Here is a 144,179-nt window from a genome sequence, read left to right as displayed (position 1 = left end):
AAGGCATACAGTACTCAGTGTTAACTAACTTGTGACTAAGTAGGTAAAAACTTGGTATGAAACATGCATAATTATAAAGTAAATATAAAACATGCACAATTATGAAAAAAAAACAAGCAAGTGTTACATCAAACAATGCATAAAGACAATACATAATTTGAGGTTAGATCTTCTGGTTCAGTCTTCATCAGCAACAGGACCAAATCGGTGATCAGCCTGGTACAAGAGTCTTTGAGTCACGACCTGACTCACGTGGCTTCACGATCTGGACCTCAGCTGGGCAAACTAGTTCATCAAGCAGGTGGACCCGGTGCGTAAGTCCCATGGGCCAATAGTTCTGGTATGCGTTCCTGTCTCCCAGTGAGACAAGGTATTCTTCCTGTAAAGGAAACTGGAACCAAATCTGGAACTGGAAAACTGGAACCCAAAATTTCTCAGGAACAAAGGGAACTGGATTCACAGGATACTCAGGAACGGAAGAACCTGGAAACACAGGAACAGCTGGGGCTGAAGAATCAGGATCAGGAACATCTGGAAACTCAGGAACAGCTGGAGTGGGAAACTCAGGAACAGCTGGAAGTGAAGAAACAGGAACAACAGCTGGAACCGAAGAATCAGGAAAAACAGCTGCTGCAGAAGACTCAGGATACTTAAGAACTGAAGGGTCTGGAACCACCAATGGAGTATTGAAGATGGCTGCTACTGTTGTCATCAGCTTAGTGAGGACTTCATGTGTGGGTGTGGGTGTCTTTGACAACATAGAGTCCATGATTTCATGGGGTGCACCAATCATGTGCTCCCACGCTTCGTCTATGCACACTTCACCCCTGTGAGATGCATGGGGAAGGCAATTTTTGGCCTTCAGACATTTGTCAATCATCGGATCATGACAAATATCTTCAATAGTCAGTAAGTCCTTGCAGGCTCCCACAAGACTAATTCTTGGGGTGCTGAGACAAGTGATCAAGACAATCAAAACTATGCCTAATTTCAGGTGTCTCCACTTAGACAGGGTTTTGAAGCGGATTGGTTGACGTTTACTGGGTGTCTGAGGTTGAAGGTTGGCACTTTGATCTGAAGCTAGAAGTGCATAACGTTTTGGTCTCTGTGGCATCTGTCTGTTTGGACAGGCCAAGAACTCAAGACTTTCTAGCCAGATCAATTCTGTTAACTGTGTGGCAAGATTGGGCCACTTCACTTGGTTAACAAAGTTCTTATTTGTTGGCACATGTTGCCATTGTTCAAGGCTTAAAGATGTTTCAATCCTTTTCACTCTGTTGCTTACATAGATGTAGAAATGCTGCTTTGTTTGCAGATGTAGCTTGACATCATCTTGCTGTCTGCATAGAAGGTGGTAGACTGTAGTTCAAGGCACAACGTCTTCGCTGTCGAGTTGGTGAATTTTACAGCCAAAGTGGTACCACATAGCTCTAACCTTGGTACGGTGTGGCCTTCTTGCATTGTTAGTCTCGCTTTTCCAAAGAAGACACTGAGATTGCAGCACTCCCTGTTGTAGACTCTGATGTATCTTATGGTTGCAAATAAGACGACGTTAGTGTGGCTCTCCCCGCTGTGGACTGTGATGCATCTTAAGGCTGCATTTACCTTTATAGATACATCTAAGGAAGCGTACAATTCTTTCTTCTGCACTGTGGTGGGTGAGCTGGAGACATACGTGCACTGCACTTGCATGCTTTGGAGACATCTTGGGAGTACGCTCCATGACTCCCAGTCTTGGAGACATTGTTTGTCTTGTTTGTCCTCTATGGACAAAGCTAAGTTGTTGTAATTCTTGCTTATCTGGAACACTGCTGCTTCCAAAACAGGTTTGGTTGTCACAAGCGTGCAGTGTTCTAGGTGTGGCTGGAACACTGTTGCTTCCAAAACAGGTTTGGTTGTCACAAGCATGCAGTGTTCTAGGTGTGGTTTTAGGTGAGGTGCTGTTCCATTACTGGGAATGGAGATTTTTGAGATGCTCACCTGGGTTGGGGTTTGCAATTGATCAACACAAACCATCCCTCCTATGGCCCATCCGAGTTCCGTCTTAATGGCTACTGGGGTTCCTAGTAGACCTTTGATTCTTTCATCAGAGCCAATGGATTCTGGGGCATCTCTTCCCACCATGAGTAGGATTTCAGCTTCAGGATCTAGAGGAGGGATTAAATCGCCTATGTGTGCTAAGTGAGGTATTCTTCTTGCTGCCTCTGGTTGGCGCAGCACAGACTCTAGTGTGGCTCGAGCTCTTTCAATCTCTTCCCCGAGCGACGGCTGGTTCTGCTGCAGAGCCGTTGGCGCTGCAGGTGGATCCATCCGATTGTCATCAGTGGTATGGTTCGGCGGGTTCCGTGGGGCAATAACAGTGGAAAGATCTTGCGGCACTGCCCGCCGTGTAGCCATTGCCGTTGCTGGTGGACCCCTCCGGTTGCCATCAAGGGTGTGGTTCAGTGGGTTCAATGGGGCAGCAACGGTGGGAAGATCTCGTGACCTAGGTGTCGTGACATCAACTCTCTAGCTGACCGGCGCATCTGGTCATTGAGATTCTTCTGTTCACCTACTCGTTCTTGGGGGACTTGTGGCTGGCTGTGGTGCTCTCACCTGCCCACGCTGAAACACGCTTTGGTTGTCCACGTAGGCTTGTATGCGCCTATGCCGCTCTTCATTTTCCAGTTGTTACCTATTGGGCAGGAGGTGCAGGGGAAATGTTTTAGCTGTTTCAGAAGAAAGAACTGTATAAAAATGCTGAGGAACCAAGTGGGTCAGAAAAAAATGAAACCAAAAGAAAGATTGTTGCTTATATCTTACATACAATATTTATATGTAAATAAGTCCTGAATAAATATGATTTCCCATGGGAGAATAAATTACATACTGGCATATTAGTAGTTTCAAGCCCTTTGGAGCAGTGGGACCATCTGGACTGTTGAGAACATGTCAAAGGTGCTTGTTAGATGAAGATTAGTAATGCTTGCTCACACACGACTGCCCTGATTGATGTAAAATCCAGCTCATAAATGTATAAAAGAGGAAACCAGTTAGTGTAGCGGTTAAAGCACCAGACTAGAAACCAGGAGATGGTGAATTCCAGTTCCATCTTAGGCACCAGGCCAGCTAGGTGATATTGGGCTAGTTCCTGTTTCTCAGTCGTAGGAGGCAATGCCAAACCACTTGCCATAATCTTGCCATAAAAACTGAAGGACAAATCCAGACACTTGCCAGGAATCAACACTGATTTGAAGGAGAGTGTTATGTCCTGGGCTGGCAGGCACAGGCTGCAGCGATTGGCCTGGGCAGCTCATGTGGATTCCCCGGAACAAGAAAGGCTGCTTCCAGCCTTTGCAATGATTGGTCAGCAAGGTATTGTGCAAGGGGGCTATAAAAGGGGGCCACACCATTTTAAAACCTGTTCTGTTGTTGTTGCAATAAAGGAGACTGTTGGAACTCGTTGCTTCGTCTCAATGCCTCTTTTCCTGAAACAGAACAGAGAGAGAGAAAGAGAGGGAGGGAGGGAGGGAGAGAGAGAGAGAGAGAGAGAAAGAGAGAGACTATGAATTGAGTTACACAGCCTCTCCATGAATTTGTTGATCTTCACACCATTCTCAGAAAAAGAAATCTTCATTCTTTTTCTAGGCTGATGGATCATTTTACATCTTTCTGCTGCAGCTCCTTAATCATTTTGGTTACTACGGTATATTCTTCCCCTTTTCCAGTATTTGAGATACCATGACCAGACCTACCTGCTGAATTCAAAGCATGGTTACAACATTTTATTAGATAAGGACATTGTGATTCATCTAATGCCAATGGGAAAATGTCATATATGTTATGAATAAATTAATCAATGAGAAGAGAATGTGCTTTGCTTCCTGCCCAATTAAAGATAAGCATAAGATTCACATTACAGAGATCAAAGTATAATTTTCGTTAACTCTAGCAATCAATCAGAATTGCATATGCTAGCAATTATCATTATTAACAAAAATATGAACTGCCCAGATTCAGATTGAGGAAAAGGGAGTTGCCAGAAGGGAGAAAGAGAGAGAGAAAGAGAGAGAATATTAAATTTTAACCATTCTTTCAATATAGACTTTAGAAAATCAACAAAGTCACCAACCTTTACTATTTCTCTTGGTTTCATTGCAAATGGCTGCTCTAAAGTTTTTCTTTTTATGTTTGGTATCAATCTTCAATCAACAGACCTCTGTTTCTGCTTCCCAGAGGTATGTATTTATCTTTTAGTGAAAAAGATAGGAAATATTTCCAGAAAATAAGGACATATGCCCAAATGGATGTAGAGATCAGAACTTTATTGTATATTGCCAAATTATTGTGAGGAGAAGAGTCATAATGAGAAGCTTGTAGCATAGACAAATTATATATCAATTTAATGCCAATATATGCCACAGTGAGACTAAACTCAAGACAGAGCACAACTGTCTATTAACAAGTCAGTTTAGAATGTTTTTAAAAATTGCCAACTAAAATGAAGAAACGACTCTCTTCTTTCTGATTGAAACAGAATATATTTTTGATAAAAACAATACTATATCCTGTCCCAAAAGTGCTTTTTCAAGAGGCAACTGAACTTTCTTGTTTTTCTTTGAAGACATTTTGCTTCTCATCCAAGAAGCTTCTTCAGTTCTGACTAGATGGTGGATAATGGAAGGAAAGGTCTTCAAAGAAAAACAAGAAAGTCCAGTTGCCTCTTGAAAAAGCATCTTTGAGACAACCATGACCTGGATGACTGAGAATCTCCATAGACAATACTATATCCTCTTGTTTTTCTTCTCTTGAGCAATTAGGTTTCTGCTAATTTTGTATGACATAATTATGTGAGGGTAGTAATCCAAGTCTTCAATGATTTCTAACATTCAGGTCCCACATCTTTGATAAATCATTGTATGAGACTTTCCAAAAGAAAACAAAATTTAATAAGTTAATAATAAACTTTATATCACAGTAGGGTATATTCTCTTCAATAGATAAAAAATAAACTTAGCCATCAAAACTGAAATCCTCAAACTCATTTTATATGTGGATTAAGGAGTTATTACATGCACAATTTTTCCTTGGATGTTAAATCTTGTTTTTGCTCAAAACCATTGCTAATGGGTTTTGCATGAGTGAATGCATTTACTCTCTCTAATCCCTGCATTTTGTATGTTTATTCAGTGATGCAGCCTTAATCTTATCACTTACGTGCTCTTCCTGCCCAAATTTGGCTGATCCAGAAATTTCCCAAGAACAGACTGCATGACTGTTTTCTGAAAGATCATGTGAATCATATAATAGTGAGAATGAGATATCAACAGTTTTAGAATCAGCTCATTGTTTTGAAACCAGGATAATCAATTCATCAGTGCAGTCTCCAGTTTCTCCAGAAGTCTTCAGTTCCTTTTTTCTGATGAATCTATACCGAGAAATACACCAAATGATTCCTCAAAGTTGGAATATGATCAGGAAGAGATATTACTCAGCTCTGAGGTTCAGTGGCAAAATTTGTTCCATCAGCAGAACAATTTCAGTTATAGAAGTTTCCATTATTTTTACAAAGTTATCCAACAGCCTCAAATGAAATTCAAGCCAAATATCTCGCCAACCTGGTACCATATTGAGGACTTAGATTTTGAGTCCACATACATTAGGATAATAAAAGCAATAAAAATATTTCAAAATTAAATTTAACATAACATACTGAATCTCAACATTTTTGTAGATGTTAAATTGACTATATAGATGTTATAGGTTTGGGCAGTGCTTTTTTTCTAAAAAAAAAAAAAAAAAAAAAGGGGTGCCGGAACTCACACACGTCATACAACCCGCCTTGCCTACCTTACAAGGTACCATCCCAAAAAAGTGCCGGAACTCCGTTCTGGGCGTTCTATGAGAGAAAAAAGCCCTGGGTTTGGGGATGCATGTCATCTCAATTCCAAGTAATCTGGGATGCAACTTATTAAATATCTTTCAATCTATTTATGACCAAGCAGTTTGTCCAATTTTGGGATGAAAACAGTCTTGACCACCCTAGTGATGATATAAGTGAGGGCATGGAAAAGGCGGGTTTCCATTTGATTCTTCTGACCTTGGTGGCCTTCAGTACTTCCAACCATAATCAGAAGAAATAGTTCTCATTCTCTTCCTTCTCATTGGAAGAACCAGATGTCCCCAAGAGTTCCCATGAACTTGGAGCAAAAGAGGAGAGGTCATGAACCACAGTTCACGCCAAATTCTGCTTTATACTTCAGCTGAAGCCTAAAAGGACTTGCCAGACAGCCTAATTTTTCACTAGTCAAAACCTTGTCCCAGATTAACTCGTTTCACCACCCACCCTACTTCTGTTGGGCAGAAAATGGTCTTCAGATGGCAAGCAGAGATTTGTTATAACAAGCACAAAGCTAAAGCAACACCCAGCATTTTAGTTTCTTGACTTGAAACTTCAAGCCTATTAGCTAGTTATTAAACAAGCTGATTTCCTTGGCAAGTTATCTTACAAATAAAAATTAAAATGAAAAACAGAAGTGTTCATAGCTACGTGGTTCCAGGCAGCAGAGTTGGGGATTAGGTGCTTTCAGGAAAAGATGCCAGTGGCCACTCCTTTAACAAACAAGAGTTTCAGTAATGGAGTTTCATATGGTTTCTGATTTCATACGAATCATGGTTTTTAGCTAGTACTGACTCTTGATTTCACAACAAAGTAATTTATAAGTGGTAGAGATTTTTCATTTCAAATGAAAATGGCCATAGGAAATAAAACAGATCTAATGACCTATTTGCAGTTTCACAGTGATGGGAAAACGAAAGCAAATGTGCACTTCCCTCACTCAAGTGTCCTCTTTTGCCAAAGCTGACATATGGTAATATGGTATTAGCTGGGCTTTTGGCATATATGTAATCATAACTCTCTTCAAGATTACACTTGGATAAGCCAATATGGATTTATCTGGCTTGCAGGGCGGTATATTTAGCGGTATCCTCAAAATTATGTGGTTCCTTCAGACATTTCATTTGACTGTAGTGAGTTTCCAGTTTGGTAGGCTTCTATATCTATGTAGGGTCGCTGACATTAAGGACCCTTGAAAAAGGCATGCAGAGGCTTAAATCATTGCATGCAACCATACCGTGAGAAATGCGCAATATTTTTCTAGTTTCACACAGACTCCATTCCAGCTGATCAGTAGGACTGTCCCAATCAACATGGGCTATTCCAACACCTATTACTGTGTTTTCCCGAAAGTAAGACCTACCCCGAAAATAAGCCTTAGCTTGATTTTGGGGGTGGGCCTAATATAAGCCCTACCCCAAAATTAAGCCCTAGTTTTGGGGTGAGGCACACACCTAAAAATCAAGCTAGAGCGGGGGTGGGCAGGTGGAACTTCCCCATGCACTCTGCACCCACTTACCTTGCAGCTAGGCCTCTCCTCGCTGACCCACTTCTTCTGTGGCATCCCAGGCCTGCATTTTGCAGTCAGGCCTTTCCGGAAGGCCTCTGCAACTGAAAACCGAGCTATGGATTGAATCTGTTGCTCAGTTCTCAGCTGCAGAGGCCTTCTGGAAAGGCCTGACTGACTGCAAAGGCAGGCCTGAGCTCAATTTTGAGCTGCAGAATGAAGCTGCTCCTTTAGCCGCTGAAGAAGTGGGCTGGCTGGGCGGGGCTGTCGGTGCCAGAGGTGAGTGGAAAAATAAGACCTGGTGCCTCTTTTGGAAGTTAAAAAAGAAAAAAACTCAGTCTCATTTTTGGAGAAACATGGTAGATGGGCCAAAGCTCCTGGAATGGCTCCTTGCAACATTATTGGGAGTCTATGTACATTCATGGCTGCTCAGTCATTCAGAGTGGGGAAACTCATAGTTTCTGTTCATGGTTTCTGCAGCTCAGATCTTTGCACTCTCATTCCTTCTTTTTCAGTGATCAGGTTTTGTGGGCTTTTCCAAAATCTGACAAAGAAGCAGACATTCTACGGAATCTGACCACTGCTTTTGAGGTAATAGCTTTTTGGCAAGCCATGAATATAGTGCAGAAATGCTGGGTTCTCACATTGCATTGAACTAATGGGGTGAATTTGCTTTTGGCTTAGTGTGATGTGAAATGAACCATGTAGGTTAATAAACAATTTAGCACAAACCCAGTCAGTTGTGGTTGATTAATAATCAACAGCTTAGGTTGATAGATAAACTTAGTCTGAGTACAGAATTCACTTAGGACCATTTAAAGTAATACAGGTAGTCCTCGACTTACAACAGTTCATTTAGTGACTGTTCAAACTTACAAAGAGACTGAAAAAAATGACTTATGACCATTTTATACACTTTTGACCGTTGCAGCATTCATATGGTCACATGGTCAAAAATTCAGACGCTTGGCAACTGACTTATATTTATGACAGTTGCAGTGTCCCAGGGTCATGTTGTCATCTTTTGTGGCCTTCTGACAAGAAAATTGTGGTTGTAAGTAGAGGACTATCTGTATTTAGAATGGAGCTTAAGAAAAAAAATGGACAAGAAGGAAAGGAAAAAAGATGAAACGTAGGAGTGAAAGTAGAAAAACTGAAGAAAAGAAAGTTTATATAGGTTCCCTATAAATATATTGGGGGATAAATTAATCTCTCAATAAAATGCATAGTAAGTAGACTTAAAGAAGATGTAGAAATTACTTGGAACAAAACAAAGAGTTATACTGTACATCCACTGGAATAGGCAGCTACTGTATATTAAATCTAAATCATCATCACATGGAAATATGTGGAGTTACATTAATGGCCTATATGAGAAAATATGTTTGAGAAAATTGATATAAAAGAGGATGAAGAAGAGCATATAGAAAAGAAATTCCTGCAAAAAAGATTAAAAGATACATACGATGTGTACTGAGAAAAGAAGAATATCCTGATGGATCACAAGAAACAGACATTTTGTTTTGGAAATGGCCAAATAAGGCAAAAATAAGGAGCCTGTGGCAGAATGAATGAAATTAAAAATAATATTAAAAAATGGGATGAAACTCAAACAGGGAATGCCAGAAAGAGTATTTTAGAGCTTTCTAAGGGAATGATTGAGATATATTGAAGAGTGGAATTGAAATGAATGCTACAATTGTTAGTGTCCAAGAAAATATTACTACTAAAATAATCTGTGAGAAAGTTAAAAAGCAAGAAGGCTATAGATATAGAGAGAGAAGCTGGAGGAATATTAGAATAGAAGAGAATAGGATAGGATAGGATAGGAGAGAAAAGAAAAAAGAAAAGAAAAGAAAAGAAGAGAAAAGAAAAGAAAAGAATAGGGAGTTGGTTTGCTTATGGTTAAAAGGTGAAAACTGGCTGTGCAACCTGGTTTACCTGCATCAGATTTTCTCTACCGATCACAGCAGTGAGTAGCCTCCTTTCTTCAGTAAGTTGACACTTGCAGACACTTGTTGACACTTAAATAGCTTTCTGGAAGCTATTTGCCTTTTGAAAAGTCCAGTTGCCTCGTGAAAAAAAGCATCTTTGGGATAGCTTTATGGAAGGTACCACCAAGTCATACATGCTCAGAAGATAGAAGGGCACAGGAATGAAACCCTGTATGTATGTACCTCAGCCCTAGGAGTGAATCCTTTTTTCCCCTCCAGTTGTTTTGAACCAATGAATGCTAAGCCATTTGTTTCCCAGCCTCTAAGACTGGCATCTCTTCCATCTTAACACAAGGGTTTTGCCTATCCTTATTTGTCACATTGCCATCTTCGGCCCTTACCAAAAGTATATGTGAAGATTGCATCTCTGTCTGGCAACTGGAAGAATGCTGTTATTGTTCCCCTGCACAAAGCTTAAGGTAGCAAGACTATATGCAAAAACTGGGGGGAGGGGGTGTGTGAGAGTGGGAATTAATGAGCTAGGTGTGCCCAAGAAGCTCTTTTGCAGAAGTTTGGTTGACAGATGGTAAGAGATGACAGCAAAATTCAGGAAGAGCCTTGCAGTTTTATGCCAGTGAGTCACTGAAAAGTGTTTGTGTTGGAATATTCATGAGCAGGAAGAGTCATGTGGTAACTCAGTCAGCCAATGGGAAGAAAGTGCTACTGAGTCTGTGCAAAAAGGTATTAAGCTAGGAGCTGGATTCTTCCAGTCTCAGGTCTGTCTCTGTATCTCTCTGTAAGAAGTCTTCATTGAGCTATGTTGCTGTAAAGAAGAATGTATGGTATTGTAAATACTTTGATATAAATATAAAGAAGTTATTTTGAATCAGCTAAATGCAGTCAACTGTGAGAGCTTCTGATTTATTTTTTCACCAATAGAGAAATTAAAATTCTCTAACAGGTTATGGGCCCAGAGCTTACTAAGGACTGCATTGTAATTTAAAGCTGGAAGAAATTGCCTGTGTTTAGAAAGTATAAGAACAAGGCAGAATAAGCAGAATGGCTGCAATGGAATTTAAGGAAAGCTCTGTGCCTCGTTTAGGCCAGAAGAATTACATTATATGGGCTCCAAAAATGGAATGTTTGCTCAAAGCAAAAGAGCTGTGGTATATCGTAGAAAATCCACCACAAGTGTTTGCAGCTGCTGATCAGAAAAGTCATGATCAAGCAATGGCTTATCTCATATTGAATGTAGATGATGAACAATTTCTAAATGTTGCAAATTTAAAGACTGCAAAGGAGATTTGGTTGAAGTTGAGAGCTGTGCACGTGAATGTTTCTGCATGCAATATAGTGCAATTGTCAAGAAAACTTTACAGGGCCTGTTTGCAACCAGGTGAATCTGTGGAACAGCATTTAAATAAAATGCAAAGTTTATTTTTGGGCTTAGAACAATGTGGGATTAAATTCCCTGAGTCCCAGAAGGTTTTATTGGTGTTGAACAGTTTAGATAAAACCTGGGACACAGTTTCTGCGATATTTGAGTGTAAAGAAGAGCAAGACTTAAATTTTGAGGCTTTAAAGACATGTTTGCTTAATGAAGAAGAAAAGCAACATTTTAGGAACAGCCATGAGGAGGTGAAATTCCTGAGGAGGGGGTCCAGACTGCAAGTCTCTGGAGAAGAAACAAGCAGATGGGACCAAGTTGCATCAAAAGAGAGATTTTGCAAGCAGAGAGCTCAGCAAGAAAAGAATTGCTACATTTGTGGAGCAAACACACATCTGAAAAGGAACTTTTTGCAGAGGAACAATTTACAGCGAAGGACATTTGTGCAAGCAAAAAAGACTGATTTGCAAAAGGAACATTTTGGTATTGCAAAAGTTTGTTATAGCAACAACAGAGACAAGTGGCTAATAGATAGTGGGGCAAGTCAAACAATTGTTAATGACTCTGAATTATTTTGCAGGTTTGTTCCAGTAGCACAAGAAGCTTTGGCAAATGGCCAGAAAGCAAAAGTCATCGGAAGAGGCGATGTAAAAATTCCATATTTGGAATTAAAGTTTATCAATGTGCTTTGTGTACCTGAGATGGAACATAATTTGTTAAGTGTGTCTAATTTAGACAAACAAGGTTTTGAGATCATTTTTGTAAATGGGAAGTGTCTCATCAAGAGGAATGGGAATATTTGTGCAGAAGGCATAAAGGAAGATAATCTATATGTATTGCAGGGACAAAAGGTTCAATGTTCCCATATATTTAAGAATGTTGCAGAGCATGATTCATGTATTCATCTTCTACATAGAAGACTTGGCCATGCAAGCTTTAAAGTTTTGCAGCAAATGCAAGAGTTTGCAGAAGGGCTAAATTTGAAGGGATGCAAAACATATTTGGACTGTGCAGTATGCAAAGCATCAAAGTCAAAGGTATTCCCAGTTAGTAAACATAGCACAAGACAAACAAAAAGAGCTCTAGAGCTGGTCCATGCAGATCTGGTGGGACCTATGCAAGCCAGTTTGGGAGGAGCAAAATATGCACTGGTAATTGTTGATGATTATAGCAGGTATAGTTTTTGCTACTTGCTTAGAGCAAAGACAGAGGTGCTACAACAATTCAAACAGTGGGTAAGTTTTGTAGAGAGAAGGTACAGACAACAAGTGTGTCAGTTGCAAACTGACAGAGGTACTGAATTTATGTCAACTAAATTCCAACAATGGTTGGGGCAGTTGGGGATAAGACACAGACGTACAAATCCTTACACAGCAGCAGAGAACGGTGTAGCTGAAAGAAGGAATGGTGTTTTGCAAACAATGAAAGATTCATTATTAGAGGATTCTGGTATGAGCAGGTCATATTGGGGAGAAGCCTATTGACTGCCAATTATATAGTTAACAGGCTGTGGAGTTCCTCCATTAATAATACTCCATATGCCATTCTATATGGGAGAAAGCCATCACTGGCACATTTGAGAATTTTTGGAAGTGCTGCATGGGTACATATACCAAAAGCAATCAGAAGAAAGGGACAGCAAAAGGCAAGAAAGCTCAGGTTTGTGGGCTATGAGCCAGGGTCAAAAGGATATCGCTTTAGCAATGGAAGTAAAAGAATTGTAATTTCAAGGTCTGCTAATTTTGCAGAACAAAATTGGGACAGAATTAATGCAAATTCTGGGTATGTCTCACTTAATGACAGTGATCTATTTAATGACAATAACTCATCTAATGATGGAAAAATGATTATTGAAGATGTCAATGTTCAGAGAGGAGAGGCTGAACAAGACATGAAACCAGAAAGACTTGAGACACAGGAGCAGTTAATACCATGTAGGTCAGAGCGATGCAACAAAGGAATTCTGCCTGACAGGTATTCTGCCACTAACGTAAAGGTTTGCAATGTGTGGTATGAGCCAAGAAGTTATAAAGAAGTGTTGGCATTACCAAAAGCTGAACAAGAAAGATGGAAGGAGGCCATGGATAAAGATATGAAATCCATGGGAGACCATGAAGTATTTAAATCAGTGACTTTGCCACAGGGAACTAAAGCTGTGGGTTGTAAGTGGGTATATAAGAAAAAGGTATTGCCAAATAATAATGTACAGTATAAGGCCAGGTTAATGGCACAAGGTTTTTCACAATTAAAGAATTTGGGAGAAATAAAAAATTATCTCGGTGTAGAGATACAGAAAAATGAAAAAGGTGGTTAGGTGGTCAGTCAAAGGAGAAAAATTGAGCAGTTATTGGAGAAATATAATATGAAAGATTGCAATACTGCTCCCGCACCCATGAGTACAGATTTTTATAATAGTTTAAGTGCGGACAAAGGTGAAACCTGTGATCAAGAGATATATCACTCAGCAATAGGGAGTTTGTTATATCTATCACAGTGGTCCAGACCAGACATAGCTTGCGCAATAAGCATTTTGAGTTGTTTTACTGCTGCACCTACAAAGTTACATTGGATGGGTGTAAAAAGGGTTCTCAGATATTTAAAGGGAACTATAAATTTGGGTCTTCAAATATAGATTACTGAGGAATTGAAATTAAAGTGTTATGTCGATAGTGACTATGCAAATGACATAAACACAAGGAAATCAAATTCTGGGATTATAATATTGTTTGGAGGGACTCTGATTGGATGGAAGTCCAGAAAACAAACAACTGTTGCTATTTCAACAGCGGAAGCAGAGTTTATTGCTTTATCTGAATTGTGTTCTGAAGTAACATGGTATGTACAATTGTTGCAAGATTTAAATATTAATGTAAAAGAATCTGTAAAGGTATTTGAAGACAATGCTGCCTGTATAAAAATGGTAACTGGTGACAGGGTGAAGAACAGAAGTAAACATGTAGACATTAAGTATTGTAATGTCAGGGAAGCTGTAAAAGGAAAATTGATTAGTTTACATCATTGTTCTTCTGAGGATAATTTGGCAGATATGATGACTAAACCATTGGGTGGTGTTCATTATGGAGATTGTATTAAGTCAATAGGTTTGATGTCTCTTCCTGTCATGAAGGGAGGAGTGTTGGAATATTTATGAGCAGGAAGAGTCATGTAGTAACTCAGTCAGCCAATGTGAAGAAAGTGCTACTGAGTCTGTGCAAAAAGGTATTGAGTTAGGAGCCGGATTTCCAGTCTCAGGTTTGTCTCTGTATCGCTCTGTAAGAAGTCTTCATTAAGCCATGTTGCTGTAAAGAAGAAGGTATGTATTGTAAATATTTTGATATAAATATAAAGAAGTTATTTTGAATCAGCTAAATGCAGTCAACTGTGAGAGCTTCTGATTTATTTTTTCACCAACAGAGAAATTAAAATTCTCTAACAGTTTGAATGTGAGAAAGATAGAATACATTTATTGATAGAAAAAAGTGTGTAATAAAATGAATAAGCGAGAATTGTGGAAGATTTTGCATAAGTGTGGAGCTGAAAGCTATTCCTAGACTGAGGTAGAATTGAAGCAAAAACATATATTAGGATTAGCAATTTTGAGCAGGGACTAAGATAAAGGTGTGTGATGTCCCTTTAGTTAATGTATTTATAGGGATAGGCATATGCGGAATACTTATGATGATGGCAAGGGGGAAATCATTATTGCTTCATCCAATTTATATTAACTAGCTGGTATCACGCAATGAGAATTAATATGTAAATTGAAGTAGCAAGACCAAGGTAGATATGACAGAAAATTACCAGTTTTCTGCCATACTAGTTTTATGTTTAGTTCCAGAAACAGTAGAAAGGAAGCCCCCAACTGCGTCTCTCAAAATATTTTGCATGAAAAGAGCATAACATAAAGGCTGCAAGATGAAACAGATTGCCATGAGAAAGTGTAACAAGTAATTACCCCCATTCTACATGTCATTCTCTTTCTTTTCAAAATAGATTGTGCTTTGGCAACCCGTTTCCCCAGAGAACATTGTAAAGAATAAAGAGGTACATTTTTACGTCAATGTTTCCGATGTAGATGACGTGAAAGCAGAGCTTAACCGATCTGCCATTTTATTCAGGTATGAGACTTTCGGTCCTGCATGCCTGCGAGTAGGATACTATCAAGCCATTTTTTTGGTTGGTTTGTTTCATCAAAGCTAAGGAAGCTTTCTTGCTCTTTCTTTTCAGAATTGCTCTGGAAGATGTTCAGAAAATTATTGACCTACAAACTGTCAATGACACTGTTACACCCCGCAGTTCTATTTCATTTTATGAACAATATCATTCTCTGAAAGTGGTAAGACTTGATGTATTTCGTTCCTTTATTCCCAAAACTGTGGTGGATTCTCAAGGAGTTTTGAACCAAGGATTTCATAGTGAAATAGTCATAAGGTCATTTAGGTCAACCAACCAACATCTTCACTGGATGCCGTGAGCGAATAATTGCTCCATGCAATTGACTCAACTGAATTGAAAGAAGACAGATTTGCTATTTCTCAAGAAGCTGTCTGGCTGGCTGCAACTTAGATCTGCAACTTGGGAGTTCTCCTGGATTCATGGAGGGAGACTAAGACTAGGGGGACCTTTGGCCGCATTTGGCTGGTTTACCAGTTGGGGTCCTACTGGAGTGGGAAATCCTGGCCATACAACTCTCATACCTTCATTACCGCTACGCTAGTCTACTTTTTCAAGAGATTTAGTTTCAGACTAAAATGCAGCTAAGAGGAAACTCTGACCCCCACCACCCAGCCTAAAATTATAATGGCATCTTCCTTGGAGGTTTTTGGGAAGACTGTTAAGGTTGAGTTTTTGTTTTTATTCATAAGGCCTTTAAGGTAAATACATGGTGGTTTGCTAGAGAAAGATCCTATTATTGTCATTCTGTTCTTTATTTTTTTTATGCCAGATAGGCAAGTCAAAAGTTATGCTTATGTTCATACACTAAGGATATAATTTAAAAGCTAAGACCTAACATATGTAGCAATCTTATGCGTGTGCCTTCAGAGTTTAGTCAGACAGTGTGAAATTTGCTTCTTGATAAATGTACATAAGCTTATAGTCTGAAAAACAAATACAAATGCACCAAGCATTACTGAAACATAAACATGATTTCCATTACGAGGTATAATATTTGGATTAGTTATTTCCATTTTCATTAGAATTTACTTAAGGAAAAAAAAAATCCCTAGGTGCTGCCATCATTTTGTGACTATCCTGAGTTTTAGAAACCATATCTTGTACCACTAATGTCATGCTTTTAATCATCTCAAGAACCTTTTAACAACAATAAAAAGTGGAGTTTAAAATATGCAACAATATATCCATGTTTTATCTTCTTCAAATCATTACATTAAGCCTATAAAGTAAGCTAACTAGGTATTGTTGTAACTATATTGCAGGAACAGAGTTGGGTCACACCAATTGCTTTTTCCTACCTCTACCATTATTGTTTTCTTTTAATTGTTGGAACACAAATTGCCTAAATGGCTGTTCTGACCTTCAGAAATATTTGTTGTATCCCAGCTTCATGGAACCCTGGTATGGTCTGTGCTCTATGTACAATCACCCTGATTGTATATAGAAAAATTAGGAAGGACATGAAAAATAGTTGGGATCCTATCTATGTCATCTGGAATTAACTGGTGGAATAATGGTCGGAAGTTGTTGCTTCAGAATTTAAAATGCCTTGTCTCTGTTGAAAGACCCATTTTGTCTTTTAGATATATACATGGATGGATGAAATAGCTGCAAGATATCCTGCTATCATCCAAAAGATACATATTGGACATTCGTTTGATAAACGTCCGCTTTATGTTTTGAAGGTATGCTTGGCCAAACTTCAAAATTCCTTCAGAAAGTGAAACAGGGAATTAGGTAGAGATGGAATCAAGGCAATTTGAGAACCCCTCTGGAGATGTCATACCCTCTGGGTATGCCCAATCGCAACTGAAATGACTTGATTCATTGAGAAAATGGACTCAAGACTCCCCTACTCTTTTCTTTCACTGGATTTTGATTTTATTTTCAGGAGAGAGACCATTTTAATTTTTTGCCGGTTGCATTGATATCAAAACTGGAAAGTAACATGTTATTTTGGAAACCATTTTACAAGTAATGTTGATTTAGGATCATAAGTATAATCAAGTAGCCATGTATGCTCTTGGGAACCTATGCCATTAAATTCTCTTTTTATTAGCTTTCGGGTAGAAGCAGAACTCCCAAAAACGCCATTTGGATTGATTGTGGTATCCATGCAAGGGAATGGGTTTCACCAGCTTGTTGTCTCTGGTTTATAGGACACGTAAGTTGACGTTGTTGTTTTTTAAGCATCTACTTAGTTGCATATACATATCCACCAAGGATACAAAAGAAAAAGGGTGATACTTTTCAGAATTCGATAAATAAACATGGGTTCTGGCTTCCAAGGAATGTGGGAGTCTTTTATTTATTTTATTTTATTTATTTATTTTAAAGAGAAGGGAGAAGGTTGAGACAGAAATAAAGGGAGATTTTGTAAATGAATTTAAACTTACAATAAAATAGAATTAATTCAACTGGCTGTGCTTCTTATTTGGACGTGCTACCATATTTGAAAGTACATTTTTCCCCTGTCGCCTTACAACCCAAGAACCTAGGGTCTCTTCTGAGATGGTTGACATGTTCCCATTCCCTGTGGTGGGCAAAGTTGCCTCTTATCTGACCATACCTCTGGCTTCAGGTCTTCCCCATCTTCAGAGGTCATTCCCACATACCATTACAGAAAACAAAAAAGTCAGTAGGACAACAACGATGGTGTTCATGTGACACCTTGATCCATAAACTAGCCAACCATTTAAGCCTAGTGTGTGACAAGACATCAGGTCATGCAGTTTATCTGTGCATATTCAGATAATGGGTTAATTCCAGGCATTATGCTTTTGAATAAATCGGTTTAAAAGGATAAAGTAGGGAACAGATTAAAAGTATACAAAACCAGTTCAGTGTCTATATTCCCTGGTAGAATTCCTCATTCTTCTTGGGATCCTACAGGATATGTAAGGTAAACCATTAATGCAAGAAGTGAGAAGCAATGGCAATAACTAGTAAGCAACTAGATCTCCTCATCTTTAAACTTTGCCCTTGGAGTGTGACTCTGAGGCACAGTGGGAAATTTTTATGGCAATTAAATAATTCAGAGCCTTATAAAAGGCCTTTTTAAAAGGCAAGCTTTCTCCTTCTTCAGCGGGGGGTGTGTGTGTGTGGTGGCTCAGTGGTTGAGATGCTGGGCTTGTTGGCCAGAAAGCTGGCAGCCCAACCACATGACAGGAGGAGCCCCTATCCTGCCAACCCTCGCAGTTCGAAAGCATGCAGCTGAAAGTAGAAAACTAGCTACCACTTCGGTGGGAAGGTTAACAGCGCTCCATGACATCATGCTGGCCACCTGACCGTGAAAATGTCTTCAGACAACGCTGGCTCAATGGCCTTGAAATACAGATGAACACACTGCCTCCTACAGCTGACAACTAGCGGAGTAAAATCCGCAGAGACTCCTCCTTCTTCAGTTTGTTGCACTCCCCTTCTGTTAAATCGTCTCCCTTATCATCCATTGACTTAGTATGGTGGGAGTTGTAATTCAACATATCTGACTTAGCACTATGTCGAGAAGAAGTCTGTCCTCAGTTCTGAAAACAGGACAAAAAGTGATAGGATAAAGTTACCCTTTCTTCTCACTTATCAATGCTTTCCAGTCCTAGTTATGCTATGTAGGAGCTCTTTGAGGAAAAAGGAGAAGAGAATTCCAACAAGTGCAGGAGAAATCTCTCCATAATTATTTAATAATGGGATCAGACACATGCTGTTGGTGAAACGCAATTGTTTACCAGAGGTAGCAAAAGACAACCTAAAAATGAGTGTGTTATGGTTCCGGCTAATGAAACACTTCAAAGAACTTCCAGGCATTGATTTTCCTAAAAGTCATTTATTGTTACAAAATGTCGGCACAGGCATAACGGAGGCTTTATGCTAAGATCTAAGTTCTCTTCCTCTGAGCAGTTAAATTATCAGCATGTTCCCTCCCTAAATTAGCTGTCATATATCACATTATCCAATTAGTGTGAAGGTCAAAGGTTTCTTTCCTCTTTCTCTCCCAGGCTTTATCCCCACCCCCCTTCTGCTCTGTATTAACCCCCAAAATATCAGACAATTCTGCATATTGTCAAAGCAAGAATATACAATATTTGCAGCATTGACAGAGTGGGTTGCAACCCCTTTACATAGAATTATGCAAATTAGAATGTAGCTATGCTCAAATATAGCAATGCCTTAATAATTGATTGGACATAGCAATCTATCCAGCAGTTTCCATTAAACCTTATTTTTGCATCCACTTCTAGGTTACACAATTTCTAAACAGGGATGTAACAATGGCAGGTCTCCTACAGAACCTTGATTTCTATGTCATGCCAATAATGAATGTGGATGGTTATGAGTATACATGGACTACTGTAAGTATAAAACTTTTCTAGATATATTATGAAATTTGATCCAAATAATCTACACTGAGATGATTTTTTACAATGTTGCATTATGTTATGCATCATAGCACAGTATTCAAATCAATAAGGTTTGTGCTGCAGGATTGCCTCTTTTCTTTTAAATGTTGCTAGATGAGGGAATGCAAATTTCCTGCTAAATTGCACACAAAAAAAACCATTACCTTCTAATTTCAATTTTTACAGAATGATTCATTCTTTGACCTTATTTTCCGGGAATTAGATGCTGGTTCTAAAAAATAAGTATGCTCACTATATTTATTTATTAAATGTATTTTTATAAGTATACTTACAAAAAAGAATACTTTTATAAATGTATTCCTTATCTAAATTTGTGCTTGATGTTGGAACAATTTATTTCCAAATTTGGTGCAAGTTTCAAACTTAGCAATGAGCTTCACATTTGGCTTTCTTTCACTGGGGCTCATCTCAACAAAATTCTGCACCTTGTGAAAGCAGAGGAAATCTAGGAATTCATCTTGGCTCACAGATGAATGACAGGAACCTTGCCTGATAGTGTACTGTACATCCATAGAGAAAGATAAGGCAAGATAATTCTACTTTCCAATAGGTTGCTGATACTCACTTGGATCTGCAAGATGGGCTTAACAATAGCTGAGTGTTTACTTTAAGCAACCTTGATTTATATCTTCACTTCACATTAGATGAACTTGATAACCTATACATTCTGGTTTGGTTCAGAAATCGGGTAAACTCTAATGCGGCTAGTTCTTAGCTCAGCCCATGGTGAACCTTACCATGGTGGTTGTACACATGGTTACAGTTTTCTCTAACTCTAAACCAGTGGTTCTCAACCTGTGGGTCGGGACCCCATTTGGGGTCGAACAACCATTTCACGAGGGTCGCCAAACAATGCAGTCCGCCATTTCCCCCCCCCCATTTATTTATTTATTTATGAGACTTATATACCGCTTTAAGTGCAAGCACTCTCTAAGCGGTGTACATCAGTAAGCAATGTGTATATATATATATATATATATATATATATATTATATATATATATATTTACATTGCCCCCAACAATCTGGGTCCTCATTTTACCTACCTCGGAAGGATGGAAGGCTGAGTCAACCTTGAGCCGGTGAGATTTGAACCGCTGACCTGCTGAACACAGTCAGCTAAAGTGGCCTGCACTACTGCACTCTAATTGCTACGCCACCTTGGCTCTTTTCCTTAGCTGTGCTACTCCCTTTTATTCTATTGGCTTTTGAAAGCCAATAGAATAGACTCTCTTGAATAGAGTCTAATTCTATTGGCTTTCAAAAGCCAATAGGAATTGTCCAGGCTGTCTCTGCCCTGCTGAGCCCGCCAAAAGTCCCATTCTGCAAACGGTGCTGCACCAGTTTAGTCCTCGACTCACAACCGGTTGAGTAATCCTCGACTTACGACCGGTTGGGGGTCGCGGCATTAAAAAGATTGAGAACCACTGCTCTAAACCCTTGTATCGATGTTTAACATGATGTGTGAATCTAGAACCTCAGTCCCATCTCACTCAGATTGTTGCAGGGAAGAAAAAGGTGAAAAGCAACTCTCCTGAACACATTAGGAAAATAGATGGGGTAGATGGACAGAGAAAGGTATGTTGGTCCCAAGTTCTCCTTGGCCTAATTACTGTAAAGTGAAACAGAGATGTTCACCATTTTAACTTTAACCAGAAAGATGCTTCTGCTGGTTAACAAGCATGGATTTCTTACTACAGTCATCTATTTTCCAAGCTTGGGACTGCCAACAGCACTTGGAGCATTAACGGCCTTAGTACTAGATTCCAGATTTCATGCTCTTACATGCGCTTCCCCTTTTTGTCTGCAGTATGTATTACTTTGGCTACGGTGCCCACAATCAAAACAAATACTGTAGCGGTTTTGACTCATTGACGCACACATTTACTTGCTTCCACGGATCAACCTTAGAATTTGCAATAGTGCACTTTGCCAGCTCAGAAAACACTGCAATATCAACAGGTGGTTCTTTTGGAAGTCTTGTTTCCAAGGTGCAGTTAGTTCTGTGCTATGAGATTTGTTTTAGGTTACAAATTATGTATTGGTGAGCTTAACATTAAAATATTTACATACTTGGGGACTGGTGTGTATATGTGTGTGTGTTATCTACAGAATCGAATGTGGAGAAAAAGCCGCTCCCAGCATGGCTACAACAAGTGCACTGGGACAGATATGAATCGCAATTTTGATGCAGGCTGGTGTGGTAAGATGATGTTTGTATGTACATACACACAGGCACTATGCAGTATGAAATATTTATTGCAGTAGTAAAAGTATAAACTGATCTACATATATTTGGGGAAAACAAGTTTCATACTCCACTTGATAATATAAAATGCTCTCCAAGCCTATCCTATGTTAAACACCACTGAATTCAATTTTATTTTCCTATACATAGGCATAGAATTACTCATAACATTCCACAAGATTGTTGGACTACACATACAATCATCAGTCTATATGGTCAGGGTTAGGGGTATCATCACAATAGTTCTGGTGTACATTTGACTGGGGAAGGCTGAACTAGATCTTAATAGCTTGGGAAAATGTACAAGAATAAAAAAAAATGTGGGTCCATATATTACATCAGAAAAGCTTATAGGTTCACCCAGTGATGAAGGTTTTCCAGTAGCTTCAGTTAGTTGCAAGATGGAGGAGGCAGATGGTACCCTGTTTTCATCCTCAAGTGAAACTGTCCTTTTTCTTAAGTGAAGCTCAGGAGAAAAATGTCACATACAAAACAGCCACAGTATACCAAGAGAGACCAACTACTTCCCTGCACCTTTATTTTTCTGAAAATAAGCTGCAGAGGCCAGGACCCATTCATGTGCTTTCACATTTGTCTTCAACTTGTAATTTTTAAGGAGTCAGGAAGGAAATTGCTTAAATACGCAGGGAAACTTTTTTTTTAAAAAAAAAAAAATATGGCTCCAATTAGTTTTACACATTTTGGCAGTGAATACGAGACACGTAAATTGAAAGCCCAAAAGTGCCTCGACCTGAAAATGGGTGAACGCTCTGATAATATAGGATTAGCAGTAGCAGATTTGAGACTTGAGGACCCCTTTGCACCAACAACCTATAAGGACTTCATTCGGATTCAAGCTCTGGTATAAATAAAAAAAATGTTTTTCATTTATTGCCCCTGGATCCCATAAATTTAAGCTAATTAAAGCTTTTATTATTATTTTTTCTTAAATAAAGGAAAAGGTGGATCCAGAGATGACTGCCAAGAGACTTACTGTGGACCTTACCCAGAATCTGAGCCAGAAGTAAAAGCCGTGGCCGATTTTCTCAGAAAGCACAAGGATCGTGTTAAAGCGTACCTAACAATGCACTCTTACTCCCAGATGGTTCTGTTTCCATATTCATATACTAAAAATAAATCTAAAGATCATGATGAGCTGGTAAGAACCCGTCTTTTTCAGTCTTGAGTTGAAGAGGGCCTTTGCAATTATTTTTGGACTTGGTTTTTTATTTCCTTAAAGGAAGAATACAAAGGGCACTTCTTCTTTAAAAGAAGTGGCTCACTGCCGAGTCGCTAAATACCTGCCCATAATGTCAACAAAAAGTTGTGGCTGTCCATATTGTTATGTTATAAAAGCAAGTAGAGATGGCACCTTAGCTTGGTTTTCATGCTTCTTCCTCTTCTACATCTTTTATTTGAATGCAGCAAGCCATTGTTTACAAAACAGAATCATAAGGTCTGAAAACACAACATGCTTTCTATAAAATAGTTGGCTACAGTCAGCTGAAATGGAAAATTGCCATAAGCTATAATCAGAGTTTCTAACTTCTTCCCCTGTGTGATCATTCTCATAACACGCAACTATCTATCCCCACATCCTAACTGAATCATAACACAGCTGCCTTATTTTTTTGGCTTTTATGTATTTACCAAGAAAACAGACTTTTGCATCGGTATCCATGCATCTGCTCTATTTATCATTTCAAAGGATGCTTCAAGTTTGAGAGGAATATAGAATATCCAGAACAAGTGTATAAAATACACAGATTCTTGTAAGAGTTCATTCGTAGTGCATTTGCACTTTTCATATCTAAGTACAGGGGGATTACACTGAAGGTTATATAGCACAATAGCAGCTAGGCAACATGACACACGTTTGTATGATGGATGCATGTCAATCAGATCCAAACAAGAACACGTGTGTTGAGTATTTCTCCTAAGACGAATGTTTGTAAGCCACGCTTTATCCAACAACCACGCCAGGGAATCTATCGCACCAGAATGGATCAAGAACTGAAACCATGGTTGTTGCATGTTTGTGACAGATTACAACATATAACAGAAGTAATATATTAAAACAGATAATTATTTTAATACATTATATTAAACTAGTATAATGCAAAAGGAAGCGAGGATGCTGTTTGTCATGAAGTAATACTTTTTAATTACTTCAAATAATGAAAAAAATCAGGAACTAAAATGCCAAAAGCATTAGATTGAATGCCCACATAAACAATTTTGGAGTCAAAGAGAGTAAGTAATTAAGTAAGTAAACAAATCTTTATCTTTTATAAAGAAAACCAAATAATCAAATGGCAAATACATCAGACTTCAGATTGCAATTAATTGCTCTCAGCAATAATAGCATCTTTTAAGGATGCAGAGCTTTTGTTATTGGAGTCTACACCAGTGTTTCTCAACCTTGACCATTTTAAGGCATGTGGACTTCAACTCCCAGAATTCCACAGCCAGCATTTTTCAGAGCTGGACTCATTTGTGAGAGTTGGTCCACACATCTTAAATGTTTGCAAGTTTGAGACCTGGAGTGTCATGTTTTCTCTCCATTGTTGCTGGCATTCAATTAAGATAAAGGGGCTGCTCCACAAGGACAATGCTCTTCTTTTGCTCTCCTCCTCCTGTAATCTCACAATCTGTTGCAGAGGCTCAGCTTTGGGAAACCCAAATGTTTGTCTGTCAACAGAATCTGTTCTACTATCAGACAAATATAACCATATTCAAAATCAAATTTATTTCTACAGTCACATTTTATGCTGGTTTTGATAAATCGAAGTCAACGTTGTCTTGCACATTTTAGATTGCCCCCTTGCCCCCCCCCCAGAAAACAATGTCAGCCATAATACAACAAAGGAGATTTCAGACCACAAACCAAAGCAGACAGACTTAACAAAACTTGTGAAAAGGACACAAAAGCAAAGGGTAACGTTCAAAAGCATGCAACCATTGGAAATAGGGAGATAAATAAAAACCCACGGGCACACAATAGCCTAGTTTTTACATCAAGCCACAGATTGGATTTTAATCTCAAGCATGCTAAGTCTAGGACTGACATATCTTTTCTGCCTACATGCAGCTTTCGCGTTTATGTTTTCTATAAAAATGTACAACTTTTAATTTTGTTGTGAAGAATTCAACATCTCTTCCCATCGTTGGGAACGTAAAAGGCAGCTCACGAACATCCAGAACAAGACAAAGTCTTTTTCGGACGGCTCTCTTTTTTGCAGTCAGACTGAAACATAAGTTCTCAATGATTTAACTGACCAATAAGTTCTCAATGACTTAACTGACCAATTCTCTACTTTTCAGCAACTGGTGGCGAACCAAGTGACTAATGCAATTAGAAATACATACCACAATCGCTACGTGGCAGGCTCCGGTGCGCAAACCATCTGTAAGTAGAAGTAAGAAGATGAACTACCTCTTTTTATCAACAGGCCATTGCTGAGCTTGGGTCACTAATACTTCCGGTTTCCTTCCTAGATTTAGCTCCGGGCGGTTCAGATGACTGGGCTTACGACCATGGCATTAAGTATTCTTTTACTTTTGAGCTTCGGGACAGGGGAAGATATGGATTCCTACTTCCTCAACATCTCATTAAGCCGACCTGCTACGAAGCGATCACCGGAATCAAAATTATAGCTTCACACGTGAATACAAATATGTAAAACGCGTAATTCCATTTTAAGCATTATATAGCGCAGCATTATACACAGACCACCTGGTACATGCTGGTTACTATTTTAATTTCAAATAAAACTTATTTTTCATGTTATTTATGATTAACAGTATGGGTGTTAAGGTGATAACCTGATTGTGAAGAATGGCTTCCCAGCTCCCATGAACATAGCTTATGTTCAACTCTGTTGAAGAAGTTGCAACTCCCCCCCCCCATATAAACCTGAAGAAAGGTGTGACTGCTTTAAAGGGTCAGTTGGGACTTTTAAGATAGCTGCATTGGGGGGGTGGGGAGGGAGGGAATTGCTAAGCTGGAAGCCTAAAATGACTTGTGGCTGCTTTAATGAATAGCAAAGTAGTGCTATCCTTGTGCAAGGTTTAAAACCTTTCTTTTAGATCATTTCTGAAGTATGACAGCGCTATTAGAAATAATTGATTTCCATGTAAGTACATTCAAAGGCAGACGGCCAAATTTTAGGCCTTTTTCTAGAAAGGAAGAACCCAGCCTTCCAGCTTTGTGTTGTTAACAGTGCACTATGTGAAACTGTCACAGAACCTGCAAGCAGAGGATCAAACATGCATGAAAATGAGGCTTGATAGTGGTACTGATCCCCAACTGAGGAGGAATATAAAATATTTTTCCTTCATAATTTGGCAACCGTGTGGTGCTGAGACACTCTTGTCAGTGCTTCAGCCAGCAACAGTAAGCAATTTTAACAAGAGCCAATAAAGTTAAACAGAACCATCTTAACATTTTATAATTATAATGGTCTTAATAGCACAAATAGATCACACCTTCAACTGGATCTTTTGTCCATTATAGACAATGAGAATATTTACATCATCCATCTTCTTTACAATACAAGCCTCCTATGTTCGTTAAAGAACAGCCTAAATTACACCACCTATGAGCAAGAGATAATTATAATCTAACACTGCAGATGGTAGAACAAATCTTAAAGAAAAAGACTCAAGGGGGAAAATATTCCCCAAGTTATCCAACGGCACAGAACACAGATAAACTGAAAGGACCAGTAACGGAGTGGAATATTTAAGAGAAAGAAAACAAAGGAAGAGGCAGAAATAAAACAAGCAAACAGAATCACCTCATTTTCAGAATGGTTCACACTCTGACGTTCTGGTCACAGGCTGAAGACCATCTGTGGATGGTCCTGGGCACGGGTCAGCAACCTGTGACTCCGGAGCCGCATGCAGCTCTTTGAGCCATCTCCTGCGGCTCCGAGCCTCCTCTGCCATTTACAGAGAGACAGACAGGCACTTGTGCTTCCCCTGTCTCTCTCTCTCATGCGGACTTGCCCCCTCGCCGGGCTCCTGATTGGCCCTGCACCCGGGTGCCCCGCCCCCTGGGAGAAGGGTGGCCAGGAAGTCCCTTTCCAGGGCTGGCCCCGTCCAAGGCTCATGTGGCTGGGGAGCCACACGAGGAAGCTCTGGGATCCCCGCTGGGAGTGGCCTGCCAGAGCCTCCGCTGAGTGGGCCAGCCCTCCTGCAAGCCGCAGCCCCAAGGAAGAGCAGCCCCTGCGATGCCCAGCCAGTGCGACCATTGGCCAAGCAGCAGAGCTGGATATGGACAGTCAGTGGCGGGGGGGGGAGGGAGGGAGCTCCGAGTCCACAGAGCGCTGCTGCGAAGCGGCCAAGGGGCAGGTGGTGTACCCCCCCCGGCTTACTTGTACCAGGTGGCAGTCCCGGTGGGGGCATCACTTCCTGGGCCATCCCCGAGCCAGCCATGTATTTCCTGGGCCGGGCGGCAGTGTTGGGGGCTGGCGGGGATATTGCTTCCTGGGCCACCGAGCCAGCCACGTGTTTCCCTGGGCCGGGTGGCAATGTTGGCTGGGGCGGTGGAGGCATCGCTTTGCGGGCTGCCGAGCCGCCCATGTGTTTCCCCGGGCCGGGCAGCACTGTTGGCTGGGGTGGCGGAGGCATCGCTTTGCGGGCCGCCGAGCTGCCCATGTGTTTCCCCGGGCCGGGCGGCAATGTTGGCTGGGGCAGCGGAGGCATCGCTTCACAGGCCGCTGAACCGGCCATGTGTTTCCCCGGGCCAGGCGGCAGTCATCTCTGGGGCAGCAGCCGGCACAGGCATTGCTCCCGGGAAGCTGAGCCAGCTGCATGTCTCCCCAGGCCAGGCCGGGTGGCAGTCATGGCTGGGCCGGCGGCCGCAGCGCTCCCTGGAAAGCCGAGCCGGCCACATATCTCCCCAGGCCAGGCAGGGCGGCAGGTAGGCATGAAGCTTGCCTGGCTGCCGCAGGGCTCTCTACCACCCGGCCCCATTCGTGGTGCCTTCCTCGGCCGCTTTCGGGGAGCCGCCGCCATTGCCGCCCTCGCTGCAGGAGGAGACCTTGGGCTGTGAGGCCAGCGGCAATCGGGACCCCCTTTTGTCCCCGTGGCGGCACTCCCCGTTGCCAGCACGGCCGCCCATGGTGCACCCGCCTTGGCAACCTCCTCTTGCAATGGCGAAGTGGCTGAGGATGCGGTGGGCCGGGGACCGGGCAGGGGGCGGCAGGGACCCCAACCTTGCTGCAGTGGCAGCTGCCGGAACTTCCGCCACCGCCACCAGAGCTGCTGCCTCCCGTCCTCTCCCTCCCCACCCATTCGGCTGTGGACGCGGTGGGGGTGGTGGCTGGGAACCGCTGCCTCCTGTCCTGCTCCCCCTCCCCGTCTGTTCAGCTGAGAATGCGGCGGGGGGGCGGCTGGGAGCTGCTGCTGCCCATCCTGCTCCCCCTCCCCGTCCATTTGACGCCGTCTGCCTTTCGCTCTCTCTCTCTCTCTCTTCATCTGGAGGGAGGGGGAGAGAGAGAGAAAGAGAGAGGAAAGGAAGAGAAGAGAGAGAGGAAAGAGAAGAGAAAGAGGAGACAGAAAGTTAGAGGAAAGAAAGAAGAAAGAGAAAGAGGGGAAAAAGAGAAAGAGAGAAGAGAAAAAGAGAGAGAGAGAGGAAAGAGAGAGGGGGAGAGGAAAGAGAAAAAGAGGAAAGAGGGAGAGAAAGAGGAAGAGGAAAGAGAAAGAAAGGGGGAGAGGAAAGAGAAAAAGAAGAAAGAGAAAAAAGATTGAGAAAGGAGAGAGGAAAGAGAGAGGAAAGAGAAAATTAGAGGAAAGAAAGAAAGAGAAATAAGAGAAAGAGGAAAGAGAAAGAGGACAGAGAAAGAGAAAAAGAGAAGAGAGAGAGGAAAGAGAGAGAGAAAGAGGGAAAGAGAGAAAAAAGAAAGAGAGAAAGGGGGAGAGGAAAGAGAAAAAGAAGAAAGAGAAAAAAGATTGAGAAAGGAGAAAGAGAAGAGAAATAGGAAAGAGGAGAGAAAGAGAGAGAAAGAGGAAAGAGAGACAGAGAAAGAGAGAGAAAGTTAGAGGAAAGAGAGAAAGAGGAAAGAGAAAAGAGAGAGGAAAGTGACAGAGAGAGACCGTTTTCACATCTAAAATGAAGATAACACTACATATATCCTTTTTTACCTTTATTTTATATATACACCCACAAGCACACACACACACACACACACATTAAAGGTAAAAAAAGGATATATGCAGTGTTATCTTCATTTTAGATATCAAAAGGGTTTTGCAGCTCCCAGTGTTTTGTTTTTGGTGGGAAACGTGTCCAAGTGGCTCTTTGAGTGTTTTGGGTTGCCTACCCCTAGTCTTGGGTGAAGCCAAATTGAAATGCACACTGAAGAAACATCTCACCCAAAACTAAACTTGCCAACTGATCTATGTCTTTTGGAACGCAAGTGCCTCTTACTGGCTGATCATAGAAAGCATCCTTGGTTGCAGAGGCGATTGCAGTCAGGTAAAAACAAGCAGCTAAATAACAAAGTCAGCATGCTCAAATAAACAAGAATATATACAACAATATTAGCACCTGCACTTTTAGATTACAAAATGGTACACTTCAAGAACCTTTGGTGAGAATGTCTAGATATATTACCAATGGAATCTTTTTTCAAATAAGCATGTTAACCACAAACTAAACACCGAGGGTCAGTTTCAGATGTAACCCTTCTGGGATCTAATGAAGACCTGACCTGGGAAAAATAATAAGAATTGGGAAAAATAATACTCTTTCCTGTAGCATTTGAGGAATTCCATTGAGCATGCCTCTGGATTTAACTCATCTTTGTAACTAAAAATAATCAACTTTATGTAGATAACATGCATTGCATTTGTCGTGATTCTTTTCGGATGGTAATGATTACCAGCTTACTGATCTTACTGAATAGTAATCTTACAGAGAGAATGTTACGGAAAGGAGAAAAAAGGAATTGGAAAAAAAAATCAGAACTGTTTTCTTTTTAAAAATTTAATAGGTGATAAAACAGATATCCCAAAATGGACATTTTTACATACTTAAACTTTTTTAAATAAAACCCATGGTTAGAACGCAATTTTGTGAAACATGCAGCAAAACCAGATAAAGTGGTCTTTGTTTTTTGTACTAAACACTTTTCCTTGTCGTTCTCAGAATCCACACAAGTACTCTTTTAGAGTATTTTCGTTCTTGTGGCGACATCACACTGAAAGGAAATAAGAATGAAAACATCAATATTATCAAACAGTGAAACAACACAACCATAGGGCCAGGAGACTCTGGCTCAGGACAGACACATTTCTGGAACATATGGTTGTGAAAGTTTAGTGTCCTCTGTTTTATCTGGTCCAGACCCTTGCTGCACAGTCTTGCGTCTAAACAATCGTAGGCTCAGTCGTAGCAACTCATTGTCCACCACTGGAGGATTTGTGTAGGTTTGTTTTATGGTGCCCTGTTGGACAGAATATGACTGTATATTAGCAATCAGCTAATAGGTAATATCATATATTAGCATGATAGGTGTATATGATTACTAACATTCCGGGAGCAGCATATATTATTTCCTGTAAAAATACATTCACCATTCAGATTATTGGAGGCACAGCACCAAAAGTTCTAGATGGAAGATGTCTAAAAGAATCATAAGCTTTCTGCAGACAGTTAAGCCGAAGAAGAAGACAAAGCGGGAAACTCCAAATATTAAGAATCAGGTACCGAGCTTCCGGTGGGAGGCGACGGCGATGGCGGCTAGCTTTTAGCCGTCCAGCTGGGGAAGTGTCAGAGCCGCGGAGCGCAGCGCGCATCAGCTGGCCCGCGGCTCGGAAATCCCTTCCCGGGCAAAGGGAAGGGATAGAGAACGCAAGAGTAGAGGTAGAACCCCTGAACCCCCTCTGGATTTATTTCTAGAGGGGGTGAAAGGAGTGTTCCCTCGGAGCTCTTGCTGATCTCCGCCTCCCAGCTGTTTTTGCTTCCTTGGAAGCAAAAGAAACCGCCGCTTCTATCTCCGTGTTTACAGCATTTTGGTGAGTAATTTTTAAACGGACGGAGCAGTTTAAAGGATTTTTTGTTATATTTTAGGTGTTTATTTTTTTTATCTTTTGATTTTTACTATTTTTCCTCCTTTTCTTTGTTATACTAGTGAAAGGACTTAAGATGGCGTTTTGAAAGTGTCGGAGTTTTTTTTTCCTTTCTCTTTTGTTTTACTTTCCCTTTTTAAGGATTGTTTTTTGCTTTTGCTTTTGCTTTTGGCTTAGAATTTTTTCTTTTGAATTGTTTGCTCTTTTACTACTTATTCTTGGGATTTATTCTGGACTTTTAATGATTATAGTTTGTCTCTTTTTAAAAATTCTTTTTTTCTTTTTTTCCTCCTCCCTTTTTGGCTGGAGGGGAAAGGGAAGTGACAATTGTGCTTTTTAAAATGGCTTCAAAGAGGCAGCAGCCTTCCTCAATACCCAAGGTTATTTCTTCTCCTATAACTTCCACTGCACAGCTACAACAACAATCTAAACATGCACCACCGGCTCAGCCACCACCCTCCCCTCCTCTACCTGGACTTTCAGTGCAAGAGGTTAGAGGCATAATGGGAGAGATTGTAGTTCAAATGAGAGAGGAAATGACTCAATTTGTATCACAGATTAAATCAGAAATTAAATCTGATCTCAAAGAAGAGATAACGGGGATAAAGTCTAAATTGCAAGAAAATAATAATGAATTACGACAAGATATACTGGCAGCTGTTTCAGGTTTGGCTACTGTGGTGGTTAAGCTCGATGCAAGGCTTGAGGAAGTGGAAGACAAAGTTGACTCTTTAGATGACAAAATTCAAGACGTGGAAAGGAAGGTGGACTCCTCACAAGAAGATATTTTGATGTTTCAGTACAGACAGATGGAGTATGCTCTGAGGATTAGAGGCCTCAAGGAAGATATGAATCAAGATTTGATGGAGGTGGTTCTTAGTGATCTGGCGCTGGCTTTGGATATGGATAAAGGAGAATTACAGAGAGAAGTAGAAAAAATTTATAGACTCAACTCCTGGATTGCTAAGCAGAAGAATTTGCCCAGAGATGTGGTGATTTACTTTACAAAGAAGTCCCTGCGGAATGAGATTATACAAGCTTTTTACAACAAAAGATTTCAGATTGCCGCCCAAGATGTCATCATTCTAAAGGAAATCCCATCTAAAATCTTAAGAAATAGGAAAGACTTTGCTTTTTTAACCAATGAGCTTAAAGCTAGATCGATGCCATTCAGATGGGAAATTCCGATGGGTATCGTTTTGAGCCATGCTGGGACACGTTATAGATTGAACACAGTTGACAAAGCTAGAGATTTCTACACTTCGGTCCTGAGTGCAGGCTCAACTTCATCTGGTCGGAAATCTTTGAGTGCTAAGGAACCTGAGCAGCAATCTGAGGCACTAGATTTGGTTTCCGCAGGGATGATAGAAGTGGCAAAGCAACGCCAAACGGAGGCTAAAGAGCAGAGGATGACTCGTGCAGCTTATAAGCGTAAAGAGAAAGAGCAACGTAAAAAAGAGCCCAAAGAGAATTCTCCTGGAAGTGCATCACCGCCGGTGGGAGGAGCAAGACCCAAGAGTTATGCAACACACGCAGCTCTGTCAGAGTTTGATGGTGTCTTCTCCAGGCTGCGTGCCAAGGGAGATGGCAAAGTTTTTGACCTGGAATGTTAATGGATTGAATTCTCCTCAGAAACGGAAAAAAATCTTTTATTATTTGAAGCAACATACCAATGATGTTATTTGTTTACAGGAAACTCATATTCTACTTAAAGATCAGAAATATTTAGTTAATGCTCGTTTGGGATCTCATTTTATATCTCCTGCACCTGGGAAGAAAGGGGGAGTTGTTATATATGTCAAACAAAACCTGCCAGCTTGTCTGGTAGAATCAGATCCCCAGGGGAGATATGTGATGATTGAACTTGGTATTTATGGTAAGAAAGTACTTATAGTTGGACTTTATGCTCCAAATCAACAACAGGAACAATTTTATAAACAGTTACACCAAAAAATAACTTTGCTTGATTATAGATCAGTGGTATTAATGGGTGATTGGAATGGTGTCTTAGACACACAAAGGGATAAGAAAGGTTCCTCTCCTTTTCTTAAACAAGCAAGGCTACCTAAAGCCTTTTTTGATATGAAAGAAGACTGGGAATTAAGGGACTATTGGCGGGAACGTAATCAAGAGGAGAGAGACTTTACTTTTTTTTCTGACAGACACCAATCTTTTTCAAGAATTGACTTTTTCTTGATTACCACGGATTTGTATAATAAAGTAAAGAATGTAAAGATTTTTCCTAGATCACTGACGGATCATAGTCCAGTTTGGATGGAGTTGATTCAAGAGAAAGAGGAAAGAAGATCCTGGAGAGTTAATGAAAATTTGTTTAGACAAGAGAAGAATGTTCAAAAACTAAAGGAGTGTTTAAAGGACTATTTTGCTTTGAATATGTACAAGGGGACTTCAATGTCAATGGTATGGGATGCAGGTAAAGCATTTATGCGCGGTGTTTTGATAAAAATGAATAATTTTTATAAGCGAAATCAGATTCAGAAACGTAGAGAACTTGAAGATGAAATTAAACTAAAAGAAAGGGCTTTGATTTTAAATCCTTCTGATGAAAGTACTAAAGAATCTGTAAAGTTATTAAGGTCACAATTTAATATGTTGATAGCAGATCAAGCTGCAACCAATTTATTATTTATGAAACAAAATACATTTTGTAATGCTAATAAGCCGGGGAGATGGTTGGCTTATCAATTAAGAAAGAAACAGAGACAGAGAATAATAGAGAAAATAAATTATAAGGGTAAACTAGTTTCTCAGAAGGAATTAATTAAAAAATCTTTTTTGGATTATTATCAAAACCTATACAAATCTACTAATGTACAACTGTTAGATATAAATAAATATTTAGCTGAGGCAAGTTTTCCTAAACTGACTGAGGATCAGAAATATGAAATTAATGGTTTAATTACTAAGGAGGAAATTGCCTCAGCAATTCAACAATTGAAATTAGGGAAAGCACCGGGTACGGATGGGTTAACAGCTGTTTATTATAAAGCCTTAATGGAGGAGATGATTCAACCATTAAATGATCTTTTTAATGGTATCTTACAGGGTTTAGAGATTCCTCCTTTATGGCGTAGTGCTTTTATATCATTGATTCCAAAGGAGGATCAAGATCTTACTTTACCAAAAAATTATAGGCCTATATCTCTTTTAAACGTGGATTATAAGATATTTGTAAAAATTTTGGTAAATAGGCTTATGAGGGTGGTGCATCATCTTGTGCATAAAGATCAATCAGGGTTTATAACAGGAAGGTATATGAAAAACAATGTTAGACAAATTATTAATTTATTAGAATACTTAGATAAGAACAACCAAGTTCCTGCAGGGCTCATATTTTTAGATGCTGAAAAAGCATTTGACCAACTGAATTGGCATTTTATGCTAAGAGTAATGGAAGAAATGAATTTTGGTGAAAACATATTACAAGCCCTTAAGGTAATATATCAAAAACAAACAGCACAACTTATTGTTAATGGAGGTTTGTCGGAGGTTTTCACAATAGAGAAAGGTACTAGACAGGGGTGTCCTTTATCGCCATTGTTGTTTGTTTTAACATTGGAAATATTATTGATTAAAATTCGAGAGTCTCAGGAAATTAAAGGAATATATGTTAATAAAAAAGAATATAAGTTGAGAGCTTTTGCGGATGACTTGGTTGTTACTTTGTCGCAACCTGATTATTCTGTAGTAAACTTATTACAGTTGATTCACCATTATGGTTTGGTCTCGGGTTTTAAGATTAATGTAAATAAGACTAAAATTTTACCTAAAAATATGTCGAGTCAGGAGAAGCAGATTTTGGTTAACTCGACGGGTTTTGAGATTGTTAATAAGGTAAAATATTTGGGGGTGATGCTGTCTGTTTCTAATGCAAAATTATTTAAAAATAATTATGAAAGGTTGTGGGTCGGGGTACAGAAAGACTTGAAGAACTGGGAAAAGCTGCAATTATCCCTCATGGGAAGAATTGCAGTGATAAAAATGAATATTCTACCCAAGTTTCTTTTTTTGTTTCAAATGTTACCAATTTTGAAAAATGAGATTAATTTAAATGAGTGGCAGAAGGGTCTCAATAAATTTATTTGGGCAGGGAAAAAACCAAGGGTTAAGTTCAAAATTATGCAAGACTTCCGTGAGAGGGGTGGACTCAAGGTACCAAATTTGAAATTATATTATGATGCGGTGGTTTTAACATTAATTAGTGACTGGGTAAATTTGACAAATTCTGAGATACTTTATCTAGAGGGATGGGATTTACTTTATGGGTGGCATGCCTATTTAATATTTAATAAAAAAATAGATTGGGCTTTTAAATCTCATATTTTAAGAATTTCTTTACTTAGGATTTGGAGAAAATATTATAAAAGTGATTTTAAAGTACCATTATGGGCTATACCTTGGCATGCGATAGAAGGAATAAAAAGAGGGGTTAAAATGGATATGGTGTCTTATAGACAGTTACTTAAATGGGATGGACAAAACTGGCAATTAAAATCACGGGAAGAATTAGCACAAGAAAATTTTACTTATTCTTGGTTCCAATATAGGCAACTACTAGATAGATGGAAGATGGATTGTAAGGTGGGTTTTCTTAGAGAAGATGAAAATCTTATTAAGCAACTGAAGGATCAAAGACAAACCCACATTAAGAGAATTTATGGGGTTTTAGTTGAATTGGACTCAGAAACGGAACTAATTAAAGATTGTATGATTAGATGGGCGCAGAACTTTGGTGAGCCAGTTTCATTGGACACCTGGGAAACTATTTGGGTGAGAAATGTCAAATTTACTCAAGCACAGAATTTAAGGGAGAATTTTTATAAAATGTTTTATAGATGGCACCTTGATCCACAAAAAATGTCTTACATGTACCCTGACGTGCAACCTAAATGCTGGAGATGTGGTTATAAGGAGGCTTCCTATTATCATATTTGGTGGTCATGCAGAGAGATAAAAGCATTTTGGATCAAAATATGGTGGAATATCCAGAGAATTTTTAGAAGGAGGGTAAAATTTACTCCGCAATTATTTTTGTTAGGTATTGTTACAGATTGTGATACAAAGGAGGTTGTATTGATGTTAAACTTGATCACAGCCGCGAGGCTGTTAGTTGGACAATATTGGAAGAAGGAATCTTTGCCTACATTGCAGGAATGGTTTTTTAAAGTAGCTTATCTGGCGGAAATGGCAAAGATTTCGGCTTTCTTAAAGCAACAAACGCAAGAGAAGTTTTTTGCTATCTGGGACAAATGGATAAAATTTATACAATTTAGATTGGGTATACAAAAATATCATATAGCTTTTTCATAAGTTTTATTTTTATATATATTATAGATATCTTTTTTATATATATAAATATAAAGTTTTTAATTTAATTTTTATTTTTTTTTTTATTATTTCTTAAGCCTATATTCTGCTCTGGGAAGCTCAGGGGGGGGGAAGGGAGGGTTTTTGGGAGGGGTGTGGGGTGGGGTTTTTTTTTTTTTATATGTATTGTTTAATTTTTTTTTTCTTTTGTATATGTTGTTTTTTGTTCTGTATTGTTCTTGTTTTTTTTGTAAAATTTATAAAACTTTTAATAAAAAAAAAAAAAAAAAAAGAATCAGGTACCTTTTTCACAAGATTAAATGTAAATCCATTTAAAAAAAAAAAACAACTCCAGAAAAAGCTTCCTAGTAATTTTTTTTTTTACTGAGTACTACTAAACTGGAGATTAAACAGCACATCCTCATTTGACCAATGAAAATGTTGAACAATTTAAAGACAGCTATTTTCTCTCAGTCCAACCTAACTTTTTGGGTCGCTGTTGGGAGAAATAACATTTGGGCTGCGTTCACATATATCACTGAGCTTAATTTTTTTTTTATAGTTGTTGTTGCTGTTATTTAGATTTTTATGCTGTCCATCTCCCCTACAAGGTGATTCTAGGCAGCTTTAACTACACTGGCAGGATTATTATAGTTCAGTATCATGCAGCTAGCAGTCAATATAGCAGAACTGCTAATTTTCACCCAAAAATATGGCAGGGGTTTTTGAGGGCTCCATCATTAGCTTGAGGGGCCACATATTTCCAGTCCTGCTTCACAGTCCTGAGCACCTGGGGATTCTAGGAGAACACAGTCGTGCTTGTGGGAGATGGACAGCCATATACATATGACACATGAAAACAAATAAATAAGTGGATATATAAATACATACATTTTGCAGATTATGCTTGCTAGAGTTTTTTTTTTAAAAAGCATTTCTAAATACCATGGATTTCCCAGAAAGACTCTGTATATTATTTCAGTGGAACAATCCCATTTTTAGGACTTTCATTAATTTCCTGTTGCTTTCACAAAGATGAGGGGGGAAAAGGCTTTAAAAATAAATGAGCAAAATATCTTTGCTGTGTCACTGGATGACTCAAGGGGCTCTGCATCAAGGGGTTAACTAAGGTACTCGCCTTTTCGTTTTTCACCAGCTGCTTGCGGATCGCAGAATCCCTCCTAAAGCAAAGAGCTTTGCAACAAGGGCCCAGGTTGCCCAGCAGTCCAGCTCTCTCTTCTTTCCGCAGCAGAGCAGCCATATTCAGAGCCCCAAAGTCATGTTCAAAAAGGCTCTCGGCATCTACAAAGAGGCAGTGTGACAATGAGAACTAGAGTCTTCTAAAATGTGGGTTCAGATTTCCAGTGTCAGCAAAGACGTCGTCCATCTTTGAGAGCAGTGGTTCTCAACCTGTGGGTCGGGACCTCATTTGGGGGTCAAACGACCATTTCACGGGGGTCGCCAAACAACGCAGTCTGCCATTCCTCCCCCCCCTTTTCCTTAGCTGTGCTACTCCCTTTTATTCTATTGGCTTTTGAAAGCCAATCGAATAGACTCTCTTGAATAGAGTCTAATTCTATTGGCTTTCAAAAGCCAATAGGAATTGTCCAGGCTGTCTCTGCCCTGCTGAGCCTGCCAAAAGTCCCATTCTGCAAACGGTGCTCCACCAGTTGAGTAGTCCTCGACTTATGACCGGTTGAGTAGTCCTCGACTTACGACCAGTTGGGGAGTCGCGGCATTAAAAAGGTTGAGAACCACTGTCTTAGAGAGTAATGTGAAGTCACTGCTTCCTCTCCCAATAGCCAGTTAGTTCCCTGAGTCTGGCCCAGGGGTAGGCAACCTTGGCTCTTTTATGACTCGTGGACTTCAACTCCCAGAATTCCTGAGCCAGCATGGCTCAGCATGGAAACCTCTCCCTTTCTCCTCAGCATGGCTGGCTCAGGAATTCTGGGAACTGAAATCCACAAGTCATAAAAGAGCCAAGGTTGCCTACCCCTGATCTAGCCCAACCTCCACTGCCCTCAAAGCACCTCCCTTCTTTGTGGCCAGGAAGAGGAACAGACTACCCGATTGCCTCTGGAAAAAGGGAGATTTAATACACGCAGAGCAAAAAACTGCTTCAACAGAACAACAACAGAACGACAGTATGCAACATCCCGGTGAACCAAGTTGCTCTGATTTATAAACGGACCTTGCACAATCAGTAGCAGTCTTTTCAGAGTGACGAAGAGGGCTCAAAAACAGAAAAATTAATACAAACTTTCAAGGTTTCTCTAACCTCTCTCCGTGATCTGCTGGGAATAAATTACCTTTAGGTTTCTCCAAAGATCTCTGGCACGTTTCTTTTATCTTTGTGAAGAGCTGGGGGCCAGCCAGCTGCTTGGAAATGCCAACTCTTAACATAACAGCAGCTGGGGTAAATTTTAAAAGAGCAGCTCCCGGTTCTCGGGGCTCTTTTGGTTGCTTTGGCATCAGGCTAGACCAATCTACATCGATGACATCCACCGGATCTGCAAACGCATACAAAAAAATACATAAATAAAATCTGAAGAGATTTTCGTTGATCGTGTCAGTCCTTTTCTAAATAAACGGCCAGAAAACCTGAGCGTACAATAACTAAAGCAAACGAGTAAAAGCTAAGAGGAGGCAGAAACTGTAGAATAAGACAAACGCCAAGGTTTACTCATAAATGACGTATCTTTAAAGATACCAAAGTACCCATTAGGCTGGCACAGAGATTGTTGCAACTGTTTCCTGGCTGCGAGCGGGGAAGATCAGTTGCAAATCTCACTCTTGAGGCAATCGCTATCCTGCTGCTCAAAGAGAAAAACAAAGCGGGATGAGACCCACTTTGAATTGGCTTAGGACACTTGCAGGAAACTTGCTTTTCCCTGTTTAGGGTACGACCATTTTTGTTCTGTTCTTTCACACTTGCTTCCTGGGGTAGATCCAGGAAAGAAAGTAGACGCCGACCTGTTCCCAACCATTGCAGAGGCAAAAGGAAAGCAACCTTATGGAAGAAATGAGAGCTGCTCCTTAGCCCACCAACAGTCAGCCTTCTTCAGTTAAGAAAAGACCCTGTCACTTCTCAAGGAGGATCCCTCCCCCCCCCCAGGGACTGAACCCCTGGGCCAGGCCTGTCTCTGTTTTAAAAATGTTCATCTATCTATTATTATTTCAACTATTGTTAGCTGAATATATGTACCCGGACAATAGTCTGTTTGCTAAATATTGAAAATGTTACTGGGGGATAACCTCAATGTTGATCCCAATCCTGTCCTGATCCTACAATCCTGATCCCAACCCCACCCTAAACCTCAATCCCTATCCCGACCCTATTTTATCCCTAACCCTCTAAAACTCAATAAAACCTTTTTTTAAAAAAAATAAAAAATAAAAATACAAGATGCATGGATTCATGTATCATAGCCTAATCCAAACAAAACTGATCAGAGAATCTGGACAACTGTGCACCACATTTGGCCTGCCTCTTATTTACTTGGCTATGGTACTAATATTACTTAAACCGTGCCATAGTTTTCCATGCCCCTTTTTCTCATAACCGGCTGAACTGGAACAGCATAACTTTATCAAACCAAGGCCATTCGCTTCCTTTTATGCGTTAAGTCGTGCAGGCTTCAGGCTCTTAAGTCAGAAATAGTACTTTTGGAGTAATAATTTGACTTTCTAGTGCCTAGGCCACTGATGTAAACGATTTTGCTGAGCTTACCTGGCATCTTCTCCTCATCTTGCTGATCGTCCCTTTTTTCAGCATCACCTGCCAAAATTTCATCCAATTCATCATCACTGATTGGCTCATATTCTCCAGCACCGGATTCCATTGACTGCATATCATCTATTTTTGTTTCATCATCTCCACCTACAGAAAGAAAGAAATGTTGCAACATGCACTTATTCTGTCAAACTCCACAGATCCAACAGGAATGGCGTGCCGAATTGAGATGATGCAGAAGGCCTAATTAGCTTCGCCTACTCTTCGTGTCTGGAGCCAGATCAGAGAAATTGCACTCCCATGTTTAATCCCTTTTATTCATTTCCTTTCTACGCAGTATATAATCCCATCAAAACTGCAATTATCTGGAGAAGGGTGGATGGGAGGCAGGTATGTGTATGGCCTGATTCTGTCTCTTTTCTTCTTGTCTCTCTTCCACCATCCTCAGAGTTTTCACCAAGAGCAAAAATACAATTCGTATTGGGAAAAGTTGTGAAAGTAAACTACTCTGTACAATCTCCTAAAGAACCTGCTTCGTCTGGAGTCTACCAGTAACTAGGTTGCTCAAAAACTATATGAGGTAACCTGAAATTCACAACATTCAAATGAGAAGATTTATTAAATGAAACTGCTTAGGTTTGTTTAAAAACAGGAAAACTGCCAGCATTGTATTCTCAGAATGACTTACCTTCTGTGGTTTCCACTTTCTCTGCTTCGATTCCATCTTCAAATCCTTGCAAAGAACCTAGGTCTTTATCCTGCCGTTCCTTCTCCTGGGAAGAAGAGTCCAGAGAGATGGCCTCAAAAGCCTGATGATCTTTACTTGGCTTTGTCTCACTGTGCTTGGATATTTCTGCTTGAGCGGCAGCACTGACACCTCTATCTCTTTCCAGATTTTCAGAGAGCGGGCGTTCTTTTTCACGGTCCAGATCTCTTCGTTTTTCTCGTTGTCTGTCTCGTTCCCGAATCCTATCCCGCTCTCTGCTTCTCAGCCAATCAGATTTAGCTGCATCTCGGTCCCACTCTCTCTGCCTCCCGTCCCGCCTCTCTCTTTCCCGTTCACGGTCATGCTCATGTCGGTCTCTGTCTTGCACTCTCTCTCTGCTGTCAAAAGACCCAGATCTGGAATGGCCTTGGCGATCAGATTCAGGAGAACTTCGCCTTGAACTGTGACTCCTTGAATCTTGCCGGTCTAGAATACACAATCCATTCCATCAAAACAGACGATCAGACTTTCGTTTGGAAAAAAATTCAAAGCAAGGTTTAGAAAGACGACAAATCCAGACACTACACCAGATGGCATAACCTTGGATTAATAAACTTGCAAACCTTAAAACAAATGCCTTTGCCTTCTCCTGTTTTCCTTATAACTCCTACCTTGCAGGAAATCTGCCAGGGATGATACTATTGGTAGAAAAAGCTGAAGCCAACAGTATCAATGTCTAGCTCTTCCTGTTTCACCTTCCTCGTGCATCCATTCCACAAATGCTTTCACGTTTCCTCTCTCATCTGAGTCATACTCATCCCCAAACTAAAATTTAGGAAGTCTCAAGTGATCCCAAGTATAGCTTTTTAAGAGCCCAATGACCCTTGCCAAGGAGCCAAGGAACTAAAGCGTATTGGAGAAAATAACTTTTGCTTTCTTTTCCAATTCCCTCACTTAAAATAGACGCATTAGGACTACTAATTAGCTTTGTTTTTTTTTTTTTTGCAAACTGCTACCAGTAGAAAATGAACTTCTAAACAGGCTAACTGTAGGATATGCAGAAAGCAGGCCGAAGGTTGCCAAGCTCTGCTTGAACGACATTATCCCTGAACAAGTTATTACTAAGCCCTTTAAAGCAATTTTATAAGGTTAGCCATTGTACACCGGCAACACAGGCAAATCCCTCCTCACAGTAGCTCCTCGAATCTCTGTCCTACCCCCACCTCAAATTGTGGGCCTCCCAAGGACTGAGTCTCAGAAAAGCCCAGGAGCAAACAAAGCAACACAACTGCAATTACCGGAAGAGGTGCTACGGCTGGCAACCCCTCGCTTCAGCTGATCGATTCTGGACTTCCGCTCTCCGGCGATTTCAAGGCATCTCCTGTCTCTGTCGCTGGAACTGCTGTGCAAGATCTTCTTAACCGCAGCCTGGTCATCTCCGCTGCGATGGGCAGAATCGTTAGAGGGCGATCGGGGTCTACTTGAAGTACGGCTCCTGTTGCTACCCGGGCTGCTGCTACGCTTCTGCTCCGCAGGGCGGAGGTGAGAGGTTTCTTCAACCCCGCGAGAAACCACCTCCATGGTTTCGCCTCGCGTGCGGTGGCTGGTTCTATGGGGCTCCTCAGAAGTCCTTTCTAGAACCGTTTCCCCACGCTCTGGAACGTCTTCGTCTGACCAGTCACTAAACGTCGTGTCCTCCCTCTTGGGAACCACTTCCGCTACTGCGGATTTCTCGGGCGCTGCTTCCACCACTTCTTCTTTCGCGGTTACGGGTGGTGTCCTGGGACCTTTCTTCTTCTTCTGATGGGGGCCACTGTCTTCCTCAGAAGCCTCAGAATCTCCCTTGGATCTCTTGCGCTTCTTTTCACCGTTTTTCTTTTTCTGACCTTTCTTGGGAGAAAACACTTGAGTTTTCTCTGCCGGGGGTTCACTGATATAGCGCTCTAACCCACCGTCGTCCTCTTTCTTCTTCTTTGCTGTTTTTTTCTGTATTTTAGCTTTCTTCTTCTCCTCGTGCAGGCGGTCTACCGCCTCGTGCTCTTCAGAATCCCGTTTACTGACGTTATCTTGGATTCGGCTCCTTGAACTCTCATTTGCCTCTCGCTGCTCTCGCTGTTTGTCCCCAGACGTAACCCGTTCTTTGTATTCGGTTTCTTCATAATGTCTCAAACTTTCCTTTCGCTCTGGCTTTCTGTCACTCTCTTTCCACCGGCTCTGCTTCTCTTCCGAAAGGTGTGAAGGACTAAGTGAGCGTGATTCTTGAGGACGCACAACCTGACTCAATAAACGCCGTTTTTCATCTACAAAAAAGAAAATGCGTCACGGCACACCATTTTGGAACAAAGCCTTATATCTAGGAATATTCTTTAACTTACAGCAAACAAGAAAATATTCCGGCTGAACTTTTTGTTGTGAGAAGAGGACATTATTATGTATGACTGGAGGCTTGACATGAAAGTTAATTGTAGGAAAATCATCAGCACGTATACACATTCTTCTCCTCCTCCTAAAAATACATCCCTCCTCTCCAAAGCCAAATGAATTTTAAAAAATCGGTTCTAAAGTCAGATTGTTAAACACTACTGATTCATAGAATGAACTTTGGCCTTCTTAACAATGGCAATATCAAAAAATTACTCTATTCCACAATGTAATTAAAAGGGACAGACAAACAATAAAGCAAGAGTGACTTGGATTATTATTATTATTACTATTATTATTATTTACATTGGATTTACGAAAGAAATTTGTTAAAGTTTTGAAACTGTTTTGAGAAAAGACAAAGAAGAAATGAAATCAAGTTCTACAACATTATATGAATGAACTAAACATTAAGATTGTGAGAAGTAGAAAGAAGGAGGTAGGCCATAGTTGGAGCCACCACAGCATCCCCACAAACATGTCATTGTAATCTAGGCACTCGGCAAGCAGCTCACAATTAGGATGTGGTCATGTGATCTCCATTTGCAATGTTCATTGCCAACTTTGGAGAAGCAAAGTCAATGGGGAAGCATGCAGGAGACTGAAAATGGTGATCATCTGACTTTGGGATGGTGAACACGTAGAATTCACCTAATAATGGCAATGGCAATTGGGACTGCCTTTGTAAGTCAAAGCAGCCATGTCACATTGTGCCTTGCAACCATGTTGTTTAATGATGGAGTTCATGGTCCCAATTACCATTGGTGAGGACTACTTGTAAATACTTCTATTTATAAAGAGTTCAACTGCTCAGTTTAGCTTAATTTCCTCAGCTGCAGATGGCCACTGGTGTCACATGATGTTCTAGGTACCAAAATAAGGGACCAACAAATTAATAAATAAATGGTGAAAAATCTTGCCAAATCTCAAAAAACTTGTAAATTTGAAAAGGCTGCAGTCTCACAAGTTTTGAAGGTTGGCAGGCACTATCTTAGAACAGAGTGGGTGTTGTGTTCATAGGAACTGTGTGGCTAACTCCTGCTATTAAGTACATGCTTTCACTCACTCTGATCCTCTCCACTATTGTAGGCATCGCTATCAGGTGAATGTTCACGGCGGCGTTTAGGAGATTTCCGAGGGCTGGGGCTACTTTCGTTTCTGTGACGCTTTCTGCGTTAGATAAAAAGGAAACGTAAGTCATTAAACTCCAGGTACTTAAGTTCTAAGGAATATCATCCGTTCTCACCATAAATACAAACAGGACTGTTACACACCAACTTTTAAAATTTAAATTGAATGTCAAAAATCCTCTTTTCAAAAAAAAAAAAAAAAAAAAAACTTTTACAGGAAGACATATGAACTATCAATGTTTGGATAATGTTGTCTACAGCTCATTCATTCCATTTACTGTCTCATGCTGCATAATTATTTTCTTTAAAAAATACTCACTTTGATTTTCTCTCTTCACGACTGTCTCTTGTGAGCCTTTCTTCACGGACATCTTCTCGCTTGTCCCTGCGTTCTTCTCTTCCTCTCTCTTTGTCATCCCACTCTCTCTGTCGTTCCCTTTCTTTATCTCTTTCCCGGCCACGCTCTCTTTCCCTTTCTCGTTCTCTTTCTCTTTCCCGTTCTCTTTCTCGCTCCCTTTCCCGTTCTCGCTCCCGTTCTCTGTCATGGTCTCTATCCCGTTCACGTTCTCTGTCCTTATCTCTTTCTCTCTCACGTTCTCGCTCACGGGCCCGATCACGTTCTGTTTCTCTCTCTCTTTCCCTCTCCCTTTCTCGCTCCCTAGTTCTTTCATCCCTCCTATCTTCATTCCTCTCTACTCTTCGTTCTTCTAATCTTTCATCACGATCAATATCATCATTTCTTCCCTGGTGTCGTATGGGTGAGCTTTGCCTCTGATCTGTAATGATAAACAGGTTTTAATTCCAATTTATAATCATCTAATTCAGTTTCCAATATTTGTGTACATTAATGTTTTGATGTTAAATCAGTGCCACAGTTTCAAAATAATTAATTCTGCAGATGTTATTTAGGCTGGGTGTCCATAACGATAAAAATCTATAGAGATGGAAGGTTGAGGGGGAAATGACAACCCCAGTGTAGAGCAAAAAACACCCTGCATCTGATATTTCTTTAGGAAATTTGCCCAGTAAACGATACTGTGCTAAATGAGCTGGCTAATTAGTAGTGTTTGTAATTAAAGTTCATGAAGTCAGTGTTGTCTCCTGCAACCAAGATCACTGACAGTGAAAGATCATAATTCATGAATAACTGAAACAATTTTAACTTTGTTAATCCGAAGCCTAAATCATGAAATAGTCTGCTATCAAAATACAATGAAAAGATTATTGGTAAAGCTGCCATACCTATTAAATGATGGTTTAATCTTTTTTTTTATCCTTTCCTAAAACATTACGATATTATTCTCTGACAATCTATCTGACGTAATTTTTTAAAATAAATAAATGTAATTAAATACAAATAAATCCTCTCTCACTTTGGGAAATCCCCTTTAAATGTCCTATATTAAAGGTCTCATGGGACAAAATAAAAGATGCACTCAAAGAAATTGTGAGGCATACCTGGTTAGATTACTTTTGTTTTATACAGTTTTAAATTAGTAGCAAACTACTATAAGCTACTTGTGAAGACCAATAAAAAATCAGGATACAACATGGTAAACTTGTAGTCCTCCAGATGCTATTAAATTCAATGCCTAGCATCCCCAATATTAGCCCTACAACATTAACTTATAAGAACTATATTCATCAATAGAAAAGCAGGGACAACCGTATACCTTCTTAGCTAATGACACATGTGCATTTTGGAGAACGAACTTTAGACAACGAAATATTTGAAATGGAACTTCGGTGCCATCCTAATCTGGCACATTAATTGCAATACAGGCAGTCCTCGAGTTATGACCACCATTGAGCCCCAAATTTATGTTGCTAAGTGAAACATCTGTTAAGTGAGTTTGCCCCATTTTACGACTTTTGCCACAATTGTTAAGTGAATCGTTGTACTTGTTAAGTTAGCAACGTGGATCCCCCGTGGACTTTGCTCGTCAGAAGGTCACAAAAGCTGATCATATGACCCCGGGACACGGCAACCGTCGTACGTATGAACCAGTTGCCAAGCATCTGAATTCTGATCATGTGCAACCATGGGGATACTGCAACGGTTGTGTGAGAAATGGTCATAAGTCACTTTTTCCAGTGCTGTTCTAACTCTGAACGGTCACTAAATGAACTGTTTTAAGTCGAGGACTATCTGTATTATTTATCCCACAATAGAGCCTATTACCCATTCTCCTGACAAGAGAAGGACAAAGCTTTGTTGCTTTATCAGACCCAGTCTGCTTCTTTGCTCACGGTTCTACTCTGGGTTTTGCTACCTCGATCCTGCAAAGAGTGGCATGTGTGAGCCCTAAGTTTTCACAGCTACATTCACCTTTAACGCTATTCTACTATTACGTCCTTTTAGAAAGACTCAATAGGTTAATGGTAAAACAGCAACAACAACCCTGAAGAGTACTTGCCTCTTTCTCTATTGTCACGCTTATCCCTTTCTCCATGTCTTCTTTCAAAAGAAGAATCTCTTGCATGTTCACGGCTTTCATAGCGATCCCTTTCAGGGTAATTGCTCCGTGATTCCCAGCTCTCATGGTAGCTAGTGCTAGAATTATGGCTGTCAACTTGAGAGCCTCTTGTTCCTCGACTGCCTGTTGAAAACAGATACAGGAAAACATGGAAGAACCTCTGCGGCCAGAATTAGCTACTACAGATTTATTAAAAGAACTGTTACTTCATAAAAGGATTTGTAAATTTATGTACGAGAACTGCCAGTACACCCTCAGGCAAGTTAAAATGCAATTCCTGATCTAGGATGATAATTTGTGGAATACATTTGCCATAAAAGGCCTAACAATAAGAAAGTTTTGCTTAAAAGCCCCGTCCTTTTCAATTAATATAAATTTCAAACTGCAAAAATCCATATGCAGAAATCTAAGCAACTTAAGAGTTGTGAGCTTGCAACTCCTCAACTGAGCCTAGATCAAACTCTGTGGTGAATTAAAAAGAATTCAGATTCAGAAAACTAATACTGCAGAAAAAAAAAAAAATCACAGGCCGAAACAAAAACCAGTACTATGAAAAGGGAAGCCTTGTTTGACCATAACAGAAAGGTTTAAAATCATCTGTCAAACAATTCTTCCTTAAGCAAAAGCTAATCTTTAATTTTCAACAGTTTTGTTTCAGCAAAGAAGCCTGCACTGACTCAATCTCCTGAATTGCCATTTCAAGAGCCAATTCATTTCATTTCAGTGAATTAAAGAAGATAATCTCCTCAACAGCAGTGTCTGACTAAAGTTAACTAATCTTCCTTTAAAATAAATAGGGCAATTTTCTTTCTTATTAAAAGGCGAAATCCATGTGATAATTACTGCCATCCATTCCACATCATTTAATAAGTTTTAAGAAATACACACAGGATCCAGTTGCATTATGGATAATGGTGACTAAATTTGGTGAAGTCATAAAAAACAATTAGCTGTAGATTAGTTTATTTCTACCCTATTGATTAAACAGATATTTGTGTAAATGAACAGTGTAACACTCCCGATTATTTCATGTATTATATACCCTTGTCTGTTAATTCAGGACCTCTCCCTCTACTTCTTCCAGATGTTCTGGATTCATTTCTCGTTTCACTTCTTGAGTCCGTCCGAGTTTCAGCACGAGAACTGTCTTCTCTGCCGTGGGCTCTTCCATAGCTGCGCGATTCCTCCAAATACTGCTCCTCTTTCTTATGTTCTCGACACTCTCTGTCTCTGTAATCGTGTGAATCGCGTGTAGAACGCAGGTCCCTCTGATCCCGACTTTCTTTATTGTCTCTACTGCAATCCCTCGCGTCCCTCGCGTCCCGGGATTCTCTTGGATCTCTGCGTTCTCTGTTATCTCTGGTTTCCCTCCGATCCCGTCCATCCCGGGATTCTCGATCATCTCTGTGGTCTCTGGAGGTGCTTTGCTCTTGGTCATAGTCACGTTCATCCCTATTGTCTCTTTCTCTTCCCCTTTTTCCTCTCGTTTCTGGAAGTAAAATAAATGCACATGTGGATATATGATCAACTTAACAGTGTTAAAATGCATGAGAAAAACATGAAAAAGAAAAAACATTTCAAGGGATTTTTTTTTGTAGTAGTAGATAACACATCTTTATGTTTCATGCTAATTAAGCCTAATTCTTCTTCTACCGCAGTGGTTCTCAACCTGTGGGTTGGGACCCCATTTGGGGTCGAACGACCATTTCACGGGGGTCGTCAAACAACGCAGTCCGCCATTTTTTCCCCCTTTTCCTTAGCTGTGCTATTCCCTTTTATTCTATTGGCTTTTGAAAGCCAATCGAATAGACTCTCTTGAATAGAGTCTAATTCTATTGGCTTTCAAAAGCCAATAGGAATTGTCCAGGCTGTCTCTGCCCTGCTGAGCCCACCAACAGTCCCATTCTGCAAACGGTGCTGCACCAGTTGAGTAGTCCTCAACTTACGACCGGTTGAGTAGTCCTCGACTTACGACTGGTTGGGGGTCGCGGCATTAAAAAGGTTGAGAACCACTGTTCTACCGGCTGCTGCTCTTAAGACCTTTCTATTCCCTAATCCAAAAAGTTCTAAAAAGTCCTACTTCCCCACTTTAAAAGTCTGCAGAACGTTTTATTTAATGTCCACATTCAGAATAAGGGTAGAAAAATGGTTCTGAAAAACACTTTGGAAAGCAGATGCTCCATGGCTCTAGCAGTGCCTTTTCAAACTAACAAATTTAATTTAAAGGCATAAACCAATGAGGAGAGAGGACCCATTGGAAAAGACCCTGATGTTGGGAAAGACTGAAGGCAAAAGGAGAAGGGGACGGCAGAGGATGAGACGGTTAGAGAGGGTCACTGACGCAGTGGGCATGCCTTTGGGCAGACTCCTGGAGACAGTGGAGGACAGGGGGTCCTGGCGTGCTATGGTCCATGGCAGTGTTTCCCAAACTTGACAATTTTAAGGCATGTGGACTTCAACTCCCAGAATTCCACAGCCAGCATTGCTGGCTGTGGAATTCTGGGAGTTGAAGTCCACATGCCTTAAAATTGTCAAGTTTGGGAAACACTGGTCCATGGGATTGTGAAGAGTTGGACAAGACTTAGTGACTAAACAACAATTAACAATAAACTTTCATAAACCCCAATTCAATTCACCAGATGCATGGAGTAGTTCCACTGATATATGATTCAAACAGGGATGAGGCTGGGGAGAGTAGCTTTTCTGGGGACCCAGAAAATTCTGAAGATCTTGGAAAAGAGGATCTATTTGGAAGGAAAGGAAAGAGTCCATTGCAAATAATACATCTACAAGGGCCCAGAAAGAGCAGCAGTTGGCATTGTGTACATAACTCCTGAGTTTATTCTGAGAGTTTTCCAGATTCTTCACACAATGCAGGTTAAGAATAGTATACCATGTATCCACTGTACGTAAAACTACCAGTATTGTTGAAAGAGCCACGGTTCCTGCTGCTGCCTGTATTTGAGGCCGGGTAATGCTTCTGTGCCCCCCCCCCCCCGCGGCCCGATCCAGGCTTCAGAGGTCTTTTCCAAGCCATTGCCGCCCAGATTTGAGGCCAGGGAATGCTTTGGCAGCCCCCCGTGGTCCGATCGGGCCTAGAAAATGCCTCTGGAGTCCGGATTGGGCCCCAGGGGGGCACAGAAGCACCCCCCAGCCTTCAGATCTGGGCCGCAGCGGCCTGGAAAAGGCCTCTGGAGCCCCGATCCAGCCTCTGGAGGCACATGGAAGCATCCCCCAGCTTTGGTTCAGTTCTCTGTTTCAGAGAACAGAGGCCTAAAGTACCATGAGATCACGCGAGATCAGTAGTGTGAGATCTCGCCCCACTGACCTCGCATCATCTTGTGTTACTTTAGGCCTCCATTCTCTGCGAATGCACTGAAGGCCTGGACCAGCCAAGAAAGCGAAGGATCTCAATCTTTGCAGGGTGAGTATTGAAGGCCTGGTGCCTAGGGAGACCCGGGTTGGGGGTGGGGAGGGACAGAATATCCAGGGTGAATGTTGCTGAGCCACTGCGGTCGCTCGTAAGGGCGAACGACTGCAGTGGTGCTGCAATATTCGTAACTTCGGGACTTGCTTGTAAGGACTAGAGGGCACTTATCACATAACTTTGAATGAGTGTTAAGTGAATGCTCATAACTCAGGGATTACCTGTATTATATACATTTTAATAATGGCTTCCTACAAAAGATGGGACCTCAACATGATGTTTTGCAGACATGCAGGGAAAGTCTGAGTTTGATCAATGTCCATTATTCTCAAAATTTGGTGAAGAAACTGACAACGTGATAGTGGCATTCTGTGTTCCAACTAAATGATGCTGCTTACAATTTTATACCTGCTGATAAAATTTCTAGGAATAGCAGAAACAAACATTTTTTTCATTTTTACAGAAGAAATCAAGCTTTCCAATCCCTGGATTATAAGACTCAATTTAGATAAATTCAAGGTTACAAATATTTAAATCTATGCTACATTTTTAGTCGAGTATATAACATTTATATTACCAGTGTTTTGTTTTGTTTAAAAAAAAATAATTACATTAATTGCACAGGAATCCCTCTTATGCCAAGACTGGTTTATGTGAGGTTATCTAAAACAGAATGGTTCCATTAAATGGGACTGTCTTTATGGTTATTCATACCATCTCTTCTTTCATGGTGACGATCGTGTGATTGTGAAATCCGCTCGTGATCATGCCGGCTTCTCTCTCTAACTGGTGAACGACGCCTGGAAGACGCCTGTTTTTGCTGTGGAGAAGGTGATGCTCGGTGAGGATAAGGAGAGGAAGATCGACCTACAGGTGGGGAAGTTGTTCTTTTATAAGAGGGGGAAGGAGTCCTTTTGTGACGTGGCGACGGGGAACGTCTTTGAATAGAAGAACCCGACTGAGATGAAGAGGAATGATGCCTCGACGACACAGGAGAATGATGCTGCGTCGGTGGTGAAGCAGACCTGCAGACACAAAACTGTATAAACATCTTGGTGCTACCTACATTTTGAGCGCTGTCATGCACACCTTTATAATTATTCCCTGCTAAAATGGCATTCAGATCGGTTCCAAAAGTACTAGCAGACGTTCCATAGCCGAGCCGATTCCTGCCCTGCACGCAATTTTCCTTGCTAGGCATTTGCTTTCATTAATATCTGAACAGTATGTTTGGCTTTGGGTGGTTTAAAAATAAGAAATATTCAAATCATTTTTAAATATCCATATACTGCATACCAAACAACAGACGTTCCCTGGGCAAATTCTGTTAGATTAAAGATCAATTTTCATCTTCTTACCTATAAGCATTTCTCAAAGCTCATGGTTTCACCCTGCATGTAGAACACCCTACATATATATAGCACTACTTCTTCTATGACCAGTACAGGATGATTATTTCTAACTTGCCTCAGGCGGCCATGAAAGGCTTTGCATCCCAACTATGAGAAGAGGCTACCATCCAAAACAGGTGGGGGCATCCCTTACTATGGGGAAATCTGCAAACTTCTCTGCAATAAACACACATATACTCTGTCTCCCACATAATTAGGCTTTAGAATAAAAATTGAGGAAGAATCAGCTTTTAAAAATCTTAGGAGCTGATAAGAGAATGGTTAGCCCTTCTTCCTCAGCACTGATTTCCCTTCAAAAATGTTCTCCCAAAACCAAGGATTTTAAATACTCCCCCCCCACACACACTTATTCTTTATTGGGAGTTGGTGCATGCAGGTGAAGAATATACCCTCCTTGCCCAGCAGTCACTCCCAAATATAAAAACAACCTGTTTCATGTAGCAATAAAACTTCGAAATAGCTGTCAGTGATAACAATACAAGGCCATATTAAAACCTGAAGTGCAGGAAAAAAAAAAAATCAGCCGCTGAAATAAAATGGTTTTTTTTATAAAAAAAAAAGAGGTGGGGGGGGTAGGAAAGTATCGAGTCTCAGAATATCAAACAGGGAAGGGGAAGGTATGAGTACTAGTTTGGGGACTTTAATGAGTTGTGTGTAGGACAGAGGTTACTGGCGCTTGGTATGCTGTGATTAAATTGTGCTGGTTTTCAATCCTTCCTAATGTTCAAAATTTTATGTTTTATTACATAAATATAAAATATGGTTGTTTGTTTTTTTTTACATTTTACATTTCAGGTGTAGAGAGTGAGCAATTACACTACAAAAACAAGCAGACCCTACAACAGTGTTTCTCAACCTTGACAATTTTAAAGCATGTGGACTTCAATTCCCAGAATTCCACAGCCAGCATTGCTGGCTGTGGAATTCTGGGAGTTGAAGTCCACATGCCTTAAAATTGTCAAGGTTGAGAAACACTGCCCTACAACCATATGGGACAAACAGAGAACGAGAGGCAGATTTATCATTGCACAAAGAGAATCAAAGACCTTGGGCTAATCGCTCTCAGCCCAGCCCATCTCACAGGGTTTTTGTTATGAGAAAAACAAGAGGAGAAAGGAATACTATGTAAGCTCGCTGCCTTGAGTTATTTATAACAAGTAATAAAGGTGGGATAAAAATGTAATAAAATTTAGCTTCCAAACTGGAGAAAACTCTCATGAATAAACAAAGTCTAAAACACATGCACATAAAATAACAACACACAAGCACATTTAAAAAAAAAAAAAATCCTACCTGCGGGGGGATGAAAAAGAATGCTTATGGCTGCTGGACTTAGCTGGAGCCCAAGACGTCTGCCTTCTTCTTGTGGCAGGAGAATACTCTCGTGAAGAAGAATTGCTACCAGAATGGTCTTCTGGACTAGGTGAACGTCTCTGTCTGTGGGAACTTTCTGAGGGATCCCTGGGGAATATTCATACAGCCAACATATAGAACATTGTCATTAAAACAACAGCATGGATACTGTATTTATAGCCCTAGGCGGCATGTCTCCACTTAAGGGAGAAACATGCTCCTTCCTAGAAAACATACTATAACTGCCAGTTTGGCGTAACTTCTTCTCCAAAGTATCAGAAGGCGGGACAAGAAATAAAGGGTGGAAGCTTGTTAAAAAGAGATCCAACTTAAGATATTTTTTTCTGATAGTGAAAACAATGAAATCAATAAAATAGCTTGCATCTTGCAGTGGTTGATGCACCATCGCTGGAGGTTTTCAAAAATAGATTGGACAACCATTGGACCAAGATACATGTAAGGTTTCCTGCTTTGAGCAGGGGATTGGATATAGGACCTCTGAGGTCCATTCCAGCCCTATGATTCTACGTTCTATGGTTAAGGTGTGGCCTAGAAACCAGGAGAGGGTAAGTTCCAGCCTCACATTAGTATGAAAACTGCTGGATGAGTCTCAGTCTCTCTCTCTCTCTCTCTCTCTCTCTCTCTCTCTCTCTCTCTCCCCCTCCCTCCCTCCCTCCCTCCCTCCCTCCCTCCCCCTCTCTCTCAACTCAATCCACATTATAGGATTGTTGTTATAGGGAAAATAGGAGGAGGAAGGAATATTGATATGCTTGTTGTATTAAGTTACATATTAATAATAAAGGTGGGATAAAAAAAATCTTTAAAAAATTGTCAGGGATCTAAAGATGGAAGTAACTGATTGCTATCTATTCCCACAAATTAAAAAAAAAAAAAGACAAACCACCAAAGGTTTGGTGCCAGCAAGACATTTGCATGTCAGAAGCCACACTCAACTCTCTTTAAGCGGCATCCATTAGCATCAATACTCCAAGGGGTATTTCCATTGAGGAAGTGATTTCCTTTCCCATTTTCTCACAGACAAAGCCCCTTTGTCTTACATTTGTTTTGGAAAACGGAGGGATTCTTTGAAGAACATTTTGGGAATGCATGAGGAATGACACAGAGACAAAGAGGATCACAAAATTGGGTTGAGCAAGACCATTGCTGCTTGCTGAATATTATGTTTTGCTCTAGCCCAGGAGTAGGCAACCTTGGCTCTTTTATAACTCGTGGACTTCAACTCCCAGAATCCCTGAGCCAGCCATGGTGAGGGGAACAGAGAGGTTTCCAAGCTGAGTCAGGCTGGCTCAGGAATTCTGGGAGTTGAAGTCCATGAGTCATAAAAGAGCCCAGGTTGCCTACCCCTGGGCTAGCCCTTCAGGATTAACCTGAAGATGTCTGAACAAAATGATAATACCAAAAAAATAAAAAAAACCCTGTATTTTACCTTTGCTTCTCTTTTTTTTCTTTATTATGTCTCTCAAAATCACGTCCTCTTTCTTTTATCTCCTTTGGCTTTTCTTCTACCCTCTCTTTAGCTTTATATTTTTCCTTATGTTTTTTCCCTTGGGTAGACTCTTCTTGCACTGGAGGTGGTGGGCTAGGCGTGCGAGGACCTCTCTTTTTATTGTGGCTGTTTTTTGAATTTCTAAAAGCCAATACACAAACCGGCATTTTAAAAAGTTAAATCAGCTTGTATTGTAACAATGCCTGAGTGCCCATGCAGCATTTTCTAACATCTAAAGTACAAAAGTGATCTAAACATTACATTAAAAGTCTGCCTGAGACCTCCCACAGTCATTCAAACGAACAATTGCAGTCCTTGATGGGGTTGCCGCGGATAAATCTTCTGCATGTGCCTCTGCCCAAGAGCTGGTTACATATGCCTACCTGCTACACAAACTTCCATTTGGCAAAACTGTACACATTAAGAGTGAAATCCAATCACTGAGGAGAAAAGAAATTAACTTCCCATTTACATCGCAAAGGTGTTCTTTTTAGGAGGCAACTGGACTTCGTTTTTCTTTGAAGACGCACCACTCAGGTGACCCTGAGGACACAGGTGAACCTCCAAACGGCTTCAGTGACTCTTTAAAAGAAGGCAAATGACCAGCCTGTCTGCAAGGAATATAAATCCTTCCATTCCCCACCATCCAGTCAGAGCTGAAGAAGCTTCTTGGATGAGAAGCGAAACGTCTTCAAAGAAAAACAAGGGAGTCCAGTTGCCTCCTGAAAAAAGCACTTTTGGGACAACCATGACCTGGATGACTGGGAATCTCCATAGGCATTTCCCGTATACATCCTCAGAACTTGCTTCGGAGTATATGCCAAAGCAGATCTGAAGGGAACTGCATTGAGGGAAAAGCAGAGGAGAAACCCTTGTCATGTAAGCCAGAGGTCCCCAACCTTTTGGGCACCAGAGACTGGTTCCCTGGAGAGAGGTTTTTCCAAGGATTGGAGAGTGCATGGTTTTGTCTGCTGCCTGCATCCCACAGGTGGGGCTTTGCTTGTTTGTGCGGCTCGGTTGCTGGCATGCCACGGCCCAATACCGGTCCACGGACTGTGGGTTGGGGACCCCTGATATAAGCGGTCTTCATCTAAAAACAGATCTAAAATCAACACCAGGCATTTACAAGTTTCGTAAACGTCTCCCTCACAAAAATCCTACATCATATAAAACCTTAGCTTGCCAATATCGCTGGTCATCTCCACGTTGGGAATACCCCCCACAGAGCCATAAGACTGCTTGGCAAACAAAAGCACAAACCCACAACAACAACAACAACAATCAGGATAAGAGGTAGCCATTTCATTATAAAATATGCCAATCTACCTACCTCTGTTGCTCCAGGAGTGGGGAAGAGACCGCTGAAACCTTCTTCTCCCTCTTAGTGGCCGTGGAGGAAGATTTAGGGCTTGTCCTTAATTTTGGAGATTTACTTGATTTTCTTGGTGAAGGCGAGGATGATAATTTTGATCTAACCGCCTCAGGAGAAATCTTAAAAGGAAACAAATTAGTATTTTATAAAACCTATAATGATCTTGCCATAGATGAGAACCAGGTATCAGTGAAATTGATCCACAGCACATGCATATGTAGCCTCTAACAACCACTGAAGTACAAAAATTCAGTAAATTTTAAATTCCATTATGTATTTGGCAAGAAAACAAATTGATACAGGCATTCATCAGATATTTTAAAATGTAGTCGATTAAAATATCAATACATGTCCTCAGCTTTTCATTCTGGTAGGAGTCCTGTAACAGTTCAGATGCAGAACTACGGCGAGGGTATGTATATAATAATAATAATATAATAATAATAATAGTAAAGTTGGAAGGGACCTTGGAAGTCATCTAGTCCAACCCACTGCTCAGACAAGAAACCCTATACCATTTCGGACGAATGGCTGTCCAGTCTCTTCTTAAAAACTTCCAGTATTGGAGCATTTATCGCTTCTGGAGGCAGGTTGTTCCACTGATTAATTCTTCTCACTATCAGGAAGTTTCTCCTTAGTTCTAGGTTGCTTCTCTCCTTGATTAGTTTCCACCCGTTGCTTCTTGTCCTGCCTTCAGGTGCTTTGGAGAATAGCTTGACTCCCTCTTCTTTGTGGCAGCCCCTATGCCATATAGATGCTATATGTGTTTATAGCATCTATATGGCATTAACAATCATTTTTTCACACACACACACATGTTTGTATATATATCTGACTAACAGGAAATATTACTCTGAAGGTTTGTTAATTATATTGTTCAATAATGTCCACTCATTTAGTTATTTATGACGATGCAGCGATTCTTTTCAAGATACAAACCTCTTTTTTGATTACTATTTCTTCTCTTCTATCCATGTTTTCTTCTTCAAGCTTCATTAACTCTCTCTGGATCTTCTGGCGCTTCATTTCCAAAGACAATTCATGGTCATAATCATAATTAACATCTCCGTTATCAGAATCTTAAGTTATGAAAAAGAAGGCAGGAAGGGCGAAGGGAACAAAGCCAGTTAGTGAACCCTTTCTTTATACAAATACACTTTAAAAAGTAGCCATAATTCAATATATACTGGCATTATGGTTTCACATGATTCATTTAAGACTAATTCCAATTACGCAGTGAACATGATTTTCGAATGTGATGGCAGTACTGTAAGCAGATTCAAAAGAGAATATTGTGTTTTCTCCATTTAATCCTTGAAACAATCTGTATTCTCATAGTCTAGCCATAAACTGACTTAAATGCAAATCTAAATTTTCTTTCCAAAGGGAAAAGAAATAAAAAATATTTATAACAGGAAGAGAGGAACAGAAACAAGTCCCTTTGCTATTGCTTCTGTACTCCCAAATTGGCTCTTTTAGCCCTAAAGAGGCCATCAGTATATTAATCAGAATCAGTAACCTCTGCAATTAAATCCCTCAGTCTTGTCCTCTTCTTCATACGTGAACATAATCCCCTCCCAGGTCCTCCTTTTGCCCTCTTTTCTGCTGCTTTTGCTTTCCTGAGTTAAGTAGCAACAGCATACAAGAGTTTGCTCTTCTAGAAATTTGCATACTAATGACATCTCAAACAAGACAAGACCAGGAGTGCATCCTAGTGCATCCAAGGGTTTTCATTAAATAATCTATAAATGAATGGTACTACGCAAAGAGGTAATCCTCATTTACCGACCATTTGTTCAGCAATGTTACGATGGTACTGAAAGAATAACTTTATGATCATTTACAATCATCACAACAATCCCTCAGTCAGTATGTGTTATCCTGTGCCTGAACTGCATTCCTCTCCCCCAAACACACACACATTGCAAAGCAGATGGACTGTAGGGAAGAGACTGCAAACAAGCAAACTGTTGGCTCTTCTACACATTGAAAACAATGCAATCATGCCGGCAGTCTAGGACTGAGGCAGTCTGGGACTGGGAGCCGTGGGTGCACTATGCAAACAGTTTGCACTACTCACTTGAAATCTCTTTCTCTCCGATCTCTCTGCTCTGTGGTGTGATGGGGGAGTGATTTCTGTAGGCTACATAAATAGCTTATAATATTATTTTGAAATCCAAAACAGAGCACTTTGTGGGATAAAGAAAAGTAGAGAAATGGGAAAGGAAGAGAATAATCTGTTTGCTCTTCTATGCATCAAAAGCAATGCAATCACACTGGCAACTGGGGATAAGAGCTGTGGACACACAATGTAAGCAGCTTAGAGTATTCTCTTGAACTTTCTTCTCCTCCCATTTCTCCACTCTACAGGGGTAAGGGAGAGATAAGAAAAATCAAAGGATTTCTGTAGGCAATCTATCTTTTGCCTGGCCTTTATACAAGGTCTAGAATGGCAAGTCAAAATACATGTTAATTTGTTTGCAAGGTTTAATGGCATATTCTATTTACCGTCTCTATTTGTTTCCCAGTCAGGATTGTCTTCTTCACTTTCTGGCGTCCTTTCTTTAGTAATTTTAATATCTTCTTTTCCCCTGTGCCTCCCTCTTGTAGACTCTTTCTACAGAAGAAAACATTAAAAGGTTACTTAGCGTTTTTCAAAACAGAACATGAAATCTATTTAAGTTTTATCTGTTGGGGTGTAAGTTCACAGCTGACTTCACAACTCAGTTTCTTAACTTTCAAAAACTGTATGGTGCAATATTAAAATTGATAAAATATTCTGATACATTTAATAAGAAACCTACTCAGAAAAAGAGTATAACTCCAGACCAAAGGCTAAACTGTGGCTTAGAATTCAGAAGATAAGCAGAAGCAAGCCCTTGGCTTTAAAGTCCTTGAATATCAATATGAAATTGAAGGCTAATACTGATTATGCTTTGGACAAAGCTCTTAGCTCATGGATAATTTCAAAAAATGTCCTATACTCAGATGTCCAACTGTTAGTTGCTACTTCATTCCCTTCATGCAAGTTTAAACTCTGGTCATTGCCATTAATCCAAAGACTCTATAATGTGTGAAATAAAAGCTGTAGCAAACAGCATTTAAAAAAGAAATCACAATTTGGAAGCCAGTTTTTAAAAGAGGCTTTAGGATTGTTTCCTAATGATCTGCTCCCATTGCACATTATGGGAAGCAGCAGTTAAGGGAAATACAAGACGACAGCAATGGGGCAACCTAGATATGCAAAGGACTTCTTTATCTCTTAAAATTAGATCCTTCAAAGTAGGGCTGTATTTTACTGAAAGCACACTCTGTTCACAAATCAAAAATTGGAATTATAATTGAATGCTACATTTTGTAACCCATGAATGTCTATAGAATTTAAAATAGAAGTTTAGGAAGGATAAACCAAGTGGGAAAGTATTCAAAACCCAAAAATTCATGGTTGCATGTTTTTTTACACTAATACATTTCTAAAATAATTTTTGTTCTGGCTGATGTCAACTTTTAGTGACCACATGGACAGATTTTTCTCTAAAATGATCAATCCCCAACCTGGTCCTGCAAGTCTTCCAATGATACCCTTTGATTTACAGGCTTCTAACATTGAAATATATAAAATGTGCACAAAATATGCATTTTAAAACAACTACACAATGCCCTTTCCCAATGTTGTTACCTTCTGCTGATGGTTCTAATAAACTTCCCTACATCTCTACAGTTGCATGAAAAAGTAATCCTTGGTCAAATCATATTTTCCACTGAACCTCTAAGCAAAAAGAAGCTAATACCTCTACACAGTAACAAAGTTTAACTTTGTAAACAACATAGTTCAGCAAATCTATATAGAATGCATCTATATATAAAGGAAGTCATTTATAAATTCAACAATTTAAAAAGAGAGTAGGGCAGGCAAAAAGGTTTGGACGCCCTTCCAGTTGATACAGTAATACTTTTTTTAAAAATGTAGTTGTTAGTAAGGCTCCAAAAAGTTAACTGATTCTTTAGACCTACAGTTAGCCAGGTGAACCCACTTCCACAGCTGAATAAATACTGAACCTTCTAGCCTCTCTGATTGTGATTATTCTTCTGTCTATTTTCAACAACTATGGGAACATCTAAGCAGCTGTCTCGAGCATTTGAAAACGAAGACAATTCACTCTTATCAAGTATAGGAAGGCTGTAACCATATCTGGTAAGTTTAACAATGAACAATAGGTTTAAGAAATGGAAATTACTTGAAACTGTTGAGATTATGGCAAGATCTGTAAAAAGATTCTGCTGGAAAAGTGGTCAATTCTTTAAAACAGAACTCACAGATCATTGCTACTGACATGCTGAAAAGCTAAAAACAAAATACTGGAATATTCATCTGCAGGTTTATAGTGCAACACTGTTTATACAATGATGAGCATGAGACAATTATCAGTAAAAAGTACTCTGATCTCACCACAAAAATCATATACTGATGTAAGCCTTGGCAAACCTAAAATGTTTTTGAAATGAAGAGCTTTGGACAGAAAAACTAAACATTTAACTGTTTGCCCACAACTACAAGATATATTTGGAGAAAAAAGACAAAACATTTGAAAAAAAATGAACACTTTCTTAGCTATCATAGCGGTGGCTCTATTATGATTTGAGGTTATACAGGAGCCAGTGCCACAATATATTGTCTACAGAGAAGGAAGAATGGCTTCAGCTTTCTATCAACATAACCTAGAAGCTAATACCTCACTGCTGATGAAGAAACTGAAGCTGAAGATATTTCAGGAAGACAATCAAACATACCTCCCAATCCAACATGGCATACAAGCCACTCAAAGTTGCCCTAATCCACAAGATGGATGGAATGAATGAATGAGTGAGTGAGTGAGTGAGTGAGTGAGTGAGTGAGTGAGTGAGTGAGTGAATGAATACTGCCTTGCTTAGCAATAGAAAATTCTGGTCCCAATTGTGGCCTTAAATTGAGGACTATCTATAAAGCATAAGAGTTCAAAAAGATGATAAATTATAAGAAATCATAATTAAACAAGGAACTTTAGTTAACTTCTTACAATGTGCAGATAATGCTCTCATGGAACACATTACGGCAACTACTATTCTGTTACATCTGGAAGGAATTTAAAAAAATCTTATTATTCAGTTCTAAACAAATTTCCTATTATTCAATCTCTCAATCACTAACACAAGATTAACAAGATACAAAATGTTTAAATTTTCAGTTACTTTGTAAGTAGGGCAGTACAATATGATTACCACTGTTATGTCAGCAATAATCACATTACATTAACAAGTTAAACACGTATTTAAATAATACAAAACAAAGTGTATCTCCTCAAATACAGATTCTTAATGACAATTTCCCCAGCTGAATCAGCTAGTTTTCCTATCCAAAATAACAAGACCTCCACACTTTGATTTAATTTAGAACTTTCTAACAAATAATGCAATCTAACACTGGTGATTATTCCAACTTCCTGCAACAATTTAAAGATCTAAGCTGTTATTTTGTTATTTATTTATTATATTTATATGCTGCCCATCTCTCTGCCACATGACCCTGAAAAAACTACAGAGTCATATATAAGTGTGAAAAACTCAGGCAAAGATACTTCAATTGAGTAAAACATATTTGAAGACTTAGAAATTGAAGTGACCATGAGCATGAACCCAACATGGCCAAATTAAAACTATTCAGTCATTCAATAAATTAGGCATTTACAGTGAGATTCTTCTCTTTGTATAACTCATAGCAATGTTCCCACAAACTCTTCCAGGCAGTCCTCTCTGAACCACCACTTGTTCAGTAACTGTTCAAACTTGAAACAGCACTAAATGAGTGGTACTTACAGGCAGTCCTTGAAGTGCTGACCATCACAGCATCCCCATGGCCACACGATCGCAATCGGAGTGCTCAATGCCTGGCTCACAATTACAACATCACAGCATGGTCACCATTTGCAACCTTCTTTGCTGGCTTCTGACAAGCCGTCATTGGGGAAGACGGCCGTGGGGGGGGGGGGTTTACAAGTGATCACCATGTGATGTTCTTGCTTAATGACTATGGTGATTCGTTTAACATCAATGAGAGGGGTGCTAGAATTGCCATCGTGTTTTACGACATCGTGTTTTATGACATCGTGCTTTATGACTGTGTGGCTCAGTGATGGCAATTCCAGTCCCAATTGCTGTGGTTAATCAAGAACTGCCCGTAAAGAAATCCCTTTCAGTTCCAAAGGAAGGGTGGCAGAGAGTACAGGTAGTCCTCAACATATGACTGTAATAAAGCTTGCCCGGTACATATGCCATATTGGTCATAAAAGGGTCAATCTTATAACTTTTTCTGCAGTGGCTGTTAAGCTATTGCCATAGTCATTAAACAAAATCAATGGCTTGCTATGGATAAAGTTTTGTTAAAAAAAAAAAAAAACCACAAGCAACTAGTCGTTTTCAATAAAATTGTTGTAAAATGTGGTTACTTGACTGCAGGAAGCTGCAAACCCGTCTGGCCAAGTGCCCAAAGTTTGGTCACATGACCACGGAGGGAGCCCGACCATCGTAAGTTTTAATCCAGGTTGTGTGTCCTGTGTTTTGAATTGGTTGTAACGTTGACTGGCCGCTAAGGGAACAGTCGTAAGTTGAGAGCTAATTGTATATGAAGAAAGAGGAGAGAGGCTGGCTTGAAAAATATACATCTAAAGCTTATTTCAGCATCCAGAAATGCAAAAAATAAAATAAAATGATATTACTTAGTTTGGTAATGAAACATCTGCAAGAAAACAACCAAGCTCAGAGAGCACCCAGGACTCTACACTTCCCCAATTTAGCAGCATTTCAGGCACTGAATAGGAAATTCGGGGAGGGGGGGGCTCTCCAATATAACTGTGGTTCACTTATTACATTTAAGTAACAGGTGCTAAAAATCAAACACTGGGTAGGAGCGCATGAAAACCTGACAGCATTCCAAACCAAAGATTGTACATTTGCAAATCCCTGTTTCCTGAGGAAATGCTCTGGATAGGGATGCAGGAACTCTGGGGAATTGGCGAAAATCACACCATCCATTAGATCAGCAGTGATCCTCTTGAGTCCCTCTACAAATCTAAGAAGCTCATCAAGGCACAAACCTGGATCCAACCTATTACGCCCAGTTATATTTTACTGGACATACTTTTCTGTTTCTTACACTACTGTAGTAATCCTGGAGATATATGCATCCTACCCTAACAGGAGAAGGCTGTTCTTCTGTATTATGTTTCTGTGATTCACTTTCAATGTCTTGTCGCTTATTCTTCATTCTTTCCCGAAGGTCCCCTGTAGGCCTTTCTGGTGACCTGTACAATGAAGACAGAAAATACAGCTGCTTCTATAGAATGTATTATTTGAGAAAAATAGTTTAGTTATAGCTTTAGGTTCTGTAGTTCAGTTTCATTTCCCAACCTTTCTATTTCTTGTTTATTTAATACAGTTCCTGTCATGTTAATGCATACAAACCGCAACTAATTTTGCCCAAGGGGGGGGGGAGGGAATTTGTCTGACCATTTTAATAAAGCTAAACTATGATTAACAATGGTAGAGAAAATTCAAAGAGACCGCAAAAATCATCGGGCATATTCTCAAAGACTGTAATTCATTTCCCCAAAGAAAAGGAAAAGTTACACAAATAGACATTTTATTATATCCCACAATTGCTATTTAACCAAATCAGGCAAAAACTGTGAACTGAACAAATATGTAAGTTATTAAACCTTAATGTGAACCCGAATCTCAATCTTTTAAACCTTTTAGTTGAATCGTTTTCATTAATTTTCCAATAAATATTAAAGATTTTCCCTTCTAACCAATGGCCAATACAAAATGCATAAACAAGGGTATTATTAATTGGACCGTGATAGACTTTACTAAGATTTAGAGCTGGAGCTAATCAAAGACTAAACTAACTTAATCAATGGGATTTAAAGTAATCAAACTAATAAAGCCAGTTAATGTCAATCAACTCTCTCCAACAGCATCCAATTCCTGACCAGGCTTCACTTCTTTTTTGGCTATTCTCAAAAATGGTTAAGGGCATAAGAAATATAAATCAATGATTTAAATAAATAAAAAATAATCTGAACAGTTTACATTAATCATTAAAAATAATTTCACATCTTTCTTACGTTGGTATAAATGTCACCAAGGTAGTATGTTTGTTAAATTAAAGTCTATGGAAACAAAACAATCTGGACATTTAAAAATATTAAGCCAGCCTTTAAAATTAATTTAAACGTAATTAAATAAATTTTTCTGCCATCTTTAAAAAAGCTTGGAGAATGAGAACTAATCTTAATTCAGAAGGAGAGTTTCCTGCTGCTGAAAAAGATACATAAAGTCTTCTCATATGATACATAAAGTCTTCTCAAAGTGGGCCTTCTATGTCTGTTAATAAATTTTAACATCTGGATAATGTCAAAATAGGATAGGCTCAAATATTTAAACTGCTTAAAGGTTGAGATTAACTTTCTGAGTTAAGCCCAGAAAAATAATTAGCAATTGGTGCCACATTTTTAAATATTGCAGTGATATGGACACCATTAATGGCAACTAATAAATTACAAAGAATTAGAAAACTACAGTAATCAAAACATGAAATAACAATAACCAAGAGAGGGATAACTATACTGAATGATGAGTACATTCCCATTCATATTAATACTCTGTGCTAAATTCTGATTTATTTAAACATGGTATTAATTTTATTTTAGCCTGATAAAAACGGGTCTGTCTAGTCTGTCAAATCTTGCATCTTAAAAATCTCAGTTTTGAAGTTATAGATGTGAAGAAGCTGACGAGATAGGACTGTTGTAACTCTGTGCTTATGTGGAACTGCCTGGGAGAAGAAAGAACAGCAGTTAGTTAATTCAGCAACAACACAGCAGAGGATGGTGAGAGGCAAAACAAACAGTGGAGTAGTGTTCTTAATGCCACTGTTATATGTCATAGATAGCAAGCATGACACAGATAGCAACTATTACTCTCATTATAGTAACTTTGACAATATATTTGCTCTACCTAAGGCTATCCTTGAAGAATATTCGGAAGCTACAACTGGTACAGAATGCAACGGCACAGACAGTTCTTGAAGCCCCTTGGGTGGTCCATGTGACCTTGCTCCTATATGAGTTACAACAGTTTCAGTTTGCTTCTGGATCCAATTCAAGGTGTTGGTGATCACCTTCAAAGCCCTTTATGGCATAGGTCCAGGGTATCTGGGGAACCGCCTTACTCAGATGGAATCTGTCCTCATTCCAACATGAAGGCCTACTTCAGATTCCATTGGCTAAAGAATTTCAGCTGGCGGGGTCCAAAAGAAGAGCCTTTTCTGCTGGGGCCCCCACCCTCAAGAATATTCTGTTGAAATGAGGTCTGCCCCCACCCTCCTGGCTTCTACAATAGCCTAAAACCTTGGCTCTGTTGCTTGGCCTGGGGACCCAACAAGGGCTGGCTATGTTTGGTGTGGCTGACCAAGCAGAGAAGATCCCCACTGCCAGACCACCCATCATCTTGGTTTTTCAGTTTTTTATTCATTTTTTCTAGTTTTGTTTTTAGTACTTTTCATTACATTGTAAGTCACCCACAATTGCTGTATTGGTTAGATGGGTGGCACAGAAATTTAATAAATAAATATATTCAATCACTGGTTCATATCTAACATTGGTTAGAGGGAATCCTGATCTCATATGACTTCTCCCTAATTTTTGAATTTGCCACATATCAACTTTCTGCACAACAGATTGCCCCATCTGGGAATGCAATGCAATTACAAGAAGATTTAAGGGCTGCCAAAGACTAGGTAAGTTATCTTACTCTTAAGATACTGTCATTCATTTCTAACAATCAAAGGAGCTGCCTTCAATTGCGCACAATACTTTGGTATAAAGAGACAATATGTAAGCTCTCTAAAAAGGTATATACAGTATATCAATTAGAATTAAGGCAAAGATTAGAAACAGGTAGTTTTACAGATTTGTTACTTATTTCAACAAGAATTATTTTTTTCACATATTTGAAATTACAGAATACTGTAAATAATACAGAGAGGTAGTTTTACGTTTAAGTACCTAATGTTTACAAATAATCAGTTTCGTTGAAAAAAACTGGCTTGGGGGATGTCTACAGTAACTAGTCACCTAAATAACCTCGAACAATTGGTATCTTTCTTTTTGTACATTTTTAAATCTGAAGAGGACTGTCAAGTTCAAACCTGAAGGAATACTCAATGTCACCTCATTCTACGCTAACTACTGAAAATTCAGCAGATAACCAGTTTGAAATACATACACAGATATATAGCTATGCAACAAAGACAAACGGATGAAATTTGATCCATATCCCAAAATCACAAAGCATCTGCAACTCGCATGTGTTTTTCCTATAATGCTTGATTAATTGAGCTTAATTCAACTGTAGTAAAAATTAACAATATGGGTGTTTTTCCACAGATGAAAAGAGAATGCAACATACACCGTATCTATTTTTCCTGAAAGCAGATATTGGCAATCTAAAGACTTCAAATGTTGAACAAATAACAGGCCGTCCCTGGGTTAGGAACATCTGCCTTAAGAAAAACCGCCACATACGAGTGGGTTGCCTCTTACGGATAGTGTTCTCCTTCCTTAAGCCAATGAACTACTGAAACCACGCAATGTTTTCAGGAAGCTATGCGCTTTTAATATATAGCCTGTTTTCAGCAGTGCTTGAAAGTATTGCACAACTTCAGAGGTTGATCGGCTTGATGAAGGGGAACACTGTCCACCATTTTTTGTAATAGACCAGTGGTGGCGAACCTATGGCATGGGTGCCAGAGGCGGCACTCAGAGCCCTCTCTGTGGGCACACGTGCCGTTACCCCAGCTTTGCCTCCCTGTGACACCTCTCCAGCAGCCCCCCTGAAGGAGAGTCGCCCCTGAGCGTGGCCCACATGGAGCAGTGCAGCCAAGAACATGGCAGCCACACAGCGTAGACAAGACTCTGCCCTCACACCCCATCGTGCACAGTTGATGCTACGGGGCTCAGGCAGAGGGCATGACCATCGTAGCGCTGTTGGGCCGCCTGGGTGATCTGCGGCAGGCCCTGGAGGTAGTGAGTGGCCCTGCAGGCAGTTGGGGCGGGGGATGGGGGGCAGAGTATCAGTTCCAACTCACATACAACTTTCAAGTTAAAGACAGAGTTAGGAACATAACTTGTGCTTTACCCTAGGACTGCCTATATAGAAATATTCCCAAGGAATCTTCACTCTTATTTATCCCTCAGTGGCACATCCTGGTTTGCTACCATCCTCATTTTGTTCCTGTGTGATATTCAAAATATTTGCTCCTAGTTTTAAAAATGTACTTTTTTCCAACAACAAAAAATATAGTTAGTTTCGGTTGTTTATTGTGAAAAAAATTAACACAAAGGAAGCCAATGTGAAATTTACAAATTCTCCATATTGTTGTAGGAGAGACAGTATCCCTATCTTACTCTTCAAAGAATATCTATTTTACATTATAGGACGAATTATTAGAATAATGCACACTGATTTTTTTGAATATGAAATATAAATGCATATTATTTTGATATTCAGATTTAGTTCAACTTGAAACCCCAAGGTAAGACAAATGTTACACTGGAAGAGGGCAAGTACTTAAATGAAGCAGAAAATCCAAGATGGTTGGAAGTTTAAAAATGGATGTAAATATTCACTATGTCCAGATGTTTAAAGAAGATATAGCTTTAGAAAATTAAATAATGGTGCTATTTAATGCTATTGTTTTAGATAAAGATTCTCTTTATAATTTAAATGATATGAAATTAAAGTACTTAAAAATATTAAAATGGATCCCCATCAATTTGCTAATTTTATCCTCTCAACAGTAAGTTAGTAAGCAATCATCTTATCTGTGGGAAAGAGCTGCTAAAGGAGCAAGTGAGATAATGTTGATAAGGAGTAAAAATAATTGGAAACATTGAAGTAGGAAAACTAGGCTATTCTAAACACAAAACACTTCTCAAAACAGTTGGGACAGGTATTTTAAACTTAAAACATTTCAATTTTTTTGCACACAGCTAGTCAAGATTACTCTCCCATTATCATATTATTTTTCAGAATAATTGTTCCCATGTAATAGTCAGAAGAACACAACAATTTTGGTCAAGCTCATTGGGAAAGGAGGCAGAAAAGGAAAAAAGATAATTTTCCTTTACAGGTTCATTCCACTTTTCACAGCCTATCAAACAGATATATTGGCAGAGTGTACAGAGCACAATCTCTGCCTCTTTGAATGAAAAGAGACCTGCTTTTTACCCCAGCATGGGTAGTGTCTCAGGTCCAGCTTCTCATTCTTCCTACCTGTCCTGTTTTCAAAGGCCTATTTATTCTCAACTGAACTGAGTCTCCATTCCCAACAGGAAGAATATAACAGAAAAACGTTACCTAGAGTTATCCCCACACGCCGGGCCCTCAAACGAGTATATTAAAAAAATAAAAATAAAAGGGAAGTGCATATCCTTAGGAAATTGAGATACAGATGAAAACAAAATGTTAAATATACATTTTTACTTAACAGTTAAGTTAGTTACTTATAGCTTAATGTGGTCCACACATACAAACATGAATCTATAATTACCCAATTATATAATTTCATGGATAATACATGTATTTTATTTTGATACTAAAGAAAAGTTTCTTATTTATTCTATTTATATCTGGTCCAAATGCTATGTGCCCTTGGAATGGTTTATAGACAAACAAAAACAAACTACATGTAAGAGCTGAAACAATAAAAATGCTGTTATAAATATTAAAAAACAGTATTAGTACAAAAATATTAATAAAAATTAAGGGCTGCTAAAAAAGGTCTTAGCCAGGCATTCCTGAATAATTTTCCCATCTGGAGTATTGTCTTATAATAAAATGTATAGATATATAGGTGTATGTATAGTGTTTGTTTCTGCCAGTATATACACACATACATACACTCATGTCTATATAATATATATTAATAATGTAACATTTAATATACATGCTTGTTTAATTAACAGGATTAACGTTTGATTTTCCCAAACATTTTGAAAGGATTTTCTTCTAGATTTTATTAGATTAAAATTCTTATCATCTCTATTAACTTTATGGACAGAAGATAAAATTGGAGTCTCAATAACTGGAGGGCCACAAGATTCCCATCCCTAGTCTACTTTCTACATTTATTTTATATCCATGAATAACAGGGCTATAGAATTTTTCCTGTGCTCCCAATCTATATTGTAAACAAGGGAAAGAAAACAGGACAGAAAACACACTTGGAGGAGGCTAAAGCAATTCACAAGTCCTCCCCGAAACATTTAATGATTATTTAACATTTGATGATTTAATGATTATTTAAAGAGATCAAGAGAGTTACATGCTTGCAGAGAGAGAAAAAAATCAGAAAACCACTGATTTCAAAATCTTGCCTTTCTCCAATCTAGAAAATGTACTTCTTTGTGAAATGCATTAATTGCCATATGGCAAAATTACCATGTGTCCTCAGTGCTTTTTTTTGTAAAAAAAAAAAAAAGTGTCGGAACTCACACATATCATACAACCCGCCTTGCCTACCAAACAAAGTTCCATCCAAAAAAGGTGCCGGAACTCCGTTCTGGGTGTTCTATGACTAAAAAAGCCCTGTGTGTACGCAAAAGAACTGTGATCAAAAGAACTGTGGATATATTATATGGGATTTATTTTAAATCATTTCTTCCTCACAGTATTCAATAATTTCATTTACTGATCTGAACTGCTTTATTTTAAAATCAATTCACCGTGATCAGTCATCAATCTAGGCTTTATAGCACAAATTCCAAAAGTATAACTGAGGATTCATATTTCTACAATATCTATTTAACATATACTATACAATAAGAACAGTGACTAGTACTGAATATTTTTATTAACTATTCCATGAGCAAGTATAAAATCATAACATATTGTGATTATACACAATCATACATAATTATATATTATACATGCTTTCTTTTTGTTGTTGTATTTTTGCACTTTTAAAGAGCACTTTTTATGTGTCTTTTTTCTTTGACAATATATGCATTTTTGACTTTATACTTTTAGTCACTATTTTAAAAAGCAATAAAACAATACATTAAAAATATATATAAAATCAAGCTTGTTTCTTGAATTAAGTGTGCAATCTCAGTGATTTTTCAGAAAGATTGTGCGATAAATTGTGTGCAATTTAGATGACAGATTAATGTCTATTCACCAAGTTTAATGTCACATTCCTGTTATAAACATCTGCTTCCTGTTTTTGCTCCCATCCTGTCCAACACTTATCTGCTGGAGTGCCCTTCCTCTTTTCTTGATCTCCTTCTGAGGTGATTTTGATTTCCCCACCACTGAGGAACTATTCTAATTTAACTAACTAGACCAGGGGTAGGCAACCTTGGCTGTTATGACTTGTGGATTTCAACTCCCAGAATTCCTGAGCCAGCCTTGCTGAGGGGAAAGGGAGAGGTTTCCAAGCTGAGCCATGCTGGCTCAGGAATTCTGGGAGTTAAAGTCCACGAGTCATAAAAGAGCCAAGGTTGCCTACCCCTGGACTAGAGACTTAATTGAAGAGCCTAACTTCAAAAAACAATCTTTACTTGTTCTTTTCTTTTTTAACTCATGTGCTCTTTTTCTTTTGAGGGAAAAGTAGTTATTATCTCAGCGTATATATCCCGTCTTATTGATTTGAAGCCCTACCTCAGCCATCTTACATCTGTGGCATGCAAGGCCTAAATTCTCCTTTAATACGTTTTGCTATTTACCCTGTAGCACCATCATGCTTCTCTGAAACTAAAAAAAGAATCATTGTCACTTTCTCTGCAATAATGATAAACCTTATTGGCTCATTTGACAATGATAATTTGCTATAAATAGTGGTTCCTAATATATTGATAAAATACCCATATAATGATTGTTTGCTGGTTAATACACTTTGTAATCTAAATGAATTTAAAGCATAATTTATAAAACAGAAGTTCACAACTGTAATTCCATGTTCCAATGAAAATCAGAAATAAAATGTTTTAACACTCCACACAATAATTGAAATTCCTTTCCTGTTTTTTTAAATTAAAAATAATTCCTTAAAGAAGCATGAGCCATACCTAGCATTTCTCAGCAAAAATTGGCAGTGCAATCCCACACATTTCAGAAGTAAGCCCCTTGAACGCAATGTAATTTATTGGCAGATAATTGTTTATAGGATTGCAGTCTAGCTCTTTCATAGACTACTTTTCCATACCTCAAAATCTGTTTTCCAATCCCTCTTCCAATGAATAAATTTAGGAAGTGCATGGAAAAGTATAGGAGACAGCAAAAATTAGCTATTGTTCCGTCTCACCCAATGAAAATCTGTTAGTGGAAGGCATTAATTGGATTTCAAGCTGCCTAATGTACATTTTAGCTAAACAAAACACGACCTACTGTGAATACACATAAGACCAAAGCTCTTCGTGGGTTACTAATGAAAATAAACTTCTCATGTATATCATTTTTGTTTTATACTGACAACTAGAAAAATAATTTTGTCATAAAAATGTGAAAGCATAGTTATTTATTGATCACACTGCCAGGTGTAAAATTTTATGAAGAGAGATTGAGACTTTTGGTGTTGCCCTAATCACCTACTAGAGAAAATTTGAGCATAACAGAACTGGAATAATTTAATTTTTACTTCTGATTATCATTGGTAAATTTATTAAAGCAGAAGTTAACTTGTAACACAAACATTTTGATTTTCAGAATCTATACTCAAAAAGTCAGGCCATGTCAATATTTCCAGAATAACAATTTCTTTATAAGCCACATCATTGCACTGTATATCTTTTTTTAAGATGACAAGAGAACAGCTTGAAAAAGCATTTGAATATGAAGCTGAGTTCTTCATTTACCTTCGGTAACTGCTGCTAAAGCCTTTACCTCGTGGTGAAGGGCCATGTATGAATCTACATGTGTTCCCATAGAGGCAGTTGCCAGTCTTCAGCCAGTTACGGCACTGTGTCTAAGAGACAGACATTACTGGGTGAATTTCAAACTAATGTTGGAATACTGCTTCATGAAAAGTCACAGAACACATAATTCCACATATCAACATTCTAACTTAACAATTTAGAGCAAAGTCTGACAGTGCTCATCATCAGATGTTGGATAACAGAAGTCATTTCAAGGTATATTGACATGACTTAAGATCTCTTCTCACCTATAAATAAAATATAAGTTGTTTTATGACCATGAGCAAGACATGCATCACCAAAAATGTGATGCATGCATTCAAATGTTGGAATTTGTCCTGTTTTTTTCCTAACCTCTAGCTAGACAATTCATCCATCCATATGCTTCATTCTGCAGAATATGGGTGGATTTAGACCTACAGAATCAGAGTTGGAAATTGATAATATCCAAATGCAGCATTCTAAGCCAGACTGAATAAATGAAACATGGTGCACTGCATCAAAGAAAGGTATCCTGATGGCTTCAGATATTAAAAGAAACCCATTACATAGAGGCACAACAACAACAACAGAAATAAGCTAACACAGTTACTGCCTCAAGAGGGGAATTTTTTCCCCCAAATCAAATGTTTAGACTATGAACACGAACTTATTAAAACAGGAACAAGTACTAGACAAAGATGTTCCTCCTCATCTCATCCCATTTGAAACAATGCAAGAGTTCATAATATATCAATCTAAGATAAGAAAGCCTTTACAGGTTTATTTCATTCCGATTAAACCAATACGGTGACTTACTCCATTAGAAAAAAGAGAGAGAGAGAAAAGCATCCCCTGCTATAATCTCTGACTTATGAGAGTGTCACATTAAGAGCAAAGAATACTTTTTGACTCACCTCTGCAGAACTTCCAGTACTGGGTCCAAGTCTTTCAAACACACTAGGTCTTCTCGATGTGCTATCAGATATGGTCTTGGTATTTTCCACTGTGACCTTCCTTCTAATTTTTGACATTTTGTACTACTTCAACCAAAAAAAAAAGCAACACTGTAAAATTCTCAAGTTGAACTATGCAAGTGAACTCATAGGAAAAAAAAATTAGTTACGCTATTAATCGTCAGAAATTTTTGTAGAAATTAATCAAGTAGAAAATGCAGAATTTTATTTCAAAAGAATTACTTTAATTTAATTCATTCATTAGTAAACATTCCCGGATGAGGAATCCATCTCAATACCTTCTCTTAGCTACCTTAACCATATCTGGTTATTATTTGAAATAATATATCCACGAGGTCCTAAAAACATATGGGGAAGGGGAGGGTCCTGTAAAAAAAAAATGCTTTATTTGCAGTAGAAAATAGAAGTACTACAACCCCAACCCCCCCCCCCATATCCTTATAAATGGTATACAGCAGTGTTTCCCAAACTTGACAATTTTAAGGCATGTGGACTTCAACTCCCAGAATTCCACAGCCAGCAATGCTGGCTGTGGAATTCTGGGAGTTGAAGTCCTCATGCCTTAAAATTGTCAAGTTTGGGAAACACTGCTATACAGTGTTGGATTGTAATCAATTCAATAGTTACACGACTTGAAGATAGCTCACTTAGGGAAAGGCAGCCCATGCAAACAATCATTTTCTTTCTCCTTTTTCTTCTCTAACTCATTGTACTGTCCCCAAAATTTCTCATGACAGATAATGAGGACAGAACAATATTGGGCACATTGTACAAGATGTGTATATGTAGGGGTGTGAATCTATACATATGTTGTACATAGTATGTTTAGTTGTGCGTCATGTATGTGTTTCACTTTGAGAGCGGGCAACTAAATTTCATTTTTGATCTGTGCTGTTGTGCCCACAGTAAAAAAAATGACAATAAAGGTTATCTTATCTACATGTACGTAGGATGAATAAACTGTTCTAAATCTAGCAAAAAATGAGGAATTTCTCCAAGTTCTCTTGTTTTGAGCAATTCCACCATTACGGAATGTCCTTCACTCTCTGGGTTTTTATAAGAGGCAAAGAAAAGAGGAGGGGGAAGAATGGTGCAAACGGCTTTCCTCTTGAGTAGTCATTATAATCCCATATTCTTTAAAACTTCAATGAATTTTTGAATTATAATATAAATCAACCTCAACTGGAAATCAGAGCTACTATGCTGTTGAAATAAACTAGGAAATTTCTTTAAGTTAAGTTTTAAAGTATGTGATCATTCTAGCAAACATGTTACAGGGTAAATACAAAGAATCACTGCTAAATCTCAGCCCAAAGAATAAATGACAAATCCCGTAAAAAAATATGTTCAGGTATATTCTATAAACACTGTGTGAAAGCTATCTAAAAGCCTAATATGTGCTGAACCATTTTTGTTTTAAGCTCTGTTTTTATTTTATATTATTATTAAAGGTGAGCAGCATTTCTCATTCAAGGAATTACCTTGATCAGTAGCTAAAGTAATGCTCTAATTCTGTTGCCTGCGAAGTGTTGGACTATAAGAACTTTAGCCAAACACGGTACATAGCAATTAGGCATTTTAGGAACTGTTATTCAATATGCCTAAAGGCATGAAAGGGAGAAGCACTGAGCTACAAAATTAAGAGATCTGAAAGATGTCCAAAACTCTAAACTATTTTAAATTGTGATCATATATTAGGTGATAAATATATATCAATATGATAAATCTTCAGAGACAGTTAAAACCTACAATACAATGGAAACTAATTGAATGAGAAAAATACAGATGGTGAGAGTCAGGAAGAGATTAAGGAAGTAAGATAAACATATAGGCAAAAATAGTTGGGTCTGAGAAAGGAAGAGGGAAGTAATAAAATAGATAAATAGTTTTTTTTATAGGAAATGGCTAGCCAGGAAGGTTGAATGGAGAACAGGAAAATAAGCTGAATAAGATAAGAAGAGAGGCACATTGAATAGGAAAGCAGGAAAAGAACTTATTGTTTAAAATGGGGACATAAATATATTGAGTTTAAAATAACCATTAACTGTCTAATTTTTCTTATTCTTATTGTATAAGTGAATATGATTTAGTGTGTTATCAGGAAATGTGTATAGGCGGACGGAAAGAATGTAACCTCATACTACCTCAGCCAATGGGGAAAGAGGAGGGCTGTAGCGGCCGGTGATAGGGATGAATAAAAGAAGGAGATATTTTGGGTTAAAACTTTGGAGAGAATCAAGCTTTGATAGCTTCTCTCCCCGCTTATTGCAATAAATGAAACAAAAGGCCTTCACTGTGTCTTGGCTGGTTATTGGTCAGGCGAGCTTGCCTCTGGTCACGAAGGAAAGTAGCCAGGAGCACATAACATTAGGTAATCCCTAAAATTAACTAGTTTTAAAAAGATATTTAGATTTATCTTGCCTTACTTTGCATATGCTATAATATGATTTGAAAAATCAAATTAGAGAACCTGTACATTTTTGCAAACCATATGCCTCAATTTGAAGGTATTTCTAACCGGCAGAATAAATAAATATACACCAATACACAACTTGAAGGGAAAGAACATTCCATTATCACAATAACCATTTGACTCAATTGCTGTAATATATAATAAATGGAATTAGTACAAAATTTAGTTATAATGTAAACTAGATTTTCTATCTTAAAATGTTGTCGTATTGCAATAAACAGAGATTGAGGCCCAATTCAATACAACACTTTAGAAACAAGTACATTCCTTATTCTATTCTTAAGCCCCTAAAGATTTTTTGGTAAAAAGGGGTACAGCAGGAAAGAGATGACATTATACTACACAGGTTCTCACCATATATAATTTAATTCTATTATTTTCAAGTGTCTTTGTGTAGAGAAGAGGAAAAAATTTGAACTGTGTTTTACTTGGTCACATTTTATATCATGACTGAGGCAAAGGCCCAAATGAATTTGAAAGATTTTAAGAGAGCTTACTTCAAAAGTTATATAACTCACCCACCCTGCCCCCAAGGATTGAACTTATTTTCCAAATAAAAGCAAAATATCCAGCATTCAAGGGGCATATCACACTGGCCATACTCAGATGTTTATCACTCGGCTTATTTATGAGATGTGCAAATTGCATATACCAGTGGTGGCGAACCTATGGCACGGGTGCCAGAGGCGGCACTCAGAGCGCTCTCTGTGGGCACGCGCACCATCGCCCTGGTCCTAGGCCTTCAGCTGGGTTTTATAAAACCTTTTCGCTTTAGGCCTCCGCCGGCATGTACAAAAAAAAAAAAAAAGGTTCAATCAATCAATTTCAACTTCTTGCGGAAAAAAAAAAGATCTTGCAAAGTTGGAATTGATTGATTGAACTTTTTAGTCCCACCCAGTCTGCTGTTACCACCGCAGCCATGCCCACCCAATGGGCCACACCCACCCAGCACCCGATGATGCATAAGTGGATTTTGGGTTGAAGTTTGGGCACTCAGTCTCTAAAAGGTTCGCCATCACTGGCATATACAGTTATTAGTGTAAATATGCATATACAGTTATTAGTGTAAAACAGCGTTTCTCAACGTTTGTGTGACGGCGACCCCCGTCACACGGACGCGGCGCGCATGTGCGGCGGCGCCCCCTAAGGGGGGGAAATGGCGGATCGCGTTGTTTGGCGACCCCCGTAAAATGGTCGTTCGACCCCAAATGGGGTCGCGACCCATAGGTTGAGAACCGCTGGTGTAAAAAGAAGCAGAATGACTATTTAGAAGTTTAAAGCTATCTCACTCAAAGTAATACACATTTTCATAGGTTCATGGAAATTTCATCCCATTGTTTATACTAATTATTACAGGCAGCCCTCAGGTTATGGCCATTCATTCAGTGACCATTTGAAATTATGGTGGCACTGAACAAAAGGATTTATGACAGTCCCTGAAGTTATGGCAGTTGCAGTGGCTACATGATCAAAATCTGGGCACTTGGTAGCCCATTTATGACATCATTTCAACTCCCTTCATCTATGGCCTTTTGGACCCCGCAGTTCATGTTCCCTGCAACCTTAGCTGATCTTTGCAGTCTTCTTGCTCCCGCTGCTGATCAAGCTTGTCTGGCCTGGCAGTTGCTGGCCACATGAGGTTCTCTTCCCGAGGTTGCACACAGTGGTTCCCTAGCAAGGCTTAAGGAAGATGATCTTAAGATGATCAGCAGTTGCCTTGCAAAGGGTCAGGCTGGGCATAACTCATCAGCAACAAGAGCAAGAAGATACTGCATGTCAACTGGAGTGGTGGAAAGCAGGATGGCAGGGGCTTCAGAATGCAGGGGGGCTAGGACAACTGCAGCTGGGACTGGGTTGGGGTGGCTGAAGTTTCCCGGGAAGCTGGGTGCCCTGTTGCTAGGGCTTCCTGGGACAGCTGCAGCATTATGACATACTGTTGGGGCTTTCTAGGACAACTGCAGCTTTGCACTGCATTACTGGGATTTCCTGGTATGGCTGTGGCTTCACACACATCACACTGCTGTGTCAGGCTGGGGCAGCAGTGTGCTGTGGTTCAGGGGCTTCTTGTAGCCCCAGAGCTGCGACACACCAAGAAGCCCCTGAACCGCATCATGACACGCAACATCAGAATAGCATGATCTTGGGGCTGCTTGGCATCCCCCAAGGCAGAATGCAGGGTGGCCAAAAGGACACAGATGGGGAAGGGGACAATTGCTGGGAATTGAAGGGGAGGCAGTCCTTTTTACCTTGGAAGAACTGAGGTATGAGAGTGGGAGGGATCAGGACTGGAAACGTTTGAATTGGGGTGGGTCCTCAGATAATAGCCAGTGGAATTCAAGTAGGAATGTTGGGATTGCTGTCACTGTGTAATATAATCATGTGAAATCATGCTTTACCATCGCATGACTTAGCAATGGAAATTCCACTTCCAATTATCATCGTAACTAGAGAAATTTACATGAGACTCTAGGTCAGGGGTGTCAAACTGCCAGCCCGCAGGCCAGACATGTCATCGGGAAACCGCACCCACCCCATTGCTGGCAATGGCGAAAAAGCTCCGATACGTTGCACGACATCACATGACATCGCGAGTTTGACAAGTCTGCCCTAGGAGTTAAGAATGTAATTTGGAGGTAAACTGAAACATTTATCCTTATTTAACAATCATGTGATTTATTAAGGTGACCAACTTTTTTACAATAAAAGGGAGGACACAAATAAATTGAAGAAAAAAATATCACAAATAAAAGAAACATTTTATTCATTGCAACAATACAGACAACTTGCATGTGCAAAGTTTGCCAGCCGGGTGTTTTGGCGCGCTCAGCAGCAATTCCTAATGGCTTTCAAAAGCCAATAGCGGGAGTAGCACAGCTCATGCAAAAGTTGAAAAAAAAAAAAAAATCAAAAAAAGGTGCCGGAATGCTGTTCTGAGCCTTCTATGAGAAAAAAAAGCCCTGCAGATTAGTCTTCAAATATCGAAAAGGAGGACATGTAGGAGGACACTTTTCAAGGGAAGACAGAACCTACAAAAGGAGGACTATTCTCCCTAAAGGAGGACGGTTGGTCACCTTAGATTTATCAAAGAACTGGTAAGACATTCTTCTCATGAAGTTAAAATATGAACTACTATATTGCTTCCTACTGATCAATGTATGAATGTGCATGATTCAGCAGCATTTCCCTCCAAGGGTTTTGGAGTATAATTTGAATAATTATTTGATTTTCCCATGACGGCAAATGATTGCAGGCAATCATGGGTTCATAGCAAACTGGACAATGGGAAAAGTATTTAAGAGGGAGCAGCACTATTCCTTGACAATTTTTCAAGAAATGTAACAGGATTATCAAACTATTCACATGTTCAAAAATCATTAGCTTATGAATAAAAGAATTGTCCGCAATGACATCAGAGTGACGAATTAATTGGATACTTAATATATGATTATTATATTCAGAAATAATACTGGAACAATAGAAGAGGCAACTAACTTAACATCTTATTTGGATGCTTAAGATGAATTTCAGTAAATAATTTTATCCTTATTTCTTGCTTCCACAATTACTTTCATCTCAATAAGCAAGACTATTCAGACCAATACAAATTTTATCTATGTAAAACACTAAAGCCTGCCTATTAACAGCACTGCAAAATCAGACATTCTCCTTCTCCCTTAAATTCTTAGTGATCTGCTGCATGTCTGCTTTAAATTTAGTAAACAATATTAAACACATATACCAATTTCATGAATTGCATAATAACTAAAAAAGTCTAATAAACTAAATTAATTCCACTGAAATATTTGATTAGGTAAGTATAGTACAAAATAGAACTATCAGTTTTATTTACAACTACCTTTGTAAAAAGTTACCATTTTACAATATACTACGGTAATAATGCTTGCTTCCTTAAGTTTATATTTAAGCAAAAAGCATAGAGATAGCGATACGTATTTGCTAGTCACCCAAAGAAAAATTACACCTTGGCTATCGCACACATATTCTTGCTGTTCAATTTGAGTTAAATTGTTTTCATTTGTCTGAAGGTGTTACTTATGCATCCAACAGGATTATATAATTTACATATTCCTATTATACATTTGCATACCATTTACATAAATCCTGATACATTTTTAAAGATGAGTATTTTTTGTGTAAGAACTAAAGTCTTTTGGACAGCGCAGAGATGGAGAATCAAAAAGCACAATAATATTTGGTCATGTAATTAGTACCTGTCAGGAACATCTTACATCTTAATCCACATATATCTCATATCATGGCCAGTTACAAAGACAGCTGCATGAACCCAAGAGGAAAAAAAATTATATAGCTACCCTAATGAACTCCTGTCAGATACAGCCTACATGCACCCCAAAATACAACGAATTTGGGTCTCTGCACACCCTTAAAAGTCATACAATTTCTCATATACACTCTTGTGCTTTGTTTATCCAGTAGGTGAGTTTTTCTTAGAATCTTTCCAAACACAGCAATTGACTTAACTGTCCTGAGTTACATATGAATAGAAATAGTTCAAATATTTGCCACACTGAGAAATAATTGGTACTATTTCTTGCTTGCTGATATTTTTATTCTGATGATTGAATATATGTAATAAACGTGATCATGGAGAGGATGCAATCATTTTCTTCTACTTAGAAGATCAATTTCATCAAAAACATTGCCTACAAATTTTGAAATTGGAAGAAAAAGATAAAGGCTATTCCTTTAAAAGACAATCTTTTGGGGTTAAACATAAAAAATGTAAAACTATGAGATATAATTTTCCTAATGCATTTTTGGCATCCTTAAAAATAGCCATATAAATTATTCAGGATTTACATCTCCCATTCTACTTTCAAAACACAAATAAAGCTTTGTATTTTTATTTGTAACTAGGATTTACATGATTCAAAAAGCATGCATTTTAAGTTGAGGAGAGTAAGTAAAAATTAACTGCTCCAAATTCAAAAGATAGCAGTTAGCTAAATTTGTACTATCCTGCTTTGTAAGAACAAGTTCATGTGAAACTACATGAATCTAATTATTATTCTAGTTTTGTGTTGGTCCAAAATCAGATTTTATTTCTGTATAAATATTTTACATTGAATAATCTACGCTAATAAAGTAACTGAATTATCTTGATTTAAAAATTGATTGGCTACATATATATTCCTAAATATTTATCTGAAACAGAATTTCCTAACATTTTGGATATCATGTGAATGCAGGTTAACGAACATTCTTTTTAATTAACCATTAAGCCTGATATACTTAACCATTAAGCCTTTATACTATGAATATAACCAAATACATATCAGCATCATTAATTTTTAAGAATTTAGCTATTCATATTTTCTCCACTTTCCAACAACATAATCATTATCACTCCTATACTGTATGCTTGAAACTGAAAACTATAACTGCCTTAAAGGATGCATTTTCATACTACTGACCATAAATTATATTAGTTTTCAAGCATCCTTTTCATGTAGCAAAGAATACTACTAAATACTCTCAACTTGCCTACAATACTATCAAAACGTGAACTATGGTAAATAATTGTATTTCAGGCAGCGTGCTAATTTTATATTTTAGGAATCTTCGGAATTCGTAGAAAGTCTGTTCAAAAATCAGTATTCTTCACCCTCTTATTGAGGAGTTCCGTCTCAGAAGTGACACAGATGCCACAATCCCCATATGTTTCAACAGTTAAACTACATTATCAGATCAAGCTATATATTTAAAGTTAAACTTGACAGTCTGCACTTCATTCATAGCAATGAAGCAGACAGGAACACAGACTAAATGCTTTTCGTTGTAATAGTCTGTAGATAGTGAATTTCTCTTTTAACATGCTTAGACAGATATTCAGTAATAACAACTTTGTTATTATTCCAACCTAAATACTGCAGCAAATAACTGAAACCTGATATTACAAAACACCATTTGTAATAATACAATAACGGTATTATTGTAGTAATTATAATACAAGCCCAAATTACTTTTTTCAAAATAAATCACAACCTTAAAAACAAAAATCAGTAGGCTAAAACATTGTAAGGGAAGTGGCACAAAATAGAGCAAAGTCAGTGGCAAAAACACCCTGGTTAAAAGCACGCCTACGCTGCATGGTTGACAAATATGGTCAACTGGTTTAAGTTGCAATCCATGCAATTATTTGAAAAAAAGTCTCATTTAGTGAAGCAAAGCTTACATGCGCAAGAATAAACTATAACTCTACATTTTTTTTTGCAATCTTTGTAGAAATGTTCTTCCAAGGAGCCATAGATTAGTCGGATCTGAATAAATGGCTCTAATAAAAGTGAACAGTATCTCATTTTCTGCATAAACATGCCAGATTCCACCCAGTCTTTCTAAAATAGGAACATCACAACTGTATAAGCAAGAAGAAATGATGGCTGGTAGAATTAAAAACAGTACAGTGACATCACTTTCCAGAACACTGAAACCTAGAAATATTTCCCACTGAAATCAGCTGCGCTCCCTTCCAAATTCAGTAAGCTAAAAGTGCAAACTTTTAATGATCTGATATCCTTTATAACAAATTTACACAAAAAACGTTGTACATCAAATAATATGAAAATAATGTACAGGTTTTTTTTTTTTAAAAAAAGCTATGTTCTTCATACCTAATTCTCAGATCCCAATCACACTCCCAACCTAACCAATACGAACGATGGCCTTGACCATTAACCTAAGGTATCTCTTCATATTTTTAAAACAAATTATTCAGAAATATATTGAAAAAACAGCTTTAACTAAAAAAAAAAAAGAGGCTGCCAGATCCGAATTATTCCGGCCCAATTTGTATTCCGCCTTTCACTTGCATCCAAGGGATGCAAAATCAGAAACCACCTCATCTAAAACATCTGACACGCCTCTCGCAGCAGGCACCGTCAGATTTAGGACGGAACCACTTTGCAAAGAGTTTTTTAATCGCAGGAAAAGGAAGGGGGGGGGATAAAAAAAGAAGCAAAGCTGCAGCGCATGCTCCCAGATAATTTCAGTTTTAATAAGGGCAAGGGACACGGAAAACTAAAAGGGGAGAGCTTCCCCCCCTCCCATCCTAGCATTTCCCTCCCACACAGTCCCAGGTGAGGAGGAGGATATCGCGGAGATGTTATTCTTTCCCCTCTGCCACGGGGTTTACCTCCTGAGGCGCGGACTGGCGGAGCAAAGCCTCCCCGCTGCCCCTTTCCTTCCCTCCTCCCGGGCGCCGCGACTCACCTGCTCTCTGCGCACCCGGCCTGCTCCTCCCCGCCGTCGCTTCCGCCGCCGCCGCCGCCCTGGGCGGAGAGGGGGGGAGAGGGCGAGGGGGGAGTCCGTCCTCCCGGGCCTAAAAGTCGAGCCACACAGAGAGGAAAAAAAGGAGCGCAACTCGCTCCGAGAGCGGAGACCATCCGACGACGGCCGCCCGCTACTCCTGTTCGCCGCACAGGCCAACCGGAGGGGCGGGGGGCAGGGAGAAGAGCCGGCCCAAACTGCGGCGCCGGCGCCTGCGCGACCGACCCTCTCCCTCTTCTACGTCCGGTCCATGGCAAAGCGCCGGAAGCTGCGGCGGAGGCTTCTGACGTACCATGTCAATCAATAAAGGAGAATATTTGTAGCTTCAGGGTTCACGTGAAGTGCATTTGGCGCTCTCCGACCTGGTTTGTTTTCGTGGAGATGTTTCAATATCCAAACTAGTTAGCATCGTTATGATTAACATTGATGATGTTACCTAGTTTGGGTAATGAAACGTCTGCAAGAAAACAAACCAGCTCAGAAAGCGTCAAGAAACCCCTCAGTACAATGTCAAACGTAGAGGCATTTGAAAGTACGCCATGGCGGTGTTTCTGGCCTAACAGTTGGCCGAATTTCATCTCCTAATTTTCTTTAATACTAAAAAGTCGCCCGGAGGACTCTCGCCATAAAGGTGATCCAGACCGTGTCACATTTTCGGTCGCGGCCATCGAAAGTCGTAGCCAGGCCTGAATCTTTTGTCTACTTTGTGGAATATAGAAAGCCCTTCATGCTTCTCCGTGCATTAACCACAGCAAGAGAAAAGAGCTCTACGTGGCGGAACTGACCCACAAATGATAACATTCTTGCATTTTCCTTTATTCTCCCTTCGGATGTTGAAGCAATGGGCATTCTTCACGATTCTTCTCTATGGGCGCCAAAAGGGATGCCGCTCTAGCTCTCTATCTCAATGGTTAAAAGCTCTGCATGGTTTGATTTAGAAACTCCGGAGCGAAAAAAAAAAATCACGCTCATTGTCGGAAAAGACGCGCTTTTGCAAACTACACACGGAGCACGCGAGCCCCCTGGAGTTCGCGAGGCTTTTGCACACCTGGGCAATCCCTTCTTTCCCCGCCAAAAGTGCTGGGCCCTGCAGCAGGGGCGGAGCAGCTGCCGAACACGGGAGGACTACATTACCCAGCCTGCATTGTGCTCGCATTCACGTGACCCTCCCGGCTCCTTGTTGGATCCTTACTAGCCAGATGGAAAATGGCAGGACTGAGCCCCGGGGATCGCTGGGCCGAAGGTACCGGTAACGCTCCGCGCCAATGGCGCGGCCAAAGCCGGGGGAAACAGCCGGATCGGGAACTTAAATCTTAATTAGAAGAGGGTTGGTGATCCAAGAGGTCAGGTTATCAGAGAAGAGAGCCTTGTGATACATCAAAAACTGACCGACCTGCTATGGCTCCGGCTTTCAATCAGAGGGATAGGGGGACACTTTTCAAACGAGAAATGCAAGTGGGGAAAATGGAATTGATAATGCTTTAGGAAGGCAGTGCTTCTCTTGATAGATAAGTTGTATAAAAAATATTGAATTTGCAAAGTTTGTGAGTTTGCGCAAAAACTATAAATGTCTTCCTCTTGTCTGCGTGGTCTTTGCAATTTTTCTTACTTCAGATATAGGTGTGGGTGTGTTTATTTACCAGTGAACGGTAAATAAACCGTTTATTTACAATCGTTCACGCATGTGGATTGCGTCAGTTTTGTGCTACTATTTAAAGATAAATCGCCCTTGAAGTGCATTTTTCTTGCAGCAAATAAACATAGCTGCATGTTGATAGGTATGTGTCAGATGGTGGAAGATTAGAGAGGAGCAAGATAATGCAGCTAGGTTAAAAACGGGAAGTGTTGCTTGGATGAGATTTGAGAATGGAAGTTACCTTTAGTTCTGGGGAACCAAGGAAAGATTGTAAAGTGCAGAAGTTTTGAACTTTGGGGGGATTTTACCTACTGTGAATTTGGGCCAAGGGCATATACTCAAGGAGTTGCAGTTCATGCAACTACATAAAACTTTAAGGAAAACTTTCATATAATATAGTATACTGGCTGAACATACAGGGTGACTAGAAATAGAGCATAAAAATAAGATTGTATGCATTTTTAAATCCACATTACTAATTAAAATCTTTGGTTGACATGCATTGCTGTTGGACCATATATTAGAAATGAACTGAAATTTACTTTGAGTTGCCCTTCTGTATCATAGGAAGGACTTAGGTTTCCAACAAAATTCACACACTGACAGACGTATGTGAACTCGTTCCAAAGAGTGATGGTTCCTTGGGAACTGCTGAATTGCCATCCTTTCATATTATTTTTTCAAAATGTATTTTTTAAAATATTCTTCATAGTAAGCTTTCTTGAAAAAAGAAAAAAAATATTGCAAATTTTTAGAATTTAAGCAAAAGAAGATGTGGAGAGATGGGTGTATCATGATTTTAAGGGACTTTCAGTTTTCTTATCCATGTTTGTATGTTGTAAGTTAACCGCTCACAATAAAATAGAAAATATATATCGCTGTGCAGGGATATTTTGAAGTATGTCATTTGTGATCCACTTTGGTAAATATACATACATAGGAAGGCTGTCATTGTTTCAGCATTAATTGATGAGCTGAGAAGAAATCCACGTCCATCGGAGGAACTAAGAAACAATTTTGATTGCTGTGGCTGTAGTGACTGTATGAGAATGAAAAAGGAACGTATGTGTGACAATGGAAGAAGCCAGTCAACATTTGGGGAAGGCAGTATGACCTACACCAAAGAACAGTTACTTGGAGTTCAAAGGTAAATAGGAACTTGCCTAACTAGAATATAGGCCTTGTTAGGCCTGCAGCCTGTTTTTAATTAATACATTTATAAAACTAATCTCTATATTCCCCAATTTGGTGCCCACCAAACAGCTTGAGCTGTGTATCTTATTGTCTAGGAATTGTTTAATTAAATAAATCTAGGAATTATGAAAATTGTGGAGCAAGATATTTGGAGAGCTTCTGGTTTGGGAAGTTCTATTCACTCTGAGCATGTTAGCTTGTATACACAAAATTTCAGTTAAACCAATGCCATTGCATTATTGACTCCAGATAATGGCTTAACAAATAAATTAAACTCTCTGTTTCATCTGGAATGGAGCCATCCGTATCTTATATATTGTACAGCAGTTATGCCAGTTTTGAATAACATGGGATAGCATACAATACTAAGATGATCCCACATATTCTCAGAAGAATAGTAGTTACCCAGTTCTGAACATGAGATTACAATTGGCTTATTGTGTTGCTTGACTACAGAAATAGATCTTGGTTAGCAAAAATTGCTAGATGATCCAGAAAGCATAAGACAAAGAGTTCTCACCAAGAGGCCTCTGTAGATCAATTATGAAAGCAGTGTTGTGACCCAATCTCCGCCTCTTACATCTGTGACAATGCATGTCAAAAAGCACTGGAACTGGCATCACAAAAATGCAATACAGGTTTTGTCTTGTGAAACCCCACCTCCCTTCTCTCTCTGGGTGCTCACATTTTAAATGCTCAAAGTTTAACTTTAACTTGGACTGCACTTGATGCCCACGAGCAGCTGAAAACCTTTCTATCAGTGAAGCAGACCTGCAATGTGTAACAAAATTAGAACTAGGTTAGAAGGTATGTTTCAGTATTAATAAGAATCCGTAAGCTGTATTTGGGGAAAAGTTAAAAAAATTAAAGAATTGTGCTTATTTTGTAGAATAAAGGAGAGTAAGAATTACTATGAAATTCTAGGCGTAGGAAGAGATGCAAAAGATGAAGAACTAAAGAAAGCTTACCGAAAACTTGCCCTTAAATTTCATCCTGACAAGAATTGTGCTCCAGGAGCAACGGATGCATTCAAAGGTAGGTGAAACAGTTTGAATGGGACCACAGCAAACTTTGAAGATCTTAACAATGCTGTGTTGGCTAACAGGAAGAGATTTTTAGAATATGTTCCTACACACAGTTGTAGTATTGCATAATTCTAAGTGAAACACTAAGAAAGATTCTAACATGGCTAATTCTTAGGAAATAGTTGTCACTTGCATATTCCTCACATTCACTTCTTTGTAAGTATTTGACATCAGTGATTGATGTAACTTGTCAGGTTAGTCTGAATTATAATCTAGATCATATGATTTGAAATTCCATATTGTGTTGCCATTGGATACAAAAGGTGACTGTGATGGCAAGCCATGCGTAATTAAGAGAACAGTAAGGCGAGCACTGTATTGGGATCTCATTGCAAGGAAAATGTGTATTAAGTACAATAATAGTTACTACCAGGAAGGATGTGAAATGAATGCAATCTGTCCCATTTGAAAGTTATTCCTGTATGGGAGATGATATACTATATATTTTAATGCAATTGGCTTGTAAAGCCTCTGGTTTATTCCCAGTTGTGTTTGTTCAGTATTGTGCTGAAAACCAATTTTCCTTCAGAAAGAGTTAATTTCTTATTTTCTAATATCTGACTGGAAATAATACTTGGATATTAATATCAGTAGGCCTTGCCTATAGAGGAGTTCATGTCATGCTAGGATACAACCTTCATGAGAACTAGAGAGGGTCATATCTAAGACACTTTCTCAAATTACATTTTTGCCCAAGACTCAGATTTCTTTTATCTAATCACTGAGTTGGTTATATTCCTCCTCTTCTTCCAGGTTATTTCTTCTACCATTACAGTTTCCCAATATTCAAATAATAGAATACACATATTAGACATTTCTGCTGGATATGGAACAAAAAAGATGTTTGGTTGGAATTACTTCTATAGTGTGGTTATGTATTTCATCAGACTTTGTTTCTTTTTTCCTTAGTTTTCTTTATTTTGTCTTCCACTCTATAGCAATTGGCACAGCTTTTGCAGTTTTGAGCAACCCTGAAAAGAGATCACAGTATGATCAGTTTGGAGATAAGGAAGATACTTTTTATACCAATGTGCCCAACTGCTATAACTATTACAGAGAATTTGAAGCGGATATAACACCGGAAGAAATATTTAATATGTTTTTCGGAGGGAATTTCCCAACAGGTATCTTTTTTTTTTTTAAGCTGTGCTTTAAGGTGCAACGAAAGCTGCTGTTCAGACATCTGCAAAAGCCCTTGCTTCGTGTGGCCTTTAATTGCTAATGAAGCTCCAGATATGGTTTTGATGACTATCTAAAGTTTCAAAAGAACTTCAGAAACTAGTTAGCTACATTTTCTTAAAAAGTGCTGCATATATGGCCACTCAATAAGATATGCTATTTCCACTAGACCATTCATCAAATAACTTTTCTCAATTGGCAATAGGCTGTTCCTATTCTTAATAGTGGGTTTACAGTTAAAATTCTCATTTTTCCCAACTGGTATTAAAGAAATGTGGAATGTAATCAATACATTTGCAGGCATATATTTGTTTGTTTGTTAAATTTCTATGGCGCCCATCTTAGTCAATTAGTCTGGATGGCTTACATATGTTTGAGAAGGCTGTTCTGTTTTATATGAATGCTATTAAACAGACTCATACTGCATCTCTGAGAAATCTAGTTAATTTGTAACAAAATCAAACAGTGTAGGAGACCTGTAAAACAATATGGCATTATGCAGATGCTGTTATATCAGTTGTGATAATCTCAACCCTTTGTGATATCACCAGAAACAGCAAAAATCATGCAATTCTACAGTAGCACTGTATTCCTTTTTTTGCTTAGTAAGGCAAGTACTACAGATGCATGTTTAATCCCAAATTCCACATATAGAATTCTGCTCATTAGATGTTCCCACTACTAAAACATGTAGCCCCTTGAAAATCCACTCAGGGCAATGAGAACAGCAGAGGAAGTGTCTTCTTTTTAATGAACTGAAAGAGCTCCTGCATTTATTAAAACAAGCCAAGTTTGAAATTAGCTTTTTAAAAACGAATTGAAATCTTAGTTTCTTATGGCACAAGCAAAACATTGTACGGGATAAAAACTGTAGCTTCATTCTACTGCTATCTCAACAGGAAATATACATATGTTTTCCAATTCTTCAATGGACCCTCCATGTTATCCACAGCGGAACAGACATGAGAGGACATGGACCCAGGATGAAGAGGAGGAAGAAATTAGACCACAGGTAGATGGAGAAGGGAAGAAGTCTCACCATCAGTCAATTGCAAAAGGCAGCTTTACTTGGAACAGTTTGCATCCTGCAATGATATATTTAATATTATTAAATAACAATATCTGTCAACGCTGCTAACATTGGATGTATCCCAGATTTTTGGGAATGACTCCACAGTTGGACAAAAATGCCAAATCTAATCTAAACATCTGGCTGACTATACAACCAGCCACAATAAAACTTGTACACTGTCCAACTCTTAATTACTCTGTAGATACTATTTCATTTCATCTATTTATCATTGTCAAAAACCTAGAAATCAAGACTGACCCCAGCAAATTAACTTGCATCCATAAATAAAACAAGCCTTCCAAAATAAGAAACTATGAGAGATTTTGGCATAAGATTTAATATTAATTTTTATATTACATTTTTGCCAATACTTACTTTTGTTCTAAATTAAAATATAACTCCCTATCTGGGATGATTGAATTACCATTGTGGTTTCCATTTTTGCCATATATTTTTTATTTGCTGTACTAACTCTAGTGTTTTCATTTTCAGAATACATACTCAGCATTTATCCACTTACTACCAGTCTTTATTATAATAGCTGTATCAATAGTAACTCAGCTGATGGCTACTAATCCACCCTACAGCCTCTTCTTTAAATCGTAAGTCTAGATCAGTTTCTTTGTGTTGTTGGGAGAATAGAGGTTACTTTTTGACACTAACTTTCCAACACCAGGTTTAATCGGTGCTCAAAGAGGCCTCTACTTTGTTACATATAGTTAATTTGAAAAGCTTTTTATCTTGGAAAAGACATACCCATAGCTATACATTCCAAGCTGAAAACTTTTTTGAAGATAGAACTTAACTTCCTACAAATTATTTGAAGGATGGGACATTAAACCTATAAACTACTTTGACTTATTGCTCTATAGAAAGCAATATTGTTTTCATTAAAAATGTGAGCATTTTTAATTATCTGAATATATTGCCTTCGTAGAAATCCATTTTCATATTAAACATTTTGATGCCAAAGAATGGATAGGAAATAATTAAACCGTCTCCTGTGGGTTTTCTACCTGCTAATTTTAAATAAAAACTAATTGGGAAAAAATGCCAGTCTTACTTTATAAATAGCCACTTTAAGTAGAATGCTAAAAAAAGAGTGTAAAAGCAAGATTATATGCCATTGCCATATTTTGGCAACCTAGAAATTTTGGGAGTTGTAATCTTGATATATTACAAGGACCCCGGTTTGTGGAAGGTTGCTTTATTGCATGTGAAATATGGTTAGTTATTATAGGCTACATTTAAAGCAGATAAAAAAGCACTAAATAGAGGCTGGAATTCAAATATTTACTGTTTTATAATATTAACATATTTAAATGGTACAGGTCCAGAAAACCCGTAGAGATGCTTCCTTCCATGTGGTCCTGCAGTCTTCCTTCCCTGTATAGATAGCTGTTTTAAGGATTATTTTTCTTTCTGGCTATTTAACACTTGATGTATCTATCATTCCTGATCACTTTACAGGACACAGCTGTTTTAAAATAAACCAGAAAGAGGTGTTTTATAGCTGGCACTACTTGGAAGGCAGGATATTGGGCCTGGTCATAATCAGCCACCTTTTGCTTCTACTAGGACATGTCAATGATTCCCTTGATTGCTTTCAGAGAGCAGAAAATGTTAAACAGAAATATTAATTGGAAGAAAGTGTTATTTCTGGTTTGCAAAGAAGACATTAATCTATTTCCTTCTTATTCCATACCACAGGTCTCTAGGGCACACTGTTATTAGAGAAACACAAAATCTGCAGGTGCCTTATTATGTGGATAACCACTTTGAAAATAATTATCATGGAGAAGAACTTGAAGAACTTGAGAAACATATTGAGAAAGATTATATTGATTATGTCCAAACTAGTTGTAGGAAAGAAAAACAACAAAGTAAGTTTTTGTTCTTTCCCAAGCATCCTGCATTGTTTCCAAATTTAGGTTAAAAAAAACTAACCAAGAATCAGATATAACAAGCTCAGCTGCCAAGAAAACTATTGTTTAGAAGTGATGTGTAACAAAAATACAGATAGTTCACCCTGCTGCTACCTACTGACAACATGAAATCTTATGCATTTAATGTTAAGGATTTGTCTAAATATAGTTGTTTATGGTTCTGATACCTCAGCTGTACCAAAAGATTTCGCTAATCACTCGGTTTTACAGCACTCATGGCTGCTATTCTGCCAGTTGAATCTAAGAATTATATTCATGCCTAACTTTCTGTGTGTAAGTAGCTTTTCATTTTGACCAAGCCAACTTTGAAATTAATATAAAATGTTAAATATTATTATTTTTCTTCCAAAGCATCACTGAAATATATATTTCATCTTTCAGAATCAGAGTTATCTAATTTGGCCAAGCTATACCGAGATGAGCGACTGAAACAGAAAGCTGAATCCATAAAACTTGAGAACTGTGAAAAGCTCTCCAACCTTATAGAGATTCAAAGGAGTCGCCAGTTGGCAGAGGCATGAGAGAACAACGCTGTCTGTTCTGTTGGCAGAAATTTCCATTAGACTCTCTTTTATGATGAAGAGGAAAGGCATAGAGAGAAAAAAGCATCCCACACGAACCACACACAGAATCATTATATTCATGGAAACTGTATATGGACTGAGACAGAAGCAGCACTTGCTGTAGTGTACACAGTACATTTCGTTTCAGGGTCCAGTAGTTTTTCAGTGTTCGTGATTCTTCGTTTATCTTCATTTTGTTACATTCTTCATGTGATACTTTGCCACTGTTTAAGTGCCAAGTAGGTGCTTTGCAGGATCATAGCCATCATGCTTAACTGAGCCTATGGTTTCTCAACTTTTACCTTGCAAGACATCATAGAAGAGAAAAAGATGGTGTTTCATTTATGTATGTATACACGCACAGTGCGAATAGATATATATGCTGTACAAAACGTGCAGTTCAGTTTCAAGAGAACTTTACAGACCAGTGTCTTAAGGATATACTGACGTCGCAATACATAAAGCACTTGGAAAACCTAAAGTGCTGCATGGAGATTCATTATCTAAAAACAATATGAAAAAATGGGGACAGAAGACAAAGCAGGAACTGGAGCAATAATACTTTATTTGGCCAATGGATGAAGATGGATTGGTATTCCTGTTGCCAGATGAGATTGTACACAAAGAAAGAAAACAGTCTTAGGTCTCTAGAGCATGATATAATGTACTCTGAGAAGCCAAATCAGGTGGCCTCACGGATGTCAGAATGTGAGTTAGGTTCCAAACTTTGGCCTTGAGGAAAGTTCTAGGCAGACAAATGGAATTTATTTCCATGTAAGTAATACAGCATTGTGACCTAAGTTACATTTCTGTAAGCCTAAACTTTGCTATCAGAGCAACTTAGTCTGGTTCTTTCCAGGTGTGTTGAGATTGAACACATCATTTGTTTCCCAAGCTCTGAATGTGTGTGGAGGTGCCATCTAAGGAATATGTTATCATAGTATGGTGCTGGCATTGTGTGTGCTGAATGTTTTGTTTGGAAGGGCCTGCTAAGATCCAATACACAAATTTTGGTCAATTTGTTTGTAAAGGCCTTTTCACTGAACAACATAAGCAAAATGGTTGTAGCTCCAGCTACTTTCAAATGAGGGTTGCAGCTGAAGCTTTATGTTCCTTCAATTAATATTGCTTGATTACAAAGTCGAGAGATAAAATCCATACTTTTTGTAGGGTCTGTTGGCAGGAAACATTTGGCATAACTTTATTCTACAAATATTAATGGGTAGCCTTTTCCATTGGGCTATGATAGAACAGCAGCTACAGTGTTTGCTTCTTGTTCCTTTGTAAAACTTCTGAATACAGGGTCGTAAATAATTCCCAACCAAAAGAAAATGTATAATAATCCTGTGAAATGATAGCTTTGAAAAATAGCATTATATCAGGCAATCATGAGATTAAAGATTTTAATCATTAGATGAAAGGAGATAAATGTGGCCTAATCCTGTGCTACATTGTAACATGATGAATAATCATAATTACTAGGTATGCTTAAAGAATTTGCTCTATCACTTTAAAATCCATTGTTTATCTTTACTGTTCCTCTCACAATTCACTTGACCCCACACATCCCAGTGTTGCATCCTTGCTGAAAGGTGCAGGCTTATACATAGAAATATTCTTAAGACGCCTTTCAGGACTAAATAGTTCTCATAGATGATATCTGATATTAAAATTTATTTTGAAAGACTTCAACTGTGTTTTACAAACATTTATATTGCAAATTGCAGGAAAACCAAACTTCTGGATTTTGATAGCCAAAATTAACTCTGTATTTTGTCATCAGCCCATTTGACAATATGTCAATCTATAGCAGATTTTTGCATAAACTGGTTCAGCCTTTGTGAAAGTTTCTTTTTAAATGTTCCTCAGATATGCATGAGTTCTGAAAAAATTCTCATTTATTTTCACCTCAATTTGTTTATTATTTAAATGTTTTAAGTTATTGGTGATATTTATTTCTCTGAATGTACATATATATTGGCAAAATGGTGATTACATGATAGCATTGAATCATTACTGTATAGTTCACTTTTTTCAGAAAATATTTAGATGTGTAACATTCCAGAGGATTAATAAATAAGATGCTTTCCTTATGTAAAGAAAAACACTTTGTCAGAGCAATTTGTGAGTTTGAAGTAAACAGTTCTCCATTAATTTGACCACACTCTTCAATAATTTCAGTGCATCTTGCTGTTGAAGATTTCACCCTTGGATTGAGAAACAAAATTTTGTGTGTTTGTGGTGTGTGTGTTTTATACACAAATCATTAAATGTAATGCTTTAAAAAGAAACCTAGTGGCTGTATTGTATGAAAATTTTAAAAAAATGAAATAAAAAATATGAATATAAAAACTCCCAGATTTGTTGCATTTTCAAGTAGGGGGGCTGGATTACTGCAATCAAATCCTTACAAATGCTGATTTGTGAATGATAAAACAGAGACACGGTGAAATCCAGAAAAAATATCAAAATCATTGGCTATCTCTAACAGGGCAAAACAGCGCCATCAAGCGGATACTATTAGAAGCCAAAGTAAAGCGTTTATTCTGAATCTAAAAGATAATTCTGTTTGCCACAAACTAGGCAACTGCACTTTCTCAAAAGCAACGTGGCTAGTTTACGGTTGCGTTTCAGTGCAACTGTTCTAAGACTGCGTAATAAAGCCATGCTTCCTCACGCAGACCCAGGTTGTGAAGAGCAGAAAGGTGCGGCGTTCCTTAATGTTGATCAAAGAATTTTTGGAGAATGAGAAGATAAAGCCGGAGAAAGAAATGGCAGTCGAGACCAGAAATTGAAATAGAGGTTTCCCCAGCAAGGAAAGAAACAACCCGATTTTGAATTTGCCTTTTTTTTTTGCCTTCCAAATCCCGACGTAGCATCAAGATTGCAGCGCGTTGTGCGAACCGAGGCACTCGATTTATTAGAAAGAATTCTGCCTAGAGGGCCGTCCTCCGGCAGGCAGGCAGGCGCAGGCAGGCAGGCAAGCGCCACGGGAACACAAACCGCGACAGCGCTCGACTAAACTCAAATAGCAGGGCAAATTGCTTGTATATTCGCTTACCTAAGGTAAACTAAGCCAAGCGGTATACACTACACCAGGGGTAGGCAACCTCGGCTCTTTTATGACTCATGGACTTCAACTCCCAGAATTCCTGAGTCAGCTATGCTGACTCAGGAATTCTGGGAGTTGAAGTCCAGAGTCATAAAAGAGCCGGGGGTTGCCTACCCCTGAACTATACTTTGCCCAAATTCGGCCTTTCCCTTTACGACCCCGAAGAGTTCCATTTTCGAACGGAGAGGAGGAGTTTCGTGCCTTCAGCCAATAGCAACTCCCTCGTGAGTATTCAAAAGGAGGAGAAGTCGCATCTCTCCCGGTTATTTGGCGTGGAGCGTCGCAGAACAGTATCTGTAGGGACAGCTCTGAGACTGAGGCGCTGGGACCGAGCTTAGAATGGCCGGAGGAGGAACCCGGCACTCAGTGGCGTCGTCCGCGGTTGTCCAACGGTTGCGAGATCTGATCGAGGTCCAAGAGGTTTCACTGGACAAACTGAGACGAGAGGTTGGGCGAGAGTTGGGGGGGGGGCGCGCAATGCGGAGAGCTACTCTTCGTGTTTTACAATACAATACAATACAAACTTTATTGTCACTTTAAATGTACATTAATCAGCGTACATTAAAACGAAATTTCGTTGCATACAGCTCTCAAAAGGGTCACCACCTCCAATGTACACTACATAAATATGACAAAAAATTGTATATACCAACGTATGCTCAATAGTAGTAACTGAGAGGGACCTCGGAGTCCTAGTGGACAATCACCTAAATCAGTGATTCTCAACCTTTCTAATGCCGTGACCCCATAATACAGTTCCCCATGTTGTGGTGACCCCCAAGTGGGTGTGGCCACCAATAAGAGGGAGTAGGACAGCTAGGGAAAAAGGAAAAAAATGGCGGACAGCATGGTTTGGTGACCCCCGTGAAATGGTCATTCGACCCCAAATGGGGTTCCGACCCACAGGTTGAGAACCACTGACCTAAATGATTGTCAGCAGTGTGCTGCAGCTGCCAAAAAGGCCAACACAGTGCTAGGCTGCATTAACAGAGGGGTAGAATCAAGATCACGTGAAGTTTTAATACCACTTGATAAGGCCACACTTGGAATACTGCATCCAGTTTTGGTCACCACGATATAAAAAAGATGTTGAGACTCCAGAAAGAGTACAGAGAAGAGCAACAAAGATGATTAGGGGACTGGACACTAAAGCATATAAGGAACGGCTGCTGGAATTCGGTATGTCTAGTTTAACGAAGAGAAGGAGAGGGGGGACATGATAGCAGTGTTCCAATATCTCGGGCTGCCACAAAGAGGAGGGTGTCAAGCTGTTTTCCAGGGAGCCTGAAGGCAAGAAAAGAAGCAATGGGTGGAAACTAAGCAAGGAGAGAAGCAACCTAGAACTAAGGAGAAACTTCCTGACAGAACAATTAACCAGTGGAACAACCTGCCTCCAGAAACGGTGAATGCTCCAACACTGGAGGTTTTTAAGAAGAGACTGGACAGCCATTTGTCTGAAATAGTATAAGGTTTCCTGCCTGAGTAGGGGGTTGGACTAGATGACCTCCAAGGTCCCTTCCAACTTTACTATTATTATATGCTCTGTGACACAGAGAAACAACAGAGTCTCGTTCAGATGTACACGTGTATATGTGAGAAAAACGAATCTTGTGAGTTTACCAGACAGACAGCATAGGGAACAAGGCTATTACAGAATCTGGTAGTCCTGCTGGAACTACTTAGAAACCTCCTCCCAGAGGGGAGCAACAGAAAATGTAAAGTGGGCGGGTGGGGTCTCTAACAATGCTTCAAGCATTGTGTTGGGCAGCTTCCGTCAATCTCTCGCGTTTCCAGATGTGTTGGACTGTGAGAAAGCTGAATTCAGAAGTTTGGAGCTTTTAGTCCCTGCATATTTGAAAATATCGGCCAAGCAGCAGCCTGGAAGTCGCTTGGGTCTGGCCAGGAAAGGAGCAGGAAGCCCTGTAACTACCTGACACAGTAGCACTATACACAGATGTTGATTTGTTTTTGCTGAGAGGAGAGCATCATCTCAAACTTTCCCACTGCTTCAGTCAATTGGCTGCATTGGTTGTGCTTGTCAGTGATGTCGGGTGAGAGCGGGATGGGGATAGTGCATCCATCCTTGGCCTCCTTGACCTCTTGCCACTACTAACCATGATATCCTTTTAGACCAGCTGCAGGATTTGAGACAGGGCAGTGCAATATTGCACTGGTTCAGTTTCTGTGGCTGGTTCCATTCAGTGTTGATAAACAATAAGAGGTCCAACCCATGGCATTCCTTTGTGGGATGCCACAGGGCTCGATTCTCTTATCATTCCTTTTTGACATTTACATGAAACCGCTGGCTGACCATGGGATGAGATATCATCAAAGCATCTCCCCCCCTAGTGACCCAAGTGATGCTGTAGCTGCCCTCTTGTGATGCCTGGGGGCTGTAGGGGCTCTGAATTGTGAGGCCCTGTCCTCAGTCACTCTTGCCCTGGTCATTTTCCATTTGGATTATTGCAACGTGCTTTATATGAGGTGACCCTTGAAGAATATCTGGAAGCTACAGTTGGTCCACAATGCAGCAGTGTGGACAGTTTTGGAGGCCACTAGGGTGGCACATGCTATACCGCTGTTACGCAAACTGCACTGACTGCGGATCTGCTTCCAAGTTCAATTCAAGGTGCTGGTCATTATCCTTAAAGTCCTCTGTGGCATGGGTCCGGAATATCTGAGGATCTGCCTTGCTCCAATGGGATTTGCCCTCCCCGCTCATGCTGGCAGAAGAGGCCAATTGCAAACCCCATCAGCCAAGGAATTGCAGCTAATGGGATCCAGGAGAAAAGCCTTTTCTTTCATGGCCGCTGCCCTTTGGAACATCTTGCGGTGGGAGGTGAGATCCACTCCACTTTCCTAGCCTTCAGAAAAAAGCCTTAAAACTTAGCACGGGGCCCTGAAAGAGAAGCTGTTGGCTGAGGTGGTTGATGCAGTAACAGAGAAGGCACCACCACTTCTCCACTCCAAACCTGTAATTATTTTACAGGTGGCCCTCAAGTCACCACAGCTCACTGAGTGACCGTTTGAAGTTACAACAACATTGAAAAAAGTGACTTATAACCATTTTTCACACTAATGACTGTTGCAGCATTCCCATGGTCATGTGATTTACATTCGAATGCTTGACAACTAGTTCATATTTATGACGGTTGCAGTGTCCCGGAGTAATGAAATCATCTTTTGTGACCTTCTGTCAAGCAAAGTCAATGGGGAAGCCAGATTCATTTAACAACTGTGTTACTAATTTAACAACTGCAGTGATTCACTTAACAAATGTGGCAAGAAAAGTCGTAAAATGGGGCAAAAGTCACTTAACAAATTTCTCACTTAGAAATTTCTCACATAAATTCTGGGCTCAATTGTAGTTGTAATTCGAGCTTTACCTGTAGCTTGTTTTAATCTTTTGTCATTTTAAACTGTTTTTATAATGATTTTTATGTTCATATGTTTTATTATTTTGTAAGCCACTCAGAGATGCCTTGAATTGTGAGCTGTGTACCATATAAATTTAATAAATGATAATAATCGTGAGGAATGCCAAAATGAACAAATGCCCAGACCAGGGGTCTTCAAACTTGGCCCTTTTATATGACTTGTGGCTGGCTGAGGAATTCTGGGAGTTGAAATCCACAAATCATAAAAGGGCCAGGTTTGAAGATGCCTGGCCAGACGTATCTTAAAACATTACAGTATATCTTGTGAGCACAGGATCTTCTCTATTTATATCTAACTTGTCCTTTTGTTTGATGAAATCTGCATGATATTTTCTCTTGATCATGACCCTAGTCCTTTAGAACTGGCTTAGGTTGCCCTTAGCTGAACTGTTTCAGGGTTAAAGTAGCATTGGAAAATCTGCTAGAATTTTTTTTCTCCACTTCTTGCCTTGGAGAGCACCAGGTGTGATCACAGTGACTCGAAACAGATAGCGTAGTGGTTGACAATAGGGACAACAAATTTAATGCTGATTTCCTTTTCTGGAAACTCAAGCCTGGGTGTAGACCAGGGGTAGGCAACCTCGGCTCTTTTATGACTCATGGATTTCAACTCCCAGAATTCCTGAGTTAGCTATGCTAGTCCATGAGTTATAAAAGAGTCGAAGTTGCCTACCCCTGGTGTAGACCATTTCAGCAGGAAATATTTTTAATGCTAGCTATTAGGGAAGAACTGGAAAATCCAATGGGTAGGCAATAGAATTAAGTCTTCCAAAAGGGGTCCTAAATATAGAGTATTTCACTGTGCATTTTGTTAAAAGAGTCCAGTATATTATTATTATAATATAATAATAATAATGTAATACCATAAAACATCCATATCTGCCTATCCCAGGTCCTGGGTAAGGACTCGATAGGTAGACAAAATGCCAAATCCAGTCTGAACATCTGGCTGACTGTGCGATGATCCATAATAATAATAATAATCAAACATCCACATGTGCCTATCCCAGGTCCTGGGTAAGAACTCGATAGGTGGACAAAAATGCCAAATCCAGTCTGAACATCTGGCTGACTGTGCGATGATCCATAATAATAATAATTAAAAAAAAAGTTGGAAGGGACCTTGGAGGTCATCAAGTTGAACCCCTTGCTCAGGCACGAAACCCTACACCATTTCAGACAAATGGCTGTTCAGTCTCTTCTTAAAAACTTCCAGTGTTGGAGCATTTACCGCTTCTGGAGGCAGGTTGTTCCATTGGTTAATTGTATTAACTGTCAGGAAGTTTCTCCTTAGTTCTAGGCTGCTTCTCTCCTTGATTAGTTTCCATCCTTTTGCTTCTTGTCCTGCCTTCAGGCGCCTTGGAAAATAGCTTGACTCCCTCTTCTTTGTGGTAGCCCCTGAGATATTGGAACACTGCTATCATGTCCCCCCTCGTCCTTCTCTTCATTAGACTAGACATATGCAATTCCAGTAACTGTTCCTTATATGTTTTAGCCTCCAGTCCCCTAAGCATCTTTGTTGTCGATTACAAGTCACAATCAATAATAGAAGAGTTGCATTCAGAGGCTGTGACCTATCCTTCAACTTGTTGCCAAAGATGATTGATGACTGTGAATTCTGTCTCACACATAAGGGATGACAGAATGGGAAAAGGCCAGAGTATGATAGCCATTGCTAGAAACAGACCTCTGGAAACAGTAATCATTTCAGCATGTTTTGTCATTCTTACAACCTCGCAATAGCCTATAGGACACATTTAGACTCTATTCCAGATACCTAAGATGAACTGGTCACTCAGACAAATTGCAGATATTTTGTGTGTGTGTGTGTGTGTGTGTGTGCGTGCTAATGAAAATAAAATTAAAAAAGGATAATGCAGCTTCCTTTGCACATACTATCAGAGTTAAAAGGCCATGAGGACAACTGAAAGAAACATCCCAAGTCATGCACTTCCAACCGGACGGTTAATTCCCTGGAGTAACAGATTCCTAAGCAGCCATGTTGTTCTAACATAGCTGTAGTAATTTAAAATAGATAACAATTTTTGAAATAGATTGATTTTATATTTCGATGGGCTTAAGTATACTCGGCTCAAGACATCTAACTGCATAAAGTTGAGAGCTGATCTAATTATAAGATTCTTGCATACAAATAATTATTTACAAGATGTAACTTTTTTATAGATAAACATACAGAAAGAGAACTCAGTAAATAAGGAGGAATATGATGCGGTTGTGAAGAAACTAGAGGTGCGTAAGCTTTCAGTTACTAACCTGTGATCTTTCTTTTCTTGTGTAAAAACAAGGCAGAGATAAGAAAAAATTCTCTGATTCTGAAAGAGCTGTATCCTAGATGTCAGGTAAACTTTACATGTATTGTTACTGTTTCGGATGGTAAGAATTACACTGTAAGATTATAATGGTTTCAGAGTTACCTGAGTACTTGAAAGTTGGTGAGAACAAATACGATACATGCTGGTTAACATTTAATCTATACCACCAATTCTTCAATTGCACTTTAATTTGCAGAAAGAAAAGAAAGAACATGCAGAGACAAAGAATACCCTAGCTATAACATCTGAACGCCTGCAGTTTGCCCTAGGAGAGACTGATATTTTCTGCAAACAACTTGAGTGGGAGAAACAAGCATTTGACAAGGCGTAAGCTCGTAACTGAGTGGGGGAAACCCTATGAATGGAATTGGTTTTACAGTTTTATTTTACCCTCTTTAAATGAGTCATTACATACGCGTAGTCTGTCTTTATAGGAGCCAGCCCTTGCCCTTCTCTCACCTGCTGATCTTGCTGGCAGCAGCTACAATCATCTAAATGCTGGAAAAAACAAAATCTGAAGGTATGCAAAGTTAGGGCCACTTCAGTCACGGGATTCAATAAACCTGAGCATAGTTAATTGCATTAAATCCCTAGGCTATTTATTTTTGGAAAAATTACCAGCAGATTTAAAACTTATAATGAAGTTCAGGAATGTGGAATGTTGTTGGCTACTATTGAGGTTAGACTAGACCCCAAACTCTTCAACTCACCAACCCTTTCAGGATGTACCCGATTGTTCATCGACACCCTTCCAAAATATGTATTGTATGAAAATAATTTAATAAATACTATCTTAAATAATATTTCTGTCAATAATAATCACACAGTAATGAATAGTCCCTGTTTATTAAACCAAACCTGTTGACAAACTCTTTCTGGATACAGCCATTGGGCAATGCCCATATTAGGAGTCACATATTAAAAGAATTAACTTATTACAACTATGTGCAACAATACTCAATGCTACAAAGAACTCCATGTGAATTTGAATCGCTACAATGTGACATTGCACATATGAAATACACATTGCACATATATAAAATGAATGGCAGAAGCTTAAAGGGAGTCCAGGGCCAGGAGTACCGAGAGAGGCCCTGCTCATAATAACTCCCACCCTTGTAACTTCCACAGTAGACTACTGTAACATGCTGTACATGGGGCTGCCCCTGAAGACCATTTAGAAACTCCCAACTGGTGCCGAATGGGGTCGTACGAGTAGTAAAAAGTGCCAGATACATGGCACATGTAACACCATTCCTGCATGAGCTGCACTCATTACTGGTGTGTTTCCAGGTGCAATTCATGGGGCTGGTGTTACTTTTAAATCCTTACGTGGCTTGGGACCAAAGTACCTGAGGGATTCCCTTTTTTCAAGCATATCCATCCAACCAGGTCAGACAGAATAGGCATGCGGTAGATCCTGTCAGCCAAAGAAAATGAGCTTTTTCCCCACAGTGGCCCCTGCTCTATGGAACATCCTCTCTTCAGATATTAGAACAGGGGTCTTCAAACATGGCCCTTTTATGACTTGTGGACTTCAGCTTCCAGAATTTCTCAGCCAGGCATGCTGGCTGAGGAATTCTGGGAGTTGAAGTCCACAAGTCATAAAAGGGCCAAGTTTGAAGACCCCTGGATTAGAACAACCTCAACCCTGTTAGCCTTTCATAAGGCTCAAAATCCTGGCTATGTTCCTGAGGCTGAGGTGCTGCTGGATGTGTCAAGGGCTCTGCTTCCTGCTATACTGCTAAGGAGCCAAGCATCTTGCTCCTATGTATGTTTAATTTGTATGTTTTGAATGGTTTTTATTGGTTTTACCATTTTATTGTTTTAAAATGTTTTTAATATTTTTAAGGTAATATATATTTTTTCAGTTGTAAGCCACCCGCATCATTGACTGAAATGGGCAGCCATAGCAATTGAACAAACAAATATTGGGTCAGTCCCAGGATGACCCACTTAAACAACCAGCATGACTTAAGACAGTGGTTCTCAATCTGTGGGTTGGGACCCCATTTGGGGTCAAACGACCATTTCACGGGGGTCGCCAAACAACGCAGTCCGCCATTTTTTCCCCCTTTTCCTTACCTGTGCTACTCCCTTTTATTCTATTGGCTTTTGAAAGCCAATAGAATAGAGTCTAATTCTATTGGCTTTCAAAAGCCAATAGTCCTCGACTTACGACCGGTTGAGTTGTCCTCGACTTACGACCAGTTGGAGGTCGTGACATTAAAAAGGTTGAGAACCACTGACTTAAGACCATGATTCCAGGGCTCGATTAGGACTGTAAGTTGAGGATTAACTGTAACTCACATTGCTCTGCAGGTCAGACAATTCGATAGTTTCAGACATGAAACTGGTAAATTCTAAGTGGTATATGTTACAATTCATGTGACCCAAAATATGAATGCTTGGAGTCCCTATTTCTACTGTAGTTAATAATGCTAGTCAGTGCATCAAATATGTAAATAAAACTGATTCATTGTTACTTGTCTTGTAGACTTTCTCAAATAAAGAGTAAACTTCTAAAACAGTCACTTCAGAAAGACAAACTTATAAGCAAATGTACAGGTAAGTTCAACAGAAATTTGAAAGGTTTGAAGGGCACATTGATCTTTTTTTTTTTTTAGAAAAACACTTCTAAATGCAAGCTTTCAAAAAACATCTATATTGCAATATGATCGGTCTGCTTAATTTTTTTAGGTACACAACTCTTAAAATGTGCTATGTAAGGTCCTGGGATTCTAAGGGCACGTTGAGCGTTAGGAGGTGAAACAGATCTCATTGAAACCCCTAAGTGGATCTTGAGACTTAGGAAGAGGAAAGCTAAATGGCTCCCAACTTCCCTTTATAGAAATTGAAACCCATATTCAGAAGCAGGAAAATATTCTAAGCTGCAAAGAAAATGAAATCAAGGCATTGCACTGCTTCATCAACAAGCAAAACCGAATCTTAGAGTAAGTACCTCAAGCTGAGATTTCCTTCTCTTATTCATTGTTAACTTCAGCAGGAGACAAATAACTTTAAAATACTTTAGCAAATTCAGTGAAATTGTATTTATTTATTTATTTAAAATATTTGTATGGCTGCCCATCTTAGAACATATCCCATTAGTCAAGGGGTAGGCAACCTTGGCTCTTTTATGACTTGTGGACTTCAACTCCCAGAATTCCTGAGCCAGCCATGCTGGCTCAGGAATTCTGGGAGTTGAAGTCCACAAGTCATAAAAGAACCAAGGTTGCCTACCCCTGGGCTAGTGGGATGGGCAGATAGCCACAGAGAGAGGCAGCCTCATAAATAATCTGGCTTTATGCAATGTGGGGCCTTAAAGGTTGAATTGCAGCTGGAAAGAAGCTGGGAGCCAGTGCAGTTCATCTTGCAACAATATGGCAAACAGAGAGATGTCCAATATTGTGTACTTACAAGCTACATTGCCTCAAGTTCCTTGAAGGAAAAGCAGGAAACTAATCTGAATCAAGGCAAAGAAGAGCAAAGAAGTCATTAAAAATGAAGAGGTTTACATAATAATCTTTTTAATAATGAACAGAGAGCAACTGGAGCTGCAGCATGTTAGACCTGTTGTAACTTCTGAGTGGTGTTCAGGGGCAGCCCCATATAGAGCAGATTGTAGTAATCCAACCAGGATGACTGTGAGCAAAGCTTCCCAATCCAGGAATAGGCATAAATGGCTCACAAGATGGTCCAAACAAGATTTCTGCTTTAATCCTGTTCTTCTCAAATAGATAAACACCAAAGAACGGGATAATATTAGATCATTTATTTGACAGGAATCTCAATCAATAACTTACAGTCAAGAAGAGTTCTTCTGATGAACATATCATGACCTTCTCCATTCTTTTGGTGAAAATTTAACGATAGACTCACCCCCATGGCTCTTATGGGACACATCACCTCATGTCTGTCTTCACAAAGATTTCTTTTACAAGCTGTCACATAGCCAGGATATCCTGTGATGAATTTAGTGGCCCCTTCCCACTGACTTGTTAAACATAGTATTCACTGAACAGCTAAAACTACATTACCCATAAGCCATCTCTTAAGTAAACAGTATCTAACCCTTTAAATGCCAAACATTCTAACATAGAGTTCTCATCTAATTGGCTAGTCCAGCACATCCCCCCAACCACAGTTTCTGCCTGCTCCATCTCAGTTCCTATAGGTAGCATGGTTGAATTTTCCTCTTGATATAATCAATTTCCTTTAATTTTAATCGTTATATGTATGTTGTTTGATTTCAGATTGCCCTCTGTTTGTTAGTTCCTTAGTTCTCAATAGGTAAACCAAAGAAAAAGCAGATGTAATATTTAATGGATCATAATATTCCTGCTTCCTTGCTGTATCTGATTTATATCCATTGTTAGTTTCCTAACTAAATTTCCTGCTTTTCATTCGTTTCACTTCATTTCTATCTGCTTTTCTTTTGATAACCTCCAGTTTGTTTTCAGAGGTTCTAGGCCTGTTTTGATATTACATGGTTTTAACAAGTATGCTCTTCCCCTTTCTTTGGTATAGCCATGAGGTGATATTTAATTCAAAATTGCCAAATGTTATGAAGTTATACTTTAAGAAAGTGGCTAAATTAAACACAGTTCATCTGGTTTCCTTAGACGCTGCAATTGAACAAAATCAATAGAAAAGGGTGAGCCTCTTAGCAGTCATATCAAAGCAAGGGCAAATACGATGTATCAAGCCTAGGAGTTGAAGGATTGCTGTAATTCTTTCCTTCCTTCCTTCCTTCCTTCCTTCCTTCCTTCCTTCCTTCCTTCTTTCCTTCCTCCCTCCCTCCCTTCCTTCCTTCCTTCCCTCCCTCCCTCCCTCCTTCCTTCCTTTCCCAATAATGTATGATTATTATGACATCTAAACCAGCTCCATTACTGGCAAAGCACCTATATATTGTTTCTTTGAAGTAGAAGTAGTAATTAATATTTTCAACTATATGTATATTGGGCAGGACTTTGTATGGGTATATTCATCCATTTATTTCTTTGACTTATTCAACACATCATATTCAGTCTGGATACCGATCTGATCTGACACCAACAGAGGTAGTAGGGGCTCTTGCCATATTGTTAATGGTTGTGTATTATTCTTGTTGTTTTGCAGGAAACAAGCATCTGAATACAAGATACAGATGCAACAAGAAAGTTACATAGCAAATGTGCTTAGAAAAAGGCCCAAGGGAAAAAAAAAGTAACTATAGGAGCATTTCCTTAAATTACTAGTTTAGGACTGCTTTTCCCAGGTTTTCTCACTGAAAAATTCACAAAATATCAACATTTCATTTCTCATTCTTTTTATTGGGCCAAAATTGGATATCCTTCATTTATGCATTTGTCTAAAACAGTGGGAATACAACACAGCTATTGTGAAATGACCTGCTATTGTTTGAATGTTCTGTTTTGATTCCTATCAAGGAACATAATTAATGGTGGGAAGGGCAATAAACCAATAAGACTATCCTATCCCAATTCGTTATGTTGTGTGAAATATATGAATAATTAAATTAGAAGTGTTGCACTAAAAATGAGCTTCATTACCTCTGGAAAAGACTTGAAAAATTCTGCAGATTTGAAAAGTTCTATAGATGAGGAAGAATCAGCTAGGCAAATATTAAGAGCTAATTATGAGAAGGTAATTTAAGTATAATAGTTCACAGATTATCACAAATACTTTCTAATTTTCTCCATGTTGGAAAAGAGGTTCTTGTGATTAAGGTAATCAGCCATGTCCAGATTACATCTCCTGGAGATATGCCCTATTCTGGAGACACCATACATTGGAAAAGTAATATATTTTGGCTTAAGCTACTTCATTTACCAAACCTTATAATGTATGTTATAGATACCTAACGGAGAGAACAGAAAGTGAAACCTGCTCCAAACAGAAATGGTCAATTTCAGTTTAGTCTCCGCTGGCTCTTTTCCCAGTAAATGTCCACCACCTGGCATTTATTCCAAATATGATCCCCATAAATTGGTCCTTCCAGCTTATTTAGACCTTACATCCCTGATTTATATGAATAGCTGAGTTGTTATGGGAGTTGAGAACAATTCTGCGTAACATTTTGGATTCTGGTTTTTGGCAATGCAGCTTCAAAACCTCAGTTGGTATATTGTGTTTACCTTAAATTGTGGTGAGATTTACACACACACACACACACACACGTCCTTAATAACTAAAAATACGAATCCCAGGCATATCTGTACAATGATAAAAATCCTTGAATTCTGGGAAGGATATAAACCAGCTGTTTATTGTTAAAAAGGTAAAACAATAAAAACAACTATTTACAGTACTAAAAACAACCTAAGCTTTCGTTGATCCACTGCCAGCGTCATCAGAGTGAGAGTCGGGGGTGGGGAGGTTTCCTTATAAACCTTGCTAACTCAGTTTCTTGCCCATTGACCTGGTGATAGGGCCATCCGTCCTAATTGATTGTAACTGCCTTAATTGTCTCACCTCCCCTCATTTGCATTCCAGCTTCACAGGGGGAGGAAAAGGCTGAGGAGTTGGAATGCAAACGAGGGGAGGCGGGACAATTAAGGCAGTTACGATGAATTAGGACGGATGGCCCTATCACCAGGTCAATGGGCAAGAAACTGAGTTAGCAAGGTTTATAAGGAAACCTCCCCATCTCCGACTCTCACTCTAATGACGCTGGCAGTGGACCAGCAAAAGCTTAGATTGTTTTTAGTATTGTAAATAGTTGTTTTTATTGTTTTACCTTTTTAACAATAAACAGCTGGCTTATATCCTTCCCAGAGATTGAGGATTTTTATCGTGTGTGTGTGTGTGTGTGTGTGTGTGTTTGTATATGTATGTATATATGTGGGTGTGGGTGTGGGTGTGTATCCCCAAGACTTTAAATTTAGCTCCGTTAGTGAACTGATCTGACCCAGAGTATCAGTAGCATGATCTTGGCATGGCTGTACAGTAGTGGATTAGCACCTGCTGCTGTTCCTTTGCTGTCCCTTTTTGAAAAAGAAAAATTACCTACTTTGCTATAGTTTTCACTAAGTGCAGCCTGTTGTGTCACATTCCACGTGTTGGAAATTCATATACACATAGATATGTTTACCTGCTGGTTGGTTTGAAGAGAAAGAAAAAAAATAAGATCTCCTATTTTTGTGGATATTGAATGTAAGAGGGATATTTTATATAAGGCTTGAAAGCCATCTTTTAGCTCAAGCTGAAATCTTTCTGGTCCCCTTTTTAGGAACAAACAGATTGGATCTCTCCACTGTGAATTAGCCATTTCAATCAGTGTCAGGTAAACTTCAGTAAATTATCTTGGCTACATTTCAGTCCTGAAGTGATGTTTGGGAAATTGGATCAACAAAGCCACATGACATTTAGATGCTGAAACATTTACAAGAACTCACATTGTACTAGTAGTCCGAGTAGTTTCAGTGGTAATATTAAACATCTTAATTTAGCAACCACTTATCAATAGAAGTTTCGTTCTGGTACAGTTTGGAAGAAACATTCATCTTTGCCATGAGAAACATCTTCGGTACTTGTAAATGAAAAATTAATCAGTCACAGTGACAAAGCGTAACATGAGAAATTAAATAGAAGATAACATGGAAAGTATGTAGGAATGCTTGAAATTTCCTCAGTCCAGGCGAATAAAATTTAGCCTAAGTAATCCAAAGGGATTTTTTTAAAGCTATTTTATGAGCGTTCAAAATAGGATTAATATTCTATGCACTGTTTCCATTATTTAAAAAAGGCGAAGACTCCAGCTTGACTCTGTGTTTATATGGAATGTCCATCTAGTTTTAGCCAGAAAGAAATGGCTTGCCCCTGCCTTCCAATATGTATTTGTTCTTCTCAGTTTGAGTGAACTGGGTGAATTTCCTTCAATGCTTGGCTAAAGAAAGTTTTAAGTACAACTTTAAGAACTTAAAAACAATTTTTAATAAACAACAAAGGGGAGATTAACATTTTACTTTTTGAAAGTTATAAATGGACTAAGAGTCCAGGTAAATCTGAAAGATGATTTTGAAATGAATTATAAAAAATTCTTCCCAGAGCAAAATATTTCTCTTTTGAATTTTAAAAAAGGCAGATTTTAAAAATTGGACACTAGAGGGAAGTAAAGATTACAATTAAAGGAGAACACATAAACTTAAAATTGCAGAATTAAGCAAAATATTCTAACACTAGACATATTAAAGGATATTTTTAAAAAATTGATTCAGAAATGAATTAATATTATCAATAGAGACATCTATATCTATGGAGAAACTGTCTAAAAATGTTATAGAAGAGGAACAAGTTTTACTTGACAAGATCAAGACTGAGTTGAAAGGGATTAATAAATGACAGGCTACAAGAGTGATATGGAAAAAGATGCTACACCAGACATACAAAAGAAAGCAGCTGATGTTTTAATAATTAAAAATATACAAACAATAAACCATGAGAGTCACTGGATAATTTTCCCATGTTGGATTTACAAAAGATGTTTGTTAAAATTTTGAAGAATTTTGTGAGAAGAGACAAAGAAAAAATGAAAAGAAATCAGATTCTATGAATCAAAGGTGCTTTTTCCCCCAAAAGGCAACTGGACTGTTTTTTCCATGAGGAAAAAGAAGAAAACATTTTGTATTTCATCCAAGATACTTCATCAGTTCTGATGAGAAGTTCTGATGAGCTTCTTGGATGAGAAACAAAATGTTTTTTTTCTTCCTTCTCAAGAAAAAAACAGTCCACTTGCCTTTTGAAGAAGAAAAAAAACACTTTTGAGACAACTATGACCTGGATGACTGAGAATCTCCACAGACAAATTCTATGACATTTGAATGGACTAAGGATTAAGATTATTAGAAACATAATGAATAAATATGAAGTTGCTTTATGTGATCAAGGTTAAACTAGATACATAATTATTTCTGCTAATCTTCAATAGACATCTGCTGATACCAGGATTGAAATAACAATGCTTTATGGATTTGTTTATAGATCAGAAATGGCATATGGGAAGAAGAGATTATTTGTAGTATTTTAAGAGGAAGTGGTTGGTTACTAAATATACTTGTGACAAATAAATGACTGATTTATATATTTCTTTTATTTTTATTTATTTTTTTCTGCACCTTCTATTCTTTATTTTTCTATCTTTTTAGTATGTTTTTACTGTTGTAAAAACAGTAAAAGGTAGGACATAAAACATCCTTTCTTTGAATGAGATAAATTTTCCTTTTTGCCATATACGACAAGTCAAATACAGTATAACGAAGAGCTCTGTTTAGCAAATTGGATATTTGCACTCTCAGAGCCTTTGTAGACCAAAGGAGCACAGCTTGTATGGCTTCTTCCTGCCCCACCCCATACTAGTTGAATCCAATCCTCCAAGTGACAACTGTCAGGTTGAACTTGCTCTCTCAGCTGTCACAGTAGGAACTTTTCCAAGTGCTGTACATAGGTAAGTGGCAATTTGTTACTATTCCTATTGTTTTGCCTGACATGAAAACCGCATGGCATCCAGGGATGAGAGTTGTTGGTAATGACCTATGATTTTCCCAGTTCAAACAATAAATCAGCTTAAATATCCACCATTGGGCTCTGAGAAAATAATAGAAGTTCAAAAACACAATAAAGGAGCAAATAGCCACAGCAAGCTATCCCCATTCTTTCTGTAACCAACCGTGCCAGATTTCTTTCCTTGTTCCACTGACTTGATCTGAAATTATAAAATATGATTAATTAAAGAAAAGAATAGCGACAGAAAACTCCTCTCTCCATATGGAGTGCGGTTCATCTGTAGTGTTGCGGTACTCCTAAGTAGGTGATAAAACCTTTATAAGAGGGTCCTTGTGAAAAAAAGGCAGGACTTTGATGACAAGAGGTAATGCAGGTTTCTAATCTCTTGGCCTTTTGGAAATATCTGAAGACCTGGCTCTGCAGATTTGCTTGAGGCTTACAGAAGGCACACAACCTTGGGATTGGTTAGGGCCTTGAAAGGCCCTCCCCTTCTGCGTCTTTAATGTTAATTATAGTATTGTACTGTGTTTCCCCAAAAGTAAAGCCTACACAAAAAATAAGCCCTACCTTGATTTTTGGGGGTAGGCCTAATATAAGCCCTACCCCCAAAATAAGCCCTAGTTTTGGGGCGAGGCACACACCTAAAAATCAAACTACTTACCTTCCAGCCAGGCCTCTCCTTGCTGGCCCACTTCTTCTGAGGCCTCTTCTGCAGCCAGGGCATTTCTCAGCCACAGGGCTTTTCAGAAGGCCTGTGGAACTGAGCGACGGATTCAATCCATAGCTCAGTTCTGCAAGACCTCAGCAGCTGAGCACCAAGCTATGGATTGAATCCATAGCTCGGTACGTGGTTGCTTAGGCCTTCTGGAAAGGCTTGACTGCAAAATGCCGGCCTGAATGCAGCTGCAGAACTTCGGCCCCAGAAGAAGTGGACTGGCTATTTGGGGCTGTCGGTGCCAGAGGTGAGGTAAGGCCTACCCCAAAAATAAGACCTGGTACCTCTTTTGGAGGCAAAATAAGACCCGGTCTTATTTTCGGGGAAACACAGTATTTCTGTTTTTAACTGCCTCCTACTGGAATATAGTTTTTTTTTTAATACTAGCGTTAATTGCAATATTCTATTTCTGTTTTATCTGCCTCCTTTTGAAACATAGTATTTATATGGTTTTTATGTTTTTAATTGTGCACTACCCAGAGTTGCTCTGTGACATTTACATGAAATAAATAAATAAATAAGGTGGCATGTTCTGCTTGTGACCAGATAATTGTTCAACTAGCACTGAAAAGAGCTTGATGATCATTGTTGGCTCAAGCCACTCTGTAATAATGAGGGCCAGAGGGGAGAGGAAACAAATAATGTTTATAAGCTTATTCAACAAAGCTGACAAAAGTTAATGATAATGTTCTAAGAAAATCAGGGAGTGAAAAAGAACATCACTTCCTTCCCTTCATAACTACATTTCTAGCCTCCGTCCAACTTGCTTGCCTTGACACATATTTCTTCTGCAAGTGGGTGTTTATGGACACTTGCTTGGTATTGCATGCATCCTTCCTGCTATGCTGCTATGGGGGGGGGGGCAAGACTGATCTTAGAAACTATTAACAAATACACCAAGAGACACATCAAAGGTTTTCTACTAGTTGGCTGTGCTGAGCAAAGGTGGCATCCCAGCAGCATTTGAATCAAGGGCTTTTCCCCAAAAGCAGCAATCACAATGGCACATTTCTAAGATGGACTCAATTAACAATAGCTAGGAAGAGTGCATTAGGGGGTGGGGAGATTAGCAAGCAGTTTTCCAGTAGAAAAACAAAGGCCTAACAGGCTGAATGGATTTGTGGGAACATAAATTTCATGCCTCTTGAAGCAATCTGATCTTCTGGCAGCAGCTCTTCAAACTTTCAGACAGACATTTTTTTCAATCCTATCTGGAGACACCAGAAAGTGAGTGGGGTCTTCTCTATGCAAAGCATTTGGCCTGCTATGAAATGGAACGGAGAGGGCAGGAGTGTTCTAGCAGCAAGTGGTCACAGTGTCAACTTTCTGTCCTGACTGGAGACCAGGAATAAGGGCTAAGCGGGAGGGGACGGCTTCCAAAACTACCTTAGTAACAAGTCAGAAGTCCCAATTTGGACATCTCATTAAACACCCTCTGAAAAGAGCTTCTGCTGTCAGGAGAAACCAAATGGGAGAGACTGCGAAGCAGAATACCAGTATACTGCATGCATGTTCTTTGTTCAAACATGGGCCTCGAAAAAAAAATAGAAAAAAAAAGACAACCTGGAGAGTCAAAGTAGTCCAAAGACCCTGGTAGGATACTGGTGGACCAAATGAAGAGACCACTTCATTTTGTGCCTATTTAATTTATGAGCTTGCCAGCTTTGGTTTTTTTTGTTTGCATTATGTAGGCCATTGTGGATGTTAGTATTTTGCTTCTGTGAATGTTTTCCTATGTCACTTCTTTGAAATGAGTATTCTTTGTGCTATGCATGGGAGTCACGTGATTTGGATTTGCGGAGTCTGAATCATTGAGTTGACAGTTTCTGGGCCTCATCAAATTGCTTTTTGTAGTGAATACTGGAGCAGGAGATTCTGTTCAGAAAGAGGGGATCTGAATTCTGCAATTAAAGCCTCAGCTTTTCCTAGTAACTGATCTAGCTCTTTTGCCAAGTTACTTCCCCTTTCGTATTGCTGCTTTATATTTTATCTTGTGATTGACCACTTCCCTAATTTTGTGAATTGGAAAGTCAAGTTTCCCACTATCCCAGTAACAATTTTGTGACAATGCTCACAATGTGCTCTTCTAATTTCTCATGCCCTCCAAAAATTATTGATTTATTTGAAGTCCTTCTAGTTTAGCTTGAAAATTCATCACCAGATAATTGCAATAGCACTTAGACTTATTTACCACTTCGTAATGCTTTACAACCCTCTCTAAACGGTTTACAGAGTCAGCCTATTGCTCCCAGCAATCTAGGTCCTCATTTTACAGACCTCAGAAGGATGGAGGGCTGAGTCAACCTTGAGCCCTGTCAGGATTGAACTCCTGGCTGTGGGCAGCCTGCAATACTGCATTCTAACCACTGCACCACCAGAGTTATTATAATAATATAATTATAATAAGAGTAATGCCACCTGACACCCAGCTACACTCTAGGAAATTTACAATTTTTAAAACATTTGCAAACAAAGTATAAGACAAAAACAGCCACATTCCAACCGTCTACTGTCTGAGTTTAAGATTTAGTCCACCATTAGATTTTTACATTTTTTATCCACCTTTATTATTGACTCAAGATGGCAAACATACCTAATATTCCTTCCTCCTTCAATTTACCCCACAACAACAACCCTGTGAGGAGTTGAAAGAGAAAAGGGAAGACTGGCCCCAAATCACCCAGCCTCCTTTCACGTTTAAGTCGGGACTAGAACTTATAGTTGCCTGGTTTCGAGATCTGCAGCTTAATCACTATATCAAACTGGCTCATGCAGTGATTTTTTTCCCCCCTGCTTTTGCTGAGGAACAAAGGCCTGGTATTTATATGGCTGTTAACAGCAAATCAATGGAAACCCAATTTCCTCCTTTCCTTTTACATTTTTTTTCTCCTCATGGTTCACAGATGGAAGCCCATTTGCCCTAAAGCTCCCTTTCACCAGCACATAATCATGTAAATAACAAAGAATAACCCAAATGTCTTCTAGGTAATCTTGCTAGAAAAAAAATAGGTCTTTTAATGCTTTCCTTTCGATGTGTAACAGGAGAGAGAAGGGACATTTCTTGATTTCACACAGCCCTCAGAAATAAGGCTAAAATCAACATTGGCAGTGTAGATCTGTTGGTGGATTCAAAACTGAGCAGTTGGCTGATTTAAAGAGGAGGAGAAGGGGCTGGAGGTGCATGAAGTAGTTTCTGCAAACCCATTGCCATGCAGAATCACCAGATGGAGAAGACACAGTGGGCAAATTATGCACTGAGTTTCAGGTATAACAGAATAGCAGTTTTGGAAGGGACCTTGGAGGTCTAGTCCAGAGGTCTCGAACCTTTCTGGGCTCGCAGCCCGGAGGGAAGGAGAGCAGCTTCCAAATTGGGGCATGCACGCGCACACACACAAAAACAGAGCCACGTGCACTGGCACAGCACTAGTGGCCCTGTTCACGCATGTGGCAAATGGCCACGCACCCCCTGTGGTGGCTGGCAGCCCCCTTCGTGCATGCGCAAATGGCCCACACACTCACCCGGCGCTAGCGGTCCTGTTCGCGCCCGTGTGCATGCGCAAACAGGGCTGCGGGCACCAGCATGAATGGGGGGGAATGCGTGCTCACGTGTGTGTGCACCATTTCCGCAGCCTGCTGGCCAAGAGCCTGTGGCCCGTTCCCGGGCCACGGCCCATAGGTTGGGGACCCCTGGTCTAGTCCAACCCCTTGTTCAAGCAGGCGACCATATCATTCCCAACAAGTGGCTGTCCTGTCTCTTTTTAAAACCCTCCAGTGATGAAGAACCTACAACTTCTGAAGGCAAGCTGTTCCACTGGTTAATTGTTTTCACTGTTAGAAAGTTTCTCCTTAATTGCAGGTTGCTTCTCTCCTTGATTAGTTTCCATCCATTGTTTCTTCTCTTGCCTTCTGGAACTTTGGAAAATAGGTTAACAGAATACAGGTAGTCCTCAACTTGCAACAGTTCATTTAGTGACTCTTCAAAGTTACAACGGCACTGAAAAAAGTGTCTTATGACCGTTTTTCACAGTTACAACCTTTGCAATCTCTCCATCATCATGTGATCAAAAATCCAGATGCTTGGCAACTGGTTCATATTTATGATGGGTGCAGTGTCCTGGGGTCATGTGATCACCTTTTGCGATCTTCAGATAAGCAAAGTCAAAGGGGAAGCCAGATCCACTTAACAGCCGGGTTAGTAACTTATCAACTGCAGTGATTCACTTAACAACTGAGGTAAGAAAGATCGTAAAATGAGGCAAGACTCACTTAACAAATGTCTCACCTAACAACAGAAATTTGGGGCTCAATCGTGGTCATAAGTTGAGGATTACCTATAACAGAATAACAGAGTTGGAAGGGACCTTGGAAGTCTTTTAATCCAACCCCTGTTCAGGCAGGAAACCTTATACCATTTCAGACAAATGGTTGTCCAATTTCTTATTAAACGCTTGCAGTGTTGGAGCACCCATAATGACTGAGGGCAAGCCATTCCACTGGTTAATTGTTCTCACTGTTAGGAAATTTCTCCTCAGTTCTAGGTTTGTTCTCTCCTTGGTTAGTTTCTACCCATTGCTTCTTGTCTTGCCTTCTGGTGCTTTGGAAAATAAGTTGACTCCCTCTTCTTTATGGCAGCCCCTTAGATATTGGAACACTGCTATCATGTCCCCCCTCGTCCTTCTCTTCACTAGACTAGCCAGGCTATTCATCTTCAGGATGACTTGCTAATAGAGTGGATGATGTACAGCAGAATTCCTGGATTCGGTTACTCACAGCCATAACCTTATTCATGGACATTTCAGATATATAAGGACAGCTGGAAGGGACTTTTTAAATTATCCCGAGACAACATCCTTGCAGATACTTACCCCTTTGTTCTCACTACTATTTTATGCAACTGTATGTATATGAAGTTAACACCATTCAAAAGCTAACATTTCTTTAATGTTTAGTGGATTGCAAGCCTAAGATTCTGGTGGTTCCCGTAATTTTATGTTAACTCATTATATTTATGGGCAACAGATGTTCTGCAAAGCGTTCACTTTTCAGAATAGGTTGCATTTTGAAACCAGCCTTTACATTTTGACATGTGTGATGTTGTGCGTTCTCTCTCTCTCTCTCTCTCTCCTAAGCAATCAGATTGTAGCGCTGATATTTCAGTTGGTATGCTGTTTTTATAGCACGCTGTTTATATGTGTGTGCTTGCACGTCTACGTGTTTCTATTTTCTCAGCACGGTTTGAAAAGCCACGTGACCCAAGCAAGGATTTGGCCTTTCTTCTCATGACAGGATTAAAGACAGGGGGAGTGGAGGTGGGACCTGGGCTTCAATTAGATTTAGAAGATCAAGTTCTCAGGCTTGAGTGGGAAGAGTCCCAGCTGCACTCAGGATGAAAAAAGGATCCAGTCTCCTATTGTCTCATTGCAGACTCATATGGTCTCCACAGCACCAAAGATGTTCTCCTCTTTGACAAGTAAGAGCCCATTTTCTTTCCAGCCTGAGGGACTGAATGAAGAAAAGCTTAGCAACTACAGCGGCAGAGTCCATTCAGCCCTGGAGAAAGAAGAGAGCCATGTTTCTGGCAATTGCACCTCCGACACCTCTAGCTCTTATCGTTCAGCACCGAGCTCAGAAGAGGCCGAGAGTTTTAAGGACTGCATTGAATACTTGGAGGAAGCTGGAGGGGATCGAATCATGCCATGCACTTACTGTGACGCGGAATATGAACAAGCATTGTTGATCCTCTCTGCAGATCAGACAAAACTTGCTCGCAAAAGCAGACTCCCCACAGCCGCTGCCAGACAACCCCACAAGACTTTGAATGATTTCAGCAACTCTTACCAAGAGAAAGGAAATGGTTCTTCGGCAACTTCTGGAGACATTCAGGTTCATTTCCCCCCAAATAAGAGCAAGACTTTAGGAGGCTCAGTGCCAGTCCAAGGGGCAAGAGTGCAGAGCCTGCAGGCAGAACTCCCCAGTGCTATAAAAGATCAAAACTGGAGAGACAAACTCTGTTCCAGTGGTAAGGAAAGCCAACAGGTTCAAGTGTCAATCAAAGCTAATAATAGCTCAGATCCAGTATGCGGTAGAGGAATGGGTCTAGTCACTCCAAGGCTGCAGCCAGGAGACAGCAGCGGATCTAAATACTTGGATCATCCTGCACAATTCAGTGCTGATAAATCCAAGGAAATGTTGCCCAGTGCTCGCAAGCTGAAGAAGAGCAGCCTTGGCAGTCGACCTCACGGTCCTGTAAGTAGCCAATCGGCATGCCCCAGATATTTTGTTGAAAATTCAAGTGTTTTGAGTGATTCCGAGGAGGCTGATAACGAAGTGGAAAAGCTGACCGCCGGGTCTTTCCGGAGCCTCTCGTGTCCTCAAGGCAGTTACCTAGATATGTATAGTTCTAGTAATGGGACGTCATCCAGCCTGTCCAATTCCGTGCCAGAAGACTGGAATGGAATGAACAGGTGGCCGGCGTGCAGTGATCCGAGGAAAACAATGGTGGTTGGCCACAGCAAAGGAAACAGGCCATTCCCACCGCCAGGCAAAGCCCCAGAAACAGAATTGCTCAGTGGGGTCCTGGGGAAGGAACATTTTGAGTGCATTGATCTCAGACAAGAGAATGCAGATGGCAAAAAAAGCCTGTCAAAAAAGAGAATGGTGCCCAAACGCCAGATCCAGTTGAGACGGAAGGACAAGAAGGAGACAGGCTTTTGTCCTCCCGGGGAGCCTGCGTCCGTGCAGTCATTCACACAGCCAAGGAAAGACCCCTCTGCAAAGGGGAGAAATATTAGTGATGAGTTTCGGATAAATTATAAGCAGTTTCTAAAAGCAGCTTCTCTAGGCAATGCTTATAGCAAGACTAGGCTGGCTTCAGATCTGGTGAAAAATGTCTTAGCTAAAAAATTGCAATATGAGCAAAGGATTAAAATGGAACAAGTGTCCATCCAAGACAGCTCACCCTCCTCAGTCCCTTCCTCCATCAGTACCGATCTCCAGGGGGATAGCATAGAAGGCAAGTCAAGTTCTTTGTCCAAATCTGATTGCAGTTTCTCAACTGAGGATGTGCAGAGCCAGTCCACCCCCAGTGAGCGGTCTGCATCTATTGCTATCAGTGAGGACAGCAGAAATGCCTTAAGGCCAACCAAGGGAGTTGTGCTTAACAAGCAGCTGAGAGAGAATGTCTACAAGCTAAAGAATACATTTAATGAGCTGAATGAGAGAATGAAGTACCAAGAAGACACTCCCTTGAATAGACTCCCCGTCTTGGCCGAAGATGGGGTGAATGTGCTAGAATCGAGCAACGTCGGGAAACAGGCCTCTGGGGAAAGACAGGAATATTGGAGAGCCCGAGCTGTGTTTGAGGCCATGCAGGATGACCCCAAAACCTTGCCTCTGGCTCCCAAATTTGCAAAGTCACAAAAGCCATGGCCAAATCTGAAGCAGCGAGCTATCCAGCAAAAGAAGGTCCTGTATTCAAAAGACGATACCTTTCCTTCCAGCCTTGCAGTGCCCAAAGATACCTCTAGGAACACTTTCATATCCAAAACTAAAGAAATGAAACTCATCCCACAGATGAAGAATAAGCACAGTGTTCCCAATGCCTTCAGGCCCACGTCTTGGGACAGAGGTTTCACCAACAAGAGGATGCCTACATTTCAGAGCATGAAACTGTCCTCAATCATTGTTCCAGCTTCTGGCAAATTCCACAACCCTAGCAGACTCAATTGTCCTAAAGCATCTTTCACTGAGGGAAGAAGTCATATGCCAAACAAAGGGAATGTAAGGACACATCAATCCAGAGACGTTAGAAAAATAGTGAAAGAGACTTACAACCTTGGCTTTAAACCCACCGATGATTCCAGTGCTGACCAGAGTTCTTGTGCAGAAAAAAACGAAAACGACAACTTAACTGGGTTTCCAAAGGAATCCACTGCCATCTCTCCTCTCTTCATACACTGCACCTCAATATGTAGGAAAGACTATATACCGGCAGGAAGTCACATGCAGGAGAAAAAGCAAGATCAAACCGAGGGCTTGGATATGTCAACACTTTCTCTCCAGGAGGCCAGTACGAAGGAGTCCAGTGACAATTTTCATCCCATAATATCAAACAAATGCTCAGCAATAGGTGACTCTGGGATGCATATTGCTACAATTCAGTCCAAGAAGTTAGCTGTCAGAAATAAAGAATTTCAGCCCCTTATCGAAAAGAAACTAGTACTTTGTGAGAGGAGTGAGTTAAATGTCAGACCTGCTTCCACACCCACCAAGAAAGAATCTCAGCTTAATATTAAAGTGAACAGTTCTATCTCCAAGCCACCACACACAACAGCAACTGATTATTTCCCCTGTGTGGGTTATTCTACGGTCGATGATAGGACAAACAAAAAAACCCGGGCCCAGTTTAATCACAGCCTCTTAAGGGAAAATAAAGCTGTTGCTTCATCTGAGATCATTGTGATTCCACCGTCTGCCTACGTCCAGGAAATCTCAATGAGGGAGAATAATTGTTCAACCAGAAGTCGTATGCTGGACCCTTGCAAAGTACAAGAAGCTGAATCGTCCTATCAGAAACATCGATCCTGTGAAACCCTCTCGGTAGGTCCCAAAGATGGTAAAGGTTATTCTGTCCTTTCTAAAGAAGAAAATATATTTTCCGACTCTCTGCCATCCTGTGTAAACTATAGGCACTTACATGCTACCCGAGCTCCAGGCATAAATACTCCAAACTTGCAGATGCAAACTCCGACAAATAATCAATACGTTGATAGACTATATGAAACAACAGCATTGGAAGACAGAAAACCCTTAGACAGCCACCACAGAATACATTCAGAAAGTATAATTTCAGATAACCCATTAACAGCAAGAGAGTATATGGAAGGAATCAAGCTTGTGTCAAATTCAATGTTTACCCCAAAATCCTCTGGTGAAAAGGTCCAGGACTCTGGATGTGATTATTTTAATAACAGCCATCAGGCCACAAATGAACAGTATTTTTCTACCACCCAAGCTGACAACACAAATTACTTAACTATTCCTGTGAAAACACATCCATCTGAGCCAGACCCTAAGCAGTTGCCACCTTTGCACATGGATAACACTTCATTCACCTCCAACATTTCTTTCCAGCCAGGAGTAGACCTATCTGGAAATAAAATGAGCAATGAATTTTTCCCATCAAAACAAATGGAGAGGAAAACTCCCTCTGATAATTTTCTATACAGTGCCCCAAGCCTTGAACAACTTCCCCTAAGACATGAAGAGTCCCCCAGTTTCACAAGAAGAAATGAAAGAGTTTCACCTTTGGGTAAAAGTGCTCCAAGCCCAACAAGACATTTTGCTGCCCCTCTACAGGCACATCGAAAAATGCTGGTTGATCCCGAGAGTGGAAAATGCTATTACGGTATGTAGAATCCCCAAGGCAACCTCAGTTGAAGATGCTTTATGACCCAGAGACAGGGCAATACATTGAAGTGTTAATACCACCAACTCCTCTGCCGTCACACAGTGGACTTTACCAGCCACCTTTTCCATCAATGGTCATGAATCCAGGAATTTATGGTCAACCTTACATGTCATATTCTGGGTGTCCAGGTTTCCCCCCTCCACCTGCACCACCTGGCCCTCTGGATCTCCAAGACCAACTGCCTGTTAAAGAAAATGCAAACTTTAGTGATGGTTTTAACCATTTTGCAAAGCATGAAGCTCCTTCAGCTCCTGATGGCAACTATATGGAAAGTTTATATTATATTCCCACTGGGATGAATTCGAGTCCCAATCCTAGCCAAGCTTTATATTCTCCTTCTACAAGTTCTGCTCCTTTGCCTAGGATGTGATATGCAATGAAACAAACATTTCTTCCAAAAACTGGGGTTTTTCCCGATCCTCTTTCTCCTCCTTCTCCTAAATGTCAAGCCAAATCTCTTTGCCTGACTCTTGGAAAAGAATGTGGCAGGAAAGTTGGTTGCCTTTTGTTCAGTTTATTAATTTGTTGGTTCTGAAGAATTCAAGAAGTAATGCGAAACCATGCCGCATTACACACACTTCACTTCCTTGATAAATGTATTTTGTCAATAATAGGCCACATTCTGGTGCTGACTGAACCCAATGGGAGTTTTGGCTTTTCCAACAGAAGGACCAGGATTAGCCTGCAAGGTTTTCATTTACAACTCTCAGTTTGCTTCTTGAAGTATGTTATAACAGTGTAGTATTCTAATGTTGATCCTGCTCCTGAGGAATCCAGTTGTTCACAACCTTTGACTCTTCTGTAGAAATTAAATGTTCATTCAGTCAATTTTATGAATATCACGGACAAATTACCAATAGTTACAGACATCATTGTTTCTGACCGGTATTCCACTTTGGCCGTTAGAGTTCAGTCAATTAGTAAAGCTTTGTTATGAGGACCGCAAGACCATCTGGATTGGACCACCTGAGAGAAGGCATGGATCCTCCCCTGAGCTTCATCTTTGCCAGAGCTCTGTATGAGAAAGACAGATCTGGTGACTTCACCCTTGGTAAGTAGCACAATAGAAATAGTAAAAAAAAAAAAAAAAGGGGGGGGGGGTATTTGTAGGGAGATGACAAAAGGCATCACGTGTGACATCACATGTGCAAAGATATCACACAAATGATACCAGTTAAGAAATGTGTGTCATTTTTACGATGACATCATAATACATGAGACCTCCTCATGGCTAGTACTGAAGGCCTAAGTTACAAATGCCAGTATTAGTATACCAGAAGGGAGACTAATCCTTGCCAATAGACAGGAGAGAGTCTGTTTATTGTGTGATTAACCGAGCAGGTAAATATCTGACTTCACACATCATGGTTTGGTTTTGCCTTAACATAATTTAAAAGCAAGTTATAGCTTATGAAGCCAATGTACATAAATGATACATTCATATGCTTCCATGCAGATATCTGAGAAAGATGCCTAACACAGGATAACCGAGCACAAGGCAAAATGCTTGCTCCTTTAATAATTATGTAGGAAAAAAAAAATTGCACATGTACAGTTCATATCTCCATTTCTACAGCATTATGAACCTACCATATCACTGTTTGATTACCAGATGTTGTGAAACCTCTGGGAATAAGGAGGTTAAGGAAGGTTATCACTTCTGGTCTATAGATGTCAGCAAAGAGACACATAAAGAGCCGTGGTGGCGCAGCAGTTAGAGTGCAGTACTGCAGGCCACTTTAGCTGACTGTGTTCAGCAGGTCAGCGGTTCAAATCTCACCGGCTCAAGGTTGACTCAGCCTTCCATCCTTCCGGGGTAGGTAAAAGGAGGACCCAGATTGTTGGGGGCAATGTAAATATATATATACATTGCTTACTGGTGTACACCGCTTAGAGAGTGCTTGCACTTAAAGCGGTATATAAGTCTCATAAATAAATAAATAAATAAATAAATAAAACCCTCTTTGCTGCAATCTTATGATCATCCAGAGTTTTCAGACCAGCTCTGATAGCTCTCCGATTAAAGGCCATCTAGCCTGTCTATGGATTACTAGAGAATAGCCCCTCTTCACCTTGTCAGCCTATCTCAGTAGCACCAATAACAACTGCTTTCAAAAAGCACAATACTGTTGCCAATGAAAAGTGGAAGTAAAGCCAACCTGTTGTTGCTGCCTATTACTTTGATCCATTCTATCGAAGGCTAGGATGCCAAACTAGAATAAGAAGCTCATGATAAGTTCCTTTACTGGCTCTGGGACAAAAATCACTGTCTCCCTTTTTTGCTGCCTTTTGTTCCTAAGTTATTGTAATTCTCAGCTTTTTGGTATAATGACATAGAAGCCAGACTTCCACGAGGTTAGCTTTTCTCATCATAAAACTGTAATAAGAGAAACTTTGCAAGACATTTCCCCAGTATCTGTCATTTGAAAGAAACCTCAGTCCTCTACTCCTGCTTTAGGCTTCCCAAGCCCCATTAATTATACCCTTCCATTTAATGCCTAATGTGAGCCACAAAACCCCCACAATGATATAATCTTTACTAGTTACCCTTTGCTGATGATTCTGCCTTTGTTTTCCTTCATAGAAATGTATAGCTATATACATAGTTATATGATGGGCAGAAACATGTCGGTGATAAGGGATATGTAATGTTTCTGAAATTGTAAAGCTTTTAAAGACACCCAAATCCTGCCAGAATCAAATAAAATAGTAAGGATGAAGATGAGGGGAGAGAATCAACTACAACATTTACAAATATAACCTCTAGCTCATTCTTTTGATTTGGAATCCTAAATTCTATTTTTCCCCCACAATTGTCTAGATAAAATCTAGAAAGTTGGTAAGCATATTTGATCCCTGTCGTTTTGGAAACATAGTTTCATTCAGTGTTGCTTTCTCTCTATAAAGTGTGGCATCACTGAAAAAAGTGCTTCTGTTTTGATTCCTTTTAAAAATGGGTTGACGCCTTCATGATACGCTATGACTATGCAATAATAGTTTATCAAACATATTCATTCAATATATTAGGCAATAAAACAAGTTTTACAAACCATAATGTAAGGACTCATACAACATCTAAGTTATCTCTCTCTCTCTCTCTCTCTGTGTGTGTGTGTGTGTGTGTGTGTGTATGTAAGGTGACCAACTTTTTTACAATGAAAAGGAGGACACAAATAAATTGAAGAAAAAATATTGTAAATAAAAGAAACATTTTATTCATTGCAACAATAATACAGACAACTTGCACATGCAAAGTTTGCCAGCCGGGTGTTTTGGCGTGCTCAGCAGCAATTCCTACTGGCTTTTGAAAGCCAATAGTGGGAGTAGCACAGCTCATGCAAAAGTTGAAAAAAAACCCATCAAAAAAAGGTGCCAGAACACCATTCTGAGCGTTCTATGAGAAAAAAAAGCCCTGCAGATTAGTCTCCAAATATCGAAAAGGAGGACATGTAGGAGGACACTTTTCAAGGGAGGACAGAACTTACACACAAACCTTAGTGTGTTTGTGTGTGTGTGTTATTTTGGCTTAGCATCCTGTATGGACCCCAGTGTAGCCATCTAAGTATTCAAGAATTTCTCTATTAATGTATATGACAAAAATATAGCTTCTTATTTTTCCGGCAAATTGATTTCATCTTTAGTCTGCTTTGCAACTGTAAGATTTTTCTCAGCCCAGCCCTAATCTTAAGAGGCAGCTTTCTCCAGCTCAAAGGGAAACTTCTAAATGAGGCTCTTACTAGCTATATTCTATTTTGTATTTTGTAAATGGGCATAAGTGATCTAAATAACATTATTTTTCCATTTATGATCATATATATATATATATATATATATATATATATATATATATATATATATAGCTGAAATTATGACTCTTTTCTCTGTTTGCCTATCTTTGCATGGATGCTGTAAAATGTGATTGGCAAATCATAGCAAATCATTCGTACCACATCCTTTGCCAAAACTGAACTGAGCACTGATGTTGTCTGTCCCATTGACTGAGCACAGGAAGGGGTTAATGTTTTCTGTCTGCACTATGAAGATCCTGCCAGTTTTTACCCATCCATTGACTGACACAGGAACTAAGATAGACCAGAGAGGATTTTGTTTTCTTTTAGTTTTTCTGCCAGTTGGCGGAAAGGGAGGCCCAGCCTGTGTCATTGCTTTGTAACTTCTAAAGGGACAACAGGCAGAAATGCTCAGAATGTGATGCTTTGCATAGTTATGCAAACTGTTCTGACCAGATTTCTCCAAGCTTGGTCTCTAAGATGTGCATCTAGAACTCCCATCATCCCTGACCACAAGCTTTGATCTGGAATCCACTAAACTGGCAAAACGATTCAGGCACTGAGAAATCTGATAAATTCAATCAGAGCAGTGTCTCTGTTAGACTAGTTCAAGGTCATGAGCGTTTATTGGTTGTGTTTGCAGAACACACTGAACTTCAAACTAGTCAGCCTCATACCACAGTAATGGGTCGACTATAGTATTACTAAGAAAACAACAACACATGGTTGCACAGTTGTCAGCATGCTATTCTTTCACAATCAGATGGCCAAAGATTTTTTTTTTTAAAGAAGCAGTGCCTTGTTGGTTTTGCAGCTATCCTTTTACAGAAACTGTTCAGACGTTTCGCAGATGCCTAGAAAATTGCACACAATATATGCTGGGATGAGCACTGGCAATTTATTTTACATCTTTTTTTTTTTTTTAGAATAATGTGGAGAGTGCAAGAATCTTTGCTGCTCCAGCAAAAGTAGTGGAGAGGAGGGGTTCTACTTTTCTACTGGTTGGCTGGAAGGATCGCAGTGATTTGCTCATGCGGCTCTCTGCATTTCAGATAAGGGGAAATGAAGAAAAATGCAGTTTGTTTCGAGTTGGTAGAAACACTGTGGTGTGAATGTGTTCCTAGTTAGCTGCAGACCTAAAGTCTTTCCTTAATTATTAACTATCAATCTTTCTTTTTTCTCCTCTCTATCTGTTTCTGAGCAGATCAGGCTACCCATGGATCACATCACTGCTGGAAAGGGAAATTTTCTTCTGTGCAGTAATTGAAACATTAAGCTACTTCTCCAATGAGAGAGAATATCTTTGGCATCTGGTTGTCATAAGCAAGTCGGTACAAGTAATATGTCAGAGTTTGATCTTGTTCAGCTGTCCTGAAGCCTGCTCACACCTCAGTTCTCAAATGTTCATGTACTTGTAAAAAAAAATTGGTGATACCGTAGCTATTGCTTGTAGCATAATTTCTTGTTAGGTTACATTAATTTACTATTACTCTGGTCCAATATGATGGTGAATCTTTTTCTATATTCTAAACCAAGAGGAAGACGTTTCTTTTGGCCTTGTTCGAAGAGAGAAGGCAATTTAGTTTATAAATAAGAGGATTCTCGAAGCAACTGAAACTTACATTTGGGTCCATCACTGCCTCTGCTTCATTTGACATCTCTGAGTACATCTTTTAATCACTATTTGTACAACTGAATTGGTTTGTAGTGAGGCAGGAACCAACAGCTTTTATGTAATCATATCTCAGCCACTTCCCTTAGACATCAAGCAGCCTGCCAGGTTTCAGTTAATTTAGATGGTTGAGATGAAGAAGCCTAGATTCTGGAACTTCATTATAAAGTCTCCAACTTCTTTGCACTTCAAAGCGCACTGACTTTTTTGCACTTCTGTGCACTGTTGCAGGGGTCTTCAAACTTGGTCCTTTTATGACTTCTGGACTTCAACTCCCAGAATTCCTCAGCCAGGCACCAAGTCATAAAAGGACCAAGTTTGGAGACCCCTGCACTGTTGTGTTTGAAGCTTCATTCTTGTCTCTGATAAAGATTCTAATGTAGATGAGTCATGTCTCCTGCTAAGTCTAACCTAAATGTGTGGAAGTATGTAATTCACTACTAAGCCAGTACAAAGTTTGATACTGTCCACATGGTTAAGCAACAATTCTATCTGCTTAGTCTTTCTTTTCTAGAAAAGCTGCTGTATATAATGATCTAGCTTAGCATAGTGTAATTGACACAAATTGGTAGCACCTCATCAGAGCTTCAAGCTGATTTTTTTTCTCCCTCATCTCTAGATGAAGATTCAGCCTTGGATCTTCTGCATACAAACTATGTGCTCCAGTTGAGCAAAGGCTCTCTTTTCTATATTGCATTATGTGATATTAAACTATATCTCTGAGTAATCTCTGAGATCCTTCAATACTTTTTATTTAAACAGTAATAACTTTCAGAGGCTTAGTGTATGTTTTGTAGACTAATACCTCAAGCTGTAAATCATCTTAAACTTACAGACAACTTAATAAAATAACAAGCCCATAAGAATTTGTTATGCTACAATCAGATTATATAGAACAATCATAAATCTTATTTCCTTAGACTGGAAACAACATAAAAACTTATGTTTTGTTTCTTTGTTGCTGAGCTGACTTTCTTTTCTGATGTTAAAAAAAAAAGAAATGCAGGTGGAAAACAAAACAGTTAATTTGGATAAGGAAGAAGATGGGATAGGGAATCCTTTGAAAACAAAGAGGGATTACTAGTAAGGAGATTGAGGTTAATTGAGCAGTTTTAGATGAAAGGTCTACTTTAGATGTTGTTAGCCAGTTGTATGTTTTCCTATTCTTTCTCCCAAATTTTTTCTTTACCCCACAAAAGTATCTCAAATGGGAAAAGGTGAAATAGCTGGAGAATGACTTTTGAAGCCTACAGACTGAACTATAGATTCATCAACAGAGTGAGATGACACCCTTCCTGCTATACAGGTAGTCCTCAACTTAAAACCATTCATTTAGTGACTGTTCAAAGTTACAATAGCACTGAAAAAGTGAATTAATGACCATTTCTCAGACTAATGACTGTTGCAATATCCTCATGGCCACATGATCAAAATTTATATGCATGACAATTGATATGTATTTATGACAGTTGCAGTGTCCTGGGGTCATGTGATCAGGTCCATAGTGGCGTAGTGGTTAGAGTGCAGTATTGCAGGCTAACTCTGCCCACTGCCTGAAGTTCAATCCTGACAGGCTCAAGGTGGGTTCAAGGTTGACTCAGCTTTCCATCTTTCTGAGTCGACGAAATGAGGAGCCAAATTGTGGAGTCAATATGCTAATTTTGGAAACCGCTTAGAGAGGGCTGTAAAGCACTATGAAGCAGTACATAAATCTAAACGCTATTTCTACAGCTTTCACCTTTTTCAAACTTCTGACAAGCAAAGTGAAAGGGGAAGCCAGATTCACTTAATAACCATGTTACCAACTTAACTGCAGTGATTCATTTAACAACTATGGCAAGAAAGGTTGTAAAATGGGACAGAATTCACTTAAGTATCTTGTTTAGCAACATAAATTTTGGGCTCCATTGTTGTTGTAAGTTGAGGACTACTTGTATTCTCATAATACTCCTACCCCGAGGCTTGTGCAATAATGCTAGCTTCAAATGCTCAATTTTAAATTAATGAGTGTACATCTCCATCTTTCTCTCTCTCTCTCTTTTGGTGTCTTCAAGTCAGTGTTGACTCCTGGTCTGGACCAGTCCTTTCATTTTCTTGGCACGATTGCTGACTGGAGAATTCTGGGTGTTGAAGAATTAAAGTTGAAGTTAACTTTCATTCTAAAGTTAACAAGTTTGAAAAACATTGATCTAGGAGGTACCAAAAGTCATTTGACGATAAGCATTCTTTGTAGGAGAACAACCATCACTATGAATTATGGCTTACAAATTCTGCAAGAGGAAGATAGAGGAGATACGAGTTTTTATGTTTGGCCATCAAACAAGATGAAGAAAGATGTGGTCTGTTTTCCAACCACATAGAAGTAAAGGGTATTATCTTGCTTGTTGTGCCTGTGGAACCCTTCTGTAGAAGGAGAGTCAAGTGAATGTAATACATTGTGTAGAAGAAAGGGGAGGGGGGAAGATGAGTGAGAACCAGAGAGAATCCGTATTGAAAATAAAACATCTGAATCCTGAAAATCCTGAAAAGTTCTTCTATTTTTAATTTAATATGAAAGGGGAATTTTAGGTAGGTTCATGACAGTAACAGAGAAAACTTAATCAAGAACCCAGGCACCGCTGGACTCCCCCACCCCCTATGTGTTTTAAGAACAATATTTTGCAAAAGACTAGGAAAGGGAGTTTTATGCGAAACCCATCAGCACATAGGAGTCTCACTGTGTAAGCTCCACTGGCAGACAAACAACAACACCCTCATATTTCATACACCATATTACCTTATATTGGCAGCCAGGCACGAAAGGATGTTGGGAACAGCACAAAGCCAAAGTAGGTTACTTTGAAGAGCAGGTGAATACCTGTATAGAACTGTTATTTTTTGCAGCGTGTAAACTGATAAGAGTCCTTTCTCACAATCTCTGAGACCAATCTGCACAATGCATTTGCCCAAAAAAGATTCATTTGATGCATCTCAGTTGGACACTGAGCCACAAAAGCATAAAATACCGTAATCCAGACATGTCAAACTCGCGACGTCACATGACGTCGCGCAACATATCGGAGCTTTTTCGCCGTTGCCGGCAATCGGGTGGGTGTGGCTCCAGTATGATGAACCGGCTTTGCGCTTTCCTTACTGTAAATGTTATATTCATACTTAAATTGTGGTGCAAAATACTTTCTTAATGATTAAAACACAAACAGAACCTCTAAATTAGTTTTTGAATAAAGTCTGTACTTGGTGGAGTGAATGTAAGAGATTACCTTAGAAACATTTTGTAGTATTTACTGTATATGTTTTGCTTGGAGGGCTTTTAATGATAACTTCTAATGAAAAAATGGTTCTTCTTAAATACCCCATGGCTGAGTAACTGTTGGTTGTTTTACAGTACTGGGATATACTTGAACAAGCTCAATGTCTGGAAGGATGACCTATCTGTGACATGTAAAGAGAAATTCTTGCAATACTGACATCATGCGATGTTTATAACATTTTTTAAGTTTCTACAATTTACTATTTATCCTTAATAATGGTCATGAGATAAAAATACACCAGGTATGTAACCAGGTGTAACATTTTAAAACTAAAATGAATATTGTAAGTTAATAATAAAGTCTTTATATAAGTAAAGAGTTATTGCCAGAAGTATTATACATTTCTTTATCAGTCTTGTGGAGCATATCAAGTAGGCCAGGAGTAGGCAACCTTGGCTCTTTGATGACTCGTGGACTTCAACTCCCAGAATTCCTGAGCCAGCATGGCTCAGCTTGGAAACCTCTCCCTTTCCCCTCAGCATGGCTGGCTCAGGAATTTTGGGAGTTGGTCCATGAGTCATAAAAGAGCCAAGGTTGCCTACCCCTGAACTAGGCTATATCAAATGCACACCTGTTTTGACTCTCAAGTTAAAAAAACAGAAAAAACATTTTTCACCCTATTTACTAAGATCTAGTACATTATGCTTGGCATAATGGGTATCTTTTGCTTAAGGTCATTATTTATGTAAATATGGTCAGACAGGTTTCATGGCTTAGTATGTTGTAAGAATCTGATCTAAATTAGAAGGCTACAACATGTGTGTTTACTGAAATGCTGGGTAAGCCAGTTCCAGTCCTGGAAGTCCACTGAGTTTTTCATGGGTAGACTTTTTATATGATGCCCCTCTGTTGATGACCATTCCTACCTAACAGCTTTCCATGAAGAGCGTTCACTGGTAGGTGAAGAGAAGAACCATAATTTTACCTTTCTTCTAGTTATTTGGGCTAAAGGGATGATTGACAGAGCCAGTTACAAAAGAAGAGTGGGGAGAAGAAGGAGAACATCTACTGTTCATTGGTCCACCAATAAACCTGCTATTTTTTAAGTTTCACTGATAGAAAAGAAGTAAAGCTTTTGATCATATGTTGCCTATTTGACACACCAGCTGCACAAATGGATAAGAACTAGCAAACTGAGTAAATTTATTGGAAATATATAAATAATCCATATAATATATTTGAGACCTACCTCATAGAGGACAGAGGATGCAGAATTTATATGTCTGTGTTCTTTTTCTTAGAGACATAACATGGCCATGCAGGGCAGCAACCACTCACTAGACTAGAGGAAAGCGAGGCATGCCAGCAGCTCCATACAGCAACCAAGAGGAATGTAAAATGTAAAATGTGGCTAAGATCAAATTAAACTGCGGAAACCACAAGCCTGGTTTTGTACTGGCATAAGTTGGAAAACACCAGTTTTGAAGCAGAGTAGAAAAGCAGAATTGTAGCTGCCTCTACACCACAAAAGGATAAGCTGAGGGTGACATTGTCCATTGAAGGCACTTCAATGGAATTGTTAAAGCATTGCTAGCTAGCAGATTATGTGGAAGAGCCCCTTCACTTATAAACTGCATTCACAAATCATAGGTCATGGTTTCTTTAACCACGTTTTTGAGGAAAAAAAACCCATTTAGCTAGATTTTCCCACCAGGCAGAGCCATAAACCAACAGCTTATAAATTACAGTTCTTGAATCCATATCATTATCCCTAATGGAGCAGATTTGGGGACAACTCCAGAATTGTAGGGATGTTCCATATTTATAGCCTCACCCACTACATGTCCTAGATTAACTACTGAATAGCTTTAAAGAGCAGTTGGCAGCCCACATTTATCTCATTTTTCTATTTATACAATAATTTATACACTTCCTCTTAATCCAAAGGTGCTTTTTCAAAAGGCAACTGGATTTTCTTTGTTCTTTTTTTGAAGACTTTTTGCTTCTCATCCAAGAAACTACTTCATGGTGGTGGGGAATTCAGTAAGATTCCCCACCATTCAGTCAGAAATGAAGAAGCTTCATGGATGAGAAGCAAAACATCTTCAAAGAAAAAACAAATAAATTTCAATTGCCTTTTGAAAAAGCACCTTTAGGACCACCATGGCTTGGATGACTGAGAATCTCCATAGACACCTCTTAAGAACTTGGATGGCCCACAATCCTCAATTTCTGGGCTGCAAGAGATCTACAGTGTGTGAATACCGAGTATATGGATACTTCCCTTCTGATTCTTTGTAGAATGGAATGGTCATTTATTCCCTTAGCCAATCACAAAGATCCTTCCGTCATATTGTTCCTTTGTCTCCCAGAATGTTAGGTACACCTTGCCAGTGCAGCATAGCATGGCTCCCAGCATACAATTGGAAGGTAAGAATTCACTAGACAACATGGCACACCATTATTTCCTCCATTTCTTGAGAAGAGCTAAAAGAGTTAAATCACATGGGACTGAAAAACACTTTCTTTTCCACAACTAATTTCGGATGTCAGCATTGCAAAAGGCTTTTGTGTCTCTGTGATCCACCACCTGATGAAAGAAAACTGTTTAGAAGCAACCTGAATAAAGCTGAAATAAACATTTTGATCCTTTTTAACAGGTGCTTCTGATCTTTACAGGCATTCTGAATAGACAGCTGGCAGATGACAAGAGGAATTTATATTCACAGTTTGAGAGTTACATCTTAGTGTTTCTTCTACAGAAATGGGATAAAATTGTCTCCAGGAAGTTTTGTTTAATCAGACCTTCTGGGGTAAGAGATTTCAAGGCTGAGAGGAATACTAATATAAAACATGACATAGATCTGAATCAACTTTCAAGGTCTATATGAAACTTACTGATGGATGTGCCTATTTGCATGTAGATACAGTTGTTAACAGCTACATAATTTTAGGTAAAAGTTCTCCCTGCTCTTTTTTGATAGTAATCTATATTACTTTGAAGGGGCCGAACCATCAGCCTGCCCTTTGGCACTTGGAGATTCCCTGCCCATTCAGAGGCTAAATTCCTGTTTTGCCTTTCTGATCACTTTCCTGCACTTAAGCCAGTGAGGCAAAGCTTTTGGCCTCGGCATGTCAAAAATTTGGAAACTGCCTAATTTGACTCTGCTGGTGTGTTACACTTCCACACCTGAACAAAATAGGAATAACTTTCTCTCTTCTCCCATCTAGGCCACCCTGTGAACGGTAGCACACAGTGGCAATGCCAAGGCTGGGCTTGAAGTAGAAACCTTGGCCAGCTTCAGCTTCAGTCCTAGTGTCACAACTGCTATCAAAAAGGCTGCCTCAGGCCATTTCCCCCAAAGTGTGCAAGCTTTGAGGAACGGCAAGATTGCCTTCAAAGTCCAATGATTCCCAGGATCTGCCATGTGTCACTTACCTTCGGACAGTGTTTTCTCTGTTGACAGGCCCCTGTAGCCTACTCGAAGCTGCTCCAGATTGCACAAGGCCCTTGTTCTTAAAACAGCTTTGGAGAATGCTCTTCCACAGCTTCTGAAAACTGTGTAATAGCATGCCCCATTCTTGTGTGAAGCCCAGCGGTGAGCACACCATATTCAAGTGCAATCTCTGCAGCATCCAAAAATTGTATGAGAATAGGGCATGGTGTCTAGAACAGTTGTTGTTGGTAAACACTACTTTGTCACCCAAAATATTGTGGCATGTCAGCTTGGAGACAAGTATCATAAATTCACCATCACTAACTTAGACCTTTTATAAAACCTAATGGTCTTCAGTTAATGCAGACTACTGTAGCAATACCGGTAGTTGCAAATCCCTGACAATTAGAACTTGGAGCAAGTTACTGTATATAAAATGTAGGTAATCTTTCTAGAATAAGACTTGTTAGCGTTTTTTTTCTGTAGAACATAGTAGCTCTAGGAGTTATTAATTTCTTTCCAAAGCAGCAAAAGGGTTAAACCAGGAACTCTGGGAAAAATAAGCAAAAGTAAAAGTAATGTATTGGAATGAAAGTAAAGTGAGGAAAAGTTCAAAGAAATGTTTTAGATATTTCAAGGTTTCGAATTGAAATGAATGCTATAAATATTTGTGTCAAAGAATAAATAAGGAAAATAAATATGAAGTTTTTATAATATTTGTAAGGGATCAACAGTCTGTAGCAGGATAACTATCATATAAATAAAGACTGGAAAGGTCATGAGTTCTAGTCCTGCCTTAGGCACAAAGCCAGTTATTCTCTCTTAGCTCTAGGAAGAAGATAACAGCAATGGCTTCTGAAAAGACTTGCTGAAAAAATTGCAAAGACTTGTCCAGGCAGTTGCCAAGAATTAAAAACTGATTTGCAAGCACAAAAAAGAGTATGTCTGGGTCCCATGCTTTTAAATAGAGAAAACCAAGAGCTATTTTGTCCATGTTTGTCAGAGCTAAAATGTGGAAAAAGAATGGATGCAAATGGAAGGATGCAACACTGGAAGTTTTTAAGAAGAGACTGGACAGCCATTTGTCCGAAATGGTATAGGCTTTCCTGCCTGAGCAGGGGGTTGGACTAGATGACCTCCAAGGTCCCTTCCAACTTTTTTATTATTATTATTATTATTATTATTATTATTATTATTATTATTATGATGGATCATTGCATAGTCAGCCAGATGTTCAGACTGGATTTGGCATTTTGTCTACCTATCGAGTCCTTACCCAGGACCTGGGATAGGCAGATGTGGATGTTTGATGGTATTACAGGTATCATCGCAGGATGGAAGCAGTTCCTAGTAAGGCCGCCTTTTGCAATTGACTAATGGCAAATTTGTTAATGCCAATGGTGTTCAAGTGTGCTCAAGTTGTTTTGGGATTGCACAACTTGAGCACCACTTGAACACCATTGGCATCATCATCATCATCATTATTATTATCATTACTATTATATGTCCTGAATGAATACAGAGCAGAGCCTATGTAAGCAATGGCTGGTGAGGGCGTCTAGATCAGACAAACCGAACTCGAAAATCTCTCTCTCTCTCTTTCTCTTTCTCTTTCCCTAAAGACAGAAATTCATCAGTGGAAACATGGGTGCCTCCCCTTCTTCTGAAAGATCTGACAGCTTCCCATTGAGTTATTTCAGGGCTGCCTAGTGGAACCTATCCATGCGAGAAGCCTAACTGTTTCAAGACCTTCTTCAAAAAATACAGTAAACACATTCTCAGCTGCCTTTTAAAATAGTCATTTCATTTATTTATTTCAATGATTTGTATACTTGGGTGATTTTAGGGAGCTTGCAGTATTTCTGCTGCATGATCTTGGTTTACTGCTGTAGCAGACCTAGAGAAGTAGATCAAATGGGTTGGACAAATATAACTGGGAAATACATACAGAGGTTCAAAACAAGAGGAATGAAGTTACTGGAGGATTCCTTCACATGCAGGTATATGTTTGCCTCAAGGAAGAAAGGAAGGAAGGAAGGAAGGAAGGAAGGAAGGAAGGAAGGAAGGAAGGAAGGAAGGAAGGAAGGAAGGAAGGAAGGAAGGAGAAGGGGAAAGGAAAGGGGAAGGGGAAGAAGGAAATGAAGTTGTAATTACTTTGATTTCCAGCAATGGAGTCTTGACATTTGTTGTCTGATTATTTTTTTAATAAAGGACCAAGGAGAAAGTTTTTTTCCAAGCAATTTGTTTAACATTTTTTTTTAATTGGAAGTTTTATTTGTTTATAATTTTCTATCTCTTTGGTGCTTCCTTTAATGTTCTTTCAGATTGTTAGTTATTTTGATTTATTTTTAAATTTTCTTTATTGCTATATTATCTCTTGACATACTACAGATTTAACAAACGTAAGACCATGTCTCAGCTTCAGTTGCTCCGGAGACCTTTGTCTCCAAAGATGGAACCTGAACCATATATTCCAAAGAAAAAATGCACTAAAGGTAAGGTAGTTTTGTTCAAGGTTTACCTACGTATAGCATTACTCTTTATTGTATTGCTTTCCCAAAAGCTGATGTATAACTCAGGTGTGGGCACACTGTGTTGACTCTGGCTGACCCTGTGCTATGATAAGTAGATGATGATTTATGACTCAGTGGCAGTGGTGAGATTCAAATATGTGAACAACCGGTTCTTTGTGTGGATGCCGCTTCCAGAAGTCCATTCTGGGCCTGGGCAACAAAAAATTAGCTACTGGTTCTGCCGAAGTGGTGCGAACCGGCTGAATCCCACCACTTCTCATGGTTTCCTTAAAAGAAAATCTCGTTTGTAGTGAGCACAGTCAGGATTTTTCCTCAACACTCCATTCTCTTTCAGTGTAAGCAGTTTTTTGCAGAAAGGCCTTAATATGCCAAAGAAATTAAAGGGGGAAAGTTAAAAAAAACAGAAACAGAATTTAATCTAGTTTTGACTGACAGCATTCTGAATCTGTCTATTTCTTTCCAGGCTTACAAATCATTCTTGCTTCTGCTGGATCCATACATTGCTTTAGATACTGAATTCTATTCTGTAAATTTTCTTCTTGAAATCTGATCAACACCACCCATCCATCAACTTTTTTTTTTCTTGTCTTCCCCTTTTGGCATATACTGTATTTGACTTAGAATTCAATCCCCATTCATTATACTATCACAAACATAATATTTTGAGACTGGTCCTTCTATTTTTAATTCATCCCATATTCATTCTTGGTTGTACAGCCTCTTACCAACATGCACGTCCTATGTGCCCCGTTCCCATTGCATTCAACTTATTTTTAGGTCTCTCTTGACATATCCTGCTCTGACTTCCATGTAATAAAGTAGATTACATTTGTACACATCGCCATTTTCACATTGTTCAACAAAAACTCCTTCCTTGCAACTAATCACATACTATCTACTCCTTTTTTACTGATGTTGTGTCCCGAGCCTGCAAATGCAGGCTCGGGACGTTGCAATGGTCCCGGGCCTTGCATAAGCTGCCCGGGACCAGACTGAGTGGCGCCAGCTTTACGCGCATGCGCAAAGTGGGAAAAGTGCCTGTTCGTTGCCGCCATTGTGTCCGGGGATCTGGGTGTATAAAAGGAGGCCTGCGTGCCTTTGCTCATTGTTGGAGTTTTGGCTGGAAACGAAATAAAGAGTTGTTCCTTGTAAGATGTGTCTTCATCATTCGCCATTACTGAGAGGACTTAACATTGGCGATGAAGGTGGGATTCTTTACAAGCTAAACAAGAGGAAGCTTTAAAGCCTCACCTATAGAAGTCCTGAAGAGGGAAGATGGTGTTAAAGTCAGCGTCCCAGCCTGCCAGTACAGCGTCGCTGGAAGGTGAGTTCGGCTGAAAGACCCATTCCCTAAGAGAAGCGAGTGGTGAAGTGGAAATTTAGGATGGCAAAGATCGGCCGTTTATCCGAGTTTGATGTCTCACATCCAGAGAGATGGGAGTTCTACATTGCGAGGGTGGAGAATTACTTCAGGGTAAACCAGATCAGAGAAGATGGTTTGAAGGCTGCAACCCTGTTGTGTGTCTATGGACACGAAGCCTTTGAGATTGCAGAAAATCTGGTGGCCCCTGCTTCCCTGGAGTCAGTAACATATACTGACTTAAAGAAACTTCTGAAAGAGCATTTCCAGCCTAAGTTGTCCATCATTGCTTGGAGGCACACGTTTGAACAAAGGGACCAGAGGGCAGGTGAATCTGCTAAGGAATTTATTGTGGCCTTGAGGTGAGCAGCCAGACCGTGTGAGTTTAAAGACTTGGAAGAAAGGCTGCGCGATCGTTTTGTATGTGGTTTAAGGAACAGAGATTTACAGCAGAAGATCTTTGCTAAAGAAGATGTCTCTTTCCAAGATGCTCTGTGAGAGGTTACAGCAGAGGAAGCAGCAGGCAGGGCAATAAAGAATCTGCGGCCCACCAGAAGCTCTCCAGAGACAGTCACCATCCACCAGGAGAACGTGCGAGAAGATTCGGAGGAAGATCCTGAAGAAGAGGTGGATAAGCTTCACCAGGCAGCCAGAAGGAGACAGAAGGAATGCACAGAAAAGGCCCCAACAGCTCTTCAATGCTTCGGGTGCGGAGGACACCACAAATGAGCTGACTGCAGGTTCCGTCCCGCCATTTGCAGAGCATGTGGCAGGAAAGGCCACATCGCATATGTCTGTTTGGGTCGTCAGAAGGCACAACCACGTGAAGAATTGCATCTGACAGGTACCAGGGTCCCCAGCCAAAACAGGGTGGCTTTCTGTGCAACGCGCAGAAGTATTTTAAGGACAGGCACACATAAACCCCTAAAGAAGAAACTGTCCTTTAAGTAAGGTTGCAAGGAGTTCCTTTATCCATGGAGTTGGACACTGGGTCTGCTCTCTCCATAATTTCCCTCAACACATTCAGGAAAATTTGCAGCAGCAGTGGCCTTCGAGTTAAACTCAGGCCATCCAATGTAATACTTACAGACTTTCAGAATTCTAAGTTGTGTGTTAAGGGGGAGGCCATCCTTAAGGTACAGTACAAGGATTTTGAAGTTCCCTTAGAAGTGTTGGTTGTTGGGGGTGAACGCACGAGTCTTATAGGACTTGATTGGTTCGAGGCTCTGGGAATCCAGGTTACAGGGCTGCACAATTTGCAAACGTGGAGCCTGGCATGGGAGCAGGTAGGTCAGGCATCAGCACCAGGTTCACCTGGGGCAAGTGGACAGCAACATTTTGGCTCACCCAGTCTGGTGGGCGAGAAAGGGGACCAAGCAAACCGGTCCGAGGAGGTCACAAAGGGCCAAGTGCCCACCCAAATATCTTTCAGATTTTGTGAAGTTGCTGTCCAGTTCCGGGGGTAATGCTGTTAAAGTCATTGACTAACATTGTTATTTTGTTTTATTTATGATTTCGGGTATATCTATTCACCAAAACAATGGGGAAGAGCTTGTGGGTGGAGTCAACCTCAGGCATTCCTTTCCATGTTGACTGTGAGGCAGTATGACACTCTTCCCAAAGAAGAATGTTGAAGATGTCAGGAATGATTCAATCTAGGGGGGAGGGGTGTTGTGTCCTGAGCCTGCAAATGCAAGCTCGGGATGTTGCAATGGTCCCGGACCTTGCAGAAGCTGCCCGGGACCAGACTGAGTGGCGCCGGCTTTGCGTGCATGCACAAGGTGGGAAAAGCGCCTGTTCGTTGCCGCCATTGTGTCCGGGGATCTGGGTGTATAAAAGGAGGCCTGCGTGCCTTTGCTCATTGTTGGAGTTTTGGCTGGAAATGAAATAAAGAGTTGTTCCTTGTAAGATGTGTCTTCATCATTCGCCATTACTGAGAGGACTTAACAACTAGCATTTCCAGATTTTCTAATATATCCATTTATTCTCTCTTCTTAGTAAACATTCTGCTGAGTTATATGATCATCTTTCTCTACTTTTTCACCATATATCTGTAGTCCCAAAGATGCTTTTTCATGAGTCCACATTTTGGACAGAGAGGACCGCTGGTTTGAAAGACGGATCAAAGAGGCCATCTATGTCAAACTGAATAGCCCTCTCTCAACAGAGGGGGAGGGATATGACATCATCTATCTCCGGTCTACAACACAATCCTTTCAATAGTTCCAAGAAGGCTCCACACCCATTAGCATCACTTAGGTGACCCTGAGGACACAGATAAACCTCCAGGTGGCATCAACGACTCTCTAAAAGACTGCAAATGACCAGCCTCTCTGCAAGGAGTATAAATCCTTCCATTCCCCGCCATCCAATCAGACGTGAAGAAGCTTCTTGGATGAGAAGTGAAATGTCTTCAAAGAGAAACAAGAAAGTCTAGCTGCCTCGTGAAAAAGTATGTTTGGGATAACTATGACCTGGATGACTGAGACTCTCCATAGATATTTATCTATAAGTTGTCATCATTTTCCATGTTTAACTCAATGGTCTTGTCTCTCATAATTAATTTTTGAATCCATCTGCTCTTTGTATCATATTTTCTAACATTCTCTGCAAGGCTTTGTGTTTGTGGTAAATAAGGTAGCATTATCTAAAAACATACATATATTCACATCCTCAAACTATATATCTCTGACATCATCACAATCATACATTTATTTATGAATAAATTAAATGACCAAGCGAACTCCATACATCCTTGTCTCTGTTGAATCTTTCACTAAGTGTTCAATTTATTCTCATGCACGCTTTATTTCCATATACATTATACCACTCTTATCACACCAATACCGGGATGAAACATTGCATACTTATTTGATTTATTAAGTTTCATAATGAAAATCGTTGGATATGAGATGGGTGGAAAATAAATTTCATAAATAGAATTTCATAAATAATTGTATTATAAACTTTCTCTAAATCAATAAACATGCAACAGTTTTTTTCTCATACTTATCCATTTCAAATATTTGCTAAAGACCAAAAACCTGGTTTATACACAGATCTGCCAGCTGTGGCTGTGGAGGTAGAAGAAGGGTGGGACCTGGCCCTTTACAGGAAAAGCTTGTAAAGTAAATGAAGAGCAGTGTTTTTTAACTTTTTTTCTCATGACCCTTTCCTTCTTTTAAAAATTATGGAGGACCCCCCAAAGAGATTTTGCTTGAATGATTTATATCTAGTCTCACCCATCTTTTAATCATAATGCTGTACTTTTGCTGTTGTTTTTATTGTTTCATTGTTTTATTATTGTTAATATTTACATTTTTATAATTTTATCATTTTAATGTTGTAAGCCACCCAGATGGGAAGATGGGCGGCAAATAAATTTAATAAATAATTAAATGTATCAATATTTTCCAGATTAAAATTTGAAATTGATACATTTGTAGAATATTTGTTTATTGAATTGTGTAAAAATAACAATATTAAATCCATTATACATCAAGATAAATAAAATACTTTTCATGAAATAATTTATTTTAACAGATATGACACTGTTTTACATTTTTGCAAATGTCTTCAATATCTGGCAAATAATTTTGATTTTGTGAGCCTCTCAAAGAGTCTTGGGGGACCCCAGGGGTCATTGGATCATCACACTTTTAGAAATGTAGAACATTTCCAAAATTGGAGGAATAAAGGAATTCCAATGGAAGAAGAGATCCTGTATAAAATCCTTTCATGTGCTGAGATGGACAGGCTTACAATGATTATGAAGGACAAGACAGAACTCGAATACTTCAAAATCTGGGACAAATTTTACCGTTGGTATGAATTAAGAAGGACTGCTCGGATCTCAAGTTAATGATAGGATTGAAATATATATCTAACTGTACATATAATTGTTTATTTAATTGTATTATATAGAAGGATGAGGCTTATATAGAGGTTAAGAATGATGTATTATGTTTTTGTACCATGAGAAACAAACTGTTAGGAAAACTTATTCTGGAATGTCACGCTTGTCCATTTTTGTTTTAGTATATTACAAATAAAAAACTTTTTTTTAAAAAAGAAAAGAAATGTAGAACATTTCCTACAAACAACAAAGTTGGTACTGTTTGGTTAACATGCCAGAAGATCAACAAAGCCCAGTTTTACCCTCAACCTCTTCACATTATTCTCTTCAGGCTAAAATCTCTAATCTAGAGTCTACCATGCAAGGCAACATAAGGGGAGGGGGAGGTATTTACAGTGTACTGATTCACCACCATCCTGGTTTCAGGAATGTTTCAACCCACATCAGAGCCGGGAGTGGATATTTTTGTGATGCAGTGTGATGCAATTCTGAAACTGATGAACACAAATTATAAATAGTTGTTAAGTGGATCCTTGCAGTTGTTAAGTTAGTAACCTGGTTCTTAAGTGAATCTGGCTTCCCCGTTGACTTCGCTTGTCAGAAAGCCACAAAAAGTGATCACGTGATCCCCAGAACACTGCAACCATCATAAATATGAACCAGTTGCCAAGCGGCCGAATTTTGATCATGTGACCATGGTGATAGTGCAATGGTCGTAAGTATAAAAAATGACCATAAGTCACTTGTTTCACTGCTGTTGTAACATTGAAGGGTCACTAAACAAATGGTTATAAGTTGAGGACTTCCTGTACTGCCCCATTACTTCTGCTTCAGGAACAATTGCCAATGGGCTGTTCTTTATCATTTTTTACTGGATGCTGGTGTGAGAATATGTATAGGTGGATATAATGAGCGGAGCCAGCAGTTTTGTTCTACATAATTCATGCCTAAACAATACATTTTTTATTTTAGTTATAAAGTTTATAGATACATAGCAAATATACATTCAGTTTACAGGTGTCGTAATTCTGATGTTGCATTGTTTTATTTTTGTCATCTGTCATATTTGTTTCTACAAAACAGGTGCTGGTGAAAAAGAGAAAGAGCCCGAAAAAGTGCTTGGAGATGTCGACAGCCAGCCTCCTCAGCCTGAAAAGAGCCAACCCATTTCTTTGTGCTTTCCAGATGATGATGTTGGTGTCCAGGTTCCAGGCCCTGTTAAGAGGAACTTTGTTATCCCTGTCCATTTGACTGGTCCCCCTAGTTTCCCAATGCAAAACCGTCGTATCCCTATTCGGTTACAGCTTCCTACAGCGAGAGAGTATCCATTTCAGTTATCACCAGATTTTGTGGTGAGCGGTGTGACTATGGTAACCTCTCCTCTCCGTTCTGTAATCCAGAAACCTGTCCCTAAAAAGCCATTCATTTCTCATTATAACTATGAAGTCTTCAGTAAACAGCTGATTGCTAAAGAGATGAAAGGTCCAGAGAAAGTTGCCACCATATACTTAGAACTGAGCAAGTCTGATAGAAAACTGGAAAGTCAAGGTACTGATTCCATTTCTTAAGTTTAGGTTTGTTTTAGAGGAGAAAGGGAAGGGGGAGGAGGAGGGGGGGGCTCTCTTCATTTTATCCATTCAGAAGCAACCCTATGAAGTAGGCTTGGTTGAATGACTGACTCAAAGTCAACCAAGGAATTTCTATGAGTGGGAAGGGAATAGAACTCGATTTTGGGATTCTAAGAATATTCTTATGTGAACACTGAGCTGCCATAGTGCAAAATGGGTGGATGAAAGGCTGAAGACATTAGGAGAAATTCTTTTTTTTTTCTCAGTTCAGTGTATATGGAATCTTGCTCTACTCCTATTACAGGCCACCAACATAATACGGCACTTTGTTGTAAATCCTCACTTGTAAAACACATGGGATATACCGTATTTTCCGGCGTGTAAGACGACTTTCTAAACCCTGAAAATCTTCTCAAAAGTCGGAGTCGTCTTATACGCCGGGTAGCTGTTCTCTGAATTTAAAACCAATCTGCCCCCTAGTGGCCAGCCCTATTTTTTTTTTACAGAAATAAGCACTAACACAGTGTTTCTCAACCTTGACAATTTTAAGGCATGTGGACTTCAACTCCCAGAATTCCACAGCCAGCAGGACAAAGCATTCAAAAATCCCATTTAAATTTTAAAATTTTTCTTTACAAATGTAAACTCAGCAAACACACTGTTTACCAACTATTAAGTGATTTATGTTTTAAAAAATCAATAAAATATATGGGGAAAAAAATACCAGCTGAGTTCAGGAAGCATTAGGGAAGCAGTGGTGGGCAACACTCGCTTTCTAGCAGCAAAGAAATAGAGCTCCTATTGTGCTCATCTATAAACAGAAATTCAATATTGTACCGTATTTTCCGGCGTATAAGACGACTTTCTAAACCCTGAAAATCTTCTCAAAAGTTGGGGGTCGTCTTATATGCCCAGTCATCTTATACGCCAGAATATACGGTACTACTTCCTAAAATGGTAAAAATACAGCATGATACATTCAAGAACTAATTCAATGAAATATACCCCAGCCTTCCTGGGCTGCATGAATTCTGTTGAGTTATATATAAACCATATTTAAATTGACTACAGCAAACACTAATTAGGCATAACAGTAATCTCTCAGATGTTAGTATAAAATATTTGTTTCTTTCTTGATAATTTGAAGCAAGCAGTTCCAAACATAGGAGGATACCACATAGCAATACATTGCCTGAATGCATCTTGCATAGCAAACCTATTTTTAAATTCCTTATACTCCCTTACTTGGGATTGTACTGTGAATGGTAGATACACATACAATGGCAGATAAATGGCTGCAAGGATTTCTCTTCTTTATGAATGAACCAACCACAGTTAGACTGATGATATTTTTCAGAAAAAAGTCACAGGATCAAAAAAGGTCAAAAGATTATGTGGGATGAAGAACAGATCGTGCAGGATGAGGAACAGATCATGCTGGATATGGAAAAGGGAATGAGAAAAGAGAACATGCTCTATGAAGGTATAACTTGTTTTTATAGTCTGTGGCGGTAGTGACTTGGAAGGGTGTACTAACCAGCCAAATCCATGGATCCATGATTAAACCCTCTCTTTCATACCATTAAACCAGTGGTTCTCAACCTGTGGATCGGGACCCCATTTGGGGTCGAACGACCATTTCACGGGGGTCGCCAAACAACGCAGTCCGCCATTTTTCCCCCCTTTTCCTTAGCTGTGCTACTCCCTTTTATTCTATTGGCTTTTGAAAGCCAATAGAATAGACTCTCTTGAATAGAGTCTAATTGTATTGGCTTTCAAAAGCCAATAGGAATTGTCCAGGCTGTCTGTGTTCTGCTGAGCCCGCCAAAAGTCCCATTCTGCAAACGGTGCTGCACCAGTTGAGTAGTCCTCGACTTACGACCGGTGGGGGGTCGCGGCATTAAAAAGATTGATAACCACTGCATTAAACACAAGTACATTGGCTGATTTATGTATTGCATTATGCAACTACTTGATTGTAGCCATGGCTTATTGAATGAGCCATAATTGCCTAGATTTACAACTTGCAAAATCATAAACCACCACAGCTACTTTCACCAAGTATGCCAAAAGTAAATAAATCACACCAAGGTCCTGTCACATGATGGAAACCACTTCTTTGAATTAATAATACATTGAATTCAGGACAATTTGCACAGCTGTCCCCTTAGACTCACAACGGTTTACAACCCTTTTCTCTTTCATATCATACATTATATTTTGTATGATAAAGAAATGTCCCAAAAGAGAAGTATGTGTAGCACTGTTGAGGGAATAGGCCCATTTCTGTTGTTTGTATTGCCGCATCTTTTGGTGGGGGGAAGAACAGCCCTGCATGCATTCTCTCATCTGCTCCCCTTCCAATGCAATACAAAGTCCCCATTTCATTCTGTTTCCCCTGCACTGCTTCTCTGAAGAAAGCAAAGGGACATAGTTCATACTCTACTCCCTGTCATGGATATTGCTAAACTTTTCCTGCCTGAATAAACAGTTTGATGTCCCTTTAACAAATTAAGCCGTTTACAAATGCAAAGGCCTAAAAAAAATTATATTCACTATGGCAGTCTATTACCAAGCCTTGTGAAACCACAGCGTATGGTTACCTGGGATAGTTGCAAGGGAGGGCATATTTATAAAACCATCAACTTATAGAAGCCTGTAAACCCTTCTCTGGGTTGAAACATGACCTGGAGGGAGTGGCAAATAATTTGTCCAGTGAGCAAGAAAATGTTTACAAATCCAGGATGGTGTTGCTTCATGAGTGCATCATCAACAATATCAGAAGCTCATGTTTTGCAAGAGCTGATGATTTATTATGTGCCATCAAGTCAGTCAGTGTCAACTCTTCGCAATCCAATACATAGATTTTCTCCAGGGTTCTGTTGCGTCCTTGGCGGGAAAACAGACACGAGAAGCAGCTGGAGTCCTCAGGTTCTTTTATTCAGCGTTCAGCTTACAGGAAGATGGCTTCAGCTCAGCCCAAACGCCTCGCAGCCCCTTATATAGGCAACTCCCGGGTAAATGGGTTACTTTTCCCGCGCCAGCACCCGCGCATGCGCACGGCGCTGGCGACAGCCTGTCTGGTCCCGGGCAGCTTTGCACCTGCCCGGGACTGCCTGCAAACGCCCGAGCCGTTTGCAAAGGCTCGGGACATAACACCCCTTTCCCCCGGGCTAAAACTACTACCAACATACAGCATTTATTTTATATAACATTTTGCTCCCCAG

The 144,179-nt window shown here is 39.4% G+C and overlaps 6 protein-coding genes across 18 annotated transcripts; 5 read left to right on the top strand and 1 right to left on the bottom strand.

Moving 5' to 3' along the window:
- The first annotated feature begins 4,140 nt into the window (after positions 1–4,140).
- On the top strand, positions 4,141–25,334 carry CPB2 (carboxypeptidase B2). The gene is made up of 11 exons (XM_039367019.1): positions 4,141–4,217; positions 7,901–7,976; positions 14,700–14,824; positions 14,934–15,042; positions 16,466–16,567; positions 16,942–17,046; positions 19,118–19,228; positions 21,409–21,499; positions 22,501–22,703; positions 24,869–24,953; positions 25,043–25,334. The coding sequence occupies exons 1-11, from the start codon at positions 4,141–4,143 to the stop codon at positions 25,225–25,227; spliced, it is 1,269 nt and encodes a 422-aa protein (XP_039222953.1). The 3' UTR covers positions 25,228–25,334.
- Positions 25,335–29,521: 4,187 nt separating this feature from the next.
- On the bottom strand, positions 29,522–82,480 carry ZC3H13 (zinc finger CCCH-type containing 13). Of its 8 annotated transcripts, none has more exons than XM_039367001.1 (21): positions 82,182–82,321; positions 72,398–72,523; positions 71,442–71,551; positions 62,714–62,825; positions 57,997–58,105; positions 56,428–56,567; positions 55,447–55,607; positions 54,057–54,257; positions 52,550–52,717; positions 50,559–50,869; positions 49,054–49,161; positions 47,460–47,906; positions 46,358–46,540; positions 44,260–44,716; positions 43,877–43,980; positions 41,688–42,689; positions 40,372–40,875; positions 39,681–39,830; positions 38,260–38,460; positions 37,089–37,252; positions 29,522–29,997 (listed from the first exon to the last, which is right to left on the bottom strand). In XM_039367001.1, exons 2-21 carry the CDS (start codon positions 72,512–72,514, stop codon positions 29,830–29,832), a joined length of 4,917 nt encoding a protein of 1,638 aa, XP_039222935.1. In that variant the 5' UTR covers positions 72,515–72,523; positions 82,182–82,321; the 3' UTR covers positions 29,522–29,829. The 8 variants fall into 8 exon arrangements, with proteins under 8 accessions (XP_039222935.1, XP_039222940.1, XP_039222936.1 ...); XM_039367006.1 differs by having other exon boundaries at positions 29,522–29,751; XM_039367002.1 differs by having other exon boundaries at positions 72,398–72,520; positions 82,182–82,315.
- An 867-nt stretch (positions 82,481–83,347) lies between these two features.
- Positions 83,348–93,251, top strand: DNAJC18 (DnaJ heat shock protein family (Hsp40) member C18). Of its 5 annotated transcripts, none has more exons than XM_039367013.1 (8): positions 83,348–83,481; positions 84,835–85,021; positions 85,958–86,103; positions 87,092–87,277; positions 88,232–88,344; positions 88,897–89,006; positions 90,115–90,287; positions 90,732–93,251. In XM_039367013.1, exons 1-8 carry the CDS (start codon positions 83,445–83,447, stop codon positions 90,869–90,871), a joined length of 1,092 nt encoding a protein of 363 aa, XP_039222947.1. In that variant the 5' UTR covers positions 83,348–83,444; the 3' UTR covers positions 90,872–93,251. The 5 variants fall into 5 exon arrangements, with proteins under 5 accessions (XP_039222947.1, XP_039222945.1, XP_039222950.1 ...); XM_039367011.1 differs by having other exon boundaries at positions 83,442–83,487; XM_039367016.1 differs by having other exon boundaries at positions 83,453–83,481; positions 84,815–85,021.
- Positions 93,252–94,284: 1,033 nt separating this feature from the next.
- Positions 94,285–105,267, top strand: SPATA24 (spermatogenesis associated 24). 2 transcript variants are annotated; one of them, XM_039367022.1, is made up of 6 exons: positions 94,285–94,445; positions 99,647–99,712; positions 99,992–100,122; positions 102,293–102,363; positions 102,647–102,749; positions 104,917–105,267. In XM_039367022.1, exons 1-6 carry the CDS (start codon positions 94,365–94,367, stop codon positions 105,005–105,007), a joined length of 543 nt encoding a protein of 180 aa, XP_039222956.1. In that variant the 5' UTR covers positions 94,285–94,364; the 3' UTR covers positions 105,008–105,267. The 2 variants fall into 2 exon arrangements, with proteins under 2 accessions (XP_039222956.1, XP_039222954.1); XM_039367020.1 differs by having other exon boundaries at positions 94,285–94,472.
- A 10,039-nt stretch (positions 105,268–115,306) lies between these two features.
- Positions 115,307–140,932, top strand: PROB1 (proline rich basic protein 1). The gene is given in 7 exon segments (XM_039367017.1): positions 115,307–119,422; positions 119,425–120,537; positions 124,479–128,498; positions 130,877–131,010; positions 133,257–133,400; positions 134,026–134,129; positions 140,468–140,932. Coding segments are annotated over 2 exon segments (4,407 nt in total). The 5' UTR covers positions 115,307–115,447; the 3' UTR covers positions 119,857–120,537; positions 124,479–128,498; positions 130,877–131,010; positions 133,257–133,400; positions 134,026–134,129; positions 140,468–140,932.
- On the top strand, positions 140,297–142,616 carry LOC120318878. Its single transcript, XM_039367018.1, has 2 exons — positions 140,297–140,932; positions 142,310–142,616. The coding sequence occupies exons 1-2, from the start codon at positions 140,416–140,418 to the stop codon at positions 142,465–142,467; spliced, it is 675 nt and encodes a 224-aa protein (XP_039222952.1). The 5' UTR covers positions 140,297–140,415; the 3' UTR covers positions 142,468–142,616.
- The last annotated feature ends 1,563 nt before the right edge of the window (positions 142,617–144,179 follow it).

The sequence above is a fragment of the Crotalus tigris genome, unplaced genomic scaffold, assembly GCF_016545835.1.
Source record: "Crotalus tigris isolate CLP2741 ecotype Arizona unplaced genomic scaffold, ASM1654583v1 scf7180000020523.1239640, whole genome shotgun sequence".
Lineage (NCBI taxonomy): Eukaryota > Metazoa > Chordata > Lepidosauria > Squamata > Viperidae > Crotalus > Crotalus tigris.
This window is presented reverse-complemented; position numbering and strand designations above follow the sequence as displayed.

What these genes read in the sequence shown, in the direction of transcription:
- DNAJC18 (XM_039367011.1), top strand. Translation starts at nt 83,445, where the DNA reads ATGGCAGGACTGAGCCCCGGGGATCGCTGGGCCGAAGGTACCG. An exon ending in TCGCTGGGCCGAAGGTACCG is followed by an intron (nt 83,488 to 84,834) that starts GTAACGCTCCGC and finishes TCATTGTTTCAG; the next exon opens with CATTAATTGATGAGCTGAGA. An exon ending in AGCAACGGATGCATTCAAAG is followed by an intron (nt 86,104 to 87,091) that starts GTAGGTGAAACA and finishes TCCACTCTATAG; the next exon opens with CAATTGGCACAGCTTTTGCA.
- ZC3H13 (XM_039367001.1), bottom strand. Translation starts at nt 72,514, where the DNA reads ATGTCAAAAATTAGAAGGAAGGTCACAGTGGAAAATACCAAGACCATA. An exon ending in CCACTCCTGGAGCAACAGAG is followed by an intron (nt 54,258 to 55,446) that starts GTAGGTAGATTG and finishes ATTGGCTTTTAG; the next exon opens with AAATTCAAAAAACAGCCACA. An exon ending in GAAAGTGGAAACCACAGAAG is followed by an intron (nt 39,831 to 40,371) that starts GTAAGTCATTCT and finishes TTCTTTCTGTAG; the next exon opens with GTGGAGATGATGAAACAAAA.
- SPATA24 (XM_039367020.1), top strand. Translation starts at nt 94,365, where the DNA reads ATGGCCGGAGGAGGAACCCGGCACTCAGTGGCGTCGTCCGCGGTTGTC. An exon ending in TGGACAAACTGAGACGAGAG is followed by an intron (nt 94,473 to 99,646) that starts GTTGGGCGAGAG and finishes ACTTTTTTATAG; the next exon opens with ATAAACATACAGAAAGAGAA. An exon ending in AAGCAAAACCGAATCTTAGA is followed by an intron (nt 102,750 to 104,916) that starts GTAAGTACCTCA and finishes GTTGTTTTGCAG; the next exon opens with GAAACAAGCATCTGAATACA.
- CPB2 (XM_039367019.1), top strand. Translation starts at nt 4,141, where the DNA reads ATGGCTGCTCTAAAGTTTTTCTTTTTATGTTTGGTATCAATCTTCAAT. An exon ending in ATCTGACCACTGCTTTTGAG is followed by an intron (nt 7,977 to 14,699) that starts GTAATAGCTTTT and finishes TTTTCAAAATAG; the next exon opens with ATTGTGCTTTGGCAACCCGT. An exon ending in TTTTGATGCAGGCTGGTGTG is followed by an intron (nt 21,500 to 22,500) that starts GTAAGATGATGT and finishes TCTTAAATAAAG; the next exon opens with GAAAAGGTGGATCCAGAGAT.
- LOC120318878 (XM_039367018.1), top strand. Translation starts at nt 140,416, where the DNA reads ATGTTGCATTGTTTTATTTTTGTCATCTGTCATATTTGTTTCTACAAA. An exon ending in TAGAAAACTGGAAAGTCAAG is followed by an intron (nt 140,933 to 142,309) that starts GTACTGATTCCA and finishes GATATTTTTCAG; the next exon opens with AAAAAAGTCACAGGATCAAA.